The sequence below is a fragment of the Metopolophium dirhodum genome, chromosome 1, assembly GCF_019925205.1.
Source record: "Metopolophium dirhodum isolate CAU chromosome 1, ASM1992520v1, whole genome shotgun sequence".
Taxonomy (NCBI): Eukaryota; Metazoa; Arthropoda; class Insecta; order Hemiptera; family Aphididae; genus Metopolophium; species Metopolophium dirhodum.
The window spans coordinates 116597424-116741602 of NC_083560.1; the positions used below are offsets into that span (position 1 = coordinate 116597424).

General features: G+C 28.9%; 15 protein-coding genes and 3 pseudogenes across 16 annotated transcripts in view; 10 read left to right on the forward strand and 8 right to left on the reverse strand.

Moving 5' to 3' along the window:
- Nucleotides 1-763: 763 nt before the first annotated feature.
- Nucleotides 764-15423, reverse strand: LOC132933646 (ankyrin repeat domain-containing protein 50). Of its 2 annotated transcripts, XM_060999908.1 has the most exons (18): nucleotides 14895-15423; nucleotides 9678-10460; nucleotides 9285-9548; nucleotides 8937-9217; nucleotides 8595-8838; nucleotides 8271-8534; nucleotides 7939-8028; nucleotides 7470-7876; nucleotides 7170-7396; nucleotides 6501-6747; nucleotides 6253-6436; nucleotides 5192-5408; nucleotides 4641-4811; nucleotides 4337-4581; nucleotides 4108-4264; nucleotides 2841-2931; nucleotides 2585-2778; nucleotides 764-2489 (listed from the first exon to the last, which is right to left on the reverse strand). In XM_060999908.1, the coding sequence occupies exons 2-17, from the start codon at nucleotides 10347-10349 to the stop codon at nucleotides 2604-2606; spliced, it is 3936 nt and encodes a 1311-aa protein (XP_060855891.1). In that variant the 5' UTR covers nucleotides 10350-10460; nucleotides 14895-15423; the 3' UTR covers nucleotides 764-2489; nucleotides 2585-2603. The 2 variants fall into 2 exon arrangements, with proteins under 2 accessions (XP_060855891.1, XP_060855890.1); XM_060999907.1 differs by having other exon boundaries at nucleotides 764-2778.
- On the reverse strand, nucleotides 818-1906 carry LOC132952863 (uncharacterized). Its single transcript, XM_061025338.1, has one exon. The coding sequence runs from the start codon at nucleotides 1904-1906 to the stop codon at nucleotides 818-820; it is 1089 nt and encodes a 362-aa protein (XP_060881321.1).
- LOC132937353 (uncharacterized) lies at nucleotides 11106-12241 on the forward strand. The gene is made up of 2 exons (XM_061004175.1): nucleotides 11106-11295; nucleotides 11805-12241. Exons 1-2 carry the CDS (start codon nucleotides 11205-11207, stop codon nucleotides 12074-12076), a joined length of 363 nt encoding a protein of 120 aa, XP_060860158.1. The 5' UTR covers nucleotides 11106-11204; the 3' UTR covers nucleotides 12077-12241.
- Nucleotides 15424-23991: 8568 nt separating the features above from the next.
- Nucleotides 23992-24810, forward strand: LOC132952871 (uncharacterized). Its single transcript, XM_061025349.1, has one exon. The coding sequence runs from the start codon at nucleotides 23992-23994 to the stop codon at nucleotides 24808-24810; it is 819 nt and encodes a 272-aa protein (XP_060881332.1).
- An 8480-nt stretch (nucleotides 24811-33290) lies between these two features.
- LOC132952877 (pre-mRNA-processing factor 39-like) lies at nucleotides 33291-80033 on the reverse strand. The gene is made up of 9 exons (XM_061025363.1): nucleotides 79808-80033; nucleotides 44181-44276; nucleotides 44025-44110; nucleotides 43556-43663; nucleotides 39242-39367; nucleotides 39092-39178; nucleotides 36270-36395; nucleotides 34570-36206; nucleotides 33291-33299 (listed from the first exon to the last, which is right to left on the reverse strand). Exons 3-9 carry the CDS (start codon nucleotides 44080-44082, stop codon nucleotides 33291-33293), a joined length of 2151 nt encoding a protein of 716 aa, XP_060881346.1. The 5' UTR covers nucleotides 44083-44110; nucleotides 44181-44276; nucleotides 79808-80033.
- On the forward strand, nucleotides 53865-54720 carry LOC132952885 (uncharacterized; annotated as a pseudogene).
- On the forward strand, nucleotides 54994-60157 carry LOC132934249 (repetitive organellar protein-like). Its single transcript, XM_061000537.1, has 7 exons — nucleotides 54994-55127; nucleotides 55525-55828; nucleotides 55885-56066; nucleotides 56131-56267; nucleotides 56393-56607; nucleotides 57043-57569; nucleotides 60112-60157. The coding sequence occupies exons 1-7, from the start codon at nucleotides 54994-54996 to the stop codon at nucleotides 60155-60157; spliced, it is 1545 nt and encodes a 514-aa protein (XP_060856520.1).
- Nucleotides 67061-68808, forward strand: LOC132952892 (uncharacterized). The gene is made up of 3 exons (XM_061025386.1): nucleotides 67061-67125; nucleotides 67238-67381; nucleotides 67448-68808. The coding sequence occupies exons 1-3, from the start codon at nucleotides 67065-67067 to the stop codon at nucleotides 68806-68808; spliced, it is 1566 nt and encodes a 521-aa protein (XP_060881369.1). The 5' UTR covers nucleotides 67061-67064.
- Nucleotides 69566-71864, forward strand: LOC132952897 (uncharacterized; annotated as a pseudogene).
- Nucleotides 72185-75016, reverse strand: LOC132935738 (putative nuclease HARBI1; annotated as a pseudogene).
- A 2656-nt stretch (nucleotides 80034-82689) lies between the features above and the next one.
- Nucleotides 82690-87230, reverse strand: LOC132941617 (uncharacterized). The gene is made up of 6 exons (XM_061009758.1): nucleotides 87099-87230; nucleotides 86653-86760; nucleotides 86459-86593; nucleotides 86256-86399; nucleotides 85952-86184; nucleotides 82690-82925 (listed from the first exon to the last, which is right to left on the reverse strand). Exons 1-6 carry the CDS (start codon nucleotides 87129-87131, stop codon nucleotides 82871-82873), a joined length of 708 nt encoding a protein of 235 aa, XP_060865741.1. The 5' UTR covers nucleotides 87132-87230; the 3' UTR covers nucleotides 82690-82870.
- A 12072-nt stretch (nucleotides 87231-99302) lies between these two features.
- LOC132935769 (uncharacterized) lies at nucleotides 99303-102006 on the forward strand. The gene is made up of 6 exons (XM_061002382.1): nucleotides 99303-99373; nucleotides 99440-99782; nucleotides 99869-100069; nucleotides 100161-100357; nucleotides 101098-101237; nucleotides 101449-102006. The coding sequence occupies exons 2-6, from the start codon at nucleotides 99489-99491 to the stop codon at nucleotides 101934-101936; spliced, it is 1320 nt and encodes a 439-aa protein (XP_060858365.1). The 5' UTR covers nucleotides 99303-99373; nucleotides 99440-99488; the 3' UTR covers nucleotides 101937-102006.
- Nucleotides 102007-106046: 4040 nt separating this feature from the next.
- Nucleotides 106047-107511, forward strand: LOC132952904 (uncharacterized). The gene is made up of 3 exons (XM_061025408.1): nucleotides 106047-106116; nucleotides 106240-106286; nucleotides 106693-107511. Exons 1-3 carry the CDS (start codon nucleotides 106047-106049, stop codon nucleotides 107509-107511), a joined length of 936 nt encoding a protein of 311 aa, XP_060881391.1.
- A 729-nt stretch (nucleotides 107512-108240) lies between these two features.
- LOC132952911 (uncharacterized) lies at nucleotides 108241-109366 on the reverse strand. Its single transcript, XM_061025421.1, has 3 exons — nucleotides 109114-109366; nucleotides 108898-108986; nucleotides 108241-108255 (listed from the first exon to the last, which is right to left on the reverse strand). Exons 1-3 carry the CDS (start codon nucleotides 109364-109366, stop codon nucleotides 108241-108243), a joined length of 357 nt encoding a protein of 118 aa, XP_060881404.1.
- Nucleotides 109367-113406: 4040 nt separating this feature from the next.
- LOC132950327 (uncharacterized) lies at nucleotides 113407-114219 on the reverse strand. The gene is made up of 2 exons (XM_061021768.1): nucleotides 113598-114219; nucleotides 113407-113525 (listed from the first exon to the last, which is right to left on the reverse strand). The coding sequence occupies exons 1-2, from the start codon at nucleotides 113908-113910 to the stop codon at nucleotides 113407-113409; spliced, it is 432 nt and encodes a 143-aa protein (XP_060877751.1). The 5' UTR covers nucleotides 113911-114219.
- Nucleotides 114220-121471: 7252 nt separating this feature from the next.
- Nucleotides 121472-122157, reverse strand: LOC132952918 (uncharacterized). Its single transcript, XM_061025433.1, has 2 exons — nucleotides 121722-122157; nucleotides 121472-121581 (listed from the first exon to the last, which is right to left on the reverse strand). The coding sequence occupies exons 1-2, from the start codon at nucleotides 122155-122157 to the stop codon at nucleotides 121472-121474; spliced, it is 546 nt and encodes a 181-aa protein (XP_060881416.1).
- A 14189-nt stretch (nucleotides 122158-136346) lies between these two features.
- LOC132934682 (TP53-regulated inhibitor of apoptosis 1-like) lies at nucleotides 136347-139139 on the forward strand. The gene is made up of 4 exons (XM_061001006.1): nucleotides 136347-136659; nucleotides 137755-137948; nucleotides 138018-138171; nucleotides 138999-139139. Exons 2-3 carry the CDS (start codon nucleotides 137757-137759, stop codon nucleotides 138120-138122), a joined length of 297 nt encoding a protein of 98 aa, XP_060856989.1. The 5' UTR covers nucleotides 136347-136659; nucleotides 137755-137756; the 3' UTR covers nucleotides 138123-138171; nucleotides 138999-139139.
- A 3997-nt stretch (nucleotides 139140-143136) lies between these two features.
- LOC132934681 (coiled-coil domain-containing protein 25) overlaps nucleotides 143137-144179 on the forward strand; it is a 5908-nt gene continuing 4865 nt past the window's right edge. Inside the window, exons 1-2 of the mRNA XM_061001005.1 lie at nucleotides 143137-143562; nucleotides 143664-143711. Of these exons, the coding sequence (XP_060856988.1) occupies nucleotides 143538-143562; nucleotides 143664-143711 (73 nt within the window). The 5' untranslated portion in view covers nucleotides 143137-143537. The remainder of the gene's footprint in view (nucleotides 143563-143663; nucleotides 143712-144179) is intronic.

Below are 144179 nucleotides of genomic sequence, written 5' to 3' on the forward strand. Positions count from 1 at the left end.
ATTTGTGAAGGATAAACTCTTAATTAATGCCTCTTACCGGAAATAAATTATTATGAAAAATGTAAGCATCAAAAAAAAATGTAAATTATAGTTTGGTAAATTCTAAAATTATGTACTATTGTAGTACAATAGTAGAACCAACCCTATGTTGTAACTTTTAGTTAATAACAAAACCCGTGTCGCTACGTTGGCTATTTTAATTTTTATGAAAGTTAAAAGGATGTAAAATATTAAAATTTAAAAATGCTTATAAATTGCATAAAAATGTAAATATCATGAAAAAGCCAATTTAGCGATACAAGTAATGTTCTTCACTTAGTTTGATAATAGGTGAATTCACTTTATTATTAAAATAACACAGGGTTGGAGCGTTGGTTCTGCTAAATTTGCTATGTTGTCCGTGGGTCGGTAATAGAAAACAAATGGTGTGCTAACATCCTCTTAACAAATTGAAAAAACTTGATGAATATGTTGTTTGTGATTGATGTACATCACGTGTACACATACGGAATTGGTTTATTTTAAATGCAAACTTTAGAGCGGATTTTAAGTAATTACAAGTGTTTGAATCAATACGATTAAAAGAGTATTCTTTAAAATTAATACATCAGTAGTTTATAAATGCTCACTTCTACAGTTCTATCACAATCTCTATCGTTTTAAACTATAAGTAAACGGTACAAATACCGTTATAAAATAGGTACTGGGTGGGGCGAAACAGGCAGTGCAGTTTTGAAAGGCTATTAAAAAAAAACTACGCAACTTACAGAAATTATATTTATTTAATTTTTTTCAGTACATCATGCCGTTTTATATATCAAGTTTTAAAAATGACATCAGAAAGATGATGGCCGCCAGCAGCGATACACTGATGAAGGCGATTTCTGAAATTTTCTGCCGCATTTTGACACATTTCGACTGGTATAGCGCCAATTTCCTCCCTAATTCGGTCTTTGAGTTCTTCCAACGTGTGAGGCCGATGTTTAAAAACCTTTTCCTTCAGGTAGCCCCACAAGAAAAAATCACAAATGCTCAAGTCTGGTGAGCGCGCAGGCCACCTCAAATCACCCCTCAGAGAGACGAGATGTGTAGGGAACATCTGTCGCAGCTTCGTCATTGAAACTCGAGCAGTATGTGCTGTAGCCCCGTCCTGTTGGAACCAGATGTCCCCCATATTTGTTTCTTCCATTAACTCTTCCAATTGAGGTTCAAAAAAATTGTCCAACATGGAAACGTAACGTTCAGCGTTGACAGTTACGGTTTGTCCATTCTCCTCAAAAAAATAAGGCCCAATCACCCCAAATTTTGAAATCGCACACCACACGGTCACTTTTGGAGAGTGAAGAGGTGTCTCGTGAATTTGCCGTGGATTATTTTCTGCCCAATAGCGAAAATTTTGCTTATTCACCGCCCCACTGAGATGAAAGTGAGCCTCGTCACTACTGAAAAATGTTGACCTCACATGGATCCGGTTCAACATTTCTTGTGAGCAATTCATGCGATTTTCATAGTCGGGTGGACTCAACTCTTGGACAATCATAATTTTGTAGGGGTGGAAGAATAAGTCTTGGTGCAAAATCCTCCTTACTGACCGATTAGAAATGCCCAATGCAATTGAATGTTTCCGGGCAGAACGCGTAGGCGACTGCACAAAAGCTTCACTCACTCTTATCAAATTTTCAGGTGTTCTTACCGTTTTGGGTCTTCCTGAACCTCTAAGTCTTAGTGTAGATCCAGTTTCTTCAAATGTACGCACCCAATTCGCGATAACATTACGGTGAGGGACGGTATCATGACGCGCAAGGTTAAACTGCAGCCGGAACGCTCGCTGAGTTGCGACGAACGATCGACCATTTTCAAAAAATGTACGGACGGCAAAGCCACGTTGTTCACCAGACCAAACCATGGTAATGACTAATAACGGCATGGCCTGCCCGACGAAATGAAACCACCATAATCGTACTATCCCCACCACACGTGAAGTACCAACCTTTCAAAACTGCACTGTTTGATTTGCCCCACCCAGTATATAGGATGATTAGCGATGTTTAAATTTACTTCAGTTTCTAACATTAAGAAACATTATCTCATATTAAAATTAGATTGCACTATTTTTAAACTATTCTTAAACCATACTTACAACTAAGTATACACATATTAATCAGTTTTTTCTTTCTAATGTCAAGTTACAAAATTACTCTGTACAACCAAAATAATAATTGTCTTACAAATGGATGAATTTGATAAATACTTAGTTCTTGAAACACATCATGTTTAAAAGATAATAATAATATTATTTTATTGGCCACAAATACTTAAGAGCACGAAGGAAACATAAAAAAATATATTTCATCAAAATTAGATCAACTTGATACAAAATGTACATAATTTCTATAAATCTAAAGTATAAATTATTACTTAATACATTTATTTTATTGATTTAGGCCTAGAGGATGATTGGTAATTTCTAACTTTATTACTGGGTTAGTCTTCAATCCATACATAGAAATTAAAAAATAATGGCAACCTCTTAAATCAAGTTTTTACAAAAAAAAAAAAAAAATCATCTTTAATAATAACTTACTTGGGTTTATAAAATATATTTACAAAGGCGTTTCTTTTCGCCATTTAAAACTATCTGTGGGCAAATGAGGTGTTTTATTTTTACGTCCAGCAGCCATTTCTAGACCATTACGAATAGCTGGCATTATTCTTAATGCTGGGTTTGTAACAATTCCATTACGTTTTTGCTTAACGTTTCCTAAATTCTTGTTGTAACTGTAAAACAAAATATTATAAATATTAACATAATACGCATAACATAAAATCACAAATAGTACTTTGAATCGGAAGTGGATTTTTTTAACACAGCCTTGTTACCAAGAATAATTCGCATATGAGTGTCACGTGAAAAATGATCATCTGTCAATACTGAAATAATACAAAAATGTAAGGGCATGCAAATACAAAATACAGTTCATAAGTAAGTCAGGTATATCCTAAAAACAATTAAATAAGCAGCAGTTATATACCATGAAATATTCCATCTAATATGCTTTTAAAATGTTGAAAATATGAAAATAAAATACTGCAAGTATATTCAATAATTGTTAGATAATATAGGGAATATTCATTTTATAAATCTTCAGATTTTAAATTAATACAGTCAGCTTTTTATCTAATATTGAATTATAGTGCAAACAATGGTATTTTAAATTGAAAACAAAAAAATAATAGTACAGCAAATTATATATTTTTACTGGAAAAGAAATTTCTTTATAAAGAAAATACTATAGAGTGCAAAATGTTCAAAACAATATTTAAAAGTGAATATTTTTGAATCTGGAAGACAATTTATTAGGAATACAGTTAAATTACTAGTTTTATTGTTAATTTTCAAACATAAGACACTAATTTAAAAATGAAAAATATGCCTATATTAAACCATTTCAGAAGACAATAGCGACTTGTGATGTTTAAAGTTGATGGTATGCAAATTATTGCAATAGTCAAGTTCAAATTCAACATTTATGAATGACAAAAAATTAAAATAGAAAATACAGGAAAAGTTAAGAAATTAATGCCAATACGGCGATATTGATACAGACAAGCAACTATGTGTGCAGCAGTTTTTGTACACCAAGGTCCTTTTATTTGTCAACGGTCAAAAGTAGGTATTTTACACGGACCGACTGTATTCTGACTGACCTGCACACTAGTTGATGTTTATTTGTTACATAAATCATCTAAATTTTATGAGTATAATAATTGTCATTTAAGCGAATATCAAATGTTTTGAAAATATAATTTTGTATTATAGAATAAATATAGTTTAACAGATATTGTATTAAAGATGTATTATAAAATATTATATACTATTACATCTATATTAATCTATATGATGTGCACATCTGTACGAGCCACCACTGTCAAAATAGCTTATAAAAAACAAAACGATGTAAATTTAATGATTTCCAAGAAATAAAACATTTTTGTAAATTTACGGCTAATACTAACTGTTTGAAATGTTCAATTTATTTTTTCAGATTATACAAAAATATTGAAAAATTGTAATTTATACACTTAAAAATCCATTAATCGCATTACCTTGAATACTTGGAGCTGATGGTTCTTCTGAATTGGGGCTGTGAGGTGGTGTTGCATATATAGGACTCTGCAGAGGACTTAGAACTTTAGAAGTGGGTCTTGACTTGATACGTCGACTACATTGTTGTAATTTTTGTGTAAACGTCAATGGTGTCAACTGCAAAAAATAATGATATTATTTACCATTTTAAATATATTCTCAACATATTTTTTGCCAAAATGTTTTTACTTGTGTTGGTAAATCTTGGTGAGAACTTTTAGTACTATCAGTCAAATTAGAACTGGATTTACTATAGTTTGAAACAAACGATGTTCGTTTAGCTGTTGAATCTGGTGATTCAATTGGTGATGAATCATGAATCGGAGCATGATTAGTGCAAGATAATAATGGATTAACTAATATAGCTGAGGATGGTTTAGTTTCAGTTGTTGAACCAGAACCACAAGAAGTATTAGCTGTATTAAATCCGTTACCTGACAATATAATTCATTATTTCATATAAATGCTAAATATAATTTATTTTTAATATTACTTTCGTTTTTTAAAGGACAAAATTGTTCAAGTAGCTTAACAATATTGTCATGACCACTTTTAGCAGCAATTTTTATAGCATTTCGTCCACAATGGTCAGATACTAATGGATTTGCTCCCTGCATTAACAATAATCGAACACAAGTCTCATTACCTTCTTGAGAAGCAATGCCTGTATAATTTAAAAAAAAAAAATTAAATTAATGATAAATTGTTAAAAAAAACCACATAAAAAACACAACTTTCTTGATACTTAGCATAGTTTTATTGATTTAGTAAATAAAAGGAATGATATGTATTAATATTAGTCCATAAAAAATATTAAATAATACTGTGATGTTATAAGAAATTTTTACACAAATTGTGTAACAATTTTAAATTCAATAACTAGAATACATAATGGTTTTATTATAAACAGTACATTTATAAATAACTGAAATCAAAAGTTCAGAATTAAAAATAATAATAATAATAAGTAGTAATAAAAAATATATTAAATAATATAAAATCAAGGTATTTATAATTTTAGTATTATGTTTAATAATAATTTACCCAAAGCTGTTGCTCCTTGATTGCACGCATGATTAACACTAGCACCATGTTCAATTAATAATCGGACGATGACAGAATGTCCTTGCCATGCGGCCAAGTGAAGAGGTGTTCTATTTTCATTATCAGTTGCATTTAAATTAGCTTTTCCAAGTTTTAACAATAAAGATACCATTTCACAGTGACCTTGCCAACAACTAACATGTAAAGCAGTACGGCCCTAAAATGTAAAAACATACGATTTTTAGTGAATTTTTCTAAAATTTCAAAATAAATAATTCATTACAAATAACAATTTAAATTTTTTACAATATTAATTATAATAATTACAGCAATAATGACACTAATCAAGTTGATAACCTCACCTTTAGAATATTAGTTTTAATCGAAGTTAGAATTCATTAAAAATTAAATTAAGGTAGTTGAAAGTGGACCATTTATAAGGGAATATAATATATTCTCAGAAGATATATTATATCCCACGAGAATGCTGTGTGACGGATCGTTATTGTACATGAGTCTCTGAACGCATTATAAAATTAAAGATAAACTACGGCTAAGATTCTTGAAAATCCTTAGTATATATACACGCAATCACACTATACTATAACTTTATAACAAAAAAGTTTCAAATCCAATGGCTATGAAAGACCAAAAAGCAAAAGAAAAATTCATCTAGTACCGAAAGCACAATTATAATTTTGAAAACATATTTGAATTCCTTATTCTCTACTCTAGGTTTTGTAGAAAATGGATTTTCAATTTGTTGTGTTGTATTAAATAATTTTTCTTTTTTTTCTCCAAATGCACTTGGGCATTATTGTTACTAAACAAATTAAAAAATTAATTTCTTACAAAACAGATATGAAAATCCCAAAAGACTTTTTAATATGGAAGTTTTACTGCATATAAATATTTTTAATTATATTTTGAGCGGTTAACAATAATTATATTTTTTTTTTGATTTGTAGTTTTACTTAGTTAATTAGATATGAAACAATTTTGTTTGTGTAATATTATTTAATTTATAAAAGGTTTTTTAATTAAAAATACACGGTACTGACTTCAGAATCTGTGCTTTCAACATCTGCTCCACCTGGGTCAATAAAAAATTTGGCCATTGCTAAATGATTTTCAAGAGCAAGGACATAAAGAGTACTTCGACCATCAGCATCTTTTTTGTTGACGTCAACTCCATATTCTACAAGACTCCTAACTACTTCAATATGACCTTCTAATGCAGCTAATCTATAAGTATACATGAAATATTAAGAATAGTTTACATCTTTAATTATTTAAACAATAATAATACCTTAGAGCAGTTCTTCCATCATGAGCTTTCTGATCTGGAGGGGCTCCATAGTTTTTTAAAAATTCACTTACTAAATCCGAATGCCCTTCTTCTGCTGCTAACATTAATGGTGGTTTACCATCATTATCAGTTTGATCAATTTTTGCTCCACTCTCCAACAATGTTCTGCAAACAACCTGATGGCCTTCAAATGCAGCATAATGTAATGGTGTCCAACCAGAATTATCTCTATGTTGTTCATCAAGACCTATAACATGAATAGATGTAAACAACCACAACAATTTAACAGTAAAACTAATTAAATAGTTAAATTAAAACAAGAATGGCCAGTACTATTGAGGATTTTTATTCATCAAGCTATGTGAAATCTAGTTGTTTATTTAGTTGTGGTACATAACAAAAAATGTTAATTAAGTTAGATTAAATGGTTGGTAAATTATTTAAAAAATAAAACACATATTATCAAAATACTCCAATACCTATTTTTGAAGGAAATTTCAAGTTTTTTCCCCAATCAATGAAAAAATTCCTAGATTATAGTTGCCAAAAAAGGATATATATATTTAAAAACAATTAATACTGTAAAAATCACTTAAAAACAAATATAATTTTAACAAGCTTGATGTCATTTAACATATATGTCAAGCCTATAAAATCAAAAATACATACCTCTATCTAGTAGCTGAGACACTACAACATTATTCCCTTGAGCTGCAGACACACTGAGTACAGTACGACCTTCATTGTCAATGCTGTCTACATAACAACCCCAAAATAACAAAAGTGAAACACAAGCAGGATGTCCCATTGATGCAGCAGCCCATAAAGGTGTTCTACCTAACTTATCACAATGGTCTACATCAGCCTCGGCTTCTAATAAAATCTCGCAAACATCTCTGAAAAACAATTATTAAGAATAAAATTAAAATGGTCATTAATGTTGTTAATAATTAACTTTTAGTATACTACCTATGGCCTTCGAATGCGGCAACAAGTAAAGGTGTCATTCCATCTTTATCTTCGTGATCAACAAAAGCTCCAGATTCCAACAATAAAGTGACAACCTTGGCATATCCTCCATTAGTAGGTGCACATAAAGCAGCAACACTCAAAGCAGTTCGGCCATCACTATCTTGATGATTAATATCTGCCCCAGTATCCAGCAATCTTCCTACAATATGCGCATGGCCCATATACGCTGCAGCAATCAATGGAGTTCTACCATCACCATCAGTAGTATTAGGGTTTGCGCCAGCTTCTAGTAATTTTATCACAACATCATTGTGACCTCCCCAAGCTGCAGCACGTAATGCTCCACGCCCTTCACAATCAGAGCATTCTACATTGGCTCCATGTTTAAGTAATAACTCCACCACCTAATATTATAATGTATATTATACAATTTATAATTTTAGTGAGTCAAAATGTATGTTATTACTTGTGAGTGACCACCCCATGCAGCAGCTCTTAAAGCAGTCCATCCTTCAACATCTGCATGATCTATTATACAGTTATATTTTAATAGAAGCTGAAACAAAAATAATGAACTGAACTGTAACAACTGTTATTACTTATTAACATTTACAGACAAATATCAATAACGTAAACATATAATTATAAAAATGTATAGATGAGAAAGAAAAAGTATTGTAACAGATATAAACAAACATCATTTAAATTGTCATTGAGTTGTTAATTGTAAATTAAAATTAAATATTTATATCATACAAAATTGTATTAATTATAAAATACTCAAAACTATGTTTATACCTCTACAACTTCGAGATAACCGTGACGTGCAGCTATATTAAGTGGTGTTTGTCCATTATTGTCATTTACTTCTAAATTTATATCTGAGTGAGTTTTTAATAAATCCTGAAGAACACTTAAACTTCCATCCATTGCAAGCAAATGCAAAGTATTCCTGCCATTGATATCTACTTCATATAAATTTGAAGGTAATAAGGTATTTGAATAAAGTACTGAATTTTTTTCATATTTTGGCGATGACACTAATCCAAAATTTGTTTCAAACTAAAAAAAAATAAATTATTTAAGCAAAACTACATATTAATATTAGTATTTATTTTTTACCTTATTAGATTTTAGATCAACGTCTGATTTAAAACAATTACTAGCTCCTTCCAAAAAATTAACAGCTTTTCTATCATAACAAGGTATTGTCATACTATCGGCAATTTGTGCTCCACTATCAATCAACCATAGTAATGGCAATAAATTTGTGTCAGAAAAGTTTGTCCAGACCGGTAATGGATTTACTCTTGATAAATGGTAGGCTAATTTATGAACTTCATCATATGCAGGGGGTTTTGAACATCTAGATAAATATAAGAAATTTAAACATAATATAATCTAAAACATTTATTTTTTTTTAGATTTCAATTTAAATACATTTTTTTAAATAGAAATAAATACCTAAGTGTATAATGAAAAGCAATCATAGCATGTCCTTCATTTGCAGAGCACAAAAACCTTCTAGTGCAATGTTTGACATCTAGGAACCATTCTCCAAAACTGTGATGAAATTGTATTATCTTAGAATCTCTAGGTAATGAAAATATTCTTCTTAATAAGCTAAATCGTTTGTGGAATTCGTCAACTGACATGTATTGGTATACAGAATGTATAATACTACTTAATTGTTCTTCTGATAAAGGTTCTGGAGATGCTAAAATAACATTTAACAAAGGTCGCACCTGAAATACAAATGTAGAGTTAAATTATTTTTAAGAATTTAGCTTGTATATTTTTAAAAGTACTTACTTTTGAAAAATGTTTTGAATTCAAAAGCCTCTGACAAAACCATAAATACAATCCATTTAGAGTTCCAGGAATATCTTTTATTTCCCTCAAGACTACACATCCGTCAGATATTCCATCTAATACCCTTTCCAAATAAAGAAAACAACCATTACTTTTTATGTGCAATTGATTTAACATTTCAGCTGTATCTCTACTCATGTGTTGGCGTAAAGATTCTTCTGATTCCAAACGGCTCAATATGTACTGTTGTATATCTCTAACAACCTATGAATAAATATTAAACAATAATGATATTAAAAGTAGTTAACAAATTAATAATAATATTATTACAAAGGATTAATAAAAAAATAAATAGGGAAGTCTTATTAATAACAATAAAATAGTCATACATACTTGTGATTTACGGAGATCATCTATGCAAATTTTACGAAAACCAGAGAACATACGAGCAACATTTTTATTTTGCCTACGTGTTGTACAAATAAGCATCAACCATTGGGGAAATAAATGATGATGTGTAGCTAATAGCTCTGTAATGGTTTTACTTGAATTATTCTTAAACTTTGGATCAGATCTATCGTTTGTACATAATCCTTCATCAACTGAATCAACTAGAAGAAACATTGTATGTTTTGGTAATTCAAGATCATTTAGTGGAAAAATAACAGCTTTTTTAAATGCATCATCAGCATCTTTTACTATATTGATTGGAGATAAAGATTCTTGTATTGCTGGATCAGATTTTAATCTTTCTTTGTATGATTTGGGCAATGAATCAGATAACTGTGAAACCAAACTTTGAATAAAATGTGTAACTGATAATGTGTTTATATTTTGAGCTTGACAAAAATGATAAGCTAATAGTCTTCTGTTTAATGCACGTTGTTGTCTGCCGGACGGATGAACAATTTCGCAGCACAGTGAAGTTTTTCCACATCCAGCACCTCCAACTAGAAGTGCTCCACATGTTTTCCAATTGCTTCTTTGATCAAAGCAATGTAATAATTTTTGGAATACCCATTCGCGGCAATAAAATGGTTTTTGAGCCAAATCACTTGAAGTCATTTTGTTCTATTTGTTTTCATATTAGTTAAATAATTCTTAATTTTCGAAATCATAGGCCAATTTAATATTGTTTATTTAACTTGTATTTATATGTTATACAATATAGGTAATCTGAAACATAAAAATGTAATTCAATTTTAATCATAAGTACCTACTACTATTGAGTTTATTATATTATATCCATAACTATTTAAACAAGTTATAAAAAAAACCATTTATAAGGTTTAGATTTTTAGAAGAATATTAAGCTGGTAAAATAGTTTAAATGAAAAAAAATTATGTGTAAATTTAAATGGAAACTAATTACTGAGAATTTATGTGTTGTTTTAAGTGTTTTAACACAATAAAACTGTATCTTTATATTATTATATATTACATAGTAAGTAATGCAACAAATTTAAACTTGACTGGATCAATCAAATGTAAGAAATAAACATAGATACAAATTTATTTGTTTAGTAAAGTTTTATATTTTAAAAATTTAAAACACATTATAAACGATAGGCGTGTTTTGGCGATGCAGTTTTGAGCAACCTGGTAACTAATTTAACAAACAAATTGTTTTAGCGATGTTTACTGCAATTGTTTGATAACTGAATGCACTTTTCGACAACCTGGTTATCGGATTAAGAAACCATTTAAAAACTACGTTAACTGTCTCCGGTTACTGATATCCACTGATAAGTGATAACGATTATATGATTTATCATCCAAGATCTATTAGATATTTTAATTTTTAAGTTTTAACTCATTTAAACAACCTAACACAGAATTTACAGTTAACATTTTACTATTTCAGTAGATTTTTAAGTTTAGACTGTTTAGAGTAACATACATAACTTAATCTGAAGTGCAATGGCTTTTATTTTTAGTGATGTGTGTTACGATGCAGATGGAAATATAATTGATAACACAAATAAAAAAGAAATTCTTTGTAAAATTAGAGGTGAGTATCAGGTAGAGTAGAGTACTTGCATAATATAAAATAGTTACACTTCAATTATCTTATAAGTATATGTTATAATTGTATGATAAACTTATATTTATTTAGTACTTTTTACTTTGTCCTTAGTTTTTTTTTAGGGATGAGTTGTCAAATAATAAACATTGACACCAAATAACAAAATTATTTAGTTTCATTCTTATTTATAATTTTTGTTGATATTAATCAATTTTAGAAGATGTGATATATTTTGACATTTTATTATTTTACAATTTGAATAGCTTTTTTTTTATTTGAAGTTAATTTAAACTTAATATATAATATCATCTATAGTGCCTTTGTACCAAATAATTATATTTCTTTTCTGAATTAACTAAATTTGAAAAATAATATAAATTGTAACTAGTACCTACCTACCTAATTAAACATTTAACACTGGTTTCCAAACTTTAAAGTACTAAATACCTTTTATAAGCAATGTGTGTACTTTAATAAATATTTTTGTCATACAGAAGAAAATAATTCAAATATTATTGAACAATTCATTCCCAAATTCACAAATTTGGTTGAAAATGGTTTTGTTATGTATGGTGATGAAGAAAATGATGCTGCCAAAATTCAAGACCAAGACCAAAATACAGAAACAGAACAGTTGACAAGTACAATAAATAAGGCTATTGAAATCCAAATTCAAGAAAAAAATACCGAAATAGTGCAGTCGACAATGAGAATGGAAATCGCTGTCTACATAATCTTTTATAATAGTATCTATAGGATGCTGTAGCCTTACATGACTATGACGACTCAATAACAACTTCAGTATTTTTATATTTGTACTTCTTTTATATTGTAATATATTCCAACATAACTGTCTATATTTTAGAACAGTTGATTGAGACTGCATAATATAGCTTAGAATTACTACATAGTACTAATTTGCTTTCATCATTCATAATGAATAAGGTATTAGGTATTTAAATAAAAAAATAAAATAAGTATAAGTTATTATTTATTAAAGTTTAAAGTTATTATTTATTAATAATTGTAAAGTGTATTTAGTTATCATTATATTGGTTATCATACTATCATTTATCAGTTATTACCACAAACTTAAAAACAAATACTGTACAGTAAACAAAACGTTTTGGCGATATATCAACCAAGTGGTTATTTGAGCAAACGATTCTAGTAACCCGGTTGCTCAAAACTGCTTCGCCGAAACATACCTAATTATAAAATTGTTTTCATAACATGCCAGTGAGGTTATCATTAATGGACCTCAGTGGAAAATTATTTTATGATCCTTGAACTTAATACCTACTTAATGAAAACATGATTTGCAACACAAAAAAAATGTATTAAAAGGATGTTAATAATGCTTTATGTATATTTTATAGTAAATATGTTTGGTGTTATAATAAATGTTATAAACAATTTCATAATAGGCTCGATAATAGGTAAATAAATTTAAACAAAGACTAATAATATTTGTTAATAAAATATAATTTAAAATTGTTTTTTTTTTATTTAGATAATGTCAAAATATTAGGTAAAAGCAGGGATATTACTTACCTAATACTTATTTGAACGAATGCCAGAAAAAATTCCGGTTAATAAATATAAAAAAAACATAATTGTACCTACAGGCCTATTTTGTTAATTATTTTCTTTTATTTGTAAATAAATATATTATTTATATGTTACGGTTATAGGAATAGTTACATTTTACTTATCATATTAAAAAAAAAATAATAGAAATTTAGGTACATATACAAATTTAATCAGATTTTAGCCAAGAATTAAGTCCGGTTAAATTTTTTAATCAAGTTTGTTTACATGTCCTTTGTAAGTCATTGCCCAATTTAAATTAATCTTATAAAGCTTTATCAGCACCCATTACGTTTTTCATATTTTTTAACAATTTCCAAGTTTTGTATGCCCAAACAAATGACTAAACCTATTATCCCTCACAATTTGTTTATTTTACTATCCAGTATGGTACTTTATAGCACAATCTATATTGAAAATTAAAATTAACAATACCACCATTGCTGCAAAAAATTTTACTCATAACATATTATATAAGAGATATCCCGGAGATATATATTATTTATAACCAAACAAACATAATCCCCAACATAATTTGGGTTGTAGTATGTAGAAATATAGTCCAAATGTAAATGTACAATTATGTTTTTTTAATATGATTTTATTAACGGGGACTATTTTCTGTAGACATTATAACCAGGGACTTTTTTTTTCGTTACCTACGTAGTCGTATTTTTTTTTTTTAATAAATAGTAATTATTTATTGAAGAAACAAATTAATTTAATTTATTAATTTCATAGACTACAATTTACAATTATTTTCATTTATTTCGCTTTTATACCTAACTATAAGTATGTTTCTTTTATAAATGTAACCATAAAGATAATATACAAATCTAAATTCTACAGTAATAAAAATATGTTAATACCAGCGATATGTTTTATTTCACAACTCACATCAAACAATATAACAACCTATTTTCTAATAAATAATTAATAATAGGTAATAATCACAATTAATTAGAGTCGGTTGTTGTAAACCAATGTAGATAACGAGACAACAAAATATTTTACTAACCAATAGGTATATCAATTAAGTGCATTAACAATGTTTACAATGCAGCGTGCATGACCAGCACAACCAACTGTTAAATTGACCCAAAGAAATAAACCGCTTACTGTACAAAGGCTACTTGACTACATAGATAAGTGTGTTCTAACACTTGACAGACCTTAACAATAGTGCAGAACATGTATATTTTGGTTAGTATATTTGTTCAAGTTTTACGAAAAATCATAGAAAGGAAAAGGAGTGTTACTAGTAGTTGAAATATATTGAACTCAGAATAAATTTGATAACTATTCAATGAAATGCTCAAAATATTTCTATTTGCTTTTAAATTAATTTTACTGGGTGACGTCAAGGTGTCACACTAAATCTGAGAATTCATGTCTCACTATGGTTGTTCTGTACCTTCTAATACACAAGTCACTCAAATTACAATTATTATTTTCCCATGATGTTAACATATTATAATATAATATTGTGTAATAATTAGAATAGTACTATTATACTAATATACTACCTACTTAGATGGTATTCATAATGAATCAAAACTTATGACTCATGTTACTGTTAAGATTGTACATTCCTTCCTGTTATATATTACCTACTCATAATGTACAATCGTACAGAATATCAGAGCCTGTAACACATTTGAATGCTAAATAAACCCAACGTTAACATACCAAATAAATACCTACTCTACGAAAGTGCCAAATATTATAACTTTATAATATCAGAAATCATAAGAACTTAGTATAGGTACCAGTTTTTATGAGTTTGGTATCATTGAAACAAATTGAGTATCGAGATAATAGTATTAAAATATGTAGGTGTGTCTTGCAGGTCTCAAACGATGAGTGTTGGTTAGAACTATTGAACATAATCTTTATTTTTTTTAAGTGAACTGAGTCCGGCGCCTCTGAACCTTAACCACCCGTCCAACAGGCAGAATGTTGACATTAAACGTTCGGCAGTGTGTCGTGCTTACCTCGCAGATGACGGTCGACAGAGACAACAGATAATCAGACCAGCACGGTACAGAAGGTAGCATGACGATCGACGGAAACGAAACACTGACTGACGGCCTGACGGACGTTGTATCTAGGCGAAATGATCGAACGGGAAAACCCGGCGGATCGACGTCTTGCTTCGGACAATGTCTGAACAAAAACGACTAACTAGTGACTGTCTACACGCGCGACGTTATCGTTGAGACGCGGTTTGATTTCATCCGTCACCGGCCGAGTAAACAAAAACAAAACGGAATGGGAAAAAAAAAAAAAACAAAACTAAATTAATACTCGCTGATTAATATCACCGCCTCCTTCCCCGCACCGTCCGAACGATGTCGGTGTACTGTGTTGTGTGTGTGTGTGACCGAATGCGCACTACGGTGGTTTCTATCGGCGGCGGCTGTAGTCACAGTAATCGGCCGAGCGGTGAGTCGTCAACGGTGGGGGCGTCGGTAGTGAGGAGTGAGGACGGTGGAGAAAAATTTCAAACGTGTGATATCCGCCGCCGCTGCTGCTGCCGTATAAAATCCAGTGATCGTACGGGTGCGTGTGCGTGCGCGCGAGCGTTGGGTTCTGCGACTTGCGAGCGCGGTGAGTAGTGGGCAGCAGCTGCAGCGGCGGTGAGGTGAGTGTTGTTGTTTGGAACGTCGTCCTGACGTCAAGCCGCCGCCGCCTCCACCTCTGTCGTCTTATCATCGTGCCGTAGTGAGTGGTTGTGACTCTATATTATTTTTGTTAGTTGCGACGCCGAGACGGAGCGCCCATAGCCCCCATGACAAAATGTGTTATAAAAATATTTTTTGTCATGATAGCCAACATAGGCCTGTCGTAGACGTAATTTATCGATTGCTGCTCGATGAGACTCGAGAAAATTAGTTAGAGCGAGGAAGCGTTATTTCTGCGTTAATAATAATACTGGCGGGCCGCAGTTCTACAACTTTTTGACCGTCACCGTATTTCGTATAGTCTCTGGTCAGTGTTCAAAATTTTCTTGTTACCTGTAACCTATTCACCAAATTCAATCGAACGATTTCACTAGTCATAAATAAAATAAAAACTACCTAACCACATTGAGAAGTACCTAGTCGAATATTTTTTAACTATTTGGTATATTATGGTAACGTGTAAACAAATAAGGTGTCAATTCACCTGGTGTAAGCCACACAGTTAATACGGTTATACTGTTACACTTCCGTGGATTTCATTCATAGGTAAATCAATTAATGTTGGTAACACGTTACCTACAAGTTGAATATTATTATAATATTATATCCCACTCTACGTAAGTCACAACTCGGCTATATACTTCATAGAATAATAATTATTATTCCATTTGTACAGGTCATCCGCGATCGTTGTCTACCATACCATGCCAACTGTCAAAGTTTAGAATTATATTATATGAATTACTAATTCCTAGGGATCGAAAGTAATAGTAGGTAAACAATGAAATATAATAGGCACAAAAATAATGTCAAATATGCAAAAAAAAATGTTATAATTTAATTTAATATTCATCAAAATTCAAAAAAAACCATTTTATGTTGTTATTAAATTGTACTAAGAGAACTGTAAAATATGGAAAAATGAATTTATAGTAATTAAAATATGGCAAAAAACTATTCTCCATTTTGAAATTTTATTAAACTGAAAAAAATAGTTCAAAAATATATTCGAGAAGATAGAACATAGGAATATTACCAGATAGAGATTAAAATATGCGCATCGCACCGTGGTAAACTAAATAATATTTAGTTTTATATTCAATATTATTATTAAAATACACAGCTTAAGAAAGAAAAAGATCAATTTTTTAGAAAATATTAAATAGGTATGCATTATATGCGTATGAAAATCAAGAAAAATGCACTTTTCCCCTAAAATTTACAAAATATGCATTTTACTCTTTCGATTTTTCAACTCACCATTGTATATAGCTCAGATTAATTCTAGCCCGGTTTGCTAGATCGAGTCATCGAGAACATACACCGCCACACTGGCGCCTATAACGAATTTGGATTATTTTTTTTAAGTACCTACGTATTTTAACGAGTTAAAAGCAGCACATAATAATATGGTAGGTATATACTAATAAAGTGACTTAGTAGACAGTAGTTACCGCTGGTTAGGCGAGTTAAAAGTTACGCTAGTTAAAAGTTATTAATTATTATGAACATCGAACCGAAATATTATATCTTATTGTATAATATATAAAATATAATATACCTATTACCTATGTATCGTATGGTTTTTTAATTTCTAATAAGTTGCTCATCAATATTTTTTAAAATACAAAATGTGTAGGTATGTTTTTATACCGAAAAAAGGTTTAAAAATTAAAAATTAAACACATCATTAGCAAAAGCTATAATTTTTTGCCACCCCCAAAAATTTGATGCTTTATACTTTCGCCCTCCCTTTAATGCGCCACTGAGGACATAATATATATATATATATTATATAGAATATCATAATATAACTCCTTACTCCTACAACTTCCGAACGGCGAACCCTACTAATTAGTAATTACATACCGTTGTTACTTACGTATTTCGGGTACGATGGGTGTTTAGTTTATTTTTGTAAGTTTATGACGATTGACGATGCGCAGCAGCGGTCTTGCCGAGAGGACCTCCTCGGTGATGATTTGGTGGCGTGCGAGCGCGTCGGCCGGCTGTCATAATATTAAAATATTATAAATATAACAATATAATATTGTGCCCAACGCGTAGGCTCTAATTCATCGTCGACCGAACATTGTTTTAACAGTTTAATAATATGCGCCAAGCGGGTAAAATTAATCATTCAGCTACCATGTTTTTTGAGCGATTAATATTATTCCCCAACTTCATAATGAGCAATTTTTGCCTTATAAGTTATAACTTATAGTCAGGGTTGGGCAGTAATCACTAATCAGTTAATGCCATGGTGTATCCACTGACCACTATATGGTGTTTTTTCAATTGCACGAATACTCCTGCATACTCCCATACTCAGGGAGGCGAGAAAATAAGTGTTGTATATTGGCGAAAACCTAATAAAATTGCATAGAAAATTATTATGATCCATTAACTTCCGCGATTTTTTACGATGCAGTACCGACCGATCGAAAGTGCGCTCGGCGATTGAAATGACGCTGAAAATTCGGTGTTCTGGAAATATAAACAATATAGACATGTTATGGTATATTTTAAAGTACCTATTTATATAAATTATACATTACATTAGCCTAATGTAATATTATAATTTATATTTCCGAAATAATTATATAATATAATATATAAATATATAATTTTGTATTATGTTTGGGACTTGTATAGGCCACCCATCGTACACATTCTTATAATTTTATCAATGGCTAGGTCAATTATTTATTAATAACTTCACACTCGTAATAGATAATATGATAGTTACATGTATCAAATTTACGTAGGTAATTTAAATGTAACTTTAAATAAAAGATAATTTTAAATATTTTAATAGTTCAAAAGTGTAAACTTACATTTAAATACGTAATAATTAGACGGTATTATGCAATATAATTTTTGTTGTAAATTTTATCTAGGCAATGAACGCCACGATCGAAATTTAAGCTAGTTTTTTCAATAACTACCTATAACTTATAACTTATAACTTTTATACATATTTCAGTGTTAACTATTATTATTTAAAGTTTGAAAAAAAATCAATACCATTCGATCATACATGTATACGTATGTTATTTCATACACCGACTGTACTATTTTCAGTTTTCCCTAATATAATAATATTAGTAATACCTTCTACAAGTTTAAAAATATTAGTTTTAAAGTAATGTTAAATGTATATAATTGTATTTTATAATATTAAGGATTTGTATAAAATGTGTATATGAGTGTACTTTCCGTTCGTATAACTGCGTAACAGCATAAGTGTGTTATCCATATTTTGCGTCAACATAATACCTAAATTATATTATATATTTATATAGGATTTATATTATAGGTACCTACAGCTACCTAGATAATAGTTTACAATTTCATCTAGTTGTACATTTGTACTTTAGTGAGGTTAAAAATAAACAATTCTCCGTAGTCAGAATTATTCCTAACAATTGGGAAAAACTATGAAAAAAAGGTGGGAGAGTGGGTGTTGCTCTGCTGAACAGTAGGTTATAAGTGGGTCACTGTAATGGATGGTGTTAAATCGGAATTCAATGATATAATATCATTGTAAAAGAAAAACGATTCTGAGCGAAGATGGTCCGTCAGCCTATGATATTACTAAGTATATTTGATGATATTATTGTAAATAAAGTGATTTATATAACCTATTTACGTGGAACCTTGTTTCAAATTTTCAATCTATAGATATAAAAGTCGAACAATTTAAACATTTCAACTACAAAATAAAAATTAATTTAATTTTGATAAATTTTGTCAAAAATCAAACTTTAAATGCTCATAAAAAAAAATTGTACCAATGTATTTTTAATATTTTTCAACTGCTATTGTAACAATATATCTGCAGGAGCAGAGTATTACATTTTCACGCATTATTACCCAACAAATAATATTTTATTGACAATTATAGAAAAAAAAAATTAAAAAATTGAAAACTGAGTCAAAGAGAGTCAAAATATTTTCAAAATTGTATATTTATGGTGTATAGAAAATGAAAATATAAACATTCAGTGAAATTTTAATGTATTTACAATTATTTGTTTTTGAATTACAACAAAATAAAAAATTTGTACATGAGAAATCGAGTGAGTATCTAATCTTATAAAAATATGAACATCAAACGCTCATAAAAATGTAATTTGATTTGTATGTAGACATTTTTTTTTGATAAAGTTAGATAAACATATGAGAAATGTTGTATTACATTTTCAAATCTTAGATTTAAATAGAAAATTTTTTATGAATTTCTAACTCAAAATAATTTGCACATTTTCGTGAATTTTACGTATTTTGTCAATATTTGAACTTTAAATGCTAAAGTACTAGATTCACAATTAGGTTCACATTCCCATGGCTAAATAAATAGGTATGATCAAATTGAGACGTATTTTCGTTATGGGCTGCGCACGTACAATTATTGCATGTTTTAGCATGGAAAGGAATCTCAGCTGGAAGTGATTTTTGGATTTATTTAGCCAAGAAATTAATAATTTGTATGGTTTTGTAAGCAAATAAATTGAAGTGATAAAATTCACTGCCAGTGGCGGCAATGACACCTGCGTATCACAAAGTTGCGATCATACCTATATATTTAGCCATGCACATTCCTATCAGAAAAGGTGCCGTTGAAGAAATACTGAAAGATCTATCTTGTATAAAATCTATGTACGAACTTTGAGATCAGTGAACGAATATAAAATAAGCAACCTGGCAACACTGGTGCATTGATATGATAAGTATTAAGCAAAAGTTTATGGTATCAACTATTGAAGAACCTATTAAGTATGATAATAAATATGAAAAAGGTGGGTAAGTGGATGTCGCTCTGCTGTACAGTAGGTTACAAGTGCGTCACTGTAATGGATGGTGTTAAATTTGAATTCAATGATATAATAGTATCATTGTATAAGAAAAACGATTCTGAGCCAAAACGGTCAATCAGCCTATGATAATATTACCAAGTATATTTGATGATATTATTGTGAATAAAGTAATTTATTTATTACCTATTTATGTGGAGCCTTGTTTTAAATTTTCAATCCTTAGCCATAAAAGTTAAACATTTTTAACTACAAAATAATTAATAAATTATAAATTTGATAAATGTTGTAAACATTTGAAATTTAAATGCTTATAAAAAAAAATTGTGCATATGTATTTTTAATATTTTTCAACTGCTATTAGCACGATATATCAGGACCCTTATATTAAATATTCACGCTTTTTTACCAAACAAATAAAATTGTATTGATATTTATAGAAAAAAAAAACTAAACAAATTGAAAACTGACAATGTCCGTAAACAGCTCAAAAAGAGTTAAAATATTTTCAAAATTTTATCGTGTATAGAAAATGCTAATATAAACATTCAGTGAAATTTTGAAGTATCTACAGTCATTTGTTTTTTAATTACAATAAAATAAGAACATTGTTACATGAGAAATCGAGTGAATATCAAATGTTGTAAAAATATAAATTTCAGACGCTCATAAAAATTTAATTTAAGTTTCTTGTAGATATTTTTTTTTGATAAAGGTAGACAAACTTATGAGTAATCTTATATTACATTTTCAAATCTTAGATTTAAAAAGAAAAATTTTTATGAATTCTCAACTCAAAATAATTTGCTAATTTTTGTGATTTTTCAGTATTTTGTCAAAATTTGAACTTTAAATGCTTATAAATAAAAACTGTGGTTAAGGATTTTTAATTTTTTTCATCTGCCTTTGAAACAATAACCTAGGAGCCTTCTATTAAATTTTCAAGCTTTTTTACTCAACAGATAAAATTTTATTGATATTTAAAGAAAAAAAAATAAAAAAATTGAAAACTGACAATGTCCGTAAACAGCTCAAAAAGAGACAAAATATTTTCAAAATTTTATGGTGTATAGAATATGCTAATATAAACATTCAGTCAAAATTTCATGTCGGTCATTTGTTTTAGAGTTACACCAAAAACCAAAATCGATTTTCTCAAAAACTTCCCGTGTTTCCTTAATTTTTCTTTTGTTTTTCACGTCGTTTTTGTAAACTACTGGGAAATTTTTACTTTTGACCCCCCCCAAAAGTACCAACTAGATTCATTTTCCTATTAGAAAAGTTACTGTTAAAGAAAATTCAAGCACTTTTACTGTCCTAATAGATGATGACAGACACAAAAAAAATAAAAAAAAAACACACATCATTGTAAAATCAATACATTCATCGCTTCGCTCAGAATCTAACAGTATTCAAAGCATGCCTATTATATAATTTTTAGATTCTGAGTGAAACGATGAATGTATTGATTTTACAATGATGTGTGTTTTTTTTTTATTTTTTTTTTTATTTTTTTTATTTTTTTATTTTTGTGTCTGTGTACACGATAAGTAGTCGAAATAATGCTTCGATTTTCGACTTCAGTATCTTGTTCGATGGGAAAGTGAATATCGTTGGTGCATTGGGGAGGTCAAAATTTTAATTTCCCAGTAGTTTTCAAAAGCGATGTGAAAAACAAAAGAAAAATTAAGGAAAAACGGGAATTTTTACGCAAAATCGATTTTTAACAAAATCGATTTTGGTTATTGGTGTAACTCTAAAACAAATGACCGTAGATGCATGAAATTTTCACTGGTTGTTTATATTTGCATTTTCTATACACAATACAATTTTGAAAATAATTTGACTTTTTTTGAACTGTTTACGGACATTGTCAGTTTTCAGTTTTTTTAAATTTTTTTTCTATAAATATCAATAAAATTTTATTTGTTGGGTAAAAAAGCTTGAAAATTTAATAGAAGGCTCCTAGGTTATTGTTTCAAAGGCAGATGAAAAAAATTAAAAATCCTTAGTCACAGTTTTTTTTTATACACGTTTAAAGTTCAAATCTTGAAAAAATACGGAAAAATCACGAAAATTTGCAAATTATTTTGAGTTAGAAATTCATAAAAAATTTTCTTTTTAAATCTAAGATTTTAAAATGTAATAGAAGATTACTCATAAGTTTGTCTACCTTTATCAAAAAAAAAATGTCTAGAAGAAACTTAAATTAAATTTTTATGAGCGTCTGAAATTTATATTTATACAACATTTGATATTTACTCGATTTCTCATGTAACAATTTTCTTATTTTATTGTAATTAAAAAACGAATGACTGTAGATATTTGAAAATTTCACTGAATGTTTCTATTAGCATTTTCTATACACCATAAAATGTTGAAAATATTTTGACTCTTTTTGAGCTGTTTACGGACATTGTCAGTTTTCAATTTTTTTAGTTTTTTTTTTCTATAAATATCAATAAATTTTTATTTGTTGGGTAAAAAAGCGTGAAAATTTGATATAAGGCTCCTGATATATCGTTCTAATAGCAGTTGAAAAATATTAAAAATACATAGGCACAATTTTTTTTTATAAGCATTTAAAGTTCAAATTTTGACAACATTTATCAAATTTATAATTTATTAATTATTTTGTGGTTAAAAATGTATAAAATGTTTAACTTTTATGGCTAAAGATTGAAAATTTAAAACAAGGCTCCGAGTAAATAGGTTATTTATAAATTACTTTATTCACAATAATATCATCAAATATGCTTGGTAAAATCATAGGCTGACTGACCGTTTTCGCTCAGAATCGTTTTTCTTATACAATGATATTATATCATTGAATTCAAATTTAACACCATCCATTACAGTGACCCACTTGTAACCTACTGTACAGCAGAGCGACATCCACTTATCCACCTTTTTTTTTGCATACTTTATTCCACATCCTCCATTGGAGCCCTTCAATGAATGGGATCTCTATAATGATATGGGTATTACATGGCATTTAAGTATACTAATCACCTACTTTTTTCGAATTATTAACTTATATATAAGTCACTAGTCAGCTAGGTTAGGTTAGGTAATAATAAATTTAGTTCAACCTACTATATAACTAATAAAAAAATTTCTTATAATGATATAAATGTATAATAGGTAATTAATAAATTATCATTAGAAATGTAGGCTGATTTACCGTCTCCGGTCAAAATCGATTTTGGTATGCGATGATTTATCATTGAATTCAAATTTAAGCTGTAACATATCCTATAATGACAAGGTAGCAATCTGCAATTTCTATAATAGGTACTTATAGCAATAACAGAACGATTTTCCCATTTATTTTTTAAAATTACAATATTATAATACACTAGGTTTCTATTACAGGTTATCTATTTTTTCTAAAAAGAGTAAAAAAAAGCAAAATGTTGCTGGCTGAAATTAAAATACGATTGCCTTGAGTTTATACAGCTTGTATGGATACGTTGTTTATTATACGACAGTAGTGTGAAGGAAGCCCATTATATTATTAAGTATTTTAGTTTTTACCAGTGCCGCTTTTCTTAAATTATTTTATCGTATGACCAACGTTGCACATAATTATGGTCGGCAAACGGGTCACTGAAAAGCGACCTGCAGTGAAAAATTTAGCAGAGCTATGCGGGACGCCGAGAAGACGCGAAAACATGCCAAGCGTTCCAACCCACGCCTTGGACGGCGGTGGTGGCAGCCGATCAACCAGTGGCATTAGCGGCGTGGTAGCGCTGAGACGCTCTCGCCGAACGCGTATGGGCCGCCGACGTAGGTCGAAGAGGCGTAGCCGGTCCGGTCGCCGACGTGGAAGGAGACGTAGTGGTACCGACGTAGACGAAGACGACATGACCACTGACACCGAGGAAGACGAAAATGACGACGACGAATCTTCAACGGTCGACGCGACATCCCGGAGGAGGAGTAGGAGGAGGAGGAGTAGAAGGAGGGGACGAAGGGGCAGCCGACGGCGTCAGATAAGTGGCGGCGACCACGGTGACGATGATTACACCACCGACGATGCAGAAACCACCGACGACGCCTCGTCGTATAGCGGTGGTGGCGTCCTCGCGATGGCGGCTAGTAGCTGCCCAAGTCCATGTGGCACTCGTCGCCGGAAGAGGAGAAGAAGGAGGCGGTCGACGGGATGCAAGAGGAGGCGGTCAATTCGACGGTCGACTGGTTGCAAGAGGAGGAGGAAGAGGAGAAGAAGTAGCTGCCGTGTCTTCGCGCTTGGCGAGTCCACCGTCGGCGAAACGTCGAACGACTTGGCAGAGGTGAGTGGAACAGGCCACATGCGGATGACGCGGAGCACTGATCCGGACACCGTCGCTAGCACTCGTCGGGAAACCCGGAAAACACGATCGGCGTCACGTTCGGGCTCCGTCTAAACATAACGACTCACCACGTCACAGATTGATCCTCCAGATATCGATCATGTTATGTATATTTTATTTCTAAATCCATTAAATCGAAAATAAATTATATCCGCGGTTATTTCCATGTATATTATTTTTATTAAACATTTTAGATACATTACCAGTTTCAACTGCAGCGCCTGAAGGAACGTTTTCAACGCTGAAAGAAACAGGTACAAATATTTTTGAGAAATGCTATTACTAAAAATCGATGAAATTGCCTAACTTTATTAAGTTTTCAAGAACCAAAGTATAGATTCAGAAGAAGTCCTAAATGAATTTGCTCTTCTAAAATATATAGCTAGGTTTTTATATTTTACTATAGTATAATATTAGAGTCAATATAGTTGTATGTGTAAAAATTATAAATTATTTTGTAATTTTAATATTAGAACAATTTGTGTTTTATATTTTATTTTTTATTTAACTTTTCCATAATTAGAATAGTAGGTACCTAATAATTTCATTGGTATCTTGATCATGAATAATTAATTATGATGTAGATTCAATATAAGAATGACGATTTGTTTTTAGATTCTGAGCGGAGCGATGAATGTATTGATTTTTTAATGATGTGTGTTTTTTTTGTGTCTGTCACCACCGTTTGGGGCAGTAAAATTGCTTCAATTTTCTTCAACAGTATCTTATTTGATGAGAAAGTGAATCTAGTTGGTGCATATTCGGGAGGTTAAATTCCCAATAGTTTTCAAAAGCGCCGAGGAAACAAATCATTTTGATATTTTTAAAATTATATTTAATGTATTTTTTTTCCACATATTTTATAAATTTTATACTTCCATATTTTTGTGTTTTTATTACATATAAATCCGTTCCCTAGGTGGGCTAGGACAACACACCCCTATGGAAAACCGTAAATAAACAATATAAATGTTTATACAATATATTTTATATTTTGAAACCAAATTTATAGTAAACCTTTCATTCTAACATTCATTCTAATGATGAATAACTTACTTGAATTGTTTTCGGATACTATGCTCATTGTACGAGTCATGTTAAGAGCTGTGATACGTGGATTTGTAATTTGAAAAATAACGTTAATGTTTATTATGCAATATTCAATGATTATTTATATTTAAGACAGTAAAATTATTTTTTTTGAAAATAATTAAATTATTAAACGTGTTAAAAACAATATTTACAAAAAAAAAATCTAAATAAGATGTTATAATTTTTTTGTGTAGCCTTACAAGATCTTATGGTAAGTGTTTATGAGTTATGTAATGATAATGATGCGCTTAATATGATAGCATGCGTTTATTATAACGAACATTTTACAACTGCCCGCGCTCGGGCGTGTGCGTCTCATTAAAGTCTTATTAGTGCGCTGGACAATCCCCACCGCACCTTACTAAGATAGCTGTTATAACAATATAACATTTACTTATATAATAATTATAATACTATTAATACTGGTTATGATTACAATAACCACCATGGGTATCGGTATACAACAGTAAGAATTATTTATACCTTCACTATTTAAAAATTGGGAAATATTAGGTACCTCCGACGCACCTTATTAATCTTATACTTTCGCAGGGCCGTGTTAAGAGGGGGGTGGCAAAGGGGTCATTTGCCCCTGGGTGCCACAGCTTGGTAAAATCAATAAGGGGCGCCTAGAGCTTGAGAAACCGCTGTTGCCAGTTGCCTGTTGGTGACTCCTCAATTTATACTTAATAAAAATTTTAATGAAAAAATTCGTTTAGTTCTTAATTCTTTAGTTATATATTTAAAAATATATTTTTGTCGTACCGATAATAAAATAAAAATTAATCGAATTCAATTTTATGTAGGTACTAAGGTAGGTACTAAAAATAATGATATAATAAACTGGTGAACTGGTCACAAACTTATCGCGAGTTATTTATACTCGCACAGGTTTTCCGATAAGTTGTAACCCTCCCTCCAACAATAATAGTTAGTAAATTTGCTAAAGGGAAAGCGAGAAAAAAATTGTTATAATTTGTTTATGTAATGCAATTTTATTGAATAAAACTAAATTAAATTTAGATAAAGTTTTCAACATTATAACTATATGATAGCTTAATAAACTTATTACCCACTAAATCTATGTTAAGGTATTGTAATGCACATTTAAAATTGACCAAATTAGCTATTTCAGTTCTATTTGTTTTATGTCAACACAACATCAAGGATCAGGATCATCAGACAATTAAAAATATAGATGATAATCTTTTGGAGTCTCCAAAAAAAGTCATCCTATACTTCTTCACATACCTGAAATACTAAATAACGTGCGAGGTAGTCAATAAGTGGATGATATAAAGAAGAGAGGGGGACTGGGGCGCTTAAAAATGAGTGCCCCCAGGTGCCAAAAAGCTTAACACGGCCCTGTACTTTCGTTAAAATATCACTGTTGTTTTTAATACATTTATAGATGAAAATAGTTTGGATTTAGATGGTTACTAAATCCTAAAAAAATAGTATCAGATAGGTACATTATTAATCAAGGGTGCTATCATCTTATGCTAATTTTACGACTGCTAATACGCGCCGTTAAACGTTTATTGGTCATTATCCGAACGACGCTAATAACAATAGTAAAATATGCAATAAAGATGAAATAGATTTTAGAAGAAGTGTGGTGCATGAAAGGAGACAGATATTTGAAGGTAATATTATATAACGTTAAAAACTGCAAAGCATACTATACATATATTTTAGTACACAGCGTACAAAACATATTATGGTTATTTCACTAATATATGTACAATAATAATATGTAGTAGGTATGTACATATTATGCGTTCGGACGCGGAACGGTTTTTGCCGCTAATAAATTGTGCCAATGTGCCCCGGACATTACAAGTGTCAAATATCCAAGTTCCCGGCAACTTTCCCCCTCCGTTGCCCGGCACCAGGTCGTCTACCCGGTGTCTAGGCCGTCAGCCGCCGACATATTTTTTTCTTTTTTGTCGTTTTCTATCCGTTGATGTGACCGCTACGTGAGGGATCGCTCAACGCGCCTGCGTGCTGGAAAACCTCGTGTGAGCACGAGCTTAAGATTTATTAACGTTTACGTGACAAGCTGGCACAATACGCCAAACATAGTCTACGTTGTTGCCGTTGTGGTATTGTCCGCGGTGTTGCGCACGGTCCGAAAAACCGAGTGTATTTTCGGACTTATCGAGGTGTCACCTGCGCATTGATACCGGAGACCGGCTCGTGTGTGGCTGACGGCTGAATAAAACATCGCTCTCGTTCCCGTTCGGCGGTGACTTTCGCGGTGCTGTGAAGATTTGTCGGCCGTCAGTCAACCAACCTACCCATAGTCGCTGAAGTGTCGAGTTGTAGCCGAGTCAGGTAATTTTTTTTGTTCGTCTATTTTATAATGCCTACACATGTTCGTGGGCCAATTATTATTTTGCTTGTATCAATGTAAATTTTTATGAGTACGTAAAGATTAAGTTCTGGGCGCCCACCATTTAAAACAATCATTATATTATAAGCTTTTTGTAAAAAATACAAGTGTTCCCGTATAGCAAGGTATAGTACCACTATTTTGGGTAACCCTGTCCACAAGACAATACGCGATTCGTTGCCGACAACCGCAATACTCGTAGGATCGGCAGCGGCGCAAACAATATGCATAGAACCATAGAACGTAGTTATACAATATAATATATTGACATATTGTATGTTTAATATAGTCCGTGATATAGACAGAAGATGACGTGATTATATAATATTTAGAAGAAGGTCCTGTTACTCCTGTAGAAGAAGAGAAAAACGAAAAGCAAAGGAAAATAGAAACTATAGTATCAATAATATCAGAAATACAAAAATAAATGTTTATCCAATTTTTTTTTTTAATTTTGAAACCTTTCGAATAAGTTTTAACTAGGTAACTAAGGATTACCGTTTTAACGATGAATGTCTTAATTGAACCATTTTTCGATATAATTTTAATTGTACGAGTTATGTTACGATGCGTAAAACGAGTATTTTTAACTATACAAATGGCGTTAATGTTTTTTATAAAATATACAATGACGATCAAATGGTTTGTTGCGAAATCTGGCGGATGAGCGGTGATAAATATTTGAAGGTAATATTATATAATTTGGATATAGATGATCACTAAATCCTAAAAAAATATCATCAGATATAGGTAAATTATTAATCAAGGGTTGCTTGTATTAAAATGTTGCATAACTTTAATAGCCAATTAAATAATATTATCTAGTATGAAGACCGAAGGTCAAAATATTAAAAATACATTAAAAACCTTAAATACATTTTTACTATTTTTAGATTCTTCTGGAAGGAGGGCTCATAATTATAATATAAACCTACAGTGATTGAATGATAAGAGTTTTTAAATTTTTTTAAGTGAAATCTGTGTTTATGCCGCATTAGTTCCAAACTAAAAACTGGACACATTATATATAGATACTTTATATAAAAAACATTTTATCGCAGTTGCTCAATAAATGAGTTTCCATATTTATGTACATATTTTTGTATTTTTATTACATATAAATCCGTTCCCTAGGACAACACTTCCCTATGGAAACCCGTAAATAAACAATATAAATGTACAATATACAATATTTGTTATTTTGAAACCAAACATATTATAATATGTAATGTAATACCTGACTTTTATTCACTAACAATGAATGACCTTTTAGAATTTTTTGTGACGTTATACTAATTCTACGAATCACGTTAAGAACTGTGAAACGTCATTTGGTAATATTACAAATAACATTAAAGTATACATTCAAATATTTTATGAAGATAAAATGGTTTTTGGTTGAAGTGTGGCGGATGAGCGGCGTAAAATATAAGGTAATATTATATAACAATATAATATATAATATATACCTATTGTATGTTTAATATATAGACAGAAGACGACGCAATGCATAAATTAAAAAAAGGTAGGTAGAGGTAAAAAAGAAGAGACAAACGAAAAGGAAGGAAAAATATTATATAACCTTAAAAACTGCAAAGCACACTATTAATATATTTTAGTACAAAGCGTACAAAACATAATATTATTCGGTTATTTTACTAATATATGTACAATAATATGTACATCATAATATGCATAGAACGTAGTTATACAGTATTATATACCTATTGTATGTTTAATATATAGATTATAGATAGAAGACGACGCAATGCATAAATTAGAAGAAGGTAGAGGTCAAAAAGAAGAGACAAACGAAAAGGAAGGAAAAATATTATATAACCTTGAAAACTGCAAAGCATATTATTAATATATTTTAGTACAAAGCATACGAAACATATTGTTATTTTACTAATATAATATGTACGTATATATAGAACGTAGTTATACAAAATATATTGTATGTTTACTATAGTTAAGGAAAAAATATACCTTTTTTATTTTGGCACCCAAAACGAATTAATTTTTTTTGACGCAAATGTGTATTTCCCTCATCACTAATGATACCTGTGTAAGGGCGCATGTAAACTCTACCACGAGTACCTTATTTTTAGTGTAACTTTAGCCAGGAAAATAAATCAGGTAAAATTGGGTTCATGTTAACTCCGCCAGTGAAGAAAATCAAGTATACGGAATACAATTAATATAATATACCATTTATTATTAAATAAAAAATCATAATTTTACAATAATAATCATCCTTACTAAATAATAGTTAGGTATGCCAAAAAATATATAAAACTTAAAAATAAAAAGCAGGTAAGTGGATGTCGCTCTGCTGTACAGTAAGTTACAAGTGGGTCATTGTATAATGGATTGTATTAAATTTGAAAAACGATTCTGAGCGGAGACGGTTTGTCAGTCTTGATATTTTATATTATATTATAGCCTGTAAGTTGGGTTAATATTATAAATTACAACAAAATAACTAAAATTGTTATTTTAATTTTAAATCGTTTCTATTATATGGTGATGTACAAAGTGTTAGAAATTAAAATCCCATTTTTAGTGGTTTTTTGTAATTTTTCGGTGGTTTTTCCCGTGGCAATAAATAACTATTGAGAAAATCGAAAATGACCTCTCTAAAGTACCATCTTGATTCAATTTGATATAAGATTAAATACTATATGTTGAAATTGAAGCACTCCTTCTGGTAGAAATTTGTATACAAGATAAAAAAAATTTTAAAAAATAAACACCATTGTAAAACCACTAGATCCCTCAATACGTTCAGAATGTAATACATAGGCACGTTTTTTTTTTATAAGCATTTAAAGTTCAAATGTTGACGAAATTTTAAAAATGTATTTAGTAGTTAAATATTTATAAAATGTTCAACTTTTATAGCTAAGAATTGAAAATTTAAAACAAGGTTCCACGTAAATAGGTTATATATAAATTCTGACTACTGAGAATTGTTTATTTTTAACCTTACCTTTGATTTACGAATAATTTTTAATAATTTTTAATAATTAATAATTAAATGAAAAAAACAAAAAAAATCCTAATTTTCTCTTAATATTTATCATAAGTTATAAGTTAAAATGTATATAGAAATGAGTAGATTCCTATCTATATAAAATATAATTATTTATAATAATCATCGATAAGACAGTCAACGTCGGCCAATAATTTAATGTTGAAGAAAATCTCAAAATAGAATTTTAAAATATGTATCTACTTGTAAGTATATATTATAATTAAAAACTAAAGAAGTATACTAATGAAAAAAACGTTAATGATTAAACAAGAAAAGAATTTTAATTTTATTTGGAACTAAAAAAGGATCTCGGTTATTTTCCAAAGGAACGAATTCTTTTTTTTAAGGAACGAGTAACGGAACTAATTCCTTTTTATTGTCAAACACTGAAATTTGGACAAAATTAGATATTTAAAGCAAGAAAAACAATTTTAGTTATTTTGTTGTAATTTAAAAACATTACTCTTTGGAAATTAATACTTTCAAAGTATATATTATTATATTTTATAAAAACAATGAAATTTTAAAATACAATGTTTTATGTAAAAATGTATTTAATCTATACTGTATCAATAATAGTAAAATAAATTACTTTACTAATCTTCGATCAGAATCATTTTTCGTATGCAATGAATTTAAATTATTGAATTCAAATTTAACACATCTATTATAGTGACCCACTCGATATATCTACTATACATCAGTCAGCAGACCATTACCCACTACCTAATCTAACCTTTTCTATAATATAATATGAATTTATAATCGCATTACATTTTACATAGTACATACTGATGGCGGTGGCGGCACCAAAACTTTTGCACCACGTGTGCCAGGCTGAGGCCAGCATTTTTATGGAGGAACAATATTTTTACTTGATATTTATCGCAACCCTCAAAATTACACACCATTAACTAAGTACATTACGCAAGTTGGATAATGTACTCAAAACCGGTACCAAAATTTGTTATATACTTACCTAATTTGAACAAATTTGTAATCATATTTCCAACATTTGTTTAGTAAACCTTGATTGAAATACACGAATATTGTCTCCAATCTTCTGGGATGCAATTATTCATGTGTACCTTTTTTACGGGACGAAATTCACGTGCTCCTTAACCAATATGCTTTTCTAAACAACTCCCTCTGACGTATTGCAGTGGTTAGTGGTTACACATAGTACCTAAGTACTTAATTGCATACCTTCGATATATAACTTTGACACTATGTATAACATTTATTTGTATTGGATACCTAATGAAAATATTTGTTAAAACTTCAGAATAAAATATTACGCATCAGTAATCGTTGTTCATTTGCATAAAATAAACAATTATTGTTTATTCGTATATTTATATATACATATATTATTTATTAGATTTTTATTGTATTTATATTTATACATACATTCATTATTTTTATTATAAGATTAAGAAATAATTATCGATTAAGTTATTATTATATTGTTGTAAGTATACCTAAGGTACCTTTATATTAAATACTTTAATTAAATGTTGTAAGGCGCCCGGTGCCAATGTAAGTTTATACACAAAAATACGCTCTGAATTTCGTAAAATTTGAAAAACTGGCACCGGTTTAACATTGGATGACAATTGGGTTTAGGCGTGTATATGAAATTAATTAAATAATATGTAGAATCTTTCTTTTTACATACTTAGTGGTGATATGAGCAATGTAGGAAGATAAAATGATACCTATTGACTATTATTCATATGTATTTTTTTTACGGGACGCAACATATTTACCACAACCATTATATTATTATTTTATAATATGTTAATAATACCTCATTTATAACATAGTAGTAATCAAACAGAAAATTTAAAATTAATAATGAACATTTTTTCATAATTAAAAAAAATAGTAAATACTATTATACATCATTTTGATAAGACCTTTCTAAGGAACTAAAAATCAAAATCCATAAAATTATAATCTTAAAACTAATATTACAGTTATTCTGTCTTGAAAAACATGTTAAATAAATCAATATATCTGAAAAAATAAGTAGATAAATTAAAGACAACAGTAAAAGATTATAACCATGTGTGATACAACTATAACATAATCTCATAATATAACGGACATATTTTAAATTGATTATAAATATTATATTTTGTAATTAAATTTAAATATACAACAATATCGAACAGTACGCATTACTTTTTTTTGATAGGTAGGTTACATAATATCAATATAATATTTAAAAAATTAAAATTAAAAACAAAAATTAAACAAATATTTTATTTTATTATTATTTAATATTCAAAAATACATTTGTTTTATCCTTGAGTATATTGTATTGTGGTTACGGGTATGGCCATACCTTGATCATGGCCATACCTGCAAAATCGACTTCTCGTAGAATTTTGAATTAATGTTAATAAAATAAGTATCACTAGTAAAAATAATAAAATATTTAAAACCTATCGCCGATATTCGTGTTTTAACTGTTAATTGAATAATTATTTTATTTGAAACTATATTTATTTTTTACTGTAAAGCACGATAAGCGCAATACTTCAAAGCTTATCGTTATTATAATCAGAAAAATAATAATTTTGCTATCAAAAATTATTATACTTTGCGAATATTTTAAAAATATTTAATATTTAATAAATATGTATTTATAAGTTATAATAACAACCTTGAACGGAATTACCTAGGTGTCTACATTTAGAGCACCCGAGAATCATGTATTCATACCTACTGGCTACTCGGGGGTACGCTGCCATTTATTGAACCAGGTATGGTATATTTTTTGTATAAAGATAAAAAAGTTATGTTATATTAAATTATTAATTTAATGTATTACCTATGTATTAACACACTTTGTATAATGTATATTGTATATAGTCATATAGTTAATGATAACAAACTACAAATACCTATTAAATAAAGATAGTTATAATAAGACAATTTCAAGAAAACAATAAAGAATATTTTTCATTTTTCAACTTACTGCATCATAATTATTATAAATAATATTCATTTATAAATCATTTTATTTGTCAGAAGTGCTTTGTATATCCTATAAGACATAAAGGTGGGTGATTTTCCTTAATTTCTACATTGCATTATTCGTTAACTGTCTTCTCTCTCTAAAACATTCACTTTTTAAATGTTTGTGTTCTATTTTTGCCAAACGTAATAATTCATAATCTTGAATATAATCTTCGGCGTATTCTATTTTTTTTTTTGAAAACACAAGTTTTTCTTTATATAAATGACATTGAAGTATTAAATTATCAATTGTATTTAATACATGATCTTTGGGATTTAATTCCATTTCCAGTTCTACTAATGTTGTATAAATCTCAAAGCTGTCGTTTACACTAATATCGTTATTTCTTATTGTATCACATAAAATATCATACGCGAGGTTTAATTGACGATCGTGTTTCCAAACAAAACGTGCATATCTCACTGCGATGTAACTGGAGAAAGACTTTGATTGAGAAGAATTTAAATAATGTTTATATACAGTCCCTAGGGTACCATATTTTCTAGCTAAATTAATATTTTTAATAGAAACTTCTCTTGAATCTGGATAATCGACCTCTAATTGTCTTATCGTCTCATCAGCAATATTTTCCAAACCTTGGGTCTCGCAAAAATCAATATATTTCAAATTCAATAGAAGTGACTTTGGATGGTAGGATAATGATCTTCCAAATACATCAGATAATAAATCAGTTACATCCATATTTTTTATAATAGACAAATATTCCAGATAATCTAACCAAAATTCTTCGTTATAAACACACGTTATCAAGCACCGTTCATAGAGATAAGCAATGCGTTCATGATTTCTTCCGAATCTTCTCTCGAACTTTACATAGTTACCCCAATTTTTTATCTCAGCAGAATCCAACTCATTTACATGAAAGTGAGGTCTTCGTATATTTTCCTCAAATATCTTCCTACTTTCAAATTGTTTACCAGTTTCCTTGTGACTATCGTGCCATTCATTGATAATTCCAATCCTCAATAAGAACATAATATGATCTTCGGTAAATTCAGTTTTCTGGTGAAAATCTTCACCGGGTGGTATAGATTCATAATTCGATGACTCTATATTATTATGGGTTGTTTCCAATGATTGAATTATTATATTTCGTCTTTTGGTATACTCTTCATGATCTAAATATTCTCCAGGTATTTTTGTGAATATAAACTCTTGAAATTTGAAAAAATTGTTTAAATAGTTCGAAGTTGGTGTACAAATAAGATGATAGTATATTTGAGCTGCATTATATAATTCAGTTCTCTCCACTTCCCATGATATGTAATCATGCCATAACTGATCAGAATGATAATCAAGTCCACACAATTTCAAACTTCTTTTGAACTCATTACGAATATGGTCCACTTCATCAGGACGTTCCGTTCTCAGATATGTCATGTAATAAATCCACAAATCAACACTTATAGGTATAGCAATTAAACCATTTTCTATGACTTTTTCAAACTCATCCATGTTATTATTTCTTCTTTCAAAATTGGCATATTTCCTCCAATAACCGTAACAAAGCGGATACAGTTCTAAAAATTTAGTGTAAGCTATTCTTGCGTTTACTACAATATTGTTTAAATCGACCATATATAATATGTTTTCCCATTGTTCGAAATTTGAAGAGTTATATTCAAGATGATATGACCACATCTCTTGAAACGGATCATCACTGGTATCTTCAATTTTAATTTTCTTCAAAAGATATAGTTCATTGTCGTCCGAACCCTCGTCTTGATTTTGATAACGTTTTCTACTATTACTACTTTCCAATGTTCCAAAGTCACGCAATCTCATTTCACCTGTATGTCTCTCATCAGTATTAGTTGTCTGTGGACGGTCGTCTGAATCAAATGTATTGTAGTTAATAAACATTTTGTCTTCACTACCTAAGTGAAATATTTTATTAATTAATAATATCAATAAAAACAAGTTTAGCAAGGTGTTCTTACTTCCACTAGATTCTTCGTTGTCAATCAATTTACTTTCACCAATTTTAATAGCAGGCGGTGGTCCATCCTCTATCCCAGATTTATTGGTAATACATATTTTGTTTTCGGGTTTCAGTTCTCCATCAACTAATAAAACATTTTAGCATTTAATTATTTGCTTACATTTTAATATATCACTAAAGTGATAACAAACATAGGCTCAAAAATTATTTATACATATACTACTAATCAGTCTTGTAAAGTATTCGAATACAAGTATTTGAATACTTGTATTAAAATACTTTTTGAAGTATTTTTTGGTATTCTAAATACAATTTTTTTAAAGTATTTTCAACAAAATGTAAACTATAAACTTAGTATATGCCAATATAATTATCTATTAGTATGTAACGACGGGCGGCAAATTTTGTAGTGTTTTATTAAAAAACATCAAACATATAGTACATCGTATATGATATTCAGTATACCAATCTATTTTGGTTCATTATAATTTATAGTCATTACCTATAAATATTATAGTAAACAATTATATAGAAAACAGTTTTTGATAATACTATATTAAATTTTAACACGTTGGTATAGTCCGCCCAGAGCCCGCATGGGTCATAATAATATATAAAGCAACAATGGTTTTATTATTCTTATCGGGGATCGACGTCGCGCATCGTCGTAATTTCGATAAAAATAAATACTCACACTACCACACTATATTACTAATTCGACATACGATTATAAATTATTATATTATTTCGCAATCTGTGTTTGAAACATCGAGTCGCGTGTCGTGTGTCCGTACTGCGTGTATTTTACAAATCTACAAGAAACTAGAAAGTACCTAAGCAACTGGTAAGTACTAAAAAATATTTTAAATTGTACCAAGGATAGTAACTAGTAACTAGTAAGGTTGTTAAATTAAATGGTTTTCTTATATAATTATCATTTTGTGTAAGTATTTAAATTTAAGTTATAATGAGTGATGGAAGAAAAAGGTTGAGTGGTTCTGAATATGGAAACGTTCTAAAGAAAAAAATAGAAAAGAACAGGAAGTTATTAAAAGATCAAAGAAAATAAATTCTTTTTTTATATCTAAAAGTATTGATAATACTATTAATACTACAAATACAAGTAATCAAATAATTGTCGACTCAGATTCTAGTTTTGTTGAAAATATTAAAATAATTGATAATGGCTTAAATAATAAACCTCCAGAAACAGAAATAATTAAAATAATTGATGATTCTGAAAATATACTTCTAAGCAACAATAATAATACTAGTACTTTATCCAAAACTACTTTTTGTGTTCCGAAAGACCCAATAGATTGGATAATTAATAACACTACTTGTGATTATATTGTAATACACGGCTTTAACCAAAATAAAAATTTGAACTTTTTAAACAGTAAAAGACAATACAATGATGTTAATAGATATTTAACAATTTCATTATTCGAAAGAAAATTGCTAAATGGTGAAAAATGTTTACGAACATGGTTAGTTTATTCAGAAAAAAAAGAATGGGTGTTTTGTGGACCTTGTCTTTTATTTGATAGAGATAATTATTCACAATTTTCAAAAGATGGTTTTAATGATTGGAAAAATGCAGAAAGTAGAGTAAGCCAACATGAAAATTCCACCAAACATAAATCGAATTTGATTACTTTAAAAGAAAGAGCAAATACATTAGGAACAATAAACGTTAGTTTAACAAAACAGTTAGATGAACATATTAATTATTGGGAAAATGTATTGAGACAGGTAGTTGCTACAGTTAAAGCTTTATCATCCAGAGGTCTTCCCCTTAGAGGTCACAACGAAAAATTTGGGTCAACTCAGAAAGGTAATTATTTAATGGCTATGGAACTTATCTCTGAGTTTGATCCATTTCTTGCTGAACACATTGGAAAATTTGGCCAGTGCGGTAGTGGTCACACCAATTATTTATCATCTACCATATACGAAGAAATTATTCAGTTAATGGCTGATAAAATCAGGCAAAAAGTTATTGACGAAAAAAAAACAGTTAAGTATTATTCGATAATAGATATATATATAGATTAGTGTTAGAACTGTTAGAAGTTTTGTAAATCTATTTTGTATGCATTGTAAATTTAAATTTGTATTATAAAAATAAAGTTTTTTACTATAAAAAATATTGTAAATTGTAGCGTTTTACTTAATGCTCCTAACAATGGTTAAAGTTTTATTTTATTATTGATGAATGATGGTTTATAATTAATAAAAATTATCATTGTAGGTTTTTATTCAAATTCAGTGAACAACCATTGACATTTTTTTCAAAGTAGGCTAAATAACTTCAGGCGAAAAAAATAGTCTAAAAATTAAAATGGATGTCCACTACTATTGTCTATATATTAAATATTTAGAGTAGGTATTTTGGAGGGATATTGTAACTTTTTAACCTATTATAGGAGCGGCAAATTTTTGGTGCCTATAGCCGTAAAAAAAAAAAATCCGCCTCTGTACATAGCCCATGGAACCCCTCCCCCTGTAAATATTCCAGTATGCCACTTCTGGCTAAACATATAATACAATTGTTATGTTTAATTTTGCAGGATGCTGAAGCTGCTCTTCAAAATAATTTGTTTAAAAAGCAAAGTAGAGCTACATTTGGAAAATTGCAAGCACTTTTTAATAAACAAAGTAGATCCACTCAATTTGCTGATATAATAAATGATAACATTGGAGCATACATAAAGGTCCCTAATACTCCAAGGTGGAACTCTCATTTTGATGCCATAAGATTTATACTATTACACTGAAAATCAAGCCCTACTAAATTTAAACGCAACCTCATTTCACCTGTATGTCTCTCATCAGTATTAGTTGTCTGTGGACGGTCGTCTGAATCAAATGTATTGTAGTTAATAAACATTTTGTCTTCACTACCTAAGTGAAATATTTTATTAATTAATAATATCAATAAAAACAAGTTTAGCAAGGTGTTCTTACTTCCACTAGATTCTTCGTTGTCAATCAATTTACTTTCACCAATTTTAATAGCAGGCGGTGGTCCATCCTCTATCACAGATTTATTGGTAATACATATTTTGTTTTCGGGTTTCAGTTCTCCATCAACTAATAAAACATTTTAGCATTTAATTATTTGCTTACATTTTAATATATCACTAAAGTGATAACAAACATAGGCTCAAAAATTATTTATACATATACTACTAATCAGTCTTGTAAAGTATTCGAATACTTGTATTAAAATACTTTTTGAAGTATTTTTTGGTATTCTAAATACAATTTTTTTAAAGTATTTTCAACAAAATGTAAACTATAAACTTAGTATATGCCAATATAATTATCTATTAGTATGTAACTAATAAGATATTGCAGTTATGTAAACTCAATGTATTACTGTGTATCAAATTATTATCGTTTATACCCATTTGATTATTGTTTATTATTGAATACAGAATAGAATAAATCTATTAATATACTTGTTATGACATATCAGATTTATAACCTAATGGCTAATGCTGCTTAACCACGCTGGCACTAATATAATTTAATAATTTATATTATCTGTGCTAATATCATATGTGATGGGTTTCCTATATTATTATTTATTAAAAATGTACGACTATTATAATATTTTAGTATTATACCATCTACTACATTTATGGTTTTTCTGAAATCCAATGGAATATAGGTAGGAACTAGGTACAATATTGTATGGCTATATCAACAGTGAAGGCTAAAATATTATTTTTGTTAATCATAAACTGTCTAACAGGCTTATAGTTACCGTTACAGTTTAATTTCTAGGACCTCATTTTGTGTTCACTGGCGACACACGACGCACTTTATTATTTTATAATTATTATCTGTAAGTGTTGACTATCTCCCAATACTTAACATACATTTTATTATATAGGTACCTACCTAGTACCTACTACCTACATAAATTTAACATAACTTCTCGTATTTTGGTTCGCTATTTGGGCTTATAATATATTAATATGTACTGTTATTTTTTATGATAATCATAACAGTTAGGTACCTACTTTTTATTTCTAAAAATTAAAACATAATTATAAAAAATTATATACAGTTGTACTTATTTACTGACTACATGCCTACATAATATAAGATAAAATAAAATATACCTAATAATTAAAGCTTGGTAGGTAAACAAAATTGTATTTGTATAGTCGAAGTGCATGAAAAATAAAATGGGTTTTTAAATTACAAAATATTGTTTTAAATGTTGGAAAGTGCTATAAGTTATAACTATATTAGACTAAAACATAATTATATTATTGCAATTGTATGCATTTATCTGTCATTAACTATTCAGATTCTTAAAGTTAAACGAATAACAAATACAATTATAATCAATCATAGGTGGGAAAAATCCAGCATAAATATATCAAGGGAGTTATTGTTAATCTATAAAATTAAACTATAGGTATTCAAAAAATCTTAAATAAGTAACTATGTAAGTACTTACATATTATAACAAAGTTGATTTCTCTAAACATATTTTTAGTTAATTATTCAAAATTATCCTAACTTGATCAGCTTGTGAATAAGATGTAATTAGTACCTAAAATTATACTGTTATACACTTTTACTAATACAATTAATGTTTAATATAATTGTACATATTATGTGATCTGTAGTCAATTACCTATAGGTAGAATTACTTACTTGTAAAGAATTATAAAATATATTTAATTTAAATCAAACTCTAATACCTTTCCAACATGTTTTAAATGAAAAAAAAACAAAAACTTTAGAAATTTATTTTGATAGGTACCTAACTACTTATTATATAACTTAATTATTTTTCTAGACACAACACAAACATATTTCACTTAGGCTTGATGATCGTGATGACATAGTATTCAGTAATGATCAATCTGATGCAAGTTCTTCTACAACTCAAATTCCAATAAATAATGGTACAAACAAATCAAAACGTTCAAATTCAAATGTACAGTTAACAATACTACAAGAAAGTTTAACCATGCGTAAAAAAAAGTGTAATGTAGAATCCAAAAACAATACAACTCAAGGTATGTAAATATTATAATTTATAATTAAATCGAGTGTCAAGAAAATGTTCATTGACACAATGATTTTTATTTTAGCTAGGTATGAAAATCAAGCCCTACTAAATTTAATTTAATTTGTGATAAACTTAAAATTGCCAGGATTAATAATAATGATGTTGACTTTATTGAAGAATATTGCTTAGTTATGGAACCAGTTACAATTTCACTTGACATTCTCCAGGTAATATTTAAATTATAATTATAATAATAATTCATACAGTTAATTTTTGTATTACTTATTAATATTACCAAGATAGATATATAAGTATACTTAATTGGTAGTTATATTTGTATTCAAGTGGTCACTTGTTAACATTCATTGTGTTATAAAGTTTAATATAATACTAATTTGAGTATCTTATATGTGGTAAGCTTTGACCTTTAACTTAAATACATACATTTTAATGGGAGCATTTGAATTATTTTTCCTTAAAGATTGCTAATGCATGAATGTTTTGTAAATTTGTTTAAGTATACTATATGACTAAAATTTCCAATTTTCATAGTTTTTTGTTAATATTTTTTACATTTTATACATTTATTTATTGATAGCAAAAACTTGATATTTTATGATGAAATTGTTTTTTATATCTTAAAGCTTATTATAATATTATCTTAACATTTCATTGGCATTATTTTAATTTTAGTAAATTTATTTAGGGTGAAAATAATATGTACTTTGGCTTTTTGCTGCCTACAATAAATGAATTGTCAAGTAAACTCGTAGCTATGAGCAGAAAACAAATTGTGTATTGTCAACCCTTGGTAAAAGCTTTATATGATGGGGTGAATAAAAGATTTGGAGCTCTTGAAGAAAACAATTTCCTTATCATTGCAGCTGTAAGCCATCCTTCTTTCAAGTGCGCATGGAAAAAAATGAAATTAGGAAAAATGTTGCCATCTCTTTATTAAAAGATGCAATGTATGAAATGTATTCTGACAAAGTGGTTCAAGATACTGGAGAATTGAACAAACGGAAATCTAGTAGTAGTGATGATAGCAGTCAAGAGAAAGATACTAATGATTCATTTTTTTCGTAAGCCTCAACAAAAAAAAGTCTGAATGTTGAAAATGAATTTGAAACAGATTTTATTTTATTTTTTCCAAATAAAATTTTTACTGAATTTTGCGAAACAAATTTTAATAAAAATATAAAGATTGTTTCATTATGACAGTTAGTTTTTTTTTCTGAATAGAAATTTAAATTATATTCATATTTGTATAAATGTATAATATTTGATTTATATTAATATTAAATAAATTATATTAAGTAGAAATATAAAATGATGCTAAATTATATTTTATTATATTGATAAATTATAAGTATATATTAGGTATAAATATATTAAGATACTATATTATATATTGATAAATACCTAATATGAGCAGTATGTACTACATTTATGGACTAATTTGTAAGTTATTTCATGTTTATTAATAAACATGTTTGGAAACAGCTACTATAAGGTGTAATATTTAAAAAAATATACTTGTATTTGTATTCAAATACTTTATGAGTATTCGTAAAATACATTTTTATGTAAGTATTTTAAAAGTATTTTTATACTTTTTTATGCGAATACTAGTATTAGTATTTTAATACTTTTTCAAAAAATTATACAAAAAACGAGGCAAATAATAATAGTTATGGTAAGGGGACCGTTATGAGCTTAGTGGATGGCATATTTAGGAAATTTGAAAGGGAAAATATAATGAGTGGAGAGTGAAGAGAACATGAATATTTATTTCAGAGAGTAACACTATGGAGTTAGAACCACTGACTAAGTTGCTTAGGGTACACATACTACTTTGTTTCATGCAATCAACCAGGGAAAAAATAGCAAGATAACTGAATAGTAGACTAAAAGGAACTATAGTTAAGTGTAAGAATTTAATTTAATAGTAATAATGTAAACTAAGAATTTCTGTCACTTCTAATTTCTGAATTGAAAGAATCCCAGTTGAGATATATTCTAGAATTAACAACTTAAAGAAAGATAAGAAATAAAATTCAGCTGTCACCCATTTGATAAAAACCAACATTTTTAGTGCTTTACTGTAGATTGTATTTATATGTCAATTAGAATTCCAATTCCATTAATATTGTAAGGGAAAATAAGCAGATAATTTTATCTAGAAAAGATCGTTGTTTTAACTATTATATTTGGTTTTTAGCGATATGCTAAAAACCAAAGTTATATAGTATTATTACTTTTTCCAGACTCTTTATTGTCTGTTCCATCTTCTTGCGTAGTTATTTTGGCCAAAGTAACTTTCTTTTCGAGTTTTTGTTCATTATCATCAACTATATTTAAAATTTTACTTATTATCTATAACTGGGATCTTCAACGTTTTTTTAACGGCGGGCCAAATTTGAGATACGCTTTGGCACCGAGGGCCAATATTTTTAGAGGAATAGAGCGGTTGAGAAATTGAAGAATAGATAAGATTTAATTAGAAAAATTAATGATTGTTATTTGTTTATATACTTTTTTTAATTTTATAACGAATTTTTCTATTATTAGTTAGTGTTGGTACTTAGTATATAGGTATGAATTACTATTATAAGCTGTTACGAATAACACCAAAAGAAAATAATAATTAACTAGCTTTGCGGGCCTGATCTATAACATTAATTAAAACAAACTTAAATTGTGAGTTCTTACTTTTGCTTGACTCTTCATTTTCAGTTCCTTCATCTTGCTTAGATTTTGTGGTTTCCATTTTTCCTCAGGTTTTACTTCACCAACAACTTAATCAAACATTTTATCATTTAATAAAAATTATTACCAATAAAAACTAACTGAAGTAGAGATTCTTACTTTTTCTAGACTCTTTATTATCAGTTATATGAGTAGTGTTACTCGTGTTTTGCAGGTATTTGTTTTTTTTTTTGTTCAGCCGTAATTAAAAAGAATCTGAAATTGATTTGTATTAATTAACTTATCATTATATATATAGAATAGGAACTACCGTAAAAATATTATATTATATATACATTTGCTGAAAGTTACAAAATTAATACAAACACATAATATGAGTCATGAGTGCCATATTAGGCGTATTATTTCTCTTTCAAAGGGGTTGGCTTATATTATTATAATAACGTAATTTTAAAATATTTTAAACACAGTAAAATTTGCATATTATTTTTATGAAATATAACAATATTTCTACAACCCTATAAACACTATTCCTACATTTTATAAAATAATCAATTGATGTTCGTAAAATGTAATACATGACCATAAAGTCAACATTATATGAAACTTGTTCAAGTACGTTAAGTTTGCAAACCTGGTAACACATGACAGACCTGTGTGATGCATCAATGTTTTTAGGCAATGTTGAACTGCAGATTTTAAAATTTGTTTATTGGGTGGCTGTGGTCAACAAATATCTACTTAATAGCTGGGAATGTCCCAAGTGTTATAAGGAAGGGAAAGAAAGCAAGTCCCGCTATTTAGGCCGTGACTTTTGGGCGTGTGTTTCATAGGTGACGTTCTGTCGTTCTACGGATAACCAGGTCTGTAATGACGACCACCGACCGTTAAAAGTGACAGAGTATAACTCAAATTAGTATTCCGTCTTAATAAAATGTAATATCCATTGTGCATTCAGTTTGAATTTAGTGTTTGTGTCTTATCTTTATCTCTCATATAACATGATTGACATTATCGCAGTTTTCAAATTCGCATCTCCCAAAATTATAATTTATTTATTAAATGTATTAAATATAACATTTATTCATTTTACTATAAATTATATTGTACTTTAGAGTAGGTACTCAATTTATTATTTTTTTGAATCCTTAATTTATTTAAGAATGTGTGAATGTGACCCGCGTGCTGTTTTTCACCGTACTCCATTGTAAGTTTTGAGAACACAATTAATACGCTCTGCATGCAAAGGAAAATTGGAAATAAATAAGAGTAAAGCTAATACAAATATGCAGGGGTCTATATGAAATATGCTAATTCTGAGCACAGCAGTAAAGCACTAAAAAATAATAATAATAATAATAATAATATTTCAGACTGCTTTATATATCTAGCTAAATTGATTTAAATAACTATTATTTATAAACAATTAATTGTATTGTTGGTATTTAACTGATAACGGATCCGATAAACCTTATGTATGTTTGACAACGTGACTTACCACAAACGACCACGAAACTATGTACTAACTATGCGTTTGAGACAGACTTCAGCAGTTTGACAAGGGCGGAGACGACGATTGCAACTCACCACTGCCAACAGAATACGGTGTGTTTGCAGGATATGCAGCAGGACGATCGCCGTTGTCGTCACCGAATAGAAGCGATAGCGCATGAGCGGGCCCGGAAACTGTGAAGCTCAACGTCGCCCACCGCCAAAATATTGGAGAAACTTTGACGCAACCCTTCCCAGCACCACCCCACGCACTGGTTAGGGACATTATCCGCTGAGTCAGCAATGGGTGAATGACCGAATGGGGTGATATATTGCCCGGGACCTCGAATGTTTGTCGTTTGAAAACTGCAAAGTGCTCGTCAACTGTTGCCACACCGTGGCATATTATAGATGTTCGACGAAGGGTCTTATTATTTTTGTTAGATATACTAAATTGTCGTCGTATATATTTTTGATAATTTATAATTAAAATATTATGCATATTGCATATAGGATTTAATATTTTGAACTACGCGTTACGATTATAATATAATATGCAATATATTATTATTGGTCTACTAGCTTCAAATGTTGATAAAATATATACAAACTAATTCAATAAATGGCTTAAATAAGTCAGAAGTTAAAGTTGTTATGAAATTTAAAAAAATATAATTTTTAGCATTATTACCTATACGTACCAGATATCTAAACAAGAAAAATCAACAAATATGACTGCCGTCTATCGAAAACGTCTTTTAAGTTTTAAATTTAAAAAATAAACAAAACAAAACTTGTTAGTCATTTATAATATAATATTAATAGTAATATTAATATATTATGTAATTACCAAAATGAATAATTTATATATACAAATATTGATGTGTTTTTGGTTGTTGCAACTTTATAATAAAATATTTTTGATGTTTATATTTTATATTTTGTTAAACAAAAATGTATTTTTGTAAACATTTTTTGTTAAATAAACTCCTCTAAATTATATTTTTTAATTTTTAGTGCCTTGCCTTCACAATAATATTTGGTCCGATGACTCACTAAGTTAATTGACCAGCTACAGGTAAACAGAGGGACGATGCTAGAGCCCAGAAGACTCAATATTTCTATGTACCATGTACGCGCTAAATACAAACATTCAATATAAGATACAGCACTATAACAGAGTTCTCAACCCTTGTATGCAGTGAACATGTGGTCCAAGCAGGCACGTATTCAGATTATTGATCTGGGGTGTCTCAACAATTGTATTACAACATAAATACAATAAACACTAAAACAAATATTGTACGTATTTATGTATTTATTTATGTACCTACATAGAGAAAATTATACTATAAAAAAGCATACTATATAACCTATAGGTTTAATAAATTTATTATTTAAAATATATTGTTAATATTTTCAATTCTTGAACTTTTCATATCTTGGAAACCTTTAGAACATAAAACATGTATTATTTTATGATTTTAAATGTTTTTGCAACTTAATACAAGTTCAAAAAAACGTCTTAATCGAATGTTTTTACCTCTGCCCTACAAACGTATACCATATCTAAAGTAAATTTACATTCAACAGAACCAATTTTCTGTTTTTACCCCTAATATTAGAGTGAATTTACTTATTATCGAACCTAAAGGTAAGAATATTAGCTGTGTTTGTGCTTTAAATTTTAATTTTGAAGAAAAATATGAGTAAAACATAACAATTTTTAAATGCTCATAATTCACTTGAAAATTGATAAACTGTCAAAAACCTAAGTAGAAATATAGATAATGTTCTTACGTTTAAGTTTTATAATTGTTAAATTCACTTTCATATTAAGTCGCTTAACACAAAATTGGTTCTGCTGTACGTAAATTTGCATTTGTATCTACAAGGTATCATTGTATATTTGTATAAGAAGAAGACAACATATAATTACACCGTACTTTTATTACAATTGTTGAATTTTATGATAATAATATAAAATGTCGATACTTATTTATTTCTATAAGATCAGTGGTCAAAATCGCTCAAGATAAGTGGAGGGATGCATTACAATTCAGATTTCCTGATATCATTATAACATTCTTCGCACCTTTTATAATATTTTTTTTTGTATTTTTTTTTATAGTTCACGTTTTGTTTATGCTTTAGAACACTACAATCTTTTTTTATCATAAGTAATCATTAAAATTAAACAAATAAATAACATTTTTCAAATTTTAGTCAAAACTGATTTTTATTTCTAATATTTTTCTGTAGAGATTTAAGATTATATAGTTAAATTTGTAATTAATACTAAAAATATGATATGTAATATAACAAAATCTATTAATATTTAAATAAAACATTTTTTCTACTTAATTTAGCATCAATTTTTCTTAATTAAGTAATCAAAGTATATAAAAAAAAACTTAAGGAGTAACAGTATTCTATCCATGGGCTAAATTTAGAAATTGATTGACTCGCACATATTACACATCTACTTATTAGTTATCAACAAGATATTGTCAGAAATTACGTTTAGATATTTTAGCATATTGCTAGTTGCTATGTCCCTACTTATTATCATCAATATTGTTATTTTTCTGTGATATACTAGCAGATAGTATTACGTAACATTTGTTATCAACGCTTATCATTTTTAGTATAGGCGAAACTGCCTATATTAAACAACACTATAAGGCCGGGCCTCAATGTTATAAAACAATATTATTTTCACCGAAAAAATAAAAAACTTTCTTATTTATGAATATAAAAATGATGGTAAGTATTTAATTTTACAACACAAGTCTTAGGAGGGATGCGTTATTCTAGACAAAATAAGTAGAGGGATGAAAAATGTAAGAACAAAAAAGTAGAGGGATGCCATCCCCCCACTTCGACCACTGATCACTGCCGGTCAACGTCGACAACATACAGTTTCCACTTTCCACACCAGAACCTCGTGATCAACCAACGGAAGCCAAAACCGTTATACTCTGACAGTATTTCTGCGTCCAACCTGTCAAACTTCACCCCATGATGGGCTAGGACGACAACGATGGGCCCATAGCGGCCGAAGCCACCACTCCGACAACAACGTCCAGTCCAACACCGTCAGCCGTTGTCGTTTTGGTTTTCGTAATATAAATTTCCCTATGCCCCCCCCCCCCCCCACAAATACACGATTATAAGCGTCGCAAGACGCGGGTCCCGTTTCATTTTTCCTCCGTACTTGCTGAGCTGTAGCAAGCTTCACGCTTTGGCGTGGTACTTTAAAACCGAAAATAATTATAAACTTGTATAAAAATAACCAAGAGGTCCGCTCCCGGTAACCCAGCGAGAACGCACCACGAGTAATGTGAGTAACGATGGGCCCATGGCGGCCGAAGCCACCACTCCGACAACAACGTCCAGTCCAACACCGTCAGCCGTTGTCGTTTTGGTTTTCGTAATATAAATTTCCCTATGCCCCCCCCCCCCCCCCCCCCACAAATACATGATTATAAGCGTCGCAAGACGCGGGTCCCGTTTCATTTTTCCTCCGTACTTGCTGAGCTGTAGCAAGCTTCACGCTTTGGCGTGGTACTTTAAAACCGAAAATAATTATAAACTTGTATAAAAATAACCAAGAGGTCCGCTCCCGGTAACCCAGCGAGAACGCACCACGAGTAATGTGGTGCATAGTATCCCGTGGTCCAGGAAGGTTCAGTTAATACTGTCATGTATATTCAACTAATTATTATACCTTAAAAAATATATCTTGCGACAAGCTTCCAATCCTCACGTTATTTAATATATATTTTCCTTTCACTCCATATAACTGTCATAAGCCATAATTATATTCTCTCTCATGTGTCAAACTTTAACTATTCACTTACTGTGATACCAATATTCTTGTCAATATTCACCAAACTATTATTGTTCTTATGTAAATGTACAACGCCAATTATTATTCTTATTACTGTCATGTAAAATACACCAACTTATTACATAAAATCTAATCTGGCTCTTATTTTATTAATTAATGCAACCTTTTCCCCTTATTTTATAAATCTTTGGCATTCATTTGGCACTGCGTGTTTAAAACCTACGAGTTCCACCGACTTGGCCTTGGAGCCTACACGCGGTGCGGCTCGTAGGTCACGGACCGCTCGGCCACTCCGTCCCCCACGGAAATTATATTATGCATGAGCATGAATCACAAACCTATAATACAATAAAACAACAATAGATACATCAAGAAAATTATAATATAATAATAATTTTTATAAACCTCAAAACTATCTTGTTCGCGGCTATAATTTAAGACACCAAACGATGCAGAACAGCTTAAGCAATACAAATTGGATAGTCGCTACTGATAATTTAGGCCAACTTAGAATAATAATAATATGACTGCCTATACTAAACAACACGATAAGGCCGGGCCTCAATGTTATAAAACAATATTATTTTCACCGAAAAAATAAAAAACTTTTTTATATATAAATATAAATATGATATTTAATTTTACAACACAAGTCTTAGGAGGGATGCGTTATTCTAGACAAAATATGTAGAGGGATGAAAAATGTAAGTATAAAAAAGTAGAGGGATGCCATCCCCCCACTTCGACCACCGTATAAGATATAAATTGAGTGGTGTAATATTATGGTATTAACATTTAACATGTATGGTACATTGGTACCTACCAATAATCTATATTGAATAAAAGTACAATTATTTTGAGAACATTGTAAATAAGATCTTTAAATGATTATTTAATTGATAAAAAGAAATTGTTCGTAGATCGTAGATGTAATCGGCGAATCATGATAAAAAAAAATCACCCCGTATATTCCTTATACTTGTCACGAATTGAACATTTTTAGTATTGATGTTTAATAAGATATTATTTCCATTTAAAGATAAAACTAAAATAAATATACTTCAAATAATATTTAAAAACAAATTTTTAAGCAAATGGTTTATATTTTATCTCCCTTCTCATAGTATATCATTGTTAATGTATTGTATTTACTCGTCTAATTTAGGTAATAAGAAAATAATTTTTAAGTGAATATTATTTTATTAAATCTTAACATATTATAAAACAGTCCCTTTTTCTCTCTGTATGCTTAGATTTTTAAAAATACGCAACGGATTTTGATGCGGTTTTTTTTAATTGATAGAGTGGTTCAAGAGGAAGGTTTATGCCTTTATTGTATGTACGAGCATATCACGAAAAGAACTCTACTTGTTTTAATACGGTTTTCACTAATAAATCCGGTCGAGTCTCGGGGAAGGTTTTAACGTTGTAACATCACAGAATTTTTTGGCGTATTATTTATTAAAAACAGTCCCCGAGTGTACCTACTCTCATACAATAGTCATTTATAAATAATAGTATCGCGCGCTGATGCGTAAATGATCGCAGTATTATGTAACAAATATCCCCCGACCCCCACAACCTGCAGTGTCCAGTGTCCGCACGCGGCACGCCGTTCCTCACGGCCGCCGATGCCGTCAGCGCCTCGGTCGCGCTCGGCATCTTAACACCGGCAGAACAACCTGTCACCAAAAATGAACTATATTATTGTAAAACAATGACAACAACGCCGACACTGACATGCCCCACTTCTCAATATACAACGCTCCGTCGCCGGACCAAAGCCAAGCTCCGTCGCGGACTCAACGGTCTCTTTTTCGACAACCGGCGACCTGTCTACACGCTTGCTCTACAATTGTCGATCCGTCTACACGCTTGCTCTACAAATGTCGATCCGTCTACACGCTTGCTCTACAACCGGCGACCTGTCTACACGCTTGCTCTACAAATGTCGATCCGTCTACACGCTTGCTCTACAACCGGCGACCTGTCTACACGCTTGCTCTACAACTGTCGATCCGTCTACACGCTTGCTCTACAACCGTTGACCCGTCTACACGTTTTCTCTAGACTGAACCCGGTTCCTTGCAGTGAAAACACCGCCATGATGGGCTAAGGGCAACGATGGGCCGCTGGTGGCCAAGACAAAACCAGGCATGGAGTCGCCACAAACCGTCGGTCGTTGTCGTAATACGTTCTCTTCCTCCCCCCCCCCCCCATACACAAGCACGTATATTGATTGTACCATGATTTTTTCCGGTAACCCTGTGAGGGCAAACCATGAGTGATATGGTGCGTCGCCTCCCGTGGGCCGGGAAAAACATGGCCTAAATTGTATGCATGCCATATGCCAAAATTATTATTATTATTGCTTTTTTTCTATTGCATTGCCATGCGCCAAATTTATTATTATTATAACCTGGTAAAATACAGTAACATGATTACCTAATATATTCTTATTCTTAATCACCCGTTTTCCCCTTAAAATAAATCATTAAAATTCATTTTTTAATGCGTGTATCAAAACCTATGAGTTCCACCGACTTGTCCCTCGGGTCACACGCGGTGCGGCTCATAGGTCACAACCGAAGTGTTCCCTTTCGGTTGTGGGTAGTATTCTGGTAATGTAAAAACGACCAGATTTTTACAATGTATAATAATTTTCCTTGGTGAAATTAATTGAGTGGCCTAAAATAATAACAATGTATGTCTATATATGTAAAAATAAATGTTTGTCTGTATGTCATTGAACTCAACCAACCTAAACTCAACCTAGGCCACTGGACATTTTTTGAGTGAGTCCCTGAATGGTTTAGATTCACAATAAGACCCATTGGTTCATCCCGGAGAATTGCTCAAACAGCTATTTTGAGATTTACGATAGAAATTTTTGTTTATAAATGGTTGCTATTGGTTATAGGAGAAATATAGGAAATTGAAAATTAAAGGGTTGTATACAGCTTGATTTTTCAACTCATATATGCTGTAGATAGGTAAAGGGTAGCAGACACATAATTTTTTTTAGCATACGGAAAAAGAAATTTTTTTTTGTCAATCTAAATGTTTGCAATTGGTTACATAATAAAATTAATATTATAATTAGAAGAAATATGGAACATACATTTTGTACAAATATATTTATTAAAAATACAAAACTTTGCCCTGGACAACGTCCAGCGGGACAGCTGTACTATATATAATATATATTATGTTCAAGACTTAAGAACTATGAATTGGTTTTTTGATGGTCAGTTTGAAAAATAGTTTGGTTTTTACTGTGGGGATCTGCGTCTAAATTTATTCGTTTCGTTTTTGGGGCGAAGAGATATATTTATACGGACGTCGTATGGACTTTTAGAGTGATTCGAGTGGAAAAGGAATTCACTACATTTTTTGGCCATCGCCAGCTTTTTGCTTTTCATGGCAACCCCTTGACGGACGCAGGTGCTGTTGCCAGATTGGTCAGGGATGGAAAATAAATTGCAGCAAGACCACGAAATTACAATAACAATATAACTGTGGGTATTTTATTTAAATGTTTTTAATCACGTCAGTTAAATTTTTTTCTTCAAAATAATCAATTATTAAACAAAAAAAATAATCATGATGATTTAAGACATTTAAGCCTTCAATAGCCCCCAATTTTTAATTTATACAAAAATAAATTATTATTTATAACTTTTACTTATAAGATTAAATATTTTTATATGATTTTATATTTATAATTTTGTTTGCATAAATATGTACAATTATATTTGTAAATAAATCCGTATCAAATCAAAGTATTTTTTTATATAATGACCCCTCACCAAAAAAAATTCCTGTCTATGAAGCCTATACGAAACAACTAAGCAGGTAAGTTCAGGGTTGACATGTTAAAAACGTGATTTAAACTAATAAAAAAAGCAAATTGTTTTTTGTTTTAAACAGCAAAAAAAAAAATCATTTGCTTAAAACATTTTTTTAATGAATACAACTTTTAAAAGTTATTTTACAATTTATTTTTAATTTTATCATCAATTGATTTTATAAATGATTGGTATGGCAGGTAAATTGTGAAACCTTAAACGTTGAACATAATGTCAATGTGTCATAATATGTTAAATCAGTTCTTTGTTAAAAAAAAATTGTTATATTATTGTTTTGGATTTAATGATGTAATAACAAAAGAATAATAACATAATAAAACAAAACAGTCTTTTTGGATTTTCTCTGATCAGAGTAAGACTTTAAATAGCTTAAGACAACAAATTCATTTTAAATTTATAAAAATAACAATTGAAAAAAATATCAGTCCTAACACTTTTAAAAATAACAAATTAAACATATTTAAATTAAATAGTTTAGTACTTCAACTTTAAATTATTATGGAACTTTTTCATTTGCTCCTAATCATTTTGTTCAACTTTATACGATTCACGTTTTTCAAAATAACTTTTACATATCTACCCGTTGCTTATTGTTTTTTGCGTAACAAACATACAAATACTTACATACAAATGTGGCAATCACTACACAATATATGCTTACAAATGACGGGAAATGAAATTAATTTAATCAATTTTCATGCTGATTTTGAAAAGGCAGCGCATAATGTGGTATTGAAAATTTTTCCTCAATGTAAAATGTCTGGCTGTACCTTTCATTTAGGACAAAATTGGTTCAGGCAAATAAAACAAAATAAAATATTATTATCTGAGTACTTAAAAGATTCGGAAATTGGAAAATGGAAGTATTTTTATGGTTTAAGTTATTTACCACCCAAAGAAGTTTCAGATGGCTTTACAGATCTTATGTCAATAGCACCTCATACAGTTGGTTTTATATTCTCAGATTATATTTTAGAAAATTATATTGACTCTAACAAAAATTTTTCCACCAATCTTATGGACTTGTGAACCAAGTGGTAATCCCAAGACGACGAATAGCGCAGAAAGTTTCCATAAACATTATAATTTTATACACCACATCCAAACATACATCAAGTCATTGATATACTCTTGCAAATTCAAAGTGAAACAGATTTAAAAATTAACTCAATACAAAACAATGTTATGAATTATAAAAGAAAGTAAACTGTACATAAAGAAGAATATTTACAAGATATGTGGAATAAATATAAAAATAAAACTTTCGACCGCTTAACTTATAAAAAAATATTGGAAATAAATTCCATCATACAAATTATAAAAATCAATAACACACATACACACAAATGCAATTTTAATCACGTTTGAAGCAGACAGTCCTAAGCCTGTTAAAGTGAGAAGGAAAATGTGTGCGCAAACGAGTTGTAGCCGTCCCTTCTTGCTCCCCCAGCGGACGCCATTGGATGCACCAGAACTAGTAAGTTAATAAAATATAATTTAAATATATTTAATACATTAATGATAATATATTTAAAAAAATTAAATTATTTTATAAACTGGCTTGAAATTTTATTAACTGAGCAACATTGAATATAGCTATATCGGAATGATGCCTATCAACTAATATGTATAATTAATTTTTTTATAATAAATATCTAAATAAACCTTAATGTAATATTAATAAATATTTTTATTCAGTAAATATTTAACTTATTTTACCTATTCAACATAATATAAACCATTATATTTCAAATCAATTATGCCTACAAATTTCTTCAAAAAAGATAACACCAGTGAAATAATTCAAGCCAACTTATTGAAGTATACATTCCTTGCCAAACGACAAGAATTACGCAAAAATGTAGTGCCCATGAAATACCGTAACAACAATAAGTAAAACATATATTTATTCTTATAATCATTTATTGTTATAATGTATACATTATAGATTATGTTTATAATTTTATTTTTTATTTTTAAGGCTTTTATGACCATCTTGCCATACTAGAAATTCTCTTCATTCTTATTTATTCTCCACTGTCTCCTTCTAGGCCTAGTCTCCGCCATTTTCTCCCCTGGCATTTAGGAAATCTTTTCTTATACCATTCTCCCAACGTAACCTTAGCCTACCCAGCGGTATTTTTGCTCCTTGGTTTTCCTTGGAGCACTCTTTGTGTCGTTGAATTTTATTTACAACACGTGTGACCATCCCATTCTAATAACGTTTTTTTGTTTATATAGAGTGAGATATTATCTTAAGTTATCTAAACCAGATTCTTTTTATACATAGGCTAGCTACTTTACAACTAGAAAATGAGCGGAATAAACTTTTGACAAACTTGAACATTGGATCGACAAAGTCTAAAAAAAAACAAGATATAAAGAATCGAAAAGATATTAATAAACTATGCACTAAAAAAATACAAGCATCTGAAAAACTTCAACATTACAATAAATATTTAGCCGCCTTGAATGAAGAAATTCGTCTAAGCCAAATTAAAGATTCAGGAAAATTTAAAAATTCAAAAATATATAAATCAAAAACTTACAAAGAACCAAAAATTCATTGTGACCTGAACAATTTATTATTTAAAGTAAGTGACAACAAAACTAATCTATACAAATCAACCAACGTATAATATTGATTTAGCATACCCATGTATACAACAGCAAAGTCAAGGAACAAAACGAGTTAAGGCATACATTAGATGGATTACTTCAAGAATTAGGGGGGAAAAAAGACAAATATGATTCGATAATGTGTCAACTGAATAAGGCAGCTAAACTTTTAAAACGTGTAGGTGATAATGCATTAAAATCTAACAAAGATAGGTTCGTACTGTACTACTGTAATATACTTAACTGCATGGTTTTATATTAATATAATTCAATTTAGAGAGCAAGCGCATAGTAATTTAGTATCCTTTCAAGAAACCAGTATGTTGGAAAAAAAACAACGAGAGAGGAGAATGTATATGTCAGTTTATAAACTTAAAGGTGACCTCGAACGTAGTGAATTTCTTCAAAAAAAACGTAAGCGCTTCAAAATCATTGTTATTAAAATAAATTTATAAATTGCTGTCCACGATTGATTATTGTATACCTAACATAAAATATAAATGTTTTTATTATAACATTCTTTTAAATATTTTATTTAGATAGTGAACGTCTTAATAGAGATATTATTCACAGCAGTAAAGATGATATAGAACAAAACAAAATACAAAATGATAACGAAGAACTCATAAAATTAATGAAACACTTAGTTCATATCAGTGGAGATACTGATTTAAAAATGATAATAGACAATGTATTAAAAATTAATTCTAATAAAGAGAGTTTATTTCGTCATTTAATGTTCCTAGAACAACAAGTAAGCTAAATTGTTACATAATTATAATTTCTAGGGTTTAATGAAATTAGATGTGACTGAAATTCTTTTGATAATATTTTGCTATTATCTTGGTATAATTAATAATACCCAGTGAATTAATTATTGTATCTACCAACTACCTACATTTTTAAGATAAATGAATGTACCTAGGTACCTATATTTTTATCATATACACATGACCTATCTTTGATTATATTTTCATCAATGTATTTATAATAAATCTACACAAGAATGTGATATAAATCCGGATTTTCAGATATTTATATAAATTAAATCTTGCTTAATAAAAGTGAAAAAATAACTATTTTTGTTGAAGGTACAAAATTAATTTACAATATGAGTATAATGTTATATTAATTATAAAATGTATCTAAAAAATGTATTATTGTATTGATTAATTTTTTTAATAAACAGTGTTTGGAATTGGAAAATTCTATAAACCGTGATAAAAATATTGCAATCGATTGGAAAATATTAAATAATAACAGAATCAACCATAACGAATGCACATTAAAACATTATTTTGAAATAGTCCAAACAAATAGTCGAATTCTAAATTCAACACAAGAATTGACGGATAACATGAAAGCCGTGTACGAAGATTTATGCGATAAGATTTACACGTTTATATGTCGGCCTTTAAAAATTAAAATAAATGATCCATTGAATGAAGAAAATATCATGGAGTATATGACAGAAATAGAAAATAAATCCTTTGAACTTCTCTATAAAATAAACTGCATTGAAACAAGTTGTATAACGGGACAAACCGAAGATCCGATGACATCTGACGGAGAATCGAAACAAAATTTAATAATTAAAGATTACAATGGCTTAGAAGTGAAAATGCATCAAATTCTCAAAATGCAAGACGTTTATTCAATTCAGGATATGCATGATAATGGACTGAATAATGCACAGACGTTAACCACGTGCCAAGAGTAACTATAACTGGGTTTCCCAGTGGTCTACTGTCCTAGAGGACAGTGGGTCACTTTCTTGTAGGTTATGAGGCGGTGCCTGTTAGTCTTAACAAATATCTAAAATATTTCGTAATAATCATATATATATAATTATACTAGCTGATCCCGTGCACTTCGTTTCCCGTACGTACCAACTATATATGATTCAAACTTTGTTCAATTCGTTAATTAATATTCGGTGTATGGTGTTCAAAATCTATCTTAGCTTTTCTGTTGCCTGGAATAAAAATTCTGGTTCACAGCAGTATATTATCAGGTAGGCAATCTACCTGCGGTAGATCGCGGGCCCCGTGCTGTTTGTACGTAACTTTATAATTTAACTCTAAAGTATCAAAGTTATACCAAGTATGTCACTGAACTCCTCCTAAACGGCTGGACTAATTGTGAATGCCGAGTCTGTCGACCAATATTTCCTCCTCGTCCACGAAGACGTGGCATTGTTTTATGTACGTAACTTATATGTGAGTATAATACGCTCAATATTTACGTAATTGTGATACATATATTATCAAAACACAGCGTACAAAAATATTAAATGCATTGAATGAATACACTGATTTCACGGCAACAAATAATTATTATTATAATAGCTTTAAAATCCATTACAACCATTTATAAACTAAAATTTCCACCGTAAATCTCTAAATCCCCGTTCGAGCACATTCCCTGGTTGGACCTAGGTCCTAGAGGAATGATTTGTGAATCTAAACCATCCGGGGCGTCACCCAAACGCATACAAAAAATTCATTCAAATCGGTCCAACCGCTTAGGAGTTCAATTACAACACACGTACAGTAGAATTATGTATATAAAGATAAATATATTAAATATAATTTGCATCATCATTAACTTATATGGCGATGAGCGTGATAGGACAATGTAAATATATAGGCGGAGACTCAAGTTGGGTATCACTTAACTATTAAGCCACTCGCTTTCATTATAGAAAATTTTATAATCATCGAATTATATATTATAGTATTATACCATATATTAAGGTACATATTTTATAAGTTAGTCAAACAAACATGAAGTGTGCTTTTAGTACCTATACTATCTACCCTTAAAATAAAAATCGATTACGTTGTCATTAAACCAAGAACATCTGGAAGTTATTTTATCCTCATCTTAGTAGGAAAACAAGTTTTAGAAGAAATTGATTTCTACAGGTACTTGGAAATAATAAAATATTCATTGCTACCTTTTTAAATTGACATCTTAAATTATTATACTTACAAATTAACTTATAACTTATAAGTTAATATATCATTCTAATTATAAATTATGTGGGGAAGTCAATAGTCATAAAGAACAATAATAATGGCTAAAAACTTATTTATTTTTAAAGAAATGTATGAAGAGTCCGGACCTCCTACCCTCCCATGATTTCGGTAAAGCACGATTGAGCATAAAACGATAGAGCATATACTTTTTTAGCAACACGATTGAGCATAGAATATTTTATGCGATGTTGCCACATTCACGTGGCCGAAATTATGTGAAATTTTGCGAGCTGGGCCCAGCTTTATTGACCATTCTATTGATTAATTAATTAGTTCTGGAGCAATAAAGTTCCGATATTTTAAACATTTAAAATTGGGGGAAATATAAGATAATAAATTAAGATACAATTCCAAAATTATTATAGAAATAATATCAGTGTTCGATCACCTATACTCTAAAGTACTCTTGACTTATATACCATGCAGTATTATTTTAAATTCGTACCATATTTTAATTTTATTATTTTCATAATTATTATTATTATCAAACAGATTTATGAAATGTGACTATATTATTGAGTATTGACTATGAAATCATGTTATTTTTTTGATATGTTTTATTTTGTATTATTATAATAATTTAAATAAAAATGTTCGTATGATACAGTTTAAAATGGAAAATGGCTACGTTGCACAATTTTTTATGCTCAATCGTGTAGGTTTTCTTCTGTATTCCGATTTCCTTTGATACACCGACAATTTGGCTCAATCGTGTTGCAAAAAAGGTGTTTTATGCTCAATTGTGTCTCAGCCCATGATTTACACCTGGCCAGGGTAAATGTCAGATTACGGGATAGTAGCCCTACCCATTCCGTCCCTGACTTGATACATAATAAACTGTTATAATTTGATATACATAATACCTAATACACCTAATATTAATATTATTATTTAATACCTACTATAATAACTTCGATTGTGAATTGTGAGTACAAGAATATACTTATTTAAGTATCATAAATTGCAATTTAAATATATTTGGATTATTTAAGTTATTTGAAATTTTATAAATATTATGTAAAAATAATTATTGATAAATAAAAATTGTGATATTTAAAGATATTATATGCACGTGCTAAGAGGAGGAACTTATTACTTATTTGTCTAATTGTTAGCTGTTCTCGTGATTAAATTTAATTGCTAAGACTGACTGCCAAGTCTTAAATATACCCAATAAACGTGTTAAGTAAACAACTTATAATTGATTATTAATTTAGGAAGCAAGCTGGAGTCGTACGGATAAGATCGATGCTCAGCGAGTAGAGGTGATAGAATACAAGGACAAATATATTGTTATGAGCAAATAATTCTTGCAAATGAATGCGCAACTAAAATACATGAAATCCATGGAAAATAATAAGTCAAAATTGAAATCCTATAGAAATAGAAATGCCTTAGATACCTAGTCTCATATCTATATAGGTAGGTAGGTAGGTACATATATTGTTATTACCAAACAATATTAGGTATAAATCGACAACTAAAATTATATATTAAGTTAAATTATTATAATAGTCAGATTATAATATGTATGCGTAAATGCTAATATAATCACGGTAAAAAAAAAATATATTATTGGACAAAATGGTAGACAGGAGGGGTGACATTCCAAAACGTACTATTGCCATAAAGTTGATTTTCCAGGAAGAGCAGTTTTGATTTTGTTAAATATTATCTCCTATAGTGATACTGTGTAAATAAGTACGTTTTGGATGATTTATACATTTATGAATCGATTTTTTTCATGGAACAGATGATTAAAGTTTAATTCTGATAGCACCAATCGACTTCCCGCCTTTTTTTCTATAAAAATCTATGCGTATATCGATTTTGTATATTTTGGCAATAGTACGTTTTGGAATGTCACCCCTCGTATTGGTTTAACGCATTAAAAAAATATTTTTAAGGATATATTATGTAAAAACTAAAAGCTGAGGTAATATCATGTTCCATCTTTTATACATATTCATAATAATTAATAACAATGTGTTTATGTGTCCAAATTAAAGATTAAAACAACGCACAAATGTTGTGGTAGATGAACAATACGTCAACACCCAACGCTAAGTCAATACTTCACCGTACTTACTACTTACTACTTACTATATTATCATCGTGGTAAGTTTAAAATACCATATTGTATGATACAAACACTTTTGAAATAGCGTAGCGAATGCCATATTATATTAAACAAAAATAAAATAACTGGTATATTCAAATGGATTAAGTTGACATAAAAGCACAACAATATTGTGAATGGGTATGGGAATGGGAATATAACTACAGTGCTTACTAAGTAATTACTACTATTTACTATTTGTACAGTTGTAACAATCATTAATTTTAAGTTTTACTATCATAATACTTTTAAGTTCCCAAAAATAATAAATATTATTTTATTTTATGGTTTAGGTATTGCTGTGAACATCGTGGTTTATCTTTAAGTATAGGTATAATGTGTATTAGGTACCTACTGTGTTTGATGGTAAAAGTTGTTGAGTACAGTGCACTAAGAAATGGTTAACTTTGGTTAAAATAAAGTAATCACCTCTCAAATAGTTGTAACAGAACTTAGATATAAATTTGAATTTTGAATAAGTACTTACCAATATAATATTATTTATGACGAGCAATATAATATATTGTTATAATGGCATATTTATAAAAAATTCATTATTTATTCACTATCATATAAATAATTAAATATTAATGTTGTACTTATATGATTACTTCTTCACCACATATTATGACGAAAGACAAGTACCTACATGTATATAATATTACATTATCATATTTTGATATAAAATACTTTACTTATTGGATACTTTTAACACACCATTATTTTATTATGGTTATTAGTAGGCCCCAATCAGGTTTTTAATGATTATACCTAATCAGTGCTAGATATATTGGGGGGAGGGGGGGCATATCTTAAGGTTCCGGGCACTTTTAAGTTCACGAAAAAAGAAAGTCATGAATGTAAAATATGTATAAATTATATATATTTTCAAAAATAATAATAGGTATTACACAGTCATTCATTATTAACACTTTGAACGCCAATTTCAACTCATAGGTGACACTCAGCGACCATAGCCGATGTCAACAGCTGCGGTTAATTTTCGTCAAAAATTATGATTGATAATATATATATTTCAAAAAATAACCATTTTACAATTGTATACCACATATTATCTAAATCATTTAAAAATTAGAGAAACAAAAAGAGACCTGATTTGAAATATTAGAAAAATGGGAAAGGTTAATTTTGAATTTAAGCCCCTCAATTTATTTTCAATAACAGAAAACCAATGGAAGGCAATTTTAACACCTGTCAAATCAAGTTATAAATTTTTGTTTAAGTTTAATCATGGTTGGGAAATTTAAAACATTTTGTTTTTAACTATTGAGTTTATATTATAAAAAGGTCATACCTACTTATTTTTTGAAATGTTCAGGTAGTACTTGAGCAAACATATTGAGCTTTGAGTAAAAAACATAAACAGACACCAAAAACTCATTACTTAGTAGGTATATAAATACATTTGGTTTATTCTATTATAATTACTATCCAGAAAATAATAATCATTAAAACTTGACAATTTGAACAATAATAATTCATTCGTGGCCATTTTATTGTCAGATTTTTTTCAGTGGTACATAATATTATAAAGTATAAACCAAATCTTGTTGGGGAAAATTATAATATGTTAATATATTTTATATTTTTATAAGAATTTTTTTAAATACTTTCAATTTTCCGAGTAATGTGTATTTAATTAGTTCAATATACTATCGACATTTTCTGTACTAAACCATGTGTGTACTCTATAAATATTTTTTGATTCTGTTGCGGGACTACGGGACTATTGAATCATCTATCTTCCGCTCATAGAATTCTAAAATATGTTAAGGGTACTGAGTAATATAGGTAAGTGAGTTATAAAACGTACTCAGTTTTTGGGCACACACTGTATATATGAAAACAATAGTTTTAATACAAATATTTATAATATAAAAATATACTTTTTGATTTGTATCTAAACGTTTTGATTTGTGTTTGCACCCTGCATACCCCGTACGTCCGCACCTACATAAGCAGTAAGTGGGCTGTATTTGTATTAACCCCGGACGCCAAATTTCTTAGATCCAGCACTGATTAAATTATTAATAAATTCTAATAGAGAGAATACTTGGTGCATGTATAATTATTTTGGTTGAATCTAACGATAAATGTCTAGAGTGGTTAGTGGTTATTATTTAAATAATTACTAAAATTCAAGGCTGGGCCATTAACGAATTAAAAAGTTAATTTAATTTAAACTTTTTAACTTAACTAGTTACTTTTGGCTTTTCATTAACTTAACTGTTAACTTACTAAATTTCTTTTTTAATTAACGTGAAATCAACGAATTAATTTTTCATTTTAAGAAATAAATTATGTTAATTTATTTTGTTAAAATGTTATTATATTTCACTATTTCAGTCAGTTTCGTTTTCATGTCAAAAAATAATTACGGTGAATTGATCAAAGTAAAAAATGTATATCATTCGAATTATAATAATATGGAAATAATGTATAAAGTAAACAGTATATTCCAATTTAGTTTTGGGTTGGAAAAAAATTAAGTACGCTAGCGTAGTACAAACAAATTAACTTTTTGTAGTTAACTTATTCACTATCTGTTTGTTAGTCATTCACATAAAAAAGTCAATGATTGATATATTTCAGCAACGTCACACGAACAGGGATAAAAATAGACAGGATAAATTAAATTTACTATTTTTATTTTTATTTGGCTTTATTTTGACAGTGCCCGATGGTTTATTGAAATCTACTGGGGCAGAACAATATGCTCTTTCATATAAGACCATAGAATTAATTACTGCTATAGCAGTACTGACATTTTTTCGACGGTTTTCGTATTACTGCTATAACAGTAATATTTGAAAGTGTCCCCCGACATCAATTTTTGAAATTACTGCTATAGCAGTACTGTCCACCAACGTGTTAACCAAATCCATATCAACAGATTGTAATCTTTTATTACATACATCAAAACGTTCAAGAAGATGGTTAATATATACATAGGGTTTTAAAATTTCATGAAATTTATTTTCTATGAATTTTTCATGAAATATTTCATTTTGATAAAAAATAAAAATAAAATGTTTATTATACCTAAAAGTTAACTTCTAACCGTCAACTTCTAAGTGAATATTTTTAAAAGTTGGTTTATTGTATGAAATAAAGAAAATATGTAACATATTTACATATAATTTATAAGTTTTTTAACAAATCTATAATAGTTATAACAAACTATATGATCTAAATATTAAATAATGAGCCCAGAGCACGTTCACATCACTTAGTCACATATACACACATATTATACGACTTTAGTACACTTTATAATTACTGAAAATATACTATTATTTCATTCATTGTTGGAATTGACTTCAACTCTGTATCAAACCATTATCTTTTGGATCGCTAATATGCAACAATATTTTAAAACTCGAGTAAAAAAATTTTTTATTCTCAAAATAATGCCAGGAATATTTTTTAGCATTATAAAATATAGAATATACAAATATGAAATAATAAATCAAGAAAAATAATATGTTTTTCTTTAATTCTAAGTGTGTTATCAATTTATTGTTTCTAATTATCTATAACCGAACACGTTTAAAAGAAGAAAAAATATTTTTCATTATTTCATTGAAATATTTCAAGAACAGTGAAATTTTCAATTTTGAAATATTTCAAATTTAGAACCCTATATATACATAAAAGCAGTTTCCAAAGACAATTAATGTTGTAAAACACCATTAACTTCACAACGTGTAGCATTTGTGATTTATCATTTTTTAAATTTTTTAAACTTTTAACAGATGCCTTTTAAATATTTCAACAGTATATTGATGCTGAAAAAAATTAATAGTTTTAGGAGTAAGTAAAAAAACATTACTGCATTTTTACAAGAACTAGTAGCATTTGTGCCTACTAAATTAAGAGAGTGACCTGAACAGGGTAAAAATTGCGCAAGTGGACTAACAACTTTAATCTTGGCTTGTAGACCAGAATAAATGTGTTAATCGAAACAATTGACTTCAAGACTTCTGATAAAACTAATCTTGGTTATCTTAAAAATAAAAATGTACTTTATAAAAATAAACAATGTCATGATAAACTTAATGAATATGTATAAAAATAAACAATGCCATGATATACACTTAGTTGAATATGACAATATGTAGCTTAAATAAAAAAACAATATGCAGTTAAGGCAGTTATACAATTTCCGTAATGAATTCAGATTTTTTTAAATTTCAACCTATAAAATAATTTAATAAATAATTTAACAATTATTACTTTGAGCTTTAGCTTTAAACAAATATTAAATTTCTACATTTATCAAAAACAGCCTTGTTCTTTGCTTGCTTTAAATTTTTTGCCTTTCTGTAGGCTGTGCAACTCGGTCTTTTACGACCATCCATGGTGATTGATGACTAAAATCCTAATAACTAACAAGCTAAAGCAATTAGCAATAAGCATTACATGCAGTTTATTCTAAAATCATCTATAATTATGTAATCAAGAGTAATATGTATTCAGTGGCGGCTCGTGGTTTGTACGACGGGACGATCGCACCCCCTACAAAAATTAATTAAATGAAGAAAATTAATTGTATAACATTCTTAATTTTACATTTTTTAAAAATATTGCAAATTTTTAAATAGTAAAATAGTTATAAATGACCTACTATAAAAAATACCTATAAATTACCTACTTTACATTTGTCTATTACATTATCACATTGTCGTGTGAGAACATTTAATTTATTCTTGGTTATTTCTCTGATACCAGGAGCCTATGGGTACGCCGTACGCATGTACACAAGAGCAGTGTTCCGAACAATATTCCTATTACCATTGAGTATAGATAGTAATGGTATTACGCATGTATAAGCGATACGCTGCAATCGTGTGCGTGCGGGTACGTTTAAGCTGCGTTCTTATATACGGATATTGGACGACCGGCATCGTACAAGCAATATTTAGAATTCGAATATTATAATAACTTATAAGCGATGTGCGCAATCGTGTGCGTGCGGATACGTTTATTATTGCTGCGATGTTATATACGGGTTTGGACGACCGGCAGCGTCGTCCATACAGTAAAATATTTATATATTACTATAACGGGGTAATTCGTGGGTCTAGAATGAAAAGGTTCTAAATCGCATTTTTTCAATAGTCACTTTTTAACATAAATGGTTTTAGAATGCAAAGGCGCATCTTTTAAGCTAACATTCAGGATTATACGATCATTATTGATGATTTTTTTAAAAGTAAAAGGTTCTAAATCGCCAAAAATTTAATTATAAACACAATTTAATCAAATTGAAAAAACTCGGTTAATAGAACCATATTATTAACGATACGTTAGTATGAAAAGGTTCTAATTCAATTAAGCACTACCGATAGTACAATAATATTATTATTGTTATTGTACGATAATATTGTGGTACACAATAATATTGATAACATTATAGTCTGTTTTACCCACGGACTAGAGATATATCTTACTAAGGTCTGGTATATCTTAGTCCGTGGTTTTACTTGACGTATCACGGATACAACACGGAGCGACCGACGACCTTTGACAGCAATGTAATAAATATGTTATCAGTGTTAACATTAAACCACGCGGCCAGTAAGCGACATTCTTATCAATTTACGTTTTATTCGCTCATTTTAAGTACAATTTAAGTGTACATTTTATACACTCACTTTTGATACCATGGTCATGGTTAACTCCGAGATAAAGTCAAGTATATCTGCCTTTTTTTTTTAATTTTTTGAATAACAAATCATGAAACACAGTATGCAGCTTTTTTGTGTTATACTGTGTTTTATCAATGTTAACTGATATAATTTTTTTTCAAACCAAATATGAAACACAGTATGTGCATTCTATTTTAAAATAAAACGTCGGCTATATCATTGTGTTATTTATAATATATATTAAAATTTCAATTGCACCTGTGTGGACGCTCTTTTTTATAAGTAAACAGAGTCCCCCTATTTTAATTTTGCCAAGTTCAGCACTGCAGGTATTATATATAAGAGTTATAATTAAATCATATTTTACAGTGTTATTATAATGGCAGACAGGACTTGTACATTGCTGACTCAGCCATATGAAGCTGCCTCAGGTTTTACATGTAATTAAGATTATAGTTATTTATTACATTATATTATTATTAAATTGACATACAAACTCACAGTGGCACCAAAATATAAAAGGTAAATTAAAATAATACTTTTTTTTATTAGCAAAGAATACTCTAAGTATTTTTGAGAATTTATGGGATGAAGATACAGCTGTATACTCTGATTGTGACGATGTGGATAAAGATCTCAATTATATTCCCTTTATTAATTTGGAGACTTCTATTAATCCAATAAATATAGCTGATGGTATGTATACATTTTCTAAATTAATAGAGGTAACTATTGATGATAGTAATAAGTACCCTTTTATAGTCATTATTGAAACACATCACAATACTGGCCAAATTAATCAAGATATTACATTAAGGAAACGTAGGATGTCTAAAAATGAAAAGTATACTCAACAAGTCAAGATGAAAGAAACTCAAAATAAAAAACAAATTGACAAACACCCTATTATTCTAAAGACTTGTGATGGTAAGTGTAAGAAACAATGCCCTCTGTTGAGTAATGAGCATCAAAAAGAAATTTGGAAAAATTTTTGGAGGCTAAATTATACAGACCGCCGGAAATATTTATCAAAATGTGTAACTTTGGTCCCTGTAAAACGAAGAAGAGTTTCAGCTAATGATGATATTAATTTCAAAAAACATAAAAGTCGTTTTTATTCATTGACCCATCCTGAGTTGAAAGTTGAATTAACTATTTGCAAAAAAACATTTTTACAAACACTTGGGTACACAAATGACTCTGTTATAACTGAGTTGGTAGCAGCCGTGGAAAAGGATTCATGTGGGCAGTATATTAAAGAGAATAGAGGTAGATCCAGAGTTGACATTATTGATCGAGAGGTAATTGTTAAACATATTGAGTTGTACCATCCCTGTATAAGTCACTATAGACGACATAATGCACCTAATATTCGTTATCTACCTCGTGAGTTGACTCTAAAGGATATGTTTAAAGATTTTTCATCCAAATATCCAAAATACTGTGACATTGAAACGTATAGAACAACATTGAAAAGACAGAATGTATCACTTAATCAACCTAAAGCCGACGATTGTGAAGACTGTTTAAGTTTTGTAGCTGATCCAGATGATGTAAACCAGGCAACAAATTCAGTTTTAGAACTTCATAAAACTAAAGCTAATAAAGCTAATGCTGAGTACAAAAAAGATTCTCAAGAAGAAGATAATTATGAAACTAGATATTATTCAATGGATCTACAAAAGGTGATACTCTTACCATACTTACCTAATATCAAAGCATCATATTTCACTAGTAGATTAGTAGTATTCAATGAGACTTTTGCTACAATTAAAAAAGGAAGTTCATTCATGAGCTACTGTGTTTTATGGCATGAAGGTATAAATGGCCGAAAAGCCGAAAATATTACTGATTCTATCTTGAAAGTAATTAGCAAAGAAATAGATGTGACCAAATTTGTATTTTGGGCAGACAATTGTACAGCCCAAAATAAAAATTGGACTTTATACACAGCATTAATAACAATAGTGAATCAAACTTTTGGGCCTAATGAAATAATTATCAAATATTTAACCAAAGGCCATACTCATATGAGTGCAGATGGGATACATGGCAACATTGAATCTAAAATAAGAACAATAAAAAACATACTCAGGTGGGTGATCATCATCCCCTACGAATAATTAGCTCTTGCTTAGAACAAGTTGTACTTTAAAATAAAAAAAATTCATAATGTCATAACCAAATTAAATACACAGTATGTGACCTTACTGTGTTTTAGTTTTTTTTTGTTTGAACAGAAATGCAGTAACCAAATTAAAAACACATTAAGATCACTTACTGTGTTTTACTTTTTTTTTAATGGTTCGAAAATGTAGGAAACTAATTATATAACACATTTTTGCACTTAAGTCAAGGACTTAAATGTGCCGAGGAAAAATAATTGATATATTAAATATTCAATACCTCTTTGGTACCTTAAAATAATAATTGCTTACAAATGAACGCCATCTATACGAAATGGAAAGCAACTACGTTAATCTGCTTCTCCTGAACAATTTTGTGAAATGCACATACTGTGTTTTATGATTAGACAGCCGAATTGTACCATGCCAGTAGATCGATTCTGTAAGTCGATATTGTGTTAACGAATTTATTAGATAACGATCACTATCGACATATTCTAAAATGTATCGAATTTAGTTATCGAATAAGTGATTCTGTAAATGACTCTATCGGTAGTTTGCGCTTACAAATTTCGTTACCAACAAGTCGATAGGAAATAATCACCTAATGATCATTTTCCGGGAGATTATAAATGGTATCCAATCACAGCGCGCGGTTTGTAACAACAAATATTTATCATATTCTTATCATAATTCTTTATCACATTATATTACATTTAAATTTTAACTTTAATACGAATTTATATGTAACATAATTCAGACTCCCGTTACTCGTTAGTTCGTCTAATTAATAAAACCTGTATTTGCTATTAGTAAAGATGAAGAGGATAGCCACTCAATCGTAAGTATTTATATTGTGAATAGTTTACTACTTGCGTTTGTATAACATCAAAATGTATTTATTGTTTGTTTAAATTTGAATTATCATAGTGGATCTCAAAATGATGATGATATTAATGTAAAAAAGTCGAGACAAGGGAGAAGAAACGATAAGCAACTCATGTTCATGGTGGACTATATGGTACAACACCCCCAAGTTGCAACTGGTAAATTTTGTACCCTAAATGCTAGAGACAACTTGAGCTGGGTCATGGGATGACTTGGTATCATCATTGAATGATCTACGTAACCCGGGTGTAAAAGAAAAAAATGTAAAATCATGGAAAGAGGTAAATAGACATACATTTTTTTAAATTATACAAAAATATTATTTATTTACCAACTAAAAGTTTGTACAAATGAGATATCATGCATTATTCAGGTGTGAGTAGGGGTCATATATGACATAATAACTAAATTATTACATACCTACATAGTACATATAGTTAAAACTTAATCAACAATGTAACAATTAATATTATACCTGAATATTGGCAGATATTATAGTTATAGATATTTTAGTTGGTGTTTTAGGTTTAGAATATTTAAAATGTTTATGTATGGAAAAAGCAATATATTTAAGGGACATGTTTAAATATTTCATTGCTCATTTTATTTGTTTAGTCTTGGAGAGATTTAAAGACAAAAGTCTCTAAAAAGTCATCCAATCTCAGACATGTCAAAAGTCAAACAGGAAATAAAACCATCGAGCTTCAAGAATTAAATGAGTTAGATAAGAAAGTCATGGGAATAGTTGGTCATGAGTACATTGAGGGGACAGCATGTCCAGAATCGTTTCCAGATGAATTGGTTTGTCACTTGATTTGTTGTTTTTGAATGTTCTTCAATCATCTATTATTTCAAAATTATTACATTTTTTTTTCAGCCCGATTCTATTGAAGAGTTGGCTAGAGGTAATCCTAGTGTTTTAAGTGGAGTACCTACTCCAATTATTACAGAAGCATATGGTTAGTAATTATATACTATATTTATGTACATTCAGTGGCGCAAGTTGGGCAAATTTTAGGGGTTGCAAAAGTTCTCAAAATATCAGATCCATGTCCCCCCCCAATACCACCAACCCTTTTTTACTGATTTTCATACTATATGTGTACCTACCTATGCAACTATATATTTTAAAATAGCATGTCCTTCGGTAAAAAAAAATATAAATTGTATAGTACCAATATGGCAATATAGTATAATAAATATTAACATTCCAAGATTTGAACGACTATCTCTATTTTAATTACATTGAATTACATTTTTTTTTTGTTTCGCGTAACACAACGTGTAAGAAAGTTATTCAAAATTTTGATTACAATTTCTAGAGAACACGTTAATAAAACAAATATTTTTTACTGAGGTCAACCATCTCCGTAGTACTTTATAATAGAAACAGTTATTACATTTTCCAAAAATTGAAAATTGAAGATATTTGTTTTTCGAAAATGTTTAAAAAAATACTATATTCCCAAACATTGAATTTTGATTTTTTTTAAAATTTAAAATAGACTATGGATGTAACTTATTATGATACACAATTTAATTTCCGATGTCTGTAGCCCTATTTACGTATTACCTAACTAAGGGTTACTCAAATGTTGACTATGCAATTTGTATTACTTATAGAATATTGTCAAGATGATGATGAAATATATGACAATATTGAAGTATTAGAAGCTTCCATCATGGAAAATTCCAACGGCTTATTACAAATTACACCTAAACTAACTGAGGCAGCCTTATGTAGTCAGTCTGAAAACCTTATAGGTATACCTATTACAAATGTAAAAAAAAAAAAGTAAGTCATTGAGAATTACTCATATACAATTATTTGTCTAATATTGTATTAATTTAATCTGTTATATTAATAAAGATGTTAAACTTAACACTCAATTCAGTACAGCACGTGAAGTATTCACAAATTTGGCAACCACGAACAGTCAACAAACAGAGGTTAATATTAAGTATAATAATTTTACTAAATAAACTAATTAATTAATTACCCTGAAATGTTTTAGTTGATAACAAGTACCTTGAGTACCATAGCTGAAAGTAATAAAAGAATGGCAGATGCTATGATCAGAATGGCAGAGAATGATGACAGACGAACCCAAATGGAGGAAAAATTATTAGATTTGTTGTCTATCATTTCTTCCAAATTACATTAACCTATACCTAATTATTTACACCTTATACATTTTATTGTTTTACATGAAGTTATCTATTTTATTTTTTGTTTTATATTTGTAAGGAAATACAATTACCTATTTGTTATAAGTACTATAGTAATATTTTTAGGGGAAAAAAGTGATCATATTACACGTTATACATTTTATTGTTTTACATGAAGTTATCTATTTTATTTTTTGTTTTATATTTGTAAGGAAATACAATTACCTATTTGTTATAAGTACCTAACTATTTGTAACATTCTTTACCAAAAATAAGTGATAATACATACATATTAATAATTTTGTTTTTATTATAATAAGCAACATAGTTTATTGTTTGTTTTTTTTTAACATATTTTGTATAAATAGTTTATATAAGTAAAATATTTGTTTAATTGTCACCATCAATATACCCGGGAAACCAATCTTGCATTAATTGTTTTTGAATACGCATTGCTACAGCTCTAGGGCCTCCTCTCATGGCAACATCATTTTGTGGCAAATTTCTTTCATTATAATTGTTGATATTCCTGTTGTCAATATTTTCTTCTTCTATTGGTATACGGTAATGGATACGCATATTGTGGAGAACTGCACAAGCATTTACAATTTTTCCTGCCATAACGGGTGCATACGTTAACACCCGTTGATAGGACAGGCATCTCCATACACTTTTTAACACCCCAAAAAATCGTTCGACAACATTTCTTGCCTTACAATGTTTCAAAGTATATTTTAATTGTCGAGTGCCTTCTCTGTAATGTGGAATTGGAGTCATTAGCCATGGCTCCAATGGATAGCCAGAATCACCTATAGTAAAATAATATAACATAAATTAAGTTACTTTATCAATATTCAATAATTTAGTCTACTTAAAAATGAGAACATTTTTTTGTAAAATTATTACCAATGAGCCAAGTATGGCGTTCACCCTGATTGTAGTGATATTCCATTGCACGACGAATGGGCGATGTGCTCCATACATATGAATCATTTCTAGCTCCTGGATATCTTGGATTGATATTTAAATTTTTAGTTTTGGGCTAACTATCTAATAAATTAATTTGTATAAATTCGTAAATTAATTAAAAAATTTCTATACATACTGCTTGAACATTCAACGAGTGATTTCCATGATGGTTCACATAAGCTTCTTCGTGATCTTTAGGTGTAAGGATATTAATGTAGGTACAATCTATGGCACCAATAGCACCTTCAAATGGTTGTGGTGCATTTTTAAATTCTTCACGTGCTTCGTTTCTATCTGCATTTGTCATTGGAAAGGTTACCCATTGCCTTAAGAGCCTATCATTTATAACATTAGTCACACTATGGAGACATCTACTGACTGATGGCTGACTAATATTTAAATCAAAATGATCACCAGTAGCACGTTGGTAGCTACCTTTCGCATAAAAATAAACTGCCGCTAATGCCTATAAACCAAACAAAATAAACATGAATTTGATTAGCCTTTGTATGTTATTTTATAAAAGGACGTATGAAGGTACCTTTTTAAATTTTAAACTATCCAAATCTAATAGGTAAGAACTGTAAGAATATTATTAACCATAGGTACCTACCTAGGTTTAGTTTTTGTTAAATCAAGAATAATTTTGTAATACTTTAGTCTAGGCATAAAATCCTATTAGGTATTTAAATAAAAAAAAATTACCTGAATTTCTACAGGGATACCCGAGCTTCGCTCTCGTTGAAGGAAAGGTCGAAGAGTATTGGTTAAGTCCATGGATAATTCAGGACTTAGACGAAACACATTCATAAATTCTCTTCTTGGCAGTTCATAAGGATTTTGAGTGTCACGTAAAATCCGTCTTTCCATCCGCCTCTCAACTAGCCTAAGTCTTTCCTCTAACACCTCCAACTCATATCCCAAAAAATACAAAGCCATGTTTTGTTTTACAACTTTTAAATACTATGTTTAAAATAATAATTAAGAAGTCTTTCAGTGTATCACATATTAATCTAAATGTTAAACTAGTTGTCAATTGTCAATGTACAATGTAGGTATAACGTTTAACGATTACAATATAACATTCGATAAGGCTTAACGGCCCTTCTATAAGGTCCGATACGGTATCGAATATTTTCGATAATAATTTGACATTTAACGATTGATTTCGTTATCAATTATTTAGAGAATCGCTCATTTCTGCTATTGTCGATAACGCTCACTATCGATGGCTCAACGAACCGAAATTATTCGATAAGGCCTCTTATCGAGTTACAGAATCGAGCTACAGCGTGCGAATTTTATTGTTTGTACTTTCTGTATGGTTATACTACTCATAACTCATAGCACATAATTTGTTTAAAGAGAAAGACTTATTAGGCTTATTATAATAATGTTCTGAGTTTCAACAACACGTGACACGTTTAAATGGAAAACGTATTAAGAAGAAGTCAGTCTAAAAAGTTATTAGAGTTAACTAAAAGGAAACAATTATTATCCTCAGTTAAATCAGTTTCATCAACAAGTTCTCCTTCGGAACAATATGATTCAGACAAAGACAAAGAGTATTTTCCATTCAAAAAGGTGTCCGTTGAAATCAATAACAAGTTTTTTTGAATTGCATGCAAATTAATTATTATTTTTTTTTAATAATTCAGATCTTTAAAGGAAGATAGTGTCAGATTAAATTATGAAAAAAATCAAATAAACAATTATGTTCATAACTGGTTAGAACTATGTGAACCAAAACCATTAGTGTGTAAAAGGTAAGTACTTTTCAGCATATTTATTATAGTTTTTCAAATTATAAATAATATGAGACCTTTGCAAATTATTGTTTAGAAAAATATATTAAATTGGTTCCCTTATACCTAGCCCAAAAATATATGTTCATATATAATTAGGAATTTCGAGATTAAGGCTATTTTTTTGTTGGAGATGCTTTTAATTCAAACTGCATTTTAAGGTAACGTGTATTATTATAATTATTTTAATCAAACATTGTATTAATTGTTATAACCTGTAGCAAATATTGGTATATTTTGTCATAATTTTAACAGCAGTATAAATTTCAACATTTCTATTACAAACATCAATTTTTTGGCTTCTATTAATTTTTATATAATTAAATTATGCTTAAAAATTGTTTTGTTTTTGTATTCCTGGTTTACTTCAAGACTCTAGAGATTCTCAAAATTATATTTAAAATATAAATGAATTAAAAGATTGGATGGGCTCTTAAAGTGAATCTCCTCAGAAAGTACATACTCACATATCTTATGGTTTAATTGGTGAACATTCAACAAACATGTCAAGGTAATGTTACACTACAAATTACAATAATAATTTATTTTAATCAAACATAGTTCCAACTTAAGCAAAATAATTCTACCTGTGTCTAGCTATAATTTTTGCTGTAAAATCATGTATTTTGTGTTTTTTGTTATGTTTTTTATGAGTAGTATACTTCAATATGATAATGAGATTATGAGATACACAAAATAAAAATATTTCATAATATTAGTATCGGATAAATATATAATTATTGAAAGCCTGCATGTATTAATAACAAAATAATAACGGAGTAGAAACTAAAAATACCTTAATTTTTCTAGAGATTCTCAAAATTATATTTAAAATATAAATGAATTAAAAGATTGGATGGGCTCTTAAAGTGAATCTCCTCAGAAAGTACATACTCACATATCTTATGGTTTAATTGGTGAACATTCAACAAACATGTCAAGGTAATGTTACACTACAAATTACAATAATAATTTATTTTAATCAAACATAGTTCCAACTTAAGCAAAATAATTCTACCTGTGCCTAGCTATAATTTTTGCTGTAAAATCATGTATTTTGTGTTTTTTGTTATGTTTTTTATGAGTAGTATACTTCAATATGATAATGAGATTATGAGATACACAAAATAAAAATATTTCATAATATTAGTATCGGATAAATATATAATTATTGAAAGCCTGCATGTATTAATAACAAAATAATAACGGAGTAGAAACTAAAAATACCTTAATTTTTTATATTCATACATTAAATGTATTAAATATATTATATTAATTTTCACCTCGATTTTCACTGAATAATTTACTATTGAATATTTTTTACTATTATATTAATTTTTATATTAACCTTATGAGATGTAGACTAAACTTTTTGTACAGAGTGCATGCTATACCTAAGAATACCCAAATTACATTTAAAAATTTATGTCTTAAAGTAATTATAATATAAGATGGTAAATACATCAAAATGTAATTTATTAACTTAATTAAAATTATTTGTCATGTTGTAGATTAGTTGAATACTCATTTTCTGAAGAATCACCATCAGAAAAGTCACCTATCAAAATGGATAAAAAGTTGACCAGAAAAAACAAAGAAACCCCAAAAATTGGAAACAATCAATCAATAAAGATTTGACTGAAAAAGGACTTGAACATGTATCTAAAACAGGCAAAATAATTCCAGCTAAAATTGTAAACTTTCTAAGGTTATGTAATAGTTGTGCATATAATTGTTTAGTTAATTTTGATCGAGATGAAATAATAAGTATTCACGATTTATACTATAGTCTCAGCAGAAAAGATAAACTTGGATTTATACTTAACTATACATCCTTAATTACTTCAAAAAGTAAAAAAAAATCAGAGGACAAAATTTTACCGATATAATTTCTACAAAACCGATACATTATTGATTAGTCTGCAAAAAATTTTTCTTAAACACATTATGTATTAGCCAAAAGGTTATTTATAATTGTCATTCATCAATGAACCCACTATCACTAACTCCACCTGATGAAAAGCGAGGCAAGAATACAACTAGTCATATTAAAGCAGAGGACAAACAATATGCCATAGACCAAATATCTAGTTTCCCTACTGTTGAATCACTTTATTGCCGACATGATACAAAAAAGCAATATTTAGATTCTGAGTTGAACATATCGAAAATGTACAATCTATATACAAATAATTGCCTTATGGATGAGACTCTAGAACGCCAGTAAAAGCTCACATGTATAGATCATTATTTAATTGTAATTTCAACTATGGATTTTTCCATCCTAAAAATGATTTATGTGCTACATGTGAGGAATTTAAAGTATCAAGTAATAAACAATGTCAGTATGAAGAACATATACTTAAAAAAGATTCTATGAGATTGGAAAGAGATGAAGACAAAAATAGATGTAATCAAGAAAATGTAGTTGTTTGTTTTGACTTGCAAAATGTAATCACACTTCCAAAACCAAATGTTGGCCCAGCGTTTTATAAAAGAAAATTAAATGATTATAACCTTACAGCCCATTTGTCTACTTCCAATACTATATATTGTGCTATTTGGAATGAAACAATTGTTGGTAGATCGGGTAATGACCTTGCAAGTGCGTTTATTAACATATTACAACATATTGTTGATAATAATTTGGATATACTAAACATTGTAACGTGGTATGATAGCTGTGTGCCACAAAATAGAAATAAAATAATGTCAACGGCTATAATTGGGTTTATGTTGGAAAAATCCCAGAATAAAATCTGTTACAATGAAGTATTCAGTTCCAGGCCACTCGTGCATCCAAGAAGTGGATAATGCACATTCACAGATAGAGAAACATATCAAAAAAATTGATATTTGGTCACCATTGTCATATTTTGTGAGATCTTTGATGAAAGTTAACACTAAAAAACCCTTTATTGTCTTACAGATGTCTCTTAATAAGTTTAAAGACTATAATAAGGTATCAAAACTTTATAACTTTAGCCAAATACCATTTTTTAAAATTTGTTATTTGCGCTTTAATCAAGATTTACTTTCTGAAATTCTGTTTAAAACAGATTTTGGGTACAATGATCCAAAAAGCATGTCTATAGTTCCACATTCAATTGTTTTTGAAGAAAATGTATTTATCAATCCTCCTGAAGCAGGTGAAAGCTTAAATAAACGAGTAACACAAGAAAAAATTTCAGATGTTGAATCATTATACAAGTTTATGTCCGATATCGATAAATTGTGCTATACTACAATATTTTCAAAATTCAAACTTTGAAAGATGCTTTATATACAATTTTAGCCATTCACACAAAAATGCATCTTTTTTTTTTAGGTTCAAAACATTTACTAGTAACTGAGTGAATAATAATTAAAAATATGAATAAGTACTTAATTTTAAAGGATTGATTATTGTTTGTGATTTCATTTTTTTAAATTAATAATATTGACTGAAAATGTTTTCAAAAAAATTAAATACCAGCAATAAATAATAATACTAATACAAGCAAACAATAACTTACTTCAATGACTGGCTCGTACAATTGTAATACAATAACCTTACATCAATACATTTTAACAATTTGAGTACAAAAAGTTGTATTCGAATTATGCCTGAATTTATTAATCAATACCATTTTTATACTGTCTAGTGTTATGTATTGTATTAAATAATTAATTGGAGTCCACTCATTCAAAATATTTTTTTATAACAGACTGCATTTTTATTATCTTTTGTTTGTTTAATTGTTTGTGTAAGACTATATTTATGTGACGTATAGGTTAGGTTAGTGCCTATTCGCATACTCTGTATTATGAACATTTATGTAAATACATTGAAATATGCTAAAGCAATTAACATTCTAGCTTTATTCAGAACTAGTAAGAACCTTCCAGTATACTCTGAGTTGTTTTTAAAATTATCTAATAGTTACAAATTTAGGTAGGTACATAAACTTAGCAGTGAAATAATCAATTAAATTAAAATATTAGATAAAACTCAGTACCACAGATATCAACTAACGCAAGTCTATTTTTTGAAATTTTGATATAATTATATAACCAGAATATGCTTTTTATTATTTTTTTAAAGGTATTAAAACGTAAGTCCTAAATACAATAAATGCATAGATAGCAAGAAGTATACTAACTTAAGTCCTTAACTATGATAGGAGTATAGAAACGTATGTCCAGCGTTTACATAAGAAAAGTAATTCAAAATAATATTTTTAAAGTATACAACTGTAAGTCCATTGCAACAAATATTTTTGTTTTGTCTCTCCTGTAAAATTTACTTTTTTTGACTTGCGTTACTTGACTTCTGTGGTACAGAACTTAAGATCAAAATTTACTACATTTTCTCTCCAGACTTACTTATATAAGTAAATAATACAATCATTACAATCTATAAAATAGTATAAATTAATAAATATTATACTAAACAGTACCGAATAATTATTAATTGCATTTATTTTATGCATACCTATTCAACAGAATTTTAGAATTGAGATAAATACGATTTCGATGTATCATAATTATTATTACATTGTTTTGTGTTGGTAGTAATGAGAAAGCATTATTCTGAAAAGGATTCAGTTAACAAAAATACAAATAACAATTAAGTATAAAAAAGGTCTAATTAAATATATTTTTTTTATTTTAGGATGAAAAGGTTCTAATATTGTAGAACCTTTTCATACTAAACAATTTATAATTTGTATTTTATTAATTGAATTACCAACCAATACAGCAAATTATTATTATAATGATGTGAATTAAACTACACAAGTTGCTACATGCCTTAGAACTTTAATTTAAACAAAATGTTGATCAAGGAGTAAAATATTTTAACTCAAACCTTAAAATTGCTCTCCTGGACAATTTCATAAAAACGATTTAGAACCTTTTCATTCTAGACCCATGAATTTATTTTTAAAATTAACAGCGTTGTCGGTTGCTAATTGCTATTATTATTATTTTAATTTCCATTTTCTACTGCGACCTACGACCATATAAAAAGTAATATGCATGACAAAATAGATCCATTTATGTATATTTTCGTATATTTAAATAATTTGTTGTACCTATGGCTACCGCTATTATAGTCGCACCCCAACCACCAGCACCCACGAGCCGCCACTGAATTATATTTTGTATTTAAACTTACTGGGTACCTATGTTTTGTAAATAGCTACAACACAGCAGCACGCGAGTAGGTAAGTACCATAAAAACTACAAAAATGAGTTTTTAGGTCCGTTACACTTTTCCATACGGTGTGTCTTCTTCGTAGCTCGTCAAACGAGCCTCGGTCGTGGAGATGTCGCGAGACGTGAACGGCGGTGTTACTTGGTAGTGAATCGAAAGAAGAGCGGTGTGCTTTCGTAGCTCGTCTAAGTCGAAGCCTCGGACCTCGGTCGCGGAGATATCACTTGACGTGAACGGCGGAGTCAAGATGGCGGACGTTACGCGATAGTAGCGCAAAGCAGTGTTACTCGGTAGAGAGTCGAAAAAAGAGCGTCTGCCGAACGTGCGACGAAGCCCGAACACGACGCGCCGCGAACATGACAAAATATTTTGTCATGGCCGCGCATAGTACGTCCCCTTACGATAACCTCCTATCTCGCCGTTTTGATTGTTCGTCGCATAGCAACCATTGTGTATTTATTTAACTTTGATTTATTTCGTCGTCTATTCGCGACACCGTTCAATAAACGTTATGCTTAAACTGAACACAGCGTTTGTTTTGTTTAAGTTATTTTCCCCGTGTCAAACACAAGTTTATAGTTGGTGGTGCCCGTGTTATCACATAGCATACACGCACCCCCACAACACGTTGACTAATATTATACATTTTATGAAAAAAAAAATACATTCGACAAAACTGCTGCCCCTAAGACTGTTTAAAAATTTGACACTGGGGACATTTGCCCCTTTCCCCCCCTCTCCCCTTCCTAAATGCGCCACTGATCTATTTGTACACCAAACGTGTCGCCCAGAATAATACGGCCAAATAAGAATAATTCAGATCAAATATTTGGAGGGAAATGTAGCATCAGGTACGATTTAAGTGTCCAGTAGGTATATAATCACAAAATAACTGTATTTGTTTGTCATTTGGATTTGGTTGTATGGTCATTAAATCTTCTACAAAACATTCGTTAACTTCTTTAGGTCTTAGAAATGGCAAACCAAAAAAATATTTTTATTAGTACCACCTAACTAATGTCATTCATTTATAGCAATTAGCAGCATGCGTTTCTATTAAGTTTATTGGTATTTTAGGATGAACAGATAAGCGCATTCCTTATATGATCTGACACACAAGCTATCACTATCATTATTATTTGTTTGTAATTTTTGTTTTTTCTATCGGTACATAGAATTAATTGGTGATCGGGCGGTGTACTGCTATAATAAGCACCTATCTGGGGCCGAACAGGTTACGTGAGTTTATAGCCGGGACCCAACTTACCTACTATTTTACTTTCTTGATTTTTAATCAAGTAAGTATGGTAATTGAAGTAAAAAAAAGTCTCAATTTTGAAAACTTCAAGAATATGTGTTAAATAGGAAAATAATAAAAATTTAACTCAGTAATAATGAGTAGGTAGGTGGTAATTTAGCTAGCTTTAATATAAAATATTAATGAAAGAGATTTGATATCACATCCAAGCGGTATAACCATTTGAATCCATAAAAACGTCAGCGTGAACAGTCCCAAAATGTCTTATTGTTGTTTTGTTTTATTACAAAATGTTCTTACAAAATAGATTTCAATGTAAATTTTAAGGCTTAAGTGTGAGGCCGAGGTGCCTGGACAAATGCCCTGTATAAAAAGCATAAATATCTATAAGATATTATTTATTTGTTTAAGGAAATCATTAATCAGATAATAATGTTGTGTAATTATTAGAAATTTATATTCTTGAGTTTGATTAAAGAAAACTCAAGAAAGATAATTCAATTGATACATCAATTTGTTTATGACTCTAGATTAGAAAAGCTCAACTACTCAAGCATAGACGAAAATGGGGTGGGGCTTGCCCCCCCCACCATTTCAATCACTATTTACACCTATGTGCTCAAGTGTGGTGGTGTATGTGATTTATGTATTTTGTTCATTCTTATAGCTTAAAGATAATTAGGATTCAGAAGATATTTTAAATTTGATAATTGGTATTGAAAATTTGTTAAAATAATAGTTCAATCTTGATTCTTCAAGTATTGTCTAAATTTTTTATGGTAAATTATCTGTTATAATTTAATTTGTGGCTGAAATTAAGATACTTAAACATTTTTCATCAAGATAAAGAGTAATCAAAATTTAAATTGTATACAAATAATTTTAAATTATTAAGTGTTTTTAAATTATATTTTTGTTTAAATATAATATAAATGTTTATAATACAATATTATGTTTGTCATATAATATAGTTGAATATTATTGTAGCATTTAAGTCAATGTTGAAAACCGTAGAACGGTGTAAATAGGTAAATAAAATAACCGCTCAGTATCTAAAACGGTATATTCTGTATTACTAGCGTCTCATACCTCAATATAATATTATATTATCAAAACTTGTACTTAAGTACTATAAAGTATAAATACCGATTTTAATTTTGGTTCAAATAACTAACATTTTTCAAAAATGTTATAGTAAATTACACTTGTATATATTTTGGGTCAATTTTGTGCAATTTTGGTTTTATAAACCACATCTTGTATGATAATTCTTAATAGTTTGGTTACTCATTTGAACACATTACCTGTTAGATATACATCAAGGATTTGTTAATAATTCTGTTACCATAGAAAGTGACTTAAAATGTATTGACTTTAATTAAAACAACCAACAATTTAAAAGATATTACAATTTAATATTGATCTTATAAATTATGCAGGAAATGATTGCTAATATTAATAATTATTAATATGTTCATTTACATTATAAAAAAAAAAAAACTATTATTTTGCCTACATAATATAATACTTAAACTGGAAACATTGTCTTTTACAGTTGAAATGTAAATAATTCAAATATAATTTTAGTTTGCTTCAAAATTAAAATCAACCAATCACTACTTAAAAAGTATTACATTAAAACATATAAATCAATAGCTAGTAAATAATAAAAATGATTAAATACTGTCCGAAAAATCGGAATTGAATGTTTCTTGAGCACATAACAGTTTATGTTGATTTAAAAAGTAATCATTGGGTAGTAAAATCGAAATCTTAAAGTTGTAGACACTTGCTCACTTTCATTTTGTAGTTTTTAATTAACTTCAACCTAAAATAAAACAAAATACCATTTATTTATTTTAAATGCTTTTAATTAATTTTGATGTCAGTTCAATTACAATAGTATTATAATAAAGTATTCTAAACAAAGACATTACAATTACTACTGTATATAGAAAAAGTATAAGAAATACAGTGGTAATTTTTATATTTTACCTAATTAAATTATATTATAATTATTTATTTAAAAAAAAATAAAAATAGTGAAAGAGAGAGGGGGGGGGGGGGGTATGAGTTAGCAATGGACATACAGCATACTATAAGTTTATTCAGAATAATATTTTAGGAAATTTAGTTTGATGTCTGCCAGGGTTGATAAATATGAAGTTTTTTTTTAATAAACAAAAAAACAGTTTTTTATGTTTTAATCACTTGTTGTGTTGTTTAATATTAATTAAAACTCGTATATACTGATATCTCTAGAAAAAATGTGTCTAAGGAAATATTGGCTGTATGTGAACTGCGGCAAAAAAAAAATTTTACATTATACAATCTGTGACAAAACCAATAAGATACTGCGGCAACCTATTTTATATACCTTCTATATACTTATACTATATTATAGTACCTAAATCATATATACCTACCCAGTGTACCTATGTACGTTTATCATTTAATTAATTATGTGATGTTGCATCTTGCGTAGAAATTGGTAAGGTAAATCCAAATGTATTTTTAAATTTTAATTATATTTCCATGTCTCACAAATTTAAAATGCTTATGTTCTATGGAAAAAGTTTTTATGGACGGAACATTCCAGTTCTGTACTAAATTTTTTACCAGTTTTTTGTACTGCATGGTTTTAAAAATGGTATATATACGCCTCTGGTATATGCATTGCTTCCCAATAAACGTACATCGACTTATGAATATGTATTTAAAAAGTTACGTGATGCATGTTTGACCGAAGGACTTGTACTTAACCCAAATATGTTCGTAATTGATTTTGAAATTGGAATACACGAAGCGGTCCGCAGTATATGGCCAACCAGTATTATTCGTGGTTGTAATTTTCAACTTGGCCAAGCGTGGTTTAGAAAATTACAAAATATGGGTCTATCTAAACTTTATATTAAAAGAGACACAGATGAAGGAAAATTTTTAAATTATATTTTTGGTTTTCCGTTCCTTGAACCTGATGAAGTCGAAGATTCGTTTGTTTTTGATTTAATTGCAGATATACCATCTAATAATCAAATAGTACGATTTTGTGATTATTTAACAGAAACTTATATGCAAGACATATTCCCTCCTTCTTTATGGGCATCGAAATCAGAAGTTATAACAAATAATGTATGTGAATCTTTCCATTCAAAATTTAAATTTAATTTAATTAAAATTTAAATCATCATCATCATCCATCACTATATAAATTTATAGATGCTCTACAGGATATTCAAGTTGACACATATATAAAAATTAAAAGTGCAAAAGAAGGGGTAATACAAAAAAGAAATAAAGCAACAACGCAAAAATACAAATTTATAAACAAACAGCGGAAAATGAAAGAAGATGGACGAATTTCAAGATATGAATTTTTGAAAAAAGTATGTTTTAAGAATAAACGACAAAATGCTAATTAGGTACCTATTGTATTATTATTTTATTTTTTAAAATTTTTTTTTGATTTTACGATACTTTTATGATCTTATAAAATAATTTTTAGTAATAATAATATTTTTCAATTTTTAAAATTGGTTTTTTTTATTTTTATGCCTAATACTTTATGAGTTTCTAGAGACTTCTATGGAGTAAACTATTATAGGTAATGTTCATGTTACAAGATAGCGTATTATACCTAATTAAACGATAAACGTATAATATATAGGTTATCGTATCGATATGTATTATATAGGTAGTATATATAAAAGGTATATAAAATAAGTTGCCGCAGTTTGTATAATGTATCTTATTGGTTTTGTCGCAGATTGTATAATGTAAAATTTTTTTTTGCCGGAGTTTACATATCAACTTTTAGAAAAGGATAATTTTGCCGCAGTTTACCATCTCCCGAAATATTAACCATAGCTAAAAAATACATTCAACCGTTGCCTCATCTGCAGGAATTGAAAGAATTTTTTCATCTTTTGGAATTGTCCATTCTACATTAAGAAATAGACTAGGTGTGGAAAAATCCTCAAAATTAGTTTCTGTTTTTAAATCATTAAATCCAAAACAATAATTGCCATTTTATTATTTTAACTTTAAAAACTAACAAGTTTATTACAATATTACCTAAGACTATTTGGAAATGTTATACTTTAAAGTTTAAGTACTAAACTATTTAATTTAAATATGTTTAACTTATTATTTTTAACAGGGTTAAGACTGATGTTTTTTTCTATTGTTATTTTTATAAATTTAAAATGAATTTGTTGTTTTAACTATTTAAACTTTAAAGTCTTAGTCTGGTCAGAGAAAATCCAACAAGACTATTTTGTTTTATTATATAATTATTCTTTTGTTATTACATCATTAACTAACTCCGAAACAATAGGTATTTAAAATATTTTTTTTTAACAATGAACTGATTTAATATATCATGACACATTGACATAATGTTCAACGTTTAAGGTTTAACTATTTATCTGCCATACCATTCATTTATAAAATCAATTCCTTTGATGATAAAATTAAAAATAAATTTTACAAGTTTTATTCATTAAAAAAATGTTTTGAACAAATGATTTTTTTGCTGTTTAAAACAAAAAACAATTTGTTTTTTTAGTAGTTTAAATCACGTTTTAAACATTTGTTTTAACGTGTCAACCCTGGTGTCTGTCTCCTGTCTGCTAACGAAGCATTTAACTATAATTATACTATTTATAGAATGTACAAACAATAAAAAATCATAATAACTTAATAAATAATAATATATTATGATACATAGCCGATTCATAGTACAAATGAGTGGTACGTGGAGAAAAGTTGTAAGAATCTCTGATCTGAATAATTGTTATGTTAAAATGCATTTTTTTAAAAAAAATCATCTAGATTCTATAACATTAAACTTACTTTTTTATAAAATGATCCTGTTCCTGATTGTTAAGTTTTCCTTTCAATTTCTTAAGTGATATCATACATAATCCCATCAATGATTTAAAACACTGTCTGCGTGTAGTGTCAAGTGTAGGATTATCCCATTTTGGAATGGAGCTAACATGTTTCAATGCCATAACAACATAGTCTATAATAATCAGCCAATGATTGTTATCAGCCAAGTGCCTTCCATGATCAACTACAAAACGCTGGGGAAAAAGATTAAAATAATAACATTGCAATGTCTAAATGTTATACCAGTAGTAATTTACTAATTTACTTTAAACGCCAATATATGTTCCATGTAGAAGGAGTTTGGAGATTTTCTTGAACTGTGTTTTGATATTGACTTGTAAATATTATTTACTAAATAAGTCAGATGCTTGTCAATATATTTTAAACTATGCGGTAAAATATAATCATCCTAATAAATTGAACAATTGTTAGTGAAAAAAAAAAAAAAAAAGTGTGTAAATACTCTACTTTTTCTAATCCGTCTACACTAAGAGGCGGGTCACTGACAACATGATGTAAAGTTATTACATTTGATGCTGGTTGTACTCGAGGAAGTTCATTTATTGGACTTATGCACAACTTCTTCTTAAGATTGGATGGGCTCTAAACAAAGAAAATATTAAAACTAATTCACATTAAATAATAATAGAATGCAGTATTACGGTAGTGTCTTTCTCTGGATCATCAAATAGTAATCTTTTACGAGTTGTACTTGGAAAAATGGCTGAACTTTTATTTGAATTACAACCCTCCAATTCTGTCAGTAAATCCTGTTTGCATTAGAAAATACATTAATGCAAATTTATATAAAACCAATCATATATCATTATAGTTTTTTTTTTATGAATGAAGCATAATATAAATTAATTGATCAAATAAAAATAATATCTTTAACTAAAATTGACACTTTTGTCACTTCATTAAATTAAAGTATTAAACAATTTAATAGTTAGACATTTTAATGCTGAAATATGTGGAACTAGCTTAAAAAAAATAAGAATAAATACCATAATATTAACATATTTTAAATATTAAATCTAGTATAAACAAAATAATGATTTAAATATTATAATATTATGCAATAATAAGAATGTTATATAATAAATACCTGTATTTGCTCATCGATATCAGAACTGCACATGCATTCTGTAATAATCTCACGTTTTTCTGTTGACAATTCTTCTGGACTATTATTTGGTGTCGGAAAGTTATTTACAACTGAGCTTACGGTATTGGTAAAGTGATCAATTCGGCTGGTACCTAAAATGTATTTTGAAAAATTAAATATTGACATGACATTTTTTTCATAATACCATACTTTGTTGAGACAATGTTAATTTTCCAAGTAGTTGTGCACATGTATTCCTCGAAAATGTTTTACCTGGACTGGGAGATTCCATTTTCAACTAGATCCCACTCAATACTATTTCTATAAAAAAAATACAATGCTTTTTATGATTCTTTTTATTTTGTATAGTTTTAAACATAAAACAATCAACAATAACATTTGTAATACAATTGATAAAAATTAAATTAAATATCACTCATATGAATGAAAAATTATTTGAAATTCCGATGTAAGTACTATAATATCAAATATAATAACAACTAATATTAACCACCATTCTTGACAAAGCCATACATTGTTATTAAAGAAATATATTTAAATATTATATATTAATATTAAATGTAAAACTAATACATTTTTTAGTTATAACTTCTAAGTACTAATTTATACATACAACTTGTATAATGAGTAACTGGATAAGTGGGTAGGTATATATTCAAAATGTATTTTTATATTTTTACCAATTAGGTATATAAGTATATTAAATCAGTATTTATTATAATTAAATACTATTAAACCATAGATATTATATTATTGTAGAAGATGCTGGTTTAGTGTAAGAATTGTAAATTTAAATATAAAACACTGTGCTTAACATTATAAAGTTCTGGTAATTAGAGAATAGCAAGTATGATATTTTTAATTTGTTATTGAAGTGTATTTTAATATTCTTTCAAAGTTATAAAATAAAAATCAAATTTGTAATGTACAAATAAAACACAGATTAATTTTAAATGGACATTTTATAGTAGGTTCATATTATTATGGATTAGGTACCTAATAGATAACATTACAATGGACAGAATTTTGTTATAATAATATAATATCTAGTGGTATATAATTTGCGCTATAAATCAAAAATATAGCAGTATTCAATTGTACCTATATATTATAACTTATATCTAGTCATACCGTAATAAGTCGATTTTAATAATTCAATGATGATGACCAATTGCGCAAAAAGTACCGGACAATATAATAATATACAAGTGCTATTATATTACTATTTCCCACGAATGGCATCGACGATCTTCATAATTGATTATCAATAACGGTTAACTATAAACATAACAAATGGATACGCTAAATGAACGACAATAACAGGAAACTACAACCAAAGATCGGTGTCGCTCGTCGCTGTATCATCTGTTGTACAGCGACAGAGTACGCCATTACGCGGCAAAATATAATAACAACAATGCAGTCGCCGGTCTGTGTTGCGCGCGCTCACTACGGTGTAACGAGGGCTGCGGCGAGAAATAATTGTTGCGCGCATGCGACCACTGCACCTTGGACCAGCTGGCCACAGTGTCGTCCGACAACCGGTTCGTGTGTTCCCGCTCCGAATTTCGCTCCGACCAATCGACACCGTCCCCTTCACACTACAACCCCTGCACAGCTGACAGAGATAATGAAGCACCGCACGTACGGTTACAATACTCGATAATTGATGTAGGTACGCGATAAACATTATTTGTTCGGAGGGAGCAAAACTAAATAATGACGGAATCGACCCTCCCGCGACCCCGGGGTAATAACGAAACGTATGTTATACAGCGGATATAGCCATATAGGTTATGGTCGAGATTGTCACTTGTTCCGATACATTGAGTACCTACTTAGTATGATGGTCGCGTCTGATCTAGATAATGATATTATGATAAATGATTTATGTATAATAAATAATAATTGATCGTATTCAATAAAATTATGTTTTATCCTGCGTCTACACGTTTACCAGCTATACATAAATACATAATAATTCCTTCCGAGCACTACTTACTCGATGAAGAATAAAGACTAGGTAGCTGTTTAATAAATGCACGAATAGGGTGGAGCATGGTAGTTGGGGGAGTGTAGGTTGGTGGAAACTAATACCCCTCCATCATTAACATAATTAGAACATGTGCAAATATTCATATTCCCTATTATACTACAATATAAATCGTTTACGGTTGATATCGGTGGCGCGTTCTTACTATTGGGTAGGTAGGTACCACGTTTATATGCAAACGTAATCAATGCACAAAGATAATTTTGAATAGTTAAGCGCAATAATAGAATTTTCAAGTCCCATGAGGCTGATGTGCATTAACGATATACATAATGTAAATTATGATTATACCATAAATTATAGGATTATTTTAAGTAAAATTCATAACCTACTCACCTGTAGACTGCAGTGTGTGGCGGGCGGCGGCAATGGAAGACTATAGATGCAAGCAGTCGGGACAGCAGCTGTGACCAAAATGGTGAGTGATATCTCAGCGAATATCTTTGAGCCGACTGGTTGGCCGTGCGTTGGTCAGTGCATGCGTAGGGTAAGAATTTTAGTGGGAAATATATTTTATGAACATTGCCGCATTAAGACATTTTGGACTCCGGTGCAAAAAGAAATTGGCACCCCCGTAAGGAGTCTACCCACGAGAACATAGGCATGCGCACAGGTGTGTTATGTATCAGTATCTCTCCCAGTAGCCTGTGGCTATCTGTACGACTTTTATTCATTCTAGGACTTTAATAGGACAAAAAAAATAGTACGATTGATAACTCACGCTGATGAGATATGAACAAATTTAGATAACCAGTTAAATACAATAACCACTAATAATTAAATAACTCATCACTGCCGTTGAATGTTCAAGGTCAATCGTAATAGTGTCTACAGACTACAGTCCTCGACTTGGCAAAATTAAAGTGAGGGGACTCTGTTTAATTTTAAAAAAGAGCGCCCCCATCACTTGTTAAACGTTATTGAGCCTCGTGGCTTTGCCCCCACACCCTCTAATAACCCTTTTTAAATCATATAAAAAATATTTATAAATAATCAATTAAAAAAACAAGACATTTAATTACTGTATGTACCTATTATATATATTATAGTTATTAATAATAACAAACTCAAACAGATAATAAAATAAAATAAATTAAAATTTTAGTAATAATTAGTTAATATTGTTGATTAATTAATTTATAGAACCACGGTAATGAAATAATCCATAAGACAAATTTATTATGATGGTATCTCACGCATATTAATAAAAATGTGGAATGAAAAAGCGTCCCCTGTGTTCCCCTTAAAAATAATATTAGGGGTACGCTAAAAGTTCTGAAAAAATAATTGGGGAACTCATTCTCCCTGCGTACTCCCCAAAGTCGAGTACAAGTGATAATATTTATTTCTATTCCAAGACGTTTATTTCTACTTTTACTTATAAAAAACTCAAACCTATAACTTTCTATTATTAAAAATTTGATTTTAAGTTGTAGTGATGTAATGATTTTATTTGATATTCAATAATGTAGGTGTATTATAATTTATTATTAAAAGATATTTATAAAAATATAATAAAAATACCTACTTATTTTTTTAATAATGATCTATTTGTTGAAACATATATAAACATTTTTTTGTGAAACACAAGTAGGTACAATAAGGGTAGGTACTAATAGGGATTAAAATGCCGGTAACTTTTCAGAAAAATTCAGGAAAATATTTTAGGAAAAAAACGTTTTTTTTTGGAGCTTCGGAAAATATGGAAAAATTGCAGAATATTAAAATAAAACATTTCCAAAAAAAAGTTTTCGGAATAAATTTTTGGTAAATTATAAAATTACATTTACGCTTAAAAATTAAAATAATTATATATATAACTATTGAGTTGAAACCCTTTGCGAGCTGTTGTTTAATATAGGTAATCTTCGACAGTTGTAACATATCGCATGTACACGGAACACCGGTTATAATGCGAAAGGGACGGAAGCGGGGGGACCGTAACACACTACGATTTCTGTATGAACACGTATTATTTGTTTATGTATTATCTTTTGTAAAAGGGCAGGTGGTTTATGGTTTTAAACCCTCCAACACCACCACAACCATCCTTGTGCATTGAGTTTACCTCTCTTTACCTTTTTTAATTATACAATGTGGTTGGATGTGCCGACTGAAAAATGTGGTTCAATGAGGGAGGGGTCGTCACAACGCTTTAACCCCCCCCCTCCCCCCTCTTGCTGGTCCTGTGCTTAGACGTGGTGCCGCCATCATTTATTGACAAATACAATACATGCAACCATAAATAAAACGATTAACAATTCGAGCGTTGCTCGGTACAAAAAAGAGAGGGCTTTATCCCTCTAATTTTCACCTTCGGTGTATAATAATTTTTATCTTAACTAAGTGTCAAGTTTGTAGCTAAGGTGAGGGCTGCTGGTTCTGCATCTCACTCTCTCTAGCTTCCTTTCCGGACATGATATTTTCAACCATCCGGGTTAGGTTAGTTGGCAACGTCGTTCCGCATCGTCTTCGATCAGGTCGTCCATGAAGGGCGTGCAGAGAAGGTCCACGATATAACCACTTATGGTGGCAATTTATATAAAACAACTAGATAGCTATAAAGTTACTATCTATATAAATCTATATACTATTATAGATATGTTTATATAATTGTATATATTTGTGGTTGTTTCAATCAATTTAACGATATCTCATTCGTTTAATGGTAATTAAAAATATATACCATCGCACATTATTAGAGCTCTTCCACGAGAAACATTTTGTAGTGCTCTTGTGCTCCAAAATCATTGCATGACTAGATATACATAAAATTATAATTGCTAATTATTTATCATCATTAAAGACGTATATAGAGATTTAGCGCTCTAGGTCATAATCATTTTTAGCACCCTGATAATAAACAAATACCTACTATATTTAAGAAAACACACAATAACAAAAAATAAAACTACATAATATGTATTATAAACAGTTGATATAAACAGTTATTGTTTACGATCAAGAGTAATATAAAATATACGAAATTAAATAAAAATGTAATAATATATTCATAAATCAAAGTCAGTTTTGTTGAAAAATTAGTATTTGGTTGGCAAATAAATTTATTACAGACAATATAAGATATCTGACGAGTTTAAACGTTTTTCAGTTATTTTGGATCCACAGGTACCTGAATTAATTATTTTTAGAACTGAATAAGACCAATTTGATATGGAATAACCATTCAACGATCTTGGAATTATTTTAATTTTATAATACAACTGAACACTTATCGTAGCATTAAAATACCTTAAAAATAAATGCAGTTCCTTCCAAAATATTCAAATAGGTAATAATCATACATAGGGCTGACGGTATTTTTGGTATACCATAAATATCGGTATACCGGTATTTTAAAATTATTTTGGTAAACGGTATACCGTAAAAAACCGAACTGTTTCGGTATACTGAAACCGAAATTATTCGGTATACCTAAATACCGATATGGTACGTTATACCGAAATAATAAATACAATTTAACTAGTATTGATATTTTTTACTTTTATTGTTTCACATTATATACTTTATTATATCCTATAATATATAATATTATCTATATATATAAAATTAAGTGTACATTTTGAATAAATTTTATAACTCAAGATCCACCAAACCGATTTCGATAAAAAAAATTAGAGCATATTAATATTGATATGTAGATGGTTTCTGTGAAGTTTGTACGCTGTGCGATAAGTGGTTCCGGAGTTATGGCCTCTTAAGTGCACACCTGGCGACATGGCCAAAAACAACAACAGCGTCTATATCTCGAAAATGGCTGCTCCAATCGGATAATCTCCGAAACTACTGAACCAATTATTTCACCAATAGAAAGCCACATTATTTGTGAGTGTCATAGGCTAATTTAAAAAGGGAATTGATCACCCCCGGTAGGTGCTCAAACAGGAATTTTTGTTTATTAATGGTTGCTATGGGTTATATATATATATATGTATAAATTAATGTTTGTGTGTAGATTAGACTTCTGGGAAGAAGATAGACAAATTTAAAAAGGGTTAAATTTGTTTTCTTATTTTCGTCGGATTTTAGTATGGTTATAGGTTAGGTTAGGTTTTTTTATTAATTGATTATATTAATCCACCGTAAGTGGAATTAAGTAAAAACGACAAACTGGGTATAACTTTGATACTTTAGAGTTAAATCCATACAGTTACGTACAAACAGCACGAAGTCCGCAATCTATACCACAGGTAGATTGCCTACCTGATAATATACTGCTGTGAAACAGAATTTGTATTCCAGGCAACAGAAAAGTTAAGATAAATTTTGAACACCATACACCGAATATTAAATAACGAATTGAACAAAGTTTGAGTCATATAGAGTTGGTACATTTAACAGGCAACAAAGTGCACGGGGTCAGCTATAATCTATAATATTGCCATTTGCTATTGATACTAGAAAACAGCTTTAAAACCATTCATTCGGTTTTTTACGGTATACCGTTTACCAAAATAATTTTAAAATACCAGTATACCGATAATATCGTCAGCCCTAACCGTACCATATCGGTATTTAGGTATACCAAATCATTTCGGTTTTTCGGTATACTGTTTCAAACCGGTATTGAAATCAATACCGTAATACCGAAAATTATTTTCAATACCGTCAGCCCTAATCATACATAGACCAGCCAATAGAGATCCAAAATTGGTGTTAGCTTGTAAAAAATACTAAAGTTTTGAAACTTAGCAGGAAGTTTTATGTTGGGACCCTGATTAATCAAAAACAGTTATCCTCCAAGGTCGGCTATTGTCCGCAATCTTAGATTTTATGTGAAATTTTATAGTTTTTTGCAGTGGCGGTTCTGGTAGTATTTTTTTGGTGAGGCAACCTATGTATCACCCCCCCCCCCCCCATACAAAATTAGAATTCACAATAAATCTAATTTAAAAACATAAAAAAAATCCACACAGACTTCACTTTACCCAACAACAAACATGGCCAACAAAACAATTTTTGTATATAATGACTCCCGCATAACCAAGTGTTGTTGATAAAAATTTGGATTAAATGACCTACAGAATACCTTACTTAGTTTCTTGTCAGGAGCCAAAGCTGACAAAATCGGAATAGGCTTACCCACTTTTACTAAATCATTTTTACTATCAGAATTCCATCGTCAAAACGGGGGGGCTATAATAATCCGGAAAGTATATGTCCGGACCGTATAATTCCGGAATGTATTTATCCGGACCGTATTTCGACGGAATCCAAAAAATATAAACCGTATTTTAACGGAACGTATAGTTCCGGAAAGTATATGTCCGGACCGTATAATTCCGGAACGTATTTATCCGGACCGTATTTCGACGGAATCCAAAAAGTATAAACCGTATTCTTCCGGAACGTATATGACCGGAACGTATTTGTCCGGACTCTTAAAAGGTAAAAACCGTATTCATCCGGACCGTATTTGCCCGGAACGTATTTGTCCGGAAAGTGTTGTAAATTGCCTATATTAAACCCCTTGCATAACACCAGATTACAATTAATAATCAGTTGGTGTATTTTTATGTTAAAAAAATTGTTTGTTTTGAACTGTTTTTTTCTGTTCAAAATGGTTTTTAAACAAAAAAAATTGTTTGAGTTTCAAGCAGTTCAAACAGTATATATTTTTAAACGGTTCAAAACAAAAAAAACTCAATATTACTTGGAGTTACACTGTTTTAAACATATTACGTTTTATTCGTTTTAAACAATTAACGAAATATTCAAAATAAATGTTTTGAATTTATGTTTTAAACATGTTTAAAACAAGTTGTTTAAAACTTGTTTTGTAAACATATTTGTAATTACGTAATTAAGTATTGTCGTATACTCCGATTGCTTTCGACGTACATAATAATTAAACTCACACCATGTCACACACGAATCGCGGACATTCTCCCCCCCCCCCCCCCGGTACTGTTTCGGTGTAGTAGGACATTCCCCCCTTTTTTTAAAAGTTTACTATTTAAAAATATAATATTATTATTTAGTATAAATATATTTATGCCTAATTTCAAATATTTTCATAAATATAATAAATTATTAATTAATAAATTACTTATTATTTTTTAAATTTTTATTGTTTCGAGTAAGTAGTTCAGTTAATCAAACATATACATTTATAATCTATTACATTTATGAAAATAAAAACTATTTTATATATTTTATATTTTATTTAAAAAAAAAATTTCATATTAAATAATAAAATTGAAAAAATCAAAAAATGACGTCCCTAAAGTACCGCCTTGATCCAATTTGCTAAAAGATAAGATACTACATATTGAAATCAAAGCACTCCTTCTAGTAGAAATTTTGTATACAGGATAAAAAAAATAAAATAAATAAACATCATTGTAAAACCACTAGCTTCATAGCTCCGCTCAGAGAATTTGATATAGTTATGTTATAACTTATAACTTTTATAAAAATATTTCCTAAAATACATTACTTCATTCATTGTTGATCTTAGATAACTTTTCAACTTTTAACTTTTTAAGGTTGAAAAAAATCGCCCTGGCAATGTACAAAACTACAAAATATTTGATTTAAAAAATAAACTCGGTATTTTTCAACCATTTTCGGTACCAAACTGATAACGGGCCGGGGGAGGCTGTCTATACCTACTACCTACATGATAAAATGTTCATAATAGGCAATTTAAATGTTGAAAACTTTTTTTTCTTATTATTGATCAATGAAATCTAAAATCTTGAACAATTAATACAAGGTTCTTCATAATAGTTGTTATGAAGATAAACAATGAAGATTTTAAGTTCAGATTTCTACAAAATTAGTCAATCTCAATATCACGAACATTTGCAAATCATTTTTCGGTTCAAAATGTATAAGATGTTTAATTTTTAATGTTTGGAAATTTAAAACGAGATATCTCATAAGTGGGTAATATTGTAACTAAAAAATCTAAAAAAATATAGAAGCACAGATTTTTTTATAGTTATTTTAAGTTGAAACTTGGAGAAAATTAGATGTTTAAATGAATATTAATGATATTTTTTATTTAATTATAACTCAAAAACATTATTTTTGGTGACTATTATAACTTTTACCTATAATATTATATTTTATACACACAATGAAATTGTATAATGCAATGTTTTCTGCAAAATGTAATGGCACATGGCGTGTACCCTACAAACTCCTGTTTTTTTATGAATGTACATATAATCATACATAAATCATGCATGAATCATGATATACCATTGTATGTAGGTACACAGACCTGCTCAGGACGTGTTAACGTTGGAACAATATTCTAGTTTACAGCCTTCACTTGTAAGTTAACGGTGAAAAATTTCAAAAAAATATTGTTTTCCTAAAACGCGATTTTGTTAAAAGAGCACTTAGAATTAAATTTGAGATGAATTTGAACTAAAAATGAGATGCAAGTACTTATTGCCTATAAGAAAAAAAATTGTCTTGTTTCAGGTCTAATAACACCCTAAGATCCCAAAGTAACGTAACTTTTTGTTATATATTATTATATAAATGTTTTATGATCTTCATTCTTAAATTTATTTTATTTAGTTAAAATACATATATTATGTCAACTAAAAAAATAACAAGAAGTACATATAGTAAAGTAAATGTGTTTAAAAATTAAATAAATTAAAACAGATAATTATTTTTAGGTTCTATTTAATACTTGACGATACCAGTTACATTGGTAAAAAAAAAACTTTTATACTGTAGGTACCATGGTCGTTTATTTTTATTAAAAACTATAATTTAGAACAATGCAAATATGTAGCATAAATTATAAATTTGTCGATCGCAACGTAGTGTTGTCGAAATAAACCAAGAAGACAAGATCGTGATAGCGCAAGGCAAAACGTATTAGGTACCTTTAGACAAGGTAAAAATTAAAACTAATAATTTGTGTTAAGTTATATTATTTTATTTTATTTATTATTATTAATTAGTCTAGACACATTTAATGTAACAGTTACCTAGAATGGGTATCATTTATTAATTTGAAATAGCGGATCCTTGGAAATAATAATATAATATTTAATTCCACGTAACCCGTACAATTGTAGGTCTATAAAGGTAAGTAAGCATAATGTCTAGACTCTTTTGTTTTGTTTTTATAACAATTTTAAATCAGTTATAATATTTACTTATACCTCTTATATATATAATTAATTTATATATATCAATACGGGTATATAGTTATTTATTATATTTCTTATTTTTGAGTTTTGAAATTTGTCATTCTTCATCAAGACTTCAAGGAGGATTAATGTTGGTAGTTTAAAATTTTGAATATTATAAATTATAATATTCAAAATTTATAATATTATATTTATTATATCTGCTAAAATATATACACACTTTTACAATGAACCATGATGGATACCGATATGACAATAATGGTAAAAAAAATGGAATCACGTAAGTACCTAATCACACATCATATTATAATAAAAATATACTATATATATAATATATACCGATTTTTTTTTAACCATAGTTCATTAAGCTAATACACATTATAACTATTACATTTTTTTATAAATAATTTTATGTATACATTATATATTATTTTATATTAGATTCTGAGCGGATGTGTTGATTTTACAATGATGTGTTTTTTTTATAAAATTTGTTTCCGTGTACACGATAAGTAGGTAGTTGAAATAATGCTTCGTTTTCCAACTTTGAAAGTTTTACACTAGAGTGAATCTATATTGTATAAATCAAAACAAAAACCCTTCGTAAACTTCTTGTAAAAATTGCTAAGAAAAAAAATATTAGATCATTAAGCACTATAAAGATGTGATATAATGAATTAATGCTAAGTATATTGAATTTAAGTAAACGTATTTTGTTTCAATAATTTATTTACTTGGCGAGGAATTAACAAAGTGTGATGAACAAAATAATTAAATGGCCAGTGCCGTATTTCCCAGTAAACACTTTAAGCTAGTGCTTTGGGCGGTAAATTATTTTTAATATTACATTTTTATTATTATATGTTACTAGAACTGAAAGCAATGCAACTAATTATAAAATGTTTTTAGAGCAACGAGATTGTGGTAATTTTTATTGTAAGGTGATTTTTAATTTCAAATTTGTAGAGTTTATCACCTTATAATAGCATTGCTGCGTTAGATATTTATGATTATTTTAATAATATTATTATTAATATTTATATTATTCAAAATTTTTTTTTAAGAAATAATTCCTCGCCAAGTAAATAAATTATTGAAACAAAATACGTTTACTTAAATTCAATATACTTAGCATTAATTGATATCACATCTTTATAGTGCTTAATGATCTAATATTTTTTTTTTACTTAGCCATTTTTGCACGAAGTTTACGAAGGGTTTTTGTTGTGATTTATACAATATAGATGGTTATGACCCGCCGACCGCAGACACTCGTCGTCATTTGCTCCCACCTAGGCCTCGAGCTGCATACACGAAATTGAGTGGGGGAACCGGCCGATGCGACGACGACGGCTAGCGTGATTCTGAATTTAATATAAATTTCCTTTAAAAATGCCGCACTTTTTCACGAATAACGTAAGCGCCGCCCCTAATCGAATCTATTTTTCTACTACAGATTATCCAAACAAACACAAAAAAATTAAATAAATATCACTCCATTGTAAAATCAATACATTCATTATTCCGCTTAGAATCTAAAATCTAATTATTATATAATTAAATAATTTTAAATATAACAAAATATATTGTGTATAATATGATATTATAAAATTGATATTTTAAATTAAATTATCCTTTGGTGTGCTTAAATGTGTGTGGATTGACTGTTAATACTTTTATTTTTTAACTCTCGATCCTTTTTATTATTTTGAAATACATAATAGGTACCTAATACTATATTATATTTTACAAATTTTTTTTTTGCTTTAAATTTTTAATTATTAGAAAATATAGCTTATATGAATTCTTGTAGTTCATAAATATTGTATATTGTTATTCAATAGTTATTACAAATGTAGCAAAAGTACCATGCACTTTTGTCCTGGAACCATGAAAAAGATGGCCGACGGAACAATTATAGTGATGAGGTCTCACTCTAATCATGAGCGTGAAGATGATACCCCTCAGTTAATAGATTTTTTAAAAGCAGTACTAAAAAGAAGAGCTGCTGCTGAAAATATTTTATTAAAAGAAATTTACGACGAAGAGTGCTTAAGGTAAATTTTAGAAGTTTTATTATTGAAAAATTAATTATAATTGCTTATACTTATTTATTGATTTAGGCATCCAATAGCAGCTAGCTTATATCCATGGCCTACAGCTGAATCTTTAATGCGTTTGGCCCGTAGGTCAGTAATGCCTAGATTGCCTGGGAACCTTCAGGAACTAGCATCCTTATTTGATAATGGGCATCTTCAAAGATACAATTGTTGTGACATTACGATATTTAGGAGCTGTATTCGTGACCTTGATGGTAAAACTAGCCTGATATTTGCATGTCCAGTTTTGTCACAAAGTTTTTGTGGTACTGGAATTGAGGAGCTTCGTGTAGACGCTACTTTTAAAGTGGTTCCAGTAAACATGGGCTATCAATTATTGAGCGTACATGCTATGATACAAAATTATGTAAGTATATTATACCTAAAACAAAAATTTAACTTACAATTGTTTTTATTATATTGATGTTCATTCATTTATTTATTTATCTATAGTCAATACCAATTATATTCGCACTAATGGAATCAAAGTCTAGGAATTCATATGACAGTGTATTTCGATATGTTAAAGATAATCTTTTAGCAAACATTTCTCCAAGGATTATCATAAGTGATTATGAATCTACACTTAGAGATGTTCTACAATCATATTTCCCTGAAGCTCGAACATCTGGTTGTTGGTTCCACCATAATCAAGTACCTACCTAAAAAATACAAATTTTTATTTTTATTATAATTTTGCTTAATGATTAGTATACTTAAGTTATTTATATTTAAATCTTTTTAGGCAGTTTTTAAAAATATGAAAAGTAAAGGATACTATAGGCTTGTAAATACTAATCAATTTGCACTGCAAAGCTTAAACCTTTTATTTGGCCTTCCACTGCTTCCATATCAGGATATAGAAAGAGCATTTCAATTAATTAAAATGTATGCAATCAACCATGGAGTAGCGATGCATAATTTATTTGACTATTATGAGAGGTAATTAGTTGTTAATATTTAAAAATTAATACATATTGGATTGTTGTAAAACTATTAATGTACAATGGTTTTATGTTTTTTTTCTTTGTCATAATTTTTTGGAGCAGTAAAATATTTTGATGTTCTACTTTAACTCAGTATTTAAAGGTGTTTTCTAGAAGAAAATTGGATCTAATTGGTACTTTGGGAATTAGGTCGTTAAAAGTAAAAATGCATAGTATTTTTTTATAAATATTTAAAAGGTTTTTTTTGCTATTTGTAGATATTAAAATTTTTTTTTTATTAGCATTTTTTTTTTTGTTTAGGTAGTATAAATTTAGTTTTTGGTTAAAAAGTACAGTAATAAGTAGTTCTGATTGAAATTCAAAAATCTAATAAATATGTATAGGAAAATACATTTTTTTTATACACATTTGAAGTTCAAATTTTAACGAAATTCGATATTTAAACAAAGTATATCAACTGTATTTTTTTTTTTTTTTTTAATAATTCAAAAGAAATTTTTAGTAGTAACTTGAAACTGTTATGTATATTTTGTATTTTACTATCACAGTGACTTTTATAACTTATATTTAGATTCATTTAAAGGTGAATATCTATACACTATACCCTAAACCTAATTACTTATAGTAGCTTATTAAGTAAATACTTGGTTTGTAATGTTTGTATTGTACAGTTGAATATTTGAATACCATAAATAAAACTTATTTATTATATATTTATACCTGTGTTAACTATAGGTATTGGTTGCGCCGTGTGGGAACTCAGATAATTTCAGTTCATGGACTTCCTAGGCGTACAAACAATAATATTGAAAGTTTCCACAATAAATTAAGATTAAAATTTTCAGTGACTCATCCCAATCTATGGATATTTTTAAGTATGTTAATCAATAGGATTAATTAAATACTACTTGTTTTAAAAGTTATTTTTAACGTTTGTAAACTGAAAATACTAATTATATATATGTATGGATTGTGATAAATATTTTATAATATAATTTATATTATCTAATGTATTACCAAACAAATAAGTATGCATCTTCTGATAATTTATGTTTCTGAAATTTACTTATAACATTTTTCTTATAGGTAATTTGAGTAATTTATTTAATAATTACCATGTTATAATGAGGCAGCTTGAAAATAATCTTCAACCTACTAGGAGTCTGAAGGCAAAATATTTATCACAATCCAAAAGACTTAAAAATGCCACAAGCCAATACGATGCTGGGATCAGAAGTATGTGGCAGTTCATGCAATTGACTTCGTATACCACATCAAGATATATATCTCGACATATAAATTGGATCAATGGGGTAGATCCAAATTCTGAGCCAGAAGTGGAAGCTGCTGCTGTTGTACAGCCAATTCAGGAACCACAACTGCCAATAGCTCCACAAGTGTCAACGTGCATAGTATGTTTGAATGCAAGAGCAGCAAATATTCAACAGCATATTGTTATTCCTTGTGGTCATGCATGGGTTTGCAACAATTGCATTACATCCCTTCCAGCACCAACAAGATGCCCATTATGTCGAATGGAAGAAGTCACTTTTCAAAGAATTTTCTTAAATTAAAATTTTCTATTAGTTTTAAAATATTTAATTGTTCATCAAACAAAACTACACAATATGACATACAAATTAATTGAAAAATGTTGTGATAGCTATGAAGTATTTCAAGAAACTGTTGATTTTTTCTTGGAAAACAGCCAACATCTTCTAGCATTTCCATGTACTGATCACAAAAATGACATTTTTTTATTTATAATTACTTATTATATTACCATGAGAATGAGACAATACTCACGTATATCTAATCAAAAGCGAAGTTAGAAATCACGCAAAAAAAAAAACTTTTCAAATTGATAGCAACATAGTAACTAGTAATACGCATTCATTTATTTAGAAATAATAGTGAATATAAAAAGTTTGTCGTTGATTTGAATTTTTGAATTTTTGATCGTTGTTCAGTTATCACTAGCATCCATGACGAAGTATTATTTCGTCATGGTAACCACTAAATAAAACCTTATCAAATTGTTATAAAATGTTTATAACATTATAACACCTTTATTCGTGCAATAAAATGCATTTTTGAAAAAATGTCAGTTAACACATTTGTCCATTGACCCCTTCAATTAAGAATAGTTTATCACCTATAATATTATTTTTTTTCATATTTTTATTCAAGTTGCAGTACACAATAATAATATGACATGTCTGTGTTGCAATCAGTATTTTCGATCAGTTATTATCGGGCATATACTTTCCGGAACTATACGTTTCGTTAAAAAATGCGCGTTGTTGTCCTGTTAATTAGGTATTTAGGAATATTGGAAAATTAAAATATAATGTATTAATTGTTATTATACGAATATTAACATGATAAGACGTTATAATAATAATAATATGTACCTAAGTATTAGCCATTAAGGCTTTAAAAAATTAAAGTCCCAAGCTAATAATACATAGTTAGCTATTATACATGTTTAATATTTTAAAATATATTACAATTTTCTACTATTTTTTGAACCATCAAAATAACTAAACTGGATTCTTTTTATTTAATGCAATACCTATCAATAAGAATTTATTTATACCTATTTAAGATACAATTAAAATGAATATAAAACCCTTTTGGTTATTAATAAATAATAATATAAATATACAATTGTTGTAGGTACTTATGATACTATGCATTTTTTGACTACATCATCCTATTTTATTATAACATCATATAATATATTCATATTATATTATATCAATGTAATGGTTAATGGTTATGATGATTTAATAAATAAATAATATATATTGTTGGAAAAATTAACTGCATGTGCCAATTAAACAGGAACTTCATAAATTAATGAATTAAACAGATTGCCTGTTTAAACTATTTGAAAAAATATCCATCGAGCTCTCATAATATGGTATGTAATATGGTAATTTGTTAATGTATCTGCATCTTATTTTTAAGCTCCAAATTATATAGTTCTGAAGCGTACTGAATGGTCCACAATGTTCGAAAGTTTACTTTCTTAAAAACAAATTACGCGTTCATCCTGGAGTGATCATACGACATACGTTTTAATTATTATTTAATTCAACTCTGTGAAGGTACTAAATGTTTTTAAAAAAGTTGTTTTTTTAAATATCCAATGATTATAAAAATTCGTCAAGTATTTAACAGCTTTACTGTGTAGTAGGTATCAAATGTGTCTCATCATTGAATATTTGAGTATATAACTGTAATGGATGTGTTAAATTTAAAGCACACGACAAGAAATTATTCTGAGTGAAGACTGTCTAACTTTTTGGTAGATACCTAACCTAAGTTACAGAGAAATAATTTTAATTACAAACAGATTTAAATAAAAAACTCACATTTTTGTAAAGTAAATTCATATTCATCGCTCCATTGACCACTAATAGAATAATAAAAAATATATTGTATTATGGGTATTATTTATTTTTATTTATACAAAATTTATTATAATATAATATGACCAAATTATGATCACATATTATCTTTGTAATAAATAAAAATGAACACTGGCAATAAAGATCTAGCAATAAAGTTCTCAACTTTCTTTTTCAGGGGTTTCAAATAGGCAATTTACAATACTTTCCGTAAATATACGGTCCGGATAAATACGTTCCGGGCAAATACGGTTTATTAGTCTTTTTTAATTCCGGAGGTATACGTTCCGGCCAAATACGGTTTTTAACTTTTGGATTCCGGCAATATACGTTCCGGAATTATACAGTCCGGATAAATACGTTCCGGGAAAATACGGTTTAGTATTTTTTTTAATTCCGGAGGTATACGTTCCGGCCAAATACGGTTTTTCACTTTTGGATTCCGGCGATATACGTTCCTGATTTATACTGTCCAGAATTTATACGTTCCGCCCATTTATTTTCCGGATTAATACGGCCTCCCAACATAACTACCACGTCTGTCACTGGATACGTCATAACTCCAACAGTAATTAATTTAATAATGTTTATTACAAAAAACTGCAGCACTCGCACATATATTTTAACGTAGACGTTAAGACGAACCGGAATCACCGAAAAAGTGTAAAGGCGCGTTTACACATGAGCAAAAACACGGTCGAGCCGTAGTGACCGCGAGCAAAACATGAGCACTGAGCGCATTGTGTAAACACTATAGGCGAGCTGGCCGGAGCCGCTCTAACTGGCTCAAAATTATTCGCAAAAATTAAATTCAGTCGACAGTTGTTCATTTTCGACTTAAACGTCGACATTTGTTCATCATCGACTTTAACTTCCACATTTCACATTCAGTTTTTTTGTACTCAGTTACCAATAAGTTTTATTAAAAATGGTCAATAACGAACTTGTAAAAAGACGCACAGTCATCGCAGGTGCCACATTCATAATTTTGAAGTCACTTATCAAAAAAAAACAAAAAAAAACAACAAAAAAGACGTTGGTGGATCACTCAATTGTTTAAGAACAGGGATGAACATGGTGGACTAAATTTAATCAATGATTTGCTGTTTCAAGAGAGTGGACAGTTTGAAAATTTCGTTCGCATGGCTTATTCTGACTTCAAGTACTTAGTTTCATTGATTCGTCCGCAAGTAGAAAAACAAACCACGCATTGGAGGAAACCTATAAGTGTAGAGGAAAGATTAGCCGTGACTTTACGTTTTCTGGCCACCGGGGATTCGTATACTAGTCTACAATACACATTTAAAATCTCAAAGTCTACAATATCTAGTATCATACCAGAAGTATGCAGTGCATTAACAAGCGTATTGTCAGACATGATCAAGGTAAGAATAAAATGTAGGTAATTATACTTAGTCTTAAATATCTATAGGACAAAGGACAAAAAACTCTAAAAAAATCCCTAAAGATGCACTAAATGATTATTTATTATAATGATTATTATAATGATGTTTTTTTTAAAACTAATTACCATCCTGTAACTTAAGTAATATATTATGATGTTATTTAATTAAAAAATGTACAAAAACTTACTTATTTTAATGATAGGTATAGTATGCAAAAGTATATAGGTTAATAAACTACATTTTAGAAGGGCCTTGATAATGCAATTCAGGTGTAGTTAATAAAGATGTAGTTGCAGATGTAGATTCTGGTGTGGCTGTTTGTGGAAAAGTGTATGAAGGGTTAAAATTGTTTGAAAAATGTTGAACTTGGGGACCGGATAAAGTTGAAAAAGATTCACATGTCGATTCTGGTGGTGAAGTCTGAGGAAAAGTATACCGAGTGTGTAGGTTGTTATCTTGAGAAGAATTTGCAGGAACCACCAGACCAGGTACGGCTGATAAAGGAACCCGAGTCAATGAAGGATAATATGAGTTAATATTATAATGAGGATGTTGAGTAGTATCTATTTCATATTTTCCAAGATCAGCATCAAGTAATAATTTATTTATGTCATGTTCGAGAAGCATTCTTGTTCTTTCTGTATATTTTTTAAATTTACTGGAAAGGTAATTGCAATATAAATCGCTCCCGTCCATTTCTTTTATTGGCTCTTCTATTGTTTTTTTTAATATCTGTAAAGCCTCTTCAATCCGTGCATCATCTCTTGATATTTTTTTTTTTTTTGATTTATTTGAAACATAATATTCATTTGACACGTTTTGTATGTCCTCAACTACAATGTCCTCGTGATCTTGTTCAGAGATGGCTTCAGATATATTCATAACATCCATTTCATTATTTTCAACATTAATTGCAGCTTCGCGGATACTCTGTAAGTGTTAAGTTAAAAAACACGTATAAAATTCTATACTTTTATGGTATATGTTATAATTATTTGATTTTATACTTATTTTATAAATATAAAGGTACATTATATAATATATTATATAAATAGCCCATGAATGCACATTTGAACTTATTAAAAATGTATTTGACTTTCAGGTAAACATTTTACTAAAAGTAGAATTTTGTAGTAAATATTCAAATTTTAGATACAAAACAAATTTTTTTATTAATTTCTAATTCAAAATGTATTGCAATTTTTCGTTATTTTGACGAATTTGGTCAGGTGCTAATTATAAACTATTGTAAATTTAAGAGTTCAACTTTTTTTTTAATTACACCAATAACAACTTATTACCCTTAATAATGTTAATTATTTTTATACTCGGTTATAGAAAATTATTATAAATGTAACCCATACAACTTTGTGTTAGGGACATTTTGTAACCTCCCCACCCCAAAAAAAAAAAAAATGAAAATAGTACGCTATTACAATACTATGAGCTATTTAATGAACGAAGTCCCCTGTTTTTATTTTTTAATAATGTTTAAAATTTTTTTTTAGATGCCATCTAATAAAGATGAATGGAAAAATGTTTCTGTAGCCTTCGATGAAAATTGGAATTTTCCACATTGTTTGGGTTCTATTGATGGGAAACATATAGTCTTACAAGCACCAATTAATAGTGGCAGCGAGTTCTATAACTATAAGTCATTTTTTAGTATAGTTTTATTCGCCTTAGTAGACGCAAATTACAATTTCTTATTTGTGGACATTGGGTGTCAAGGTCGAATTTCTGACGGTGGATTATTTAAAAATACTGAACTCTGTAAAAGAATGCAAAATAAATCTTTAAATTTACCCGATCAAGAACCCTTGCATGGTAGAGATATACCAATACCGTATGTATTTGTTGGTGACAAAGCTTTTCCACTAGGCGAAAACCTTATGAAACCATATACTGGTAACCATCCTAAAGGCTCAATTAAAAGAATATTTAATTACAGACTCAGTAGGGCAAGAAGAGTAGTTGAAAATGCGTTTGGGATTGTATCATCAGTTTTCAGGTGTTTGCGAAAACCATTATTATTACAACCCGAAACGGCAGAAATTATAGTTATGGCAATCGTCCACCTCCACAATTTTTTAAGAAAAAGCGTAGCGTCAAAAAATATTTACTCGCCACCGGGTACTTTTGATTTTGAAGAGAACGGTGAAATTATGTCAGGTAACTGGAGATTGAATGAAGATGGGATGACGTCAATGTTACCCATAAGAAATGTACCACGAAGAAATACAACCACAGTAGAAGAAATCAGGAATGAGTTGGCTAATTTTTTTATGTCAAATGGTAAAGTGACATGGCAAGATGATTATGCCTAATATTTACATCAATTTTATAATATTTAAGAATTTTATACGATAAAAACTATTTATATAAAATAATGTATTTTAAAGTTTTAAAAAGTGTATTTGTTTTTTTTTTGTTTTAATTAAAAATTTTAGTTATATAGGTACCTACTTAACTGTTTAATTTTGTATATGGACAATTATAATGAGATAGATTATTTTGGATTTACTGATGGATTTTATTGTTGTGCACCTTATACTGGATTCAGATCATAATATAATAGTTCAGACAATTTTCTGTATACGTAATTAATACAATAATACGTAACTATGTTTTACTATTGGTTTTACATTGATGTGTTTTTTTTAGATTTTTTTATTTTTTTATTTTTGTGTCCGTGTAGACTATAAGTAGTCGAAATAATTATTCAATTTTCCACTTCAGTATCTTGTTCGAAACTGAAAGTGAATATTGTTGGTGCATTGAGGAGGTCAAAATTTAAAATTCCCAGTAATTTTCAAAAGCACCGTGAAAAACAAAAGAAAAATTAAGAAAAAACGGGAATTTTTACCCAAATTTGATTTTGGTTTTTGGTGAAACTTTAAAACAAATAACCGTAGATACATGAAATTTTCACTGAATGTTTAATATTCAAAATACATAGGCACAATTTTTTTTTATAAGTGATTAAAGTTCTAATTTTCACAAAATTTAATAATTATTTTGTAGTTAAAAATTTATAAAATGTTCAACTTTTATATCTAAGAATAGAAAATCTAGAACAAGGTTCCACATAAATATGTTATATATAAAATACTTTATTCACAATAATATCATCAAACATACTTAGTAATATCATAGGCTGACTGACCGTTTTCGCCCAAAATCGTTTTTATTATACAATGATATATCATTGAATTCAAATTTAACACCATCCATCACAGTGACCCACTTGTAACCTACAAACTGTAGTTCAGAGCGACCACCTTTTTTGTAAATCATTTTATTAAATTATCCATTATTAAAAATGTCCCCCTCCAAAAAAAAAAAATACTGTACCAACTCGAAGTTTATACAACTTTGTCAGGAAAACTTTATAAAACAAAATAATAATAATTAATAATAATTACATTTTATATTATTACTTTATTCCAAATATAAATTAATTAATTGACTTAAATTTTATATTGTAAATGAAAAAATCTCTATACTTAACTTTTGGTGATCTCAGACCCCCCTGGAGGAAGACTTTTAGAAATCGCGGACCCTCTACCAATTTTCTTTTGAATACCATTTTTTTTACAAAATATCTCTTCTTATCATAGTCAATATTTTAATACTTATATCTTATATTACTTACAAGTACTAAGTAGGTAGCTAATTATTTGTTCAATATTCAACATTAACTTTAAACTCACGTTTATGGTTTTCCTTGGTTCGTCTTTATCATTTAAAAACTGCATATGTTCGTATCCAAACCATTTCGATTTATATATTTCATCTCGGCCTAGATTTATTAACAATTTACGAATGATAAAATAATGTAAAATAAATAAAATATTGCTTTGGAAATGATCCAACAATTATAATAAATTATGATATAGAGCACGTATTTATAAAACATTTATTATTACCTTTTCCTGTGCGCATAGAGTTCTTTGTTTTAGATTTCTCGCGTCGAAATGATCCATTAAGACTGTTCATTTTTTTTCTAACAATGTCTTCATCTTCATCCATTTGATTTGCAATACTCAACCATGCATCATTTTTTAAATTTTTATTAAAATGTTGAGCATTTTGAGCATCCCATAATATGGGATTTTGTTCGTATAACTGTATTAGTTGTAAGTACTTTTCGCGATCCCAATCAGAAATTGGCTTCGACATTTTAAACACTAACGTTGGATCACTCGATAAATGTGCGCTAAAAGTTTCGTCAGACCACTGTACTGTTACAGGATTGAAACTATACTAAATTAATAAAATCTTGACGATTTTACGACAAATGAAAATAAAACTGATCACAATACACTGGACAATTATTTTAAAATAGAACTACCTATATGAAAATAGTTTATTTTCATAATATAAATTGCATATAATATAGTTATAGGATTTATAAATAGGATGGTTATAATAAATAATAGTTGTTTGATCAAAATATCAAATACTTTCAGGGGATTTGATACCGTGATTTCCTGTCTTTGTCTAACACACGCGCAACATATGAATTTCAGACGTGTTTTTTGGCAAACGTACCGATTGACACAGTGAAGCGATAAGAATTCTGAAAACAGATTTGAATTTTTCGTCAAGTCTACTTGAGATCGGCCAGTCTACATTTTTGATTTTTTGATTTAAACTTCTCCAAAAAATGAAATATGAAATTTTTTTAATTACTCTTTAGTAATACAATAATTTAAGGATTTTGGGGTATAATATAAAATATGTGGATTGATCGATCTCAAGTAGACTTGACGACAAATTCAAATCTGTTTTCAGAATTCTTATCGCTTCACTATATCAATCGACACGTTTGCCAAAAAACACGTCTGAATTCATATGTTGCGCGTGTGTTAGACAAAGACAGAAAATCACGGTATCGAATCCCCTTAATACTTATACTATAAATTATATTTAATATTAGTGTCCCTAGTCCTTACACTTACCTACCAATGTATTAACCTACTTATTATATAGTTAATTTTATGTAGGTACCTAATAACAATAATATAAATTAATTTAATAAGTAATTAGGTACTAATTGGTTTCATACTTTCATCACCATATCATATTTAAATGAAATAAGTATACATCTGCAGCAGTATAGTTGTGTAATCGCCATACTCGACGAAGTTTTTTTTAAATAAAGTAATAATTAAATACAGAAGCACTGGATTCGGCTCAGGAACGTGAAAAAGCCGTTCGAATATGACGAACGAATTTGGCTCAAATATCAATTAAATCCTTTGAGCACGACATCAAGACCGACAATCGGTGGCTCGCGGGTTTCGGGGCTCGCGAGCGAAAAAATTTAAACCGAGCCGCTCGGCTCGCCGTTTACACACGTGAGCCGCTCAGTGCTCACTCGTGCTCGAGCTCATGTGTAAACGCAGCTTAAGACACAAGCGACCATTCGTAGAGGACGTCAAGACAGAAATCACTAATGATAAATATAAAATTATTATCAATAGATATTACAACGGAAAACTGTCCCGAGTCTCGATTGTAACAATAACATCATTACTGATAATGTGTTTTTACGTTGAAATGCCGGCTGACTATATATTCCTGTATACCGAGTCTATTTTTAGTACATAAGGCGATATTAGTCGAGCCTCACAATGATCATTGCGCATGCGCAACTCTAGTTATTTAATAGTCGCGTGCATTCGCGTACATACGCTTGTGTGTGTAATTCATGTACACAATAGTACATACTCTGAGGCGGAGTTAAACGGTGCTTACTGACGTCATCGGAACATTGCCGCCGGTTGAAACACTAGCGTTTGTTTACGTAATAATTATTTCATACATTTCTTATCGGTTTATCACTATTTTTGGTAATAAACACTAAATAAAATAATGATTTACCATTTACAATATAATAAATAATAATTTATATTGTTAAACTTGGCAAAGAAGATTTTTTTCTCAAATAAAATCATAAAAACGTTAAAAATTAATATCAAAATATGTATATGCTATCGGTGGGACAAAAAAAACTTTAATAGTATTTTTTACTTAAAATTTTAGGTTAGGCGGCGCCTCACTTGCCTCACCCCCAAAACCGCCACTGGTTTTTTGATAATATCTTCAAAATTATAAACTTGACTATAAAATAGTGTAATGATATGCTCACACACCATTATAATAAACTAAAAAGTTTACAGAATAATAAACGACGGCCAGACTGTCGCTTGTAGAAATCGGTCGCATCAAATAAAACCATTGACAACGACAACTAAGATATTGACACGCACTCATAACAATATTACGTAGGATGTGTGTGACTTTATTTTATGCTGACGCCAAAGAATAATCTAGTTCCCAGGCCCACGATAATTTAGTGAAAAAAAGGCCACCCACCACTCTCTGGTCAGCATCCTCGCGTCCGTCCCTTAAATCAGTGCATGAGCACCAACCACCGAAGTAACAACCTCTCAAGTACCAAAGAAACCGATTTCAACGAGCGACAACTGGACTTCTTATGCAAGCAATAATCAGTGCGTTCGTTAATTCAATTTGTGTATCTGAAGTAGTACTTTATTTTATCTAAAACCTAAAACTCTTACAATATTGTCTACGAACAACTGCGAATCAGGTAAGACATATGATATAATATTTTATGTTGATTGCAGTCAATGCGTTCTATGTGCTTTTATCCATAAAATTATATTATACGGTGTATTTGATATAATTCTCGAATACACGATCTCGAGAGCCCTCCGAACATCTGGAGGAAGGTAATAGCGTAATTATACTATTCTAACTTTTACCACTTTAATATATCTATCGGCAGGAGCCGTATTTATATTTTATTTCTATTTTATCTTATTTTACGTTATTACAAAGTGGCGCCCAACACAAGTTCAGTTTATTCAGATAAATAAACTGAGAATTGATCAAATACATTTTACAAAATTATATTCGTTGTATAAGATTATAATATTTTAATATTAATTTTAAGAATTAATAAAAAAATTATATTATTAATACAAAAAAATATTAAAAATAAAACTTAGAAAAACAATAATAACAAAAAGTGATTTATTTATTAATAAAACATACTAATTTACGATTTACGATTTAACATAGGTATTATCATTTATTATAAAAACAAAACCAATTAATTTATATTCATTAAAATAAAAAATTTACTTATTTAGTAATAAATATATTAATTAAATCTATTAAATTAGTTGCAAAAATATTACAATTAAATAATGGTACATTATTTATTATAAATCTATTTTTTTTAAATAATACAAACAGGTAATTAAATATGGGAGACAATAAAAAACCTTACTTTGAACCCGGAAAATTCATGGGAAATAATTCTGAAAACGTCGATTCTTTCTTAAAAAATTATCAAAGAGCTGCACTTATTAACGGATGATCCGAATCTGAAAAAAGTCTATATATTCCCGTATTTTTAGAAGGCACTGCTCTCATATTTTATGACAATATAATGGATACCGTTGAAAACATTAATTGGTCCGATCTAGAAAAAAAATTTAGACTAGAATTTGAACCCATTGCCCAAACTCATATGCTTCGAATAATGCTTGAAAAACGCAAACAGAAACCGGATGAACAAAGTTTGTCTTACATTAAGGTGGCTGGAGCGTGATATGTTTTAAGGAGTAATATTTAGGCATTTCATATAGCATTTATATTTATGCTGTGTTGCTGTGTGAGAAGTAAATGAATATTAGTGTGTGTAATTCGTAAAATTCATAATCGCGTTCTCGTTTCACCGGGCGGCTCACCGCCCGCATATCGACCACATTACGTATTCCCGGAACTAACGGCCTACTCTGATAATAGTATAGAATATAGAATCTATATTCTATATTCTGATACTTTTCAGGTATCTGTGATTACAATTAGTGATTCACTGATTTTGCATATTATAGTAGGGATACAATATGATTGTTTTTAGTTAATGTTTACAAAACTGATAAAATACAATGTAGTAGTAACGGGTTTACAAAATATTTATCGTTATAAAAAATATAAAATTATTTTATGTATTACTATAAAATAATTATAAAAATTTAATTTCTATACATCTATTAGGTATAAACTTTCATAACTCGTTACACTTATATTTTTGTAAGGTATTATTGTAATTTTATCATTGGTAAGACATTTTTAAATAAATGTACCTACCTCTAAAACTAAAACTATAATAGTATTTTACTTTAATATTCATCTTTTATTAACTGTTTTAACAGAAAGTCCATATAAAATGTGGTAAGCTGAGTTGCCATTTTTTCATTCCAAAAACTATCGTCTCTTTTAATTATCTCGAATAAAAATCCTATAAAATAATAAATATAATTAAGTAGTATAAAGTAATTTATATAAATTAGTAAATAAATATCTTATATACCTTTCGGTGTCCAAATACAAAAATAAGAATACATTCTGCGAGTAATGTGAAGTTGACCCTGCACTTGATAATAGTAATTATCTGTTCTTTTCAAATGCAATTTGTCATCTAATATTTTACAACTCTTTATTTTTTTACTATTTATTCCTTCTTCTGGAGTCATATCTTTGGCACTTGCTGGGCATTTTTTTTCGATCGCTAATCTTTTTTCTTCTTGCCCTGCTAATTCCATTTCTTTCCAAGCTATGTCATGAACATACATAAAAATTTTCGAATGAAGTTCTTGATATAATCGGTTGGACATATTTGGCATATGTTATTAATGTTGCAGAAAATTCGTCGAGTTGGCTGTACCCTTGACCAGCATTTACAGTAGCACTTACTATTGCCATGTTAATGTTAACATTTTCACTATCTATTTGTTCTTTTAAACCACACACTTTACAATTAAACTGAAATGTACTGTAGTATCCCTTTCTATTTTCTCTCACAAACTCTAAATCTCTAAATGAACAATCAAATCCCAAGTGTTGTATAGACTGTAAAGATTGAAAAATATGTTTGAGATCTACAATACGTCTGCCCTCTAATTTTGCCCATTGGTCATCATTACACAACTCGTCATTTTCATGCTGTTTTTGAAGAGTTAAGAGTACTGATGTCACATTATTTTGGGAATTATCTTCCGGTATAATTTGTGAATTTGTTGTATTCGAAGAAGTTGATGGCGTTTGACCAATATAATTTACCTACAACAATTTAAAACTTTATAAAATATTGATTGAATAAAAAATATCGATACGTGGCTATAGTTCTGCTGTACAGTAGGTTATAAGTTAGTTATTTTAGTGAAAGGTATTCAATTTTAATTCAATGATATAATATCATTGTATATTAAAACAATTCTGAGCGAAGACGGTTTGTCGGCCAATTTGTATTACCAATTTTTACCTATTTATTTTACTATTAGGCTATGTCTGTATAAGAAATAAATAGGGCTCAGATTTAAATGCTCTAAAAATATAAAAAAATCTCTTTTAAAAAAATGCGTTTATGACCTAAAAACTCTAAAAAATTCGCTAAAAGTATAAAAAAAGCATTATTAAATAAATTTAAATTATTATTAAAAACGAAGTTATATTTGTTATATACTGTGCAAAAAAATGTTTAAATAAAAAAATTAGTTACAAATTAAATTACATTTGCATTGCACTGTAATGGAAATTTATATTACGTACGTAGTACCTACCTACTTTATACTACTATGTAGGTAGTACTTATATTCAATGAGGTCAATTGTTTAGTCATGATACGAGAAATAGGTAAAACATGTCCTAAAGTAATAATTGGTGCATTTGAGAGGTCAATATCTCAATTTTCCAGTAGTTTTCAAAAGCGCCAGAAAAAATAAAAAATAAAATAAGGAAAAACGGTAATTTTTACGAAAAATCGATTTTGGGTGTCGGTGTAAGACTAAAAAATTATCGTAGTTACATGCAATTTTCACTGACTGTTTATATTGAAATTTTCTATACTCTAAGTAGACAAACTCATGAAGAATTTCGTATAGAATTTTCAAACCTTAGATTTAAAAAGAAAAATTTTTATGAATTTCTAACTCAAAATAAATTGCAAATTTTCGTGATTTTTACGTATTTTGTCAAAATTCGACCTTTCAATACTTATTAAAAAAAATTATGACTATGTATTTTTAATATTTTTTAACTACTATTGTGACAATATATTAGAAGTCTTGTATCAAATTTTGAAGCTTTTTTACCCATCGAATAAAATTTTATTTTCATTTATAAAAAAAAAACACACAACATAGTAAAATCAATACATACTAAAACTGAATTAACTAATATTATTAGAGCATGTTCATCATCTCAGGAGTTATATCAATATTTAATTACTCAAATATAAAATCCAAATACAAATATCACCATATATTTTGAATTAATATTTAGAATTTTCAGTATGATTATAATATCATCCAATAGTTAATTAATACAATAGATTTGTAATATATTTTATACTTACTTTTTTAAATCTATTTAGGGAGTTAATATTTCCTTTGTTCTTCTTTCTTTGGGATAAAAGAGTTTTATTTTTTTTTCCATAACGCCAGTCTTTTTTACTGTCCATAGTATCGAAGATGTCAAATATTTATTTCACAAAAAAAATCTCTCACTAAGGACTGCACATTAGTTTCAAACAAGAGCAGACGTCTGACTAATCGAAATTCGAAATTCGAAAATCAAAATTAGAATATTACTTTTACTCCCCGTAGAATAATAAGTACCAACGACCGGTGGCGGATCGAAACAGTTGAGCCAGACGATATTAATTATTATTATATTGTGCCCACCGCCGCCGCCGCCGGCGCACGTTTTCTTATCTTACATTATATTCCAGGAATATGATGGCAGCTTATTTTCAATTAGTACCTATCGCCAAATTCGCCGAGCCGATACATTTCCGCACTCGCAGGCACATGTCAATACTATAGATTTTGTCAAATAAACACCACACTATTTAAATGACAAAAATGCCAAAAAGCTAGACAAAATTGTGGGAGTTGGATTAGACGGATTTTTATTTTGAAAATGGATATTAATTAGTCATTATGTCAGTAAGGGTCGAGGGGATTTTCTTAATAAAAATTCTTCGATAAAATATTGACAATTTAAAAAAATAAGAATTTTTGTATTTTATATATTTAAGTACGCCATTATTTTTTGTAATAATGATAAATTTCCACGGCCATGCTTTAGAAGAGTTGTTGAAGATTTTCAATTGGTTTTCAAAATTAAAATCCGTCAAACCCAAGTCCCACAGTTTTGTCTAGCTTTTGGCCTGTTTTACGTGATAATTTGTACCTGCTCCAGCCCCCTTAATGAAGTAGAGTCATTCTGTAGGCGAATTGACAAAGATATGTCACAAGGAGAAATGGTACGAAGTATAATGAAAGGCTTAAAACCCACAATATTGAGATGTATAGGAATATTAGGAAATAAAACACTTGATGAACTTAAAAATAACGTTCGCAAATATGAACTTATAGAGTTTATGACAGCAGATAGTATAGATAAAACCCCATATGAAATTGAAACAGAGACAATTGAAAATAAAATCCAGCAAATAAATACAAACTACAAACTAAAAACCAACGAAAATAGTAAATTACGAGAGGAAATAGAAAATTTAAAAGAAACTATAGGTCAGTTAAAACTATCTCAGATAAACAATGATAATAATTATCAAAACAATTTTACTAAATACGACCCAATTTTGAGATATAACGAAAATAACAGTAATTATATCAATAATAATAATAATTCAGCACACACAAAACAATGCTCGATATGCTCGAAGAATAACCACACTGAATATGAATGTTACTTTAAAAACAAAACTAATATAATATGTCAATTATGCAATAAATTTGGACATTCCGCGATCACTTGTCGTTCAAGTTCAACTAACAAGCCAAAAAAATTAAATACAAGGTTAAATTCTTCTGATAATTGCTCATCTTTAAATACAGAAATACGGAAACAAAATATAAATAAAATTAACTGTACACCCGATGCTATCTATATTGAAGCTCAATTTAATAATATTACCTTACCAATAACAATTGACACGGGGGCAAACATATGTTGTATTAGACAAGAACTACTACCTAGTAATTATACAATAACGCCGAGTACGCTACAGCTATCAGGACCAGATAATGAACTACTATGCGTGGTAGGTATAACCAAAATTAAAATCAAAATCGACAATAACTATTTCAATATTGACGCTCACGTAGTAAAAAAATTAAGCAGCGCAATCTTACTTGGAAATGACTTTTTGATCAAAAATAATGCCCTGATCAATTTCAAAGACAGTAACATTATTTTAAATAATAATATAAATATCCAATTAAAAATCAACAATATAAACGCGCTCAATAGTATAGATAATACCAACAATATTATAGAATTAACAGGTAGCATATTTAATTGCCCAGATAACTTCGCTATAGCACACTGTATATCTGCAGATCTCAAAATGAATAAGGGGATAACAAATTTACTATCCAAAGTATACGGTGATACTAAACCACAACTTGCATTACAAGAAATAAGTGTGGGGGACACAATACCTATAATCAATAACTATAAAACTATATTTCACTTAATAACAAAAAATTTACACTATCACAAGCCCAAATATAAGGATCTAAAATCTTCAATTCACAATCTAAAACTTGAAGCTACAAAACTAAATATTTCAAAAATTGCAATACCCTGCACCTTAGTTTCACGAATAGACAAATTAAATTGGTCTATAATAAGAAAATTAATATACTCCGAATTTCAAAATACTAACATTAAAATACATATATACTATAAAGATGAACAAAAAATAACACACAATTGTATATCAAAAGAACACATTAACATAATAAATAACATTCATAAATTTTTGAATGATAATAATAAAAATAAAACAAAAATAAAACACATGATACAACCTAAAAATCAAGCCAATAATATATGTCCTATATTCAAACCAGGAGAAAACGTCCTCGACGATGGGAATCGTAGATTGTATACCGTTAAAACAAAAATGTCCAGTAAAAATCCCAACAATATAATTAAATTCACATACAAGAAATACAGACACTCGATTCATTGATACACAATATAAAACTTAAAGATACGATAAACGATGGTAAAAACACAACGATTAAAATAAACAAAATACAAATAACTTCGATCGAAAATCATACAAAAAGAAATAAAGAATTAAGAAAATAGTAAAATACCCTAACAAACCAATTGATATACAAACAAAAAAAATAAATAATAAAAGGTCAAACAAACCAACACTATTAAAAATACAAAAAACATTAATCTTTAATTCACAAATACCACAACACTTGTAAAATAAACCAATTAACAATAAAAATACTACCCTGACAAGTATCCAAACTATATATTATGAAAACAAAAAAATATTAATACCAAATCTTATGGAAGACTCAATCATACTATCAACCTCCTACAGGACTAATAATAAAAACCCCAAATAAATGTTTTGTTTTACTAACATAACTTTAAAAAAAAAAAAAAAAATCACGAATTATTAAGACTACCTATATAACTATTATATAACTATTGTATAAGAGTTACAGAATAATAATAACAAATACAAATAACATACCTTAAGTTACTTACCTAAGCACTAAAACCTAATTTAAGTCAGCATAAGCTCAAAAATAAATGTTAAAGCAAGTAAATGTATAAAAAAAAAAAAATGTAAAATGATTAACCTAATTTAAGTTAGTATAAGATATAAAAGAAAATGTTAAAGCAAGTCAAGTACAAAGAATGTGTAAAATTTTTATAATTTATTTAAGTCAGCATAAGCATGAAAACAAATGTAAAAAAAAGTTTAAAAAAAAAAAAAAATGTAAAATGATTAACCTAATTTAAGTTAGTATAAGATATAAAAAAAAAATGTTAAAGCAAGTCAAGTACAAAGAATGTGTAAAATTTTTATAATTTATTTAAATCAGCATAAGCATGAAAACAAATGTAAAAAAAAGTTTAAAAAAAAAAAAAAAAATGTAAAATGATTAACCTAATTTAAGTTAGTATAAGATATAAAAAAAAAATGTTAAAGCAAGTCAAGTACAAAGAATGTGTAAAATTTTTATAATTTATTTAAGTCAGTATAAGCATGAAAACAAATGTAAAAAAAAAGTTAAAAAAAAAAAAAATTTTTTTAATAATTCAAATAGAGAGGAAAGAATTTCGAGAAAGAGGGAAAAAGAGATGGTCGTAGAATTATTAAAAACTAGCACACCAAAAAAAAAAAAAAATGTACATGATGAAGTTTTTGATGACGAAAATGTTGATGACGATTTCATAAATATAAATTCTAGTTTGATTTCTGTATGTTCAAGACAAAGTTATGATGACACTGTTAATGATAAGGGCATCCAATGTGAAATAGGTAATGAAATTTACCGTTGTCAAGATAGTGCAGGTGATTATGATAAGTCGTTCAACTATTTGTCGGATGAAAATAGCTCCTCTGAAGATGATACAGATGTAAAATTTAAAAATAATGAAAGTATGATAGATATAAGTACAAATGCATGTTTTATAGTATTTTGGGAAAGTCTTTTAATTTTATTCAAATCTTGTTATATATGTTCTGGTAAAATAATAAAACTTAAACACTTCGTCCAAGGTGCATTTTTATCGGTCAATACGATTTGTGAAGAAGGTCATTTATACCAATGGAGCTCACAAAATAAAAATGGAACACGTCCCGAGGGAAATATTTTAATAGGTGCATCTTTGACGCTATCTGGTATTTTATTTGCGCAAATGACAGTTTTTTGTGAAACATTAAAACTTGCATTTTTTTCTCGTACTTCATATGATAAAATAATTCGAAATTATACAGAACCTGTGATAAACGCAATATGGAGTGAACATAAAAAATTAAATTTGCACGAGTTAAAGAGTTCAGATAAAATTTGGGTAGCAGGTGATGGACAATTTGATTCTCCAGGGTTTTGTGCGAAATATTGTATTTATACATTAATGGACTTGAATAGTAGTAAAATTATTGATTTCAAGCTTGTCCAAAAAGGAATGGTAAAAGGAGATTTAGAACGTAAAGCTTGCGAAATGTTACTCGAAGAAATGGTAGAACAAGGCTGTAAAATTGATTTATTCCTAACTGATAGGCACAAAGGAATTCGATATGATATTCGCACTAAATTTCCGGAAATTCAACACGAGTTTGATATCTGGCATTTATCAAAGAGTTTGATGAAAAGAATGAAAATATTGGATAAAAAATACCCCGATGCTTATCTGTGGAAAACAAGCATAAATAATCATTTATGGTGGTCATCTAAAACATGTAAAGAGGATGGTTCATTACTTACACAAAAATTTTCATCAGTTCTTCAACACATAAGTAATATACATGAGTGGGAAGAAGATGGAATTATAAAAAAATGTGAACATGATACATTGAGCGAAGAGTATACAAATAATACATTATGGATACGTCCAGATAGCGAGTCCTACAATGCTCTAAAAAAAATTTTATTGGCAAAAGATTTTCTAAAAGATCTCCAACATGCCAAACATTTTGTACACACAGGACGTTTAGAATCATATCATAACGTCAGATTAAAATACATGCCTAAAAGGATTCATTTAAAGTACAGTGGTATGCATATGCGTTCAATTATAGCTATTTTAGATCATAATAGTAACGTAGGCAAAACTATGATTGGGGACAAAATGGTGTACTCTAAACCCTTGGGGCGTTATACAATTAAAAATCGTTATTCATCTACAACCAATGATTGGCGTGCGGAAATAATGCAAAATATAAAAGAAAAAGCTAAGGAAAACATAATTTTCCAAAGTCAAGAACAATTAATACCTGTACCAAAGAATATTATTTCTACTCCAAAACCAGATATAAATGAGTTGCGATCAAAAAAATATTCCAGATTTTTCAACGATAATAATCAAAAATGATTTTAAATGTTTTAAAAAAAAATATTACTAAAAATGTTTTTTAGTTTTAATATTATTTTAATACCCATACAAAAGAGATTTATGTAATACTGGCATCTAAATGTATTTTAAAATTGTATCTAATAATATTTAAAGGATCATATGTTTATAATTATGTATACATATACTTTATAATATTATACATGTCTATGTATAAATTATTATGTATATTTACAATCATTTGTTTTATTGTTATGTTTTATACACAATTACAATTTAGAATACATTCTTTATTTAAAATGATAACAAATAAATTGTGTTTATCTAATTGGGTAATTTACTTCCATTTTTGAATCCAACATAAACTCCATTCACTTCTGGGTATTTCTCTCTAATAGTTTTTACAACACAGGCTGGAATAACAACTCGTACACCTGATAAGGGTAAGTCTTATAAATAAATAGTTTATATTATGCAATGGTATTATAATATAGTTATTACTTATTAGTTATTAGGTATCAACTACCTACTTATAAACAGTTTAATATATATAATAAATGTATGATAATATTACCTTTTCCCAATGAAGACCACGAATTAATCCAATGCGTATATTGTGTGTAACAAATGAACCTCCATGAACTATTTGATAAAATTGACATAGTGAGTAATTTCTTTTTAGATTTGTTTTTTGTTTTTAGAATAATTTGATGACGGGTAATGTTTAGTATGTCTTCGTCTAAAATTATTTTTTTAAACAAATCACTCTCTGTTATACACTTATGTCCCGATCGTAAAGATGTAACTTTTTCAAATTCGGCACAACAAACACACTCAATATCGTTACTAAAAATGCAACATTTTTCGCACGTACACCAATTATTTATGTTGGCCACTTTTGATCGTCCACTAACGTCGATTTCCAAAAATGAATTATTTACATTTTGTGGTTGGATATCTGTTCCCAGATCATCCACTGTTGGTTCGAAATTATATGGTTGAAGGGCCATTAAAAAATATTATATAATTTACATATATTAGAATATTATATCGTGTAACTAGAAAGGACCGCATTCACATTTCACACTGACACTGTACTTACTAGTTGTTAGTAGTAACTAGCTAAACACTAATACGAAATAAAAGATAACATTATTATTAATTATTATCATAACCATAAAGATATTTATAACTTTAATACGACAATAAGACTATATTGTTATAAAAAATAAACATCGATAAAATCTTATATAATTATAAATAAAATCATAGCAGTACTCATATGAGTAATTAGTGACAATTGACACTATAATATGACAGTGGTGTATTATAATATAATTGCTATTATTTCATTAATATTAAACCAAAATTCAATATAATTATACGAATAGAAAGATTATGAGGTACTCTTAAATACATTTGGTTAGGTTATTCGAAAAAATATAAGTTTATTAGCAGTTACTTTACGTTAAACCAAAAACGGATAAACATTGCTGTGTATTGTATATGGCCGCCGCCGCGACGAACGAATCCGTGACGTCACGCGCAATGCACGCGCAATCGCTTAACTAGCGAACGGACAGTCACAAACTAATTTTAGTGGTATCATTTTTTTCGTCAAAGTTTGTACTTTAATTTAAGCCTGAGAAAATTTTTTGAGTTGGATGGTCCTTTAAGTTAGTATAAGATATAAAAGAAAATGTTAAAGCAAGTCAAGTACAAAGAATGTGTAAAATTCTTTCTAACTTATTTAAATCAGCATAAGCTTGAAAACAAATGTAAAAAAAAAATGTAAAATGATTAACTTAATTTTAAGCTAGTACTAATAAGAAAATAAATGTTAAGCATAAGAAATACAAAAAAAAAACTATATATATAAAAAAAAATTAACTTTGTTTAACTTTTAAGCTATCATAAAAACAAAAAAAAAAAAAAAATGTCTATGAACTAAATACATTGTAAGCAAAGTAAATATAAAAAATGTATAATTAGATTAGTTAAAAGTTAAAACTATGTAGAATATATAGGTTAAAAACCAAAATATGTAAAATTCGTAACATGTCAACATGACAAAATATTGTACACAAATATTAAAATTAAAAAAAAAAAAAAAAAAACTGTATAGCTATCATTACAACACCAGATAGGGAACTTAAATATAAAATATATAAGAATAGAAACACATCAATAGAATGCGGGGAATACGAACTTTCAGCTTCAGTTCTATCTTCCTAAATTTTTGTTTTCCAATGTATTATGTAAACTTTAATATTACTTACATTGCCCCTTTTAGATTGTATAGTAAAATTTGTTTTCTTTATATATATATATATATATATAAATGTCCAGTTTAAATTGTATAACTTTTTTCAACTTTCAACTTTCAACTTTTAATTTTTCAACTTTCAACTTTTTCTAACTTAATCTCTCCTCTACTTAAATATTTGTATTGCTCTCACTCTCACCCACGAGTGGTGTTGTGAGGGCACAACACAAAAAAGTGCAGGGTGGATGTAATGATATGCTCACACACCATTATAATAAACTAAAAAGTTTACAGAATAATAAACGACGGCCAGACTGTCGCTTGTAGAAATCGGTCGCATCAAATAAAACCATTGACAACGACAACTAAGATATTGACACGCACTCATAACAATATTACGTAGGATGTGTGTGACTTTATTTTATGCTGACGCCAAAGAATAATCTAGTTCCCAGGCCCACGATAATTTAGTGAAAAAAAGGCCACCCACCACTATCTGGTCAGCATCCTCGCGTCCGTCCCTTAAATCAGTGCATGAGCACCAACCACCGAAGTAACAACCTCTCAAGTACCAAAGAAACCGATTTCAACGAGCGACAACTGGACTTCTTATGCAAGCAATAATCAGTGCGTTCGTTAATTCAATTTGTGTATCTGAAGTAGTACTTTATTTTATCTAAAACCTAAAACTCTTACAATATTGTCTACGAACAACTGCGAATCAGGTAAGACATATGATATAATATTTTATGTTGATTGCAGTCAATGCGTTCTATGTGCTTTTATCCATAAAATTATATTGTACGGTGTATTTGATATAATTCTCGAATACACGATCTCGAGAGCCCTCCGAACATCTGGAGGAAGGTAATAGCGTAATTATACTATTCTAACTTTTACCACTTTAATATATCTATCGGCAGGAGCCGTATTTATATTTTATTTCTATTTTATCTTATTTTACGTTATTACAATAGCTTTCATTAAAACTTTAGATCATAAAATTCTCAACACAATAGTTTTACAATGGTGTTTATTTTATTTAATATTTTTTTTTTCTGTATACAAAATTTCTACTAGAAGGAGTCAGGGGCGGAGGGGCCACCAAGATACCGGGAAAAATCCCGGTGGCCTTTAAGCTAAATTTGTTGGCCTAAAGCAGTGGTTCCCAACCTTTTATGAGAGTGACCCTAAAATTTTAAATTTAACTTTTGGCGACCCAAAAAAAAGAACATAATTGCAAACATCACTTTCATTTATTAACATCAAATCGCTAAATATGTTGGTACATTTATCTATCTTCAAATACTAAATAAAATAAATGTATAAAATACAAATAAAAAACTGATCAACATACGTGACTTCCGTCTTAAAATATTATAAAAAGCAATTTATTCTTTGTTTCAAATTTGACATGGTATTAATTGTATTAACTCTTACTTAATGACTTCCTTGATGCTGAACCTATTCCACGAGTTCTTCAATATTTGGATGTATATTCATTGAAAGTGCACATCGCATATCGTTAAATTAAATATAAAAAACACGCACTATACGTAAATAGTAAAACGTGAAGAACAACAAGTACGGATGACGAAAGTGGAAAGACTGATAGAAATTAATATCAATAAACTATCAATACTAACATACGTAAGTACGTCGTACATATTATATTTATACAAAACTACGATAAGGACGCACCAAACCGCGCCGTGACGTTCCGGGAAATATATTATGAACAAAAATAGAAATTATATGTCTATTACATATTATACTATTATAATAGTAGTATAGTACCTACCTACACGCTATGAGGATACGACCGCGTACAGTCCGCGCCAATCCATTTACATAGGTATTTAAAATTATTTTCTTCTTCAATAATTTTACCATCAGAATATTTCGGGAATTTTTTTTTCCGAAATTGAAATTATAATATAATAAAATATAATATGTAAATGTAAGAAAAGCTTTCGCGACCCACCATGAAAACCTCTGCGATCCTAATTTGGGTCGCGACCCGAGGTTGGGAACCGCTGGCCTAAAGTATAGATAGAAAAAAAAACATCTATACACGAAAACGAAATTATATAAACAATTTAATTAACAATCATTTTTATACCATTTTTGATATTTTGAATTCTGATAAGCGATGGCTATTCGATATGAATCTTCCGTAGCCCGTACATAGTACATACCCACGTTAGTACAGTAATCTCTGTCTATTTTTATAACTTTCGCTGAAGCTCTACGACAACACAATCATACCTTATTATCTCGCGACTTTCGAGTCAAATATACGTTTTTTATTATTTTGTCATCAGAGTACCAGTACCTATTAAACAGAATAAAGTATGATGGAATAGTGCCTACTGCCTAGTGGTCAGCATACCCAGTTCTTATTGACATTACCCGTAGGTCGCACAACACAAGTTGAGTGTGAAAGATCATTTTTGATACTAAAGTATATAAAAACCGACTAAGGAGTACGATGAGTAATGAACACTCAAAAACTTTCAAGTTAATGTCCGTCGAGAAAAAAATACTAATCGAACTTAACAATAATTAAATAATTAACTCCGTTGGAGAAAAGACCAAATTATTAAACAAATTATTACTATAGGTAATTAAAACAAAGCTAAATTAGTTTGTTCTTTGTAAGTTGGAGTGTTTATTTTAATTTTATTAGAGCATAATATTAAATATTATTAGGTAACATATTACATTATTTAATATCATTTTAAGATTATTAAATTTTGGTTTGTATACCTAACACCTATTTTATATTTTAGATTTAAAGTTAGTTTTATCAATTAAATACATACCTATGCATAGTATTTTTATATTTGTTATTTAACTATATAAATTTAAATACAAAAGACATTACATACATAAATAATATAAAATTTCTATACAAGAGATGAAAATGTTGAATGGCCTGGAGCAAATTTATTTTCCTGGCCTAAATTTTTTCATACTCTGCCCCTGGAAGGAGTGCTTTGATTTCAACATATACCTAGTATCTTATCTTTTAGCAAATTGGATCAAGATGGTACTTTAAATAGGTCACTTTTCGATTTTCTTAATAGTTATTTCAATACCACGGGAAAAACCACCGACAAATTACAAAAAATAACTAAAAATGGGATTTTAATTTTTAATGCTTTGATTATCACCATAGAAACGAATAAAAATAACGATTTTAGTTATTTTGTTGTAATTTATAATTTTAATTCAACTTACAGGCTATAATAAAATATAATAACAATATAAAATATCCAGACCGACAAACCGTCACCGATCAAAATTGTTTTTCGTATACAATGATATTACTCCAATTAACCGTAAGTGTAATATATAAACGACATAATCCATCCGTCCATCGTACAATATTGCACCACACGCCATAACGACTAGTAGTCGGCGGATAACGGTAACCTAATTTATTTTTGTTGGTTTTACTACAATGGTGTTTATTTTACTTTTTTTTTTTTATTTTGTATACAAAATTGTTACCAGAAGGAGTGCTTTAATTTCAACATATAGTACCTTATATTTTAGCAAATTGGATCAAGATGGTACTTTAGAGAGGTCATTTTTCGATTTTCTCAATAGTTATTTAATGTCACGGGAAAAACCACCGACAAATTACAAAAAACCGCTAAAAATGGGATTTTAATTTCTAACGCTTTGTATATCATCATATAGAAACAATTAAAAATAAAAATAACGATTTTAATTATTTTGTTGTAATTTATAAATTATAATATTAACTCAACTTACAGGCTATAATAAAATATAAAATATCCAGACTGACAAACCGTGTCCGCTCAGAATCGTTTTTCAAATTTAATAGAGTCCATTATACAGCGACCCACTTGTAACTTACTGTACAGCAGAGCGACATCCACTTACCTGTTCTTTATTTTTAAGTTTTATATATTTTTTGGCATACCTAACTGTTATTTAATAAGGATGATTATTATTATAAAATTATGATTTTTTGTTTAATAATAGTTTGTATTCCGTATACTTGATTTTCTTCACTGGCGAAGTTTACATGCGCCCTTACACAGGTATTCATTAGCGAAGAAGGAAATACCCATTTGCGCCAAAAAAAACGAATTCGTTTTGGGTACAGCCTATTTGTGCCAAAATAAAAAAGGTATATTTTTTCCTCAACTAAAGTAAACATACAATATTATGTTTTGTACGCTTTGTACTAAAATATATTAATTGTATGCTTTGCAGTTTTTAAGGTTATATAATATTTTTCCTTCCTTTTCGTTTGTCTCTTCTTTTTTACCTCTACCTACCTTTTTTTAATTTATGCATTGCATCGTCTTCTGTCTATATATTAAACATACAATAGGTATATATTATATATTATATTGTTATATAATATTACCTTATATTTTACGCCACTCATCCGCCACATTTCAACCAAAAACCATTTTATCTTCATAAAATATTTGAATGTATATACTTTATGTTATTTGTAAATTTGTAATATTACCAAAAGACGTTTCACGGATCTTGACGTGATTCATAGAATTAGTATAACGTCGCAAAAAAATTTTAAAAGGTCATTAATTGTTGGTGAATAAGAGTCAGGTATTACATAATATTATATTATAATATGTTTGGTTTCAAAATAACAAATATTGTATAAACATTTATATTGTTTATTTACGGTTTTCCATAGGGAAGTGTTGTCCTAGGGAACGGATTTATATGTAATAAAAATACAATAATATGTACATAAATATGGAAACTCATTTATTGAGCAACTGCGATAAAATGTTTTTTATATAAAATATCTATATATAATGTGTCCAGTTTTTAGTTTGGAACTAATGCGGCATAAACACAGATTCCACTTAAAAAAATGTGAAAACTCCAATCATTCAATCACTGTAGGCTTACATTATAATTATGAGCCCTCCTTCCAGAAGAATCTAAAAATAGTAAAAATGTATTTAAGGTTTTTAATGTATTTTTAATATTTTGACCTTCGGTCTTCATACTAGATAATATTTTTTAATTGGCTATTAAAGTTATGCAACATTTTAATACAAGCAACCCTTGATTAATAATTTACATATATCTGATGATATTTTTTTAGGATTTAGTGATCATCTAAATCCAAATTATTTTCATCTATAAATGTATGAACAACTACAGTGATATTTTTACGAAAGTTTAAGATTAATAAGGTGCGTCGGAGGTACCTAATATTTCCCAATTTATAAATACTGATGGGATAAATAATTCTTACCATGAGATTTTGTATGCCTACACAAGCAATTTTGAAATTGTTATAAAAAAATTGCCTTTTGTTTTAACGAAATTCCATATCATCGTTCCATAATCATTAAAAAAAACCCAGCGTACTAGAGCTATGCACGGTCCGTTTTCTTATAGACCGGACCGGACTGATAATTTTTAACAGAGACCAGGACTGGACCGGACCGATAAAATAAAAATTAAGCCAGACCGAACGATTATTTTATTATGATAATGATTTTTATTTTTCAACGTACCTAATATAAATTATATTATTAAATCAACGTTCAAAATGTAGATCACTATAGACCGGACAATATATACCTAATATAAATTTGAAGGCAGACTGGACTGGACAATTTTTTTTTTTTTTAGACGAAGAGACCGAACCGGACCGAACCACATTAAATTATAATACACAAAGACCGAAAAAAATCGGACCATGGTCCGGTCCGGTCCGGTCCTAACCGTGCAGAGCTCTACCGCGTACAATGACATAAGATACATAAGATAGAGGCAGTCTATAGTCGGCAGTCGATAGTTTGATGGACGAGAATGAAGTCATAGTGGATGGTCGATAGTGAAAATCTAGGGCTGACAACGACCTGAAGAGGACCCGCGGACGACCAGCTCAACACACATTGGATATCGGCACCCACGACACACCATGGCCCGATCGGTAACTCTCGGTTATAATTTATAAGTATACCTAGTACATATTATTTGATGTTCGATATATTATAAGATTCAATGTTGTAGTAATAATAATACATTAATATTTAATAACAGATACATACATATATATACGTTGAGTACTTTGCTTCACATAAGGTAACCCTGATCCTTAGTAATCATATCGGGCGGTCTGCGTTTGGACGAATTACCTTTTTTCGCTCATAATAAAAGTAATGTGTTTGGGCGAGTTTCTTATAATGTGTTTGAGCGAGCAATATAAAAGATAAAAATCTAAAGATTAAGATAAAAATTATTATATATAATGTATAGGGAATTTTAGATCAATCTAAATATACCACAGTCTTATATAGAGATCGGGCAGCTAGTAGAACTCTATCATATTTTCAAATATCAGTTTGCTTGAACATTGAAAACGCGAAGTTGTATTTTTATAGTGTTAGTGAGTTTATGTTAAATATAGATCTTAAAATTGATTATATTTTTAATACAAAACGAAATAAACGATGCATTTCAATTGAAAATTATATTTTTAGTGAATCTAACCACTTGAAAAACGGATCTTTTCGTTTTCGGTGTACTAACAGAACATGTACCGAGAGTGTTTTAGTAAATTCTACTATCGATAAAATACTATCTTTTTCAAATAATAATATACATAATCATGAACCAACTACTGATCATAATTTAGCTGTTCGGTGTGTTAGAACTTCCGTGAAGAAAAGAAAAGAAAAGCCGAAGAAGATTAACATGCAAGACCAAATAAAATAATACGAAAAGAAATTCAAGACACTAATCCCGTTTTTATAGAGGTAGTAGTTCATAATGACATTAAATTATTGAGAGAATCGGCTTACAGGATTCGTAAAAAACATTTTCCCAAAATACCCACAACTATTAATGAAGCGTTTGACCAACTGTTTGAAACTCAAGTTGATATGAAAACTAACAATGAACAATTTTGTTTCGTCAATCGAGAAAAACAAATTATTTTATTTACATGTACTGACAATTTAAAACATCTTTGTGAATCTGAAAACGTTTTTGGCGATGGAACATTTAATTACGCTCCTAATTATTTTTATCAATTATATACAATACACATCTTCAGACATAATTATTACATACCCGTAGTATATACATTTTTTACATCAAAATCTGAAGATCAATATATTTCTATGTGGTTAGAAATAAAAAAATTATGTCTTGATTTAACAGGTAAAATTATGAATGTACAAAAATTTCATTCAGATTTTGAAAAAGCAGCTCATAATGCAGTTATTAATACATTCTTTTTTGGATTACCATATTTACCACCCAACGAAGTAGGCGATGGTTCTATTGAACTTATGTCAATTGCCCCAAGAACTCAAAATATCATTGAATTTACAGATTATATACTTGATACATATATTACAGAGGATGCTATTTTCCCTCCTTATTTATGGGCAAGGAAACCTGAAAATGATCCAAACACAACAAATGGAGCCGAATCATTTCATGCACATTATAATTCTCAATTTTATTCATCGCATCCAAATGTATATCAAGTAATTAATGTGTAACAACAAATTCAAGTAGAAACTATCACAAAATGTAATGCTATAAATAAAAATATTTACAATATTCGACGAAAAGTCATATTAGAAAAACAAGAATATTTAAAAACGAGCTGGTATAAGTATATGTCAGGTGAAATTAAGATTTTAGATTATATACAACGTATGGGCGTAAAATTCCCAGGAAAAAAAATTTAAAAAAACAAATATATATTTTTTATAATTTTATAACTATTTTTATAATTTTTAAACTTAATATTATTATTATATATTTACATAATATTTTTACTTCAGACAGTCCCAAGTCTGTCAAAATGAGAGGGGAAATTGATTGATAAAATACAGCATCCCAATATATTAAAAAAAAGGTCGCCCAAACACATTACAATGTTTTAAAATCACTCACCCAACCACATTATGCTAAATTGCCCAAACACATTGTAATTTTTAAAAATTCGTCCAAACGCATTACGCTCAATCATATCACATACGGAAGTCGAGTCTCCGAGACCTCGTTAATATAAACAGAACAACACCTAAACAGCGGTAAGAGCGAAAGGTGAAGAGGAGACGTTACACCGGTTACTGTGGGGAAGGATGCGAATGGTTTGGAAACGTGTGCATGTGGCAAGGATTTATCACTAAATACCCGCCTGGTCACCCATCCGGGAACTATAGTCTATAATGACACCGGCCAGTGCGTACACTCGGAAAATGAGAACACGTTTTGTGACTGATTGCAAACACCGCGCCACACCAAGCCCATATTGACAGAGATTTAATCACCGAATTTGCACTATGACTTATTAAGTGGTTCACACGATGATAAAGGTAATACAAATATTCCGTGTCTACAAAAAGTTAATATACTGTAAACATGTATAGAGAATAATTAATATAAAAATATAATATGTTATGAAATAAGTTTTTGTATTTTATCTTAAAATATTACTATAATATACTATATAGTAATATCTGTCGGTATCTCTTCAGTTGTTTTTGATTTAAATTTAAATATTTCAAACATATTTGAACTAAATTATGAAAATCTCAATCACAATCTCAAAATGCATGAAACTTTTTCCCAAGGGCCAAGAACGTCAAACAATAAAAAAAAATATAGTTTAATACAAAACAGTCAACACGGAGTATGAATACGAATGTACGAATGTACGATACTACAATGTACGAAATGTACCATTCAACCATGATAAACTTTACTTTATTTTTAATACAGACATGTCGATAGGCTCATAATAGCCCATTAACCTGGTTAGTGGTTTTTATCGATTATCGTGAAATGACAAAAATTAGAAATGACTAATGAGATAATATTTTCCCATCTATTAATAGAACCGTAGGTATAATATGTCATTGAATATTGATAGCCAGCCAATTGGTACAAAATATGTACATTAAATTATTATATAAGCACAATAAAATATTACTTTATGCTGTGAATATTGTGACTAAATTGGCTGTGCGTTGGTATTCAAATAAATTGGTAAACAATACGTAAGTACACGTATATAATTGTAGGTACCTACTAGGTACCTTTAAGAATATTAAATAATAATAAAAAAATGATCACTAAAAAATTGTAAAAATCTGTAATCTGTACAAAAGTGCGATATTGCTTGTTTAATATTTTTAGGGGGGTTTTATCTTAAAATATTTGAGCCCCCCTTCGATCTTCACCTATGGCTGTATAACAAGCTTAGATGTGTGTGATGTTGTATGTATGTATATAATATCTAAGTACCAGAAATACCTAGGTACCTACATATGTATGATTGTATGAATACTGTATATACCTATGTATTATGTATATGGGTATAATATGTGATTATATAATTATAATATATGTAAACTTTATAATATGTTTAGGAGTTTGTGTTAATGATATATGTGTAACTGTGTAAGTATCAAAGTATGTATGTATGTAAATTATATAATATGTTGGGGTGTGTGGTATACTGGTGTGTCGTGTGTGTGTGTGTGTGTGTGTGTGTGTGTGTGTGTGTGTGTGTGTGTGTGTGTGTGTGTGTGTGTGTGTGTGATACATATATGTGTTTATTCGTATGTAAATTGTATAATATTTTTAGGTACCTATGTTTGATGTTGTAGATATGAGGTATCTTATATACCTATATGTATGTCCGACGTCCGTATGTATTTATGCAAGTATATACGTAGGTAATGTACGTATGTATGTGCGAATTCTTAAATTTCTTATGGACTTGGAGTTTATAGACGAAGGAAACAAATACTGATCTTATCTGAACAGCGAATATATCTAAATGTAATACATATAAACTTAAATCAATTAAAAAATTATAAATGTTTTAATTAAAAGTTATATTAAAATTGTAATAAGTAGGTAATAATATTATAGCCAACCACAAAATTAAAATAGCTGAAAAGTTTTAAAAAGTTTCACATTCATAAATATAATTATTTATTTATAATATTAATATAATACCTATTAGGTATGTATTTAAGTATTATATATTTATTATAACTTTATCAATGTCTAAATATATATATTAGATTATATATTATACCGAAGTACATTATATTTAATTATTTTTTAATTTAAAAACTACATTGTTGTTACATATTTATAAATGTATAATATAATATTATTAATATTAATGTATATTCGTGTTATATACTGATGTTATGTTTGGATATACTCAGTGGCGATACCAGAACTTTTGCACCAGGTGAGCCAGGCTGAGGCCAACTTTTTTGATGGAGGAACAACATTTTTTATTCATATTTATCAAAACTCCCAAATTTACACCCAATATTAAGCACATCATTAGCTGTGATATAACTACAATAAAATATAGCGGACATATTTTAAATTGATAATAAATATCATATTTTGTTATACTAATTTAAATATATACAACAAACTCACACAGTCATCATTCCTTTTTTTAATAGGTAAAATAATATAAATACAATATTTAAAAAACTAAAATTATAACCGATATAAGTTTTAATTAATAAATTTAAACACCTATGAACTGTATTGTTTAGTTAAAATTAATTGGAAATACCTACTATAAATAAGTAGAGAGGCTAGATATAAAATATTTAAACACGGGATTAATTATTATTTTTATTTTTACTAAAATAAAACGTAGGTTTTTAATAAAATAACATAATGATAATATCCTTCTTAATTGAAAAAAAGGAGACTAGCATTTCCATAATGATATTAATATAGGTAACAGTATATAGTACCTATACCTATTTTTAATCACTGGTAGAAGCTAGTAGATGTATCTTTGTTGTTTAATATTGCTATTGTAATTTTTTTCAAATTATTTTTATAAGTATATATGAACAATTTTCATAGATTTTAAAAAACGGGACAATTAAGCGTTCCGAAAGCTTTTGTCGGGACACCGTGATAGTCTTTTAAAATAGGTACGAAAACGGGAGTTTAATTAATGTTCCTCAAATTGCTTTTGAGACAATATTTTGGCAAATTGATATGTCAACCCCTCAAAAAATTATTCTCTATCGTTTTTGTAATGGGTGATTTTACTCTAAAATTACCTACTCGGCTACTCAAAAAACATAAAAAAAATGATTTTGCGTAAATGCGTTTGTACTTTTGTCTATGTTGTGTGTGGGCCTGCAGAGATAGAAAACTAACAGTGCGCTGACATCCTCTTAAGACAGATAGATTATTATGGCGCATAGAATTATATTTATAATTTCTCAAGTTTGTTTGGAGGTGTGTTAAATTATTTGTATATAAGGGCCTATTTAGGTGCAGTATTATTTATTAGTTATAACTATCGTATATTTATGAATAACCAATAATAATAATAATAATAAGGGCCAACGCCCCTAAGGTAGGAGTGTAGGACACCAATAGCGAAACTGAGGACATTCGTTTTTGACACATTATAATAGACATTCTATCGTATTATCATATTTTATAGTGTTTGGATTTTGATTACTGGTTGTGAAGGTACAAACAATTTGTGGTAACATGAAAAAATGTGCTTTTTCATTTGTTACGAACTATTTTAGATTCTGAGTGGAACAATGTATTTTACAATGATGTGTGTTTTTTTTTTTTATTTTTTTATTATTTTTATTTTTGTGTCTGTCATCACCTTTTAGGACAGTAAAAGTGCTTGGATTTTCTTCAACAGTAACTTTTCTGATGGGAAAGTGAATCTAGTTGGTACTTTGGGGGATCAAAAAGTAAACATTTCCCAGTAGTTTTCTAAAGCGACATGAAAAATAAAAGAAAAATTAAGGAAAAACGGGAATTTTTACGCAAAATCTGTTTTCGAGAAAATCGATTTTGGTTTTTGGTGTAATTAAAAAACAAATGACTGTAGATACTTGAAAAATTCACTGAATGTTTATATTAGCATTTTCTATACACTATAAAATTTTGAAAATATTTTGACTCTTTTTGAGCTGCTTACGGACATTGTCAGTTTTCAATTTTTTTAGTTTTTTAAATTTTATCTGTTGAGTAAAAAAGCGTGAATATTTAATATAAGGCTCCTGATATATCGTTTTAATAGCAGTTGAAAAATATTAAAAATACATTCGCAAAATTTTTTTTTATAAGCATTTAAAGTTCAAATTTTGACAACATTTATCAAATTTATAATTTATTAATTATTTTGTAGTTAAAAATGTATAAAATGTTTAACTTTTATGGCTAAGGATTGAAAATTTAAAACAAGGCTCCGCGTAAATAGGTTATATATAAATTACTTTATTCACAATAATATCATCAAATATACTTGGTAATATCATAGGCTGACTGACCGTTTTCGCTCAGAATCGTTTTTCTTATACAATGATATTATATCATTGAATTCAAATTTAACACCATCCATTACAGTGACCCACTTGTAACCTACTGTACTGCAGAGCGACATCCACTTACCCACCTTTTTTTTATTTTATTAGTTAAAATTTTAACATTTATCATTACAATTTAGTATTGAATATTAAAAGTGTATTATTATAATGTGTATGTATATTATTTTAGTATTTATATGTGACAAGTATGAGTTTGAGACAATAAGGCCATATTAATAACTTATATGATATTATATAAAATATAATCATATAATCATATATAAATGAGACTTGTGAAGTAGTGACAACTACCGACGAATGGCTATCGTCTTTAACACAGTGGGACAGTGGGTACTGACTACTGAATTACTGAGTAAGACTAAAAACCAAAGTTGATTACTTGGTCATTATTAGGTATAAATTAATGTATACTATAAAGCCTTATAGGTAGTATAAAATTATTGTTCCACGACTACACTATCAGTTACCACTTACCGCCATGTTATCATTTACGGTTTCGCACTTTCGCGGCTCATGCCAACGAAATGAAGGATTTCTTTTATCTCGATGATTCACTTCTTGTAGACATTGTAAACTCAAACAAAGATAATAATATAGTTCGTAATTTTATTATATTTTCAGTTGTTACTTGTTATTATTTTCATGATAATTGATAGTAAATGTCACGCTATTGATTTCACCAAAGTTTAAGACGTCCATAACCTTTGATAATTAAAATAATTTTTATAATTACCACCGGCTCTCGATCATTAAAATCGGTTTAATTCGCTTAGTACGATTACAACTATTCACTAGCGTATTTTGCATTTATCGTGTATAAATTCAGTATAAAACAGGTATGTATAATAAGTACACCGCTTAATACCATATAAACAGTATAATATTCCCAGTAATACATGTAATGTTTTAATATCAATACCTATCCCTATTCTAACACTAGAGGTACAAGTGTAAATTGTAGATCTTAAGTAATATATATTCTACTTCTATTTCATACAGCACGCTCACTATAAGATAAGAATCAATTTATTCCTGATATGTGGTCTGATATTTTAATCTTCTGGAATAGGTAATGTTACAACTTTTATGGCATTATATTTATAGTTTTATATTAAACTGTTGAAACTAAAATTAACAGTCATAACTCATAAGCAACATTTTTTGTATGACAAGCGTCAAATGACGACAAACAGTGGTCAGCGATAAGCATGAGACATGTCCTAATGGACATATTGTACAGTGTAATATTATATGTATTCCCAAAAAAGTCGCCCTTTACCTAATATATTATGCAAAAATCTCAAAAATATCAAATCACTATATATTTTTGGAGGCTTTTTTTAGTTCTCGAATTATTTGTCCATTTTTTTTGGTTATTCTAGTTCACATAGATACACGTGTAAACTAACTTTCTCATATGAATTTAATTAAAAACGCTTACTGTTTACACTTACGGATGACAATCCACTATATACTGAGTAGGCATAAGTAATTTTGTCTTAGTAGTTCATAAAAGTAGGGAACAATATGCAACAACAAAAATCACATTAAGCATTTTCCAAACAGTAGTAATTTCTACACTTTTTTTTATTTTATTATAAACTGTATTATTAATTATTTAAACATTTAAAAAATAAGGCTACAATTTTTATTTTTTTCCCTTTATTTTTTTCTAGCTCACCAAACCTTTTAAATATTTTAACGTGGTCTAAGTGTCTAAAAATGTTGTGTTATACTATAGCCTATAGCACCAACACAGTTTGTGATGATTCAACGCTTGTCGATTGCTCAAATTGTAAACAGATTGTTCATGAAGATTTTTACAAATAATTATTTAATTAACATACTTTATTAAATATTGATGTTTTTGTAGTCACTTTTAATTAATTTTTAATAATAATATTTATATAAAGTTATCATTTGTGTAATAGAGATGGGTGATAATAATTCTAGCCCTACTACTACAAAAGTTGATCGGCTTAACAGTTTCCATCCTGACTGCGACGAATTAAAACATAAGTATGATCAATGTTTTAATGTATGGTTTACTGAACATTATATGAATGGACATTATAACAATGAAGGATGCAATAAAGTGTTTGAGTTGTATACAGACTGTGTAAAAGTAAGTGTACATATAGTAACTAATGAATTATTATTTAAATTAATTAATAACCATTATCATTTCAAATAGCGTGGTATGAAAGAATACGGATTGCAATACGAACAAACTACTACTTTACATTTGGGAACAAACAAAGAAAAAACCACACTTACGGATACAGAAAAGCCAAAATAGAATAATGAATAACGATAAAAATATAGCAATGAACAATCTAGCGGAAAAAGTATTATGATTTTTATTGACTTATTTATTTAAATAAAAATATAATGAAAGTGAAAATAAAACTGAATATAATTCACAATGAATAATAAATATTAAGAGAACGCTACATGGGCATTTGTCATCTCTGTCTTACAAGTGCGTAACATAACAATTGTTACGCTCAGCAGATCACATTTAGCTTCGTTAATTTAAAAATTAGAGTGAATTTACCTCTTATAAAATTTAAAGTAAGATTATTATCTAGGGCATCTTACAGGCTTTTTATTATATTTTAATTTTAAAGCAAGTTAAAAATTAAAATTGTTTGTACATCTTGAAATACTCATAACTCTCTTTAAAATTAAAATATAACTAAAAGCCTATGAGATATTCTGGATAATAAATTTGCTGATATTATTCAAAAATTGTTGTTCAGTGGTGTTCAACCAGGATTCATTTTCGGTGAGAAGGGAGTTAGGTTAAGTTAGGTTTAAGAGTAAAATCTTTAAAATACAAATTAAATTGTTTACCTTTTATTTATAGACTAATTGTAAAACCTAACTGCGCTGGTGTACCTAGCTAGGCGGGCAACCACAAATTGTGGATTGAATTTGACACTTGATATATTTTTTAACATAGTCACAACCCCCAACCTCTCTCCTTATTGGGCCACTGTTGTTTATTTATTATACTTCTTACTTATTGACAAAAAAATATTTTTTTAATTTTAAAAAGTATATTTTTGCGATTATATTTTACATTCATTATAATTTAGTTGTTCAATAAAATAAAAAATATATAACATAACTAATAAAAATTATGACTGATCAAAATGTATTGTTAATATAGAAGGACTTGCATGAACTGGATAACTCATTAGATATAGAATTGGAAAAGCTGAAAATGAAAAAAAAAGAAAAAGATGAAATTATGAATGCATTACATCAATACAATGATATTAAAGATGCTACTCAAGAAGTTTTGGGAAGACTAGCTATTCTAGAAGGAGTAACTGTAGCAGAAATGCATAAAAAATATAATTTACTTGAATCCGATTGAAGATTACTATTATAATTAATTAAATTTTTATCAATTTGTATATTTAATAAATAATACTTTCATTATGGTACTAAATAAAAATATGGTTAGTTTGTTTTAAATTTGCTCAATTATTTTTAAACGAGGTTTTGTATATATTCATTTAATTGTATTTATTATGTTTTAACCGTAGATTTATGGATACTGCAACTATTCATTTTAAGTTAAACTAATTGAGTATTTATTGTATTTTTGATTTATATCCACAAAAAAAATTATATTTTTAAAATTCTATAAAAATTCTAATTATGATTTTAAAAAATGCTTTGTCCAATAGCAATGCTCAGAACATTTTTAGGTATTTGTACTCCTTATAAATGTAACTAAATACACCTTTTTCAGTGATTTATTAATGATATTTGAGTTATATAATATAACAAATTTAGTATTACCTCTAAAAAATATTTATATTTTTAAATATATGAATTAAACTAATGCCAATGCGCTTATTGATATTTCTTTGAAACATTACAATTGTACTTAAGCAATTCTAGGTAATTAGTAAATATTTAATTATGTTTAAAATAAGCTTACAACATGTAATGTTAACATTAGTATCAATGCTTATTTAATATTATAGTACGAACTTTTTAATGTAAGTCGATTACATTTATAAACATATTTAAACTATTTAGGTATCTAATTTTAATTTGTATAATCAAAATTATCTTTTGTATTATTATTTTACAGACAATTAATTATAAGATATTAAGAGGACGTGGCACCCACATGTGGTGACTCCGTCTTACACACAAACAACATAGCAAATTTTTGTTCGCCAGTTTCAATAGTGTGTCGTCAGTTTTGATATTAGAATGAATTGGCCTATTATCAAATTATAATCATTAGATAAGAATATTATCCATGTTCTCTTGTTGGCTTTTTACAATATTTTATTATTTTTATATGAGCATTTTTAGATATTAATATTATATCATTGCGTGTATATTGTACATTTATACTCAATGATTATACATACTCATTAATTATACGCTTGTAGACATTGGTATTAATATTACTAAGTTAAGTATTACTCATAACTTCCTTAAAAATTAAAATACCGTTAAAACCCAACCAGAAAATAAGAATAATGTTCTTACCTAAAAGTTTGATAATAGGCTAATTCACTATAATATCAAAACTGACAGCACACTATTGAAACTGCCAAAGAAAATTTTGTGTGTATAACGGAGACAACATATGTGGGTACCACGACTTCTTAAGCTAAATCTATATTATACAAAATTCTTAGTACCTAATCTAATTCTTTAAAATATAATTCTAAAATACAATAATTATTATTGTACATTTGGTACCTTAGTTTTAATGTAAAAAAAGTTAAAATTATTATTATTATTATTATAGTACGCTATAGTAAATTAAATAAAGCAATATTTGAATTGAATTATTTTTTTGAAAGTACTAAACAAATTAATAATTAGTGTATTACTATTAGTAACTTACTAAGACAATCAATGTTACAGGACAATAAACAAGTCTTTTCACATAATTCTTGGAATATAAATATTCTAATTATTAGTCTTAGTTTAGTTAAACTTGATGATTAATGCTTCTATTAACATTTTATCTTTATAGTAATTATTCTTATAAATCCTTTTAAAAAATTATTTACTATAGTTGGGTCCAATTATAACTTATGAGTTACACAGTATGTCCGTACAAATAATCTTTATCACAACATTTGTTGCCACCTTTATTTGATGTTCAAATCCTTATTTTTATGTTAAGAGGATGTCACCACACTATTTGTTTTCACTTTCTGACCCATGCGCAACATAGCAAATTGTACGTTCATAATAATGATTCAAATTTAAAATTATAATAATTCAGGGCTTCAAAACGTTATAACAGAAAACAATGAAAAAAAAAATAATCAAAAATAATCTAATATCATTAAACATAATAATAGAATATCAATATTAGGGCTCAGAACTTAATGCACTTATAAACTTAAAAGAGTACAAATATGCTTTAATAATTTTTTATTATTTTTTTTTAATGCAACAGTTTCATAAGTACAAATATTTTACTAAACCAAACATAATTGCCAGGTATAAATATATAAAATAAAATAAATAAATATCTTAACAAATGTTCTCAAAAAAAATTCAATTATATAACTAAATAATAAATAAAAATAAGAAAAAACTTGGGATTTGAGAACCATATGTTGCAATAATACCAAATGAATGCTCACAAAATAAATAAATTTTTCATGGAAATGCTAATATAAATATTTGGTGAACATTTTCGTTTTGAAAATGCAACAAAATATCAAAAGTTGATTAATGGAAATTCAATATTAGGTATCAAATATCAAAAAAATTGTAATTTAAAAAACTCATAAATATGAATGTTCCTTTTGAGTGAACTAAATCTTATAATGTCTGATGCTTGTTAAATAAAGAAAAAAAATTCATCTAAAACAATAAAATACTGCTTAGCAAGGGAGTGAGAAAATCTTCAATCAGTAGGTAATTAAAATTGGAAATTTAGTGCAAGATTCATTATAAGTTTCTTTAATGGAAGTACAAAAATATTAAAGATACAGAGGTTACTGGAACGGGACGATATTGGATTTTCATCAGTAAATTAATGTATTTTCATATATCGATTTTTGATATTTTGTTGTAATTTACAAACGAATAGCTGTAGGCACTCGATGTTTTCGCCAAATGTTAAAAACTTGAAATAACCATTTTCCAAGTATGGTATTTACTAAATAATAAGCATCAATTATTGATCATTGAATGGAAATAAAGATAGGTAGGTACCTACTTACCCCTAATGTCAAAAGCATTGCATAAAATTCCAGTCAATCAAATTCATCCGTTTAATATTAAATTCAATCATCTAAATTTGTATTTATGAAACAAAAGTTAAAAGTAGGTAGCATAATTATTCAGTCATAAAGGTGTATGTTATTTAGTTATAAAAGTAAAAATAAAATTGTGAAATGTTTACATCATTGTATATGTAATGGCTTATTAAAGTCTGTATTAAAGTATTATTTTGTTTTCATAAAAAAGAAAACATCATATAGCCATATTTATTGGTAGTATTATTAAGACATTGTTAATTAATCAAAAGTTCATACAAAATAATATGATTATATTAAAATCTATTTAGAACTTAAAATATAACAACTAGGTAGTAGGTAGTAGCCAGTAGGTACTGAATGTTATAAAAATTGGACTACACTGCTACTTTAACTATGTTATGTTAAAATAAATTAAATTATTTATCCAAGTAATCATTGCAGTTTTCGAAAAAAAACTCTAGACCATGTACAAAATGTATCGGATCCCCTCAGCACCCCCTGGAAAAAATCGTTAACGTCGTTTATATCTGAATGTGTAAAATATTACAATTTAAAAATTAAAATATCATAAATAATACATGTGAACGCTCAGACAATGTTGTCATGTCGTACGTTATCTGACAAGTGTCAATACATATGGGTGTGAGGCGTGTGGCATTCTCTTTTTTCCGTGTGATTTTTTTTTTATTTTCGCGATTTACATTCTATCGGATTTTGACGTCTTCGATTACATGAATTACGACGGTGGCGCTGTGATAAATTGCATCCGGACAACCCAACGTACGTACAGCAGAAAACGTACCGAAGTTATTCTATGGTTGTAGTTAACATGGACATAGGTTTATAGAAACTAATGGACAGCGCATTCTACTCCGCCCTGCCGCCAATGCACGGGCATCATATAAGAGAAAGAAAGAAGAAAGAACGAAGAGAGAAAAGAGAGAAAGAACATAAAGGGGGTAATCATTGACGTATGAAACTAATACTATAATTCCCCCACGTTCTCTTTTCTCTTTTACTCTATATCGTACCACTGACCTCTCTCTCTAAGCGTTGTCCATTAGTTTATAGGTCTATGGTAGTTAACCCGGACCATTAGATAACCGATTTTTTACATTGATAGTAGATAACCGCTGGTAGGAGGACGCGATACTTCGTGCGCACGTTTTTGTCGGCGATATAATATTTTGACAACTTACTGACGACTGTTAGCGACCGCGTGTCATTCCAAATACGATCCTCAGCGATTTGTGATCAACAGACGTTTATTTGTCGACCTCTAGAGTTTCGTCCGTCATCCCGGTTGCCGCACACCATTCACGTGATTCCGGCCGTGAAACCTGTGGCATATCTGTTGGAAAAACGAATCGCGTTCATTGCTTTTCGTTAGATTTGCATCAGGTCTTACCGCCAACTCTTCCTACACTTCGATCAGCGCAGCAGCTACGATGGTATTACAGTACACGAGCACAGGTGCGTTAGACTTATATAAATACAACGCCCCGTCGACGAGTGCGATTCAGATTGACAGCATTAGACTTTTGTAATGTTTTAATGAGTCTTTATTTTTTCAGCTGTTGACCCACCTGTAACGCTCCTGAGAGGTGTAGACAGCTATGAAAGTAAGTCTGTAGCTACTTTGTAGTTTGATCACATTCAAGTTGAATTTTTAAAATTAACATTCATTTGTTTTAACACGAGTCAAATATGTAAAAAGAGATAGTTAATAATTTCACACAATAGTCAGATACATATTTGTTTGAAATAATAACTTATGACCTGTGTTGAGTAGTAGATTTTGAAAAAACTAATGGATATTGTTGAATTTATACATAACATAAGTTGTTACTTTAATTTATTAATTTATTTAACTATATGTATAAACGTTATGGAAATTGATTAGAGTTTCAATAGTTTGAATTAAGATATGAGTTTACGATCTTTCCATTTTACGGTTATAAAAATGCAAAACAGTTATTAGGTATCATAACTTTAGATAATTGTATATAGGTACTCCCCATGAACATTGTTATAACTCATAACTATAGGGTTCAGAACTTCAAGCACCATAATCATAATTTTATCATTGG

Bases quoted from the DNA above. Each gene is read 5' to 3' on its own strand.
- LOC132952863 (XM_061025338.1), bottom strand. From the start codon at position 1,906: ATGGTTTGGTCTGGTGAACAACGTGGCTTTGCCGTCCGTACATTTTTT.
- LOC132933646 (XM_060999908.1), bottom strand. From the start codon at position 10,349: ATGACTTCAAGTGATTTGGCTCAAAAACCATTTTATTGCCGCGAATGG. The intron at 7,397-7,469 runs GTAGTATACTAA...ATTGTTTTTCAG, and splicing joins GCCGCATTCGAAGGCCATAG to AGATGTTTGCGAGATTTTAT. The intron at 6,437-6,500 runs GTATTATTATTG...GTATACTTATAG, and splicing joins GATGGAAGAACTGCTCTAAG to ATTAGCTGCATTAGAAGGTC.
- LOC132937353 (XM_061004175.1), top strand. From the start codon at position 11,205: ATGGCTTTTATTTTTAGTGATGTGTGTTACGATGCAGATGGAAATATA. The intron at 11,296-11,804 runs GTGAGTATCAGG...TTTGTCATACAG, and splicing joins AATTCTTTGTAAAATTAGAG to AAGAAAATAATTCAAATATT.
- LOC132952871 (XM_061025349.1), top strand. From the start codon at position 23,992: ATGGTCGGCAAACGGGTCACTGAAAAGCGACCTGCAGTGAAAAATTTA.
- LOC132952877 (XM_061025363.1), bottom strand. From the start codon at position 44,082: ATGGAAACCACAAAATCTAAGCAAGATGAAGGAACTGAAAATGAAGAG. The intron at 43,664-44,024 runs GTAAGAACTCAC...TTTTAAATATAG, and splicing joins AAATGAAGAGTCAAGCAAAA to TTGATGATAATGAACAAAAA. The intron at 36,207-36,269 runs GTAAGAACACCT...TATTTCACTTAG, and splicing joins CAACGAAGAATCTAGTGGAA to GTAGTGAAGACAAAATGTTT.
- LOC132934249 (XM_061000537.1), top strand. From the start codon at position 54,994: ATGCCTACAAATTTCTTCAAAAAAGATAACACCAGTGAAATAATTCAA. The intron at 56,268-56,392 runs GTAAGCGCTTCA...TATTTTATTTAG, and splicing joins TGAATTTCTTCAAAAAAAAC to ATAGTGAACGTCTTAATAGA. The intron at 56,608-57,042 runs GTAAGCTAAATT...TTTAATAAACAG, and splicing joins TAATGTTCCTAGAACAACAA to TGTTTGGAATTGGAAAATTC.
- LOC132952892 (XM_061025386.1), top strand. From the start codon at position 67,065: ATGGCAGACAGGACTTGTACATTGCTGACTCAGCCATATGAAGCTGCC. The intron at 67,126-67,237 runs GTAATTAAGATT...TTTTTTTATTAG, and splicing joins AGCTGCCTCAGGTTTTACAT to CAAAGAATACTCTAAGTATT. The intron at 67,382-67,447 runs GTATGTATACAT...ACCCTTTTATAG, and splicing joins TCCAATAAATATAGCTGATG to TCATTATTGAAACACATCAC.
- LOC132941617 (XM_061009758.1), bottom strand. From the start codon at position 87,131: ATGTGCAGTTCTGATATCGATGAGCAAATACAG. The intron at 86,761-87,098 runs GTATTTATTATA...TAATGCAAACAG, and splicing joins ATATCGATGAGCAAATACAG to GATTTACTGACAGAATTGGA. The intron at 86,400-86,458 runs GTAGAGTATTTA...TCAATTTATTAG, and splicing joins GTGTAGACGGATTAGAAAAA to GATGATTATATTTTACCGCA.
- LOC132935769 (XM_061002382.1), top strand. From the start codon at position 99,489: ATGCGTTTGGCCCGTAGGTCAGTAATGCCTAGATTGCCTGGGAACCTT. The intron at 99,783-99,868 runs GTAAGTATATTA...ATTTATCTATAG, and splicing joins ATGCTATGATACAAAATTAT to TCAATACCAATTATATTCGC. The intron at 100,358-101,097 runs GTAATTAGTTGT...TGTTAACTATAG, and splicing joins TTATTTGACTATTATGAGAG to GTATTGGTTGCGCCGTGTGG.
- LOC132952904 (XM_061025408.1), top strand. From the start codon at position 106,047: ATGGCTTCAGATATATTCATAACATCCATTTCATTATTTTCAACATTA. The intron at 106,117-106,239 runs GTAAGTGTTAAG...TTATATAAATAG, and splicing joins TGCAGCTTCGCGGATACTCT to CCCATGAATGCACATTTGAA. The intron at 106,287-106,692 runs GTAAACATTTTA...ATTTTTTTTTAG, and splicing joins AAAATGTATTTGACTTTCAG to ATGCCATCTAATAAAGATGA.
- LOC132952911 (XM_061025421.1), bottom strand. From the start codon at position 109,366: ATGTCGAAGCCAATTTCTGATTGGGATCGCGAAAAGTACTTACAACTA. The intron at 108,987-109,113 runs GTAATAATAAAT...TAATAAATCTAG, and splicing joins CTCTATGCGCACAGGAAAAG to GCCGAGATGAAATATATAAA.
- LOC132950327 (XM_061021768.1), bottom strand. From the start codon at position 113,910: ATGCCAAATATGTCCAACCGATTATATCAAGAACTTCATTCGAAAATT. The intron at 113,526-113,597 runs GTATATAAGATA...ATTATTTTATAG, and splicing joins TTGTATTTGGACACCGAAAG to GATTTTTATTCGAGATAATT.
- LOC132952918 (XM_061025433.1), bottom strand. From the start codon at position 122,157: ATGGCCCTTCAACCATATAATTTCGAACCAACAGTGGATGATCTGGGA. The intron at 121,582-121,721 runs GTAATATTATCA...TACCCTTATCAG, and splicing joins GTGGTCTTCATTGGGAAAAG to GTGTACGAGTTGTTATTCCA.
- LOC132934682 (XM_061001006.1), top strand. From the start codon at position 137,757: ATGGGTGATAATAATTCTAGCCCTACTACTACAAAAGTTGATCGGCTT. The intron at 137,949-138,017 runs GTAAGTGTACAT...CATTTCAAATAG, and splicing joins TGTATACAGACTGTGTAAAA to CGTGGTATGAAAGAATACGG.